This window comes from Vipera berus (genome assembly GCF_964194415.1).
Source record: "Vipera berus genome assembly, chromosome: Z".
NCBI lineage: Eukaryota > Metazoa > Chordata > Lepidosauria > Squamata > Viperidae > Vipera > Vipera berus.
The window spans coordinates 28,273,398-28,417,576 of NC_138205.1; the positions used below are offsets into that span (position 1 = coordinate 28,273,398).

The 144,179-nt window shown below is 41.4% G+C and overlaps 2 protein-coding genes across 2 annotated transcripts; both read left to right on the forward strand.

The window, feature by feature from the left end:
• Positions 1–11,973: 11,973 nt before the first annotated feature.
• LOC308677117 (long-chain fatty acid transport protein 2-like) lies at positions 11,974–56,472 on the forward strand (the record flags this gene model as incomplete). The annotated part of the gene is made up of 10 exons (XM_081343281.1): positions 11,974–12,451; positions 16,676–16,885; positions 17,640–17,798; positions 19,732–19,856; positions 29,305–29,499; positions 33,763–33,853; positions 37,713–37,911; positions 51,731–51,828; positions 54,998–55,128; positions 55,995–56,472. 10 exons carry the CDS (start codon positions 11,974–11,976, stop codon positions 56,169–56,171), a joined length of 1,863 nt encoding a protein of 620 aa, XP_081199407.1. The 3' UTR covers positions 56,172–56,472.
• Positions 56,473–67,480: 11,008 nt separating this feature from the next.
• LOC308678928 (long-chain fatty acid transport protein 2-like) lies at positions 67,481–98,711 on the forward strand (the record flags this gene model as incomplete). The annotated part of the gene is made up of 10 exons (XM_081346159.1): positions 67,481–67,958; positions 70,638–70,847; positions 72,683–72,838; positions 74,457–74,581; positions 80,415–80,609; positions 82,686–82,776; positions 86,808–87,006; positions 88,271–88,368; positions 95,959–96,089; positions 98,347–98,711. The coding sequence occupies 10 exons, from the start codon at positions 67,481–67,483 to the stop codon at positions 98,521–98,523; spliced, it is 1,860 nt and encodes a 619-aa protein (XP_081202285.1). The 3' UTR covers positions 98,524–98,711.
• Between the last annotated feature and the right edge of the window lie 45,468 nt (positions 98,712–144,179).

The following is a 144,179-nucleotide window of genomic DNA, read 5'->3' on the forward strand; positions in this document are numbered from 1 at the left end:
AATAAAAACGGCTCTACGTACTATCCTGTCTCGTTCCTGTCTCCACACGGTCGGCCAATATCTAACATATACTTGGATAAAAGAATAAAGTGCATTCTTGATTATAACATCTTACCCCAGTCTGTGCAGAAAGATAAGCACCAGGGTATAAATGTACTCGCTACACCACAAACTTCAACTAGCTAAGTAGGGGGACACCCAAATTACTCAAATATGTGCATGTCCTAAAGGTAAACTGCTAAATTATGTATGTTAAACTATTTTTTAACCAGTTAATTAATATCCATTTGGAAATTCTATATATTTATCCTTTGTTTAGGGTACTTCCTTTATTAGGAAAATGCCTCAGTGATGACTGTGTAATAAAATTTTGTTTCACCTTTAGCTGTTCTGGAAAACACACACACATATCCATCAGATAATGAGTACCGTTTTTGTACAGTCTGAACTATTTTAATGGAACCTGGCTTCTTTCTAGGAGAAACATTCATAAGAAAGATAACATAGTTATATATTTATATTTCAGTCACAGAATACATGACTAGCTTATGAGTGCTACACAGTATGGACTTTGTAATACTTGCAATATGGTTTTTGAGGTACTATTTCATTGGTTAACTAACATGGGGTTTTTTTGTATTTTAATTAGCCTTATTTCTCTTTTCCTTTCAAAAGTATTTCAAATTATTCCTTTCAAATAATTTTCCATAAGCATTAACCTTCAAGAAGAAGGTAAAATAAGTCTTTTAGTGTTTGACACATTGTAAATAAAGGTTTTTTTTCATTGAACCAAGCAAGTATTTGAGCCCAGTGTTGGGAAAAGCACTCTGAATGTATTTTTAACCTTACTCATTCTGATGTTTTTCTCTGATAAATGTTTATTTTACTTTTATTCAGAATACAATGCTCTTTTTATTCAGAATACAATGCAATTTTCAGTTCTTATGTTTATATATTATTGGATTTCACAGAGGACTTTTCCTAATCCAATCAGGTTTTACTCTGAAGTATCTTTGTTGTTCAAACTATAACAAGAAATGTAAGTCTATATTCCACATTTTCTTTCTTGTAAAAAGGAAATCCCTTTATCCTGAAACATTTCCAATAAATTGTAAATTAAATCATTTTGGTCTGGTATTTCATTGGGGTCCAGTATACCAAGGCATGAACTTAAAGCCACATTTGGCTATGATTACATAATCCATATAATGAAAATAAAAATATATGCCCCCTCTAGTGACTGACAGTGTATTTTTGGCATCAGTTTGACAATGTTGAAGTGTTATAAAGTCTGCACCCACTGCTGTTTAATTTTACATGATAATTGTTGGAATAGTTTATAACTGCTCCTGGGAAATGAAATTTCACAATTATATCTTGGGTGCTGGTTAACCTTTCCTGGGCTCTGGAGTATTGCACATGTTCATGCATGCCCCTGACATTTCACCAGTTGAAATTTACATGGGGCTGCCTTTGAATGTTATCCAAAGCTTAAACTCGGGTAATATGCAGCAATTTGAATTGCGATGTCAACATCTAGATTTGTCTATGTAACTTTAATACTTCCGGGGTGTGGGGTTTGCACTACCTGCCTGTTGGCTTCTGGGTGAAATTAAAGGGGCTGGTTATAGCTTTGCATGGCTCAGGGCCTGATTATCCCCAAGATCACTTTCCCTGGAATGAGTCTGCCTGTCCTGTAAGATCTCTTAAGTTTCATCTTCAGGGACCCCATAGTTTGGTTTTCTCAGTAGTGTCACTCCTTCTGTGGAATAGTGTGCCACCATGCATATGATAGATAGATAGATAGGTAGGTAGGTAGGTAGAGAGAGAGATAACCTTTATTGTCATTTTTTATTGTGGGCACAATGGCACACATTAAAAATGAAATTTAGTTGCTTGGTCTCAAAGAGTACACATACATAACACACATTTAAACATATTATATGCAACATATGTATTGATCTGTGTATGTACATATGGACCACCAGTATCCCTAGCGAGCTTCCATAGAGAAATGAAAAGCTGCTTTAGGGGAGGATGCAGGAAATATTAAATTTGAGGTCTGTCCCCGTGTTCTGTGCTGTGATAGTTTAGACATTGTTTGTTGTTTTTCTAAATCTTCCATATGACACGTAGAACTTTTTGTAATGGTGTGATAGAAATGTCCATAATAAATAACTAAAAATTATTTTACCTTTAAAAAGGGCTTAAAATTACAGCATAAAGATTTCAGCCATAGAGGACTATAAGACAATACATGTAGTCCTCAATTTATAACCATTCATTAAACAAGTTATAAAAACACTGGGGGAAAAACACACTAGACCCTATCTTTCAATGATCCTAAGCACTGGGGAATGCCAGATGACTGGAAAAGGGCTGATGTGTTTTCCATCTTCAAAAAAGGGGGGGAAATGGATTCAGGATACCTATCAGCCTGACATCAATACCTGTGAAGATTCTGGAGAAGATTAAGTAACAAATCTGTGAATACGAGGCAAGTAAGGTCATAACCAGAAGCCAACATGGGTTTGTGAGAAACAGATCATGCCAGACAAGTCTTAGTGCATTCTTTGACAATGTGACAAAATTAGTGAAATAGCAAAATGCTGTGGATATAATTACTTGGACTTGATTAAGTAGACCACAACCTACTACTAAGATAGAAAGATGTGGGTTAAACAGCTTCCAACTCAGATGGATTCATAACTAGCTGACCAACTGCACTAATATGTAATCCTTAATGGAACTATGTCTACATGGAGGGAAGTATGCAGAGGGGTACCCCTAATCTCTGTCTTAGGCCCAGTACTCTTCAATATCTTTATCAATGATTTAGACAAGAGGATAGAAAGGGAACTCATCAAATTTGTAGATGATACCAAGCTGGCAGGAATAGCCAGTACACCAGAAGATAGGGTAAAAAGATACAGAAGGATCTCGACAGATTTGAACACTGGGCCCTATATAAAAAAATGAAATTCAATGGTGAAAAAAGCAAGGCTCTACATTTAGACAGGAAAAATCAATGCACAGATATACTGTAGAATAGGTTGTACTTTGCTCAATAACAGTATTATTATTTATTTATTTTATTTTATTATATTTATATACCGCCCTTTCCCGAAGGACTCAGGGCGGTTTACAGGGTAATTAAAATGAAAAATACAAAAGTTAAAAACAATTAAAAAATTTATATCAATCCCTGAACAAATAAAACCCCCAGTTAAAATTAAAATTAAAATTCTCAGCCTGAGCCAGAGAGCTCGAAGAGCCAGGTCTTCAGGTCCCGGCGGAATGAACGGAGGTCGGGGGCAGTCCTAAGCTCCACTGGCAGCTGGTTCCAAAGGGCAGGCGCACCCACTGAGAAGGCCCTCCCCCTGGGTGTTATCCGCCGGCAATCTTTTACCGCCGGCACCCTGAGAAGACCCTCCTTGTGGGAGCGCACTGGACGAAGGGAGCTTGATGCCGGCAGCAGGTGTTCCCTCAGATATCCCGGACCCTCGCCATTTAGGGCTTTATAGGTCATCACCAGCACCTTGAATCTCACCCGGAGGGCAACCAGGAGCCAATGCAGCTCGCGGAGTAGAGGTGTTACATGGGAGTATTGGGAAACCCCCATCACAACTCGCACGGCCGCATTCTGCACCAGCTGAAGCCTCCGAGTGGTCCTCAAGGGCAGCCTCATGTAGAGAGCGTTGCAGTAGTCTAAACGGGAGGTCACGAGCGCATGAGTGACTGTGTGTAGGGCATCTCGATCCAGATACGGTCGCAACTGGTGCACCAGGCAAACCTGGGCAAAAGCCCCCCTGGTCACAGCTCCTATATGATCTTCAAAGTTGAGCCAGGAGTCAAGGAGGACGCCCAAGTTGCGAGCCCTATCAACAGGGGGGGGTAACACCTCACCCCCCATCGTTAAAGGTGGAATGGTCTGGTTAACCCGAGATGCCGATATGCACAGCCACTCAGTCTTGGTAGGATTGAGACGAAGCCTGTTTCTCCCCATCCAGACCTGGACCGCCTCCAGGCAACGGGACATCACAGCGAGGGCATCGCTGGGTTGGTTCGGGGTGGAAAGAAAAAGTCGCCATCCCCAAACAACGCAATTCCTTGCAGCGATGCGGACAAGAGGGAAAGGAAGCCCAGCGGCCGGACTGCGCTCCCGCCCTGCCTCCCCAAGGGCTCGTGCGCGTCCTAATGGCTTGCGCGCGGCCTCTCGCGAGGTTGCTGCCCCTCGTGAGCCCGCTGGCTGACGCTGGCTCCGTCTCTCTCTCTCTCTTCCTTCCTCCCTCCCTCCCTCCCTCGGTCTCCCCCTCCCCCTTTTCCGGCTCAGCCCCACGTCACCAGGAGACCAAAACGGGGACATCATGGCAGAGCGGAGGAGACACAGGAAGCGGATCCAGGTACCGGGCTGGCTTATCTCCTCCCTCTTTTCGCAACCGCTCTGCGGGATGAGTTTTCCTTTTCCTTCTGGCTCACCCCCCCCTCCCCCGCCCGGTCACCCTTCCCTCCCTCCTCCCCCTCCGCCTCCTCCGAGGCCGCCGCCAGTCAGCATCTCTCCTACCGTTTTTGTGGCTTTTCCGTCGCCCCCGCCGCCGCTCCCCCTTCCCCGCGGAGCCGGCCGCATCCAGCGCCTTCTTCCTCTGGAGGGAAGCACCGAAGCCTCGGCCGCGCGCAAGTCCTCGGTAAGTTCTTTTTTTTGTTGTTCACTGGAGTATAAGCCGAAGTGGATTTTTTCAGCCCAAAAAGTGGGTTGAAAAATTCGGCTTATACTCAAGTATATACGGTATTTACTAAATTCCTCAGCCCGTCCATGTAGGGGGTCCTCTCCCGTCTCTTGACTTAAAAGGGAGCGGACCACTCTAAATAGGGCGGCCGGGCGGTTATCTGCGGACGCAATGAGGGTGGTGAAGTAGGCGCGCTTTGCCACCCTCATTGCCACAAGATAAGATCTAGAAAAGGATCTTAACTGTGTTCGGTCAGACTCAGACCGACTGGTTCTCCAAATACTCTCTAGGCCCTAATCACCGCAAGATAAGACCTTATAAAGGTTCTTAGCTGCAATCTGTCAGATTTGGATCAGGTGGACCTCCAACAGCTCTCTAGAACCCGTCTCTGATGCTTCATCCCCTGGAGCTCCACAGAGAACCATGGAGCCCAACGGGATCTGCGCCGGGTCAGAGGTCGCAAGGGTACAACACAGTCAAGTGCCCCGGTGGCTGCCCTTTCCCAGGCATCCACCAAGGCATCGACTGGGCTGTGGGTGAGGGCGATGGGTATAGACCCAAGCGCCATCTGGAACTGTTCCGGGTCCATTAGGCGCCTGGGGCGGAACCACCTGGTCGGTTCTGCAGCCCAGTGGCATGGGGTGGCATAACGGAAGACCAGCCGCAGGAGATGGTGATCTGACCATGACAGGGGAACAATGGTTGGTGAACCCCCTCCCAGATCATCCAACCACTGTCCAGAGAGGAACACCAGGTCGAGAGTGTGACCCCCCATATGAGTCGGGCCCTGAATCACTTGGATCAGGCCTATGGCCATCATGCAAGCCATGAACTCCCAAGCTAACTCAGACGACCCTCCCAGTGAAGGCAAGTTGAAGTCCCCCAGAACTATAAGCCTGGGGAACTCCACCGTCAACCCTGAGAGGGTGTCGAGCAGCTCGGGCAGGGCTGTTGCCACACAGCTGGGCGCCAGGTATGTGAGCAACAAGCCCAACTGAGCCCGAGGGCCACATCTCAGGAGGAGGGACTCACTCCCGGCCATCTGGACAATGGTGGTCTTCCACAGGCATAAAGTCTCCCGGACAACCACTGCCACCCCACCACCCCTACCCTGAGCCTGTGGCTGGTGTAGCACACGGAAACCTGGAGGGCATAACTCGGTCAAAGGAACCCCTCCCTCCGAGCCCAACCAAGTCTCCATGATGCACGCCAGATCCGCACATTCCTCCTCGATCAAGTCCTGAATGAGGGGAGCCTTGTTAACGACGGATCTGGCATTAAAATAAGCCAGCCTAAGCTCAGGGGCCTGATCACCCTCATCCCCAGGCAAAAGGGTGCTAACCGGAGGGTCGGAGCGCACCACCGCACACAGACAGTGGGGGCGCGATCCCAGATGTTGATGCGGCCCTCCGTGCAACCACCTGCTGCCATTCCCTATCGTTGTGGGGATTTGAAGCCCCACCCCAACATTCACAGAACCAGCAACCACCTCCCCCAACCCTGTCTCGTCAGGACGCCTAACAGGCCCAGACTGAGCGCCGGTTAATAATTCCCTCCCCACCCTACTATCACTCCCCCTCCCTAACCTTTTAAAATAACCAGCTAAAAATGTATCAGGGGCCTCTTAACGTGTCTCAACACAAGGCCCCTGTCTAAGCCCAGCCACCTCTCGGAGTCCCAACAATTGGGCTCGTCATTAAGGGGAGTGTGGAAACAGGCGGCTGGTCGTGCCCAAGAGGGAGGAACCCCCCTGAGGGCATACAGATCAGCTCCAGAGTAACGGTAACAAACCATGCAACAATAAAATGTCCACATAGGGCAAAGATTACAAATATTTACAATGGGTGGTTCGATGGAATGATGGTATTCAGATGGAATAATATTGAGTCCGGTGGGTATGTCTCTCAATCCACTAGTCCAGCTCAGCTCTCACCTGAGATGGTGGTCAGGAAGGAAGCCCCAGCCGTCCTCTCACTCCGGCTGAGGAGTCCAACTTGGGGTGGAGAGAGCAAAGAGTCCCAGGGCCAAGCCTACCCCAACTGGTCTCTCACACCAGTGGGGCGTTCGATAACCAATCCAGTAAATGTGAGAAGGTTCTTGGTCCCAGTAGACAATCACTTAAATATGAGCCAGCAGTGTGCTGCAGCTGCCAAAAAAGCCAATGCAGTCCTAGGCTGCCTTAACAGAGGGATAGAATTAGGATCACATGAAGTATAGGTAGTCCTCAACTTACAAAAGTTCACAGTGACCGTTCAAAATTACAATGGCACTGAAGAAAGTGATCATTTTTCACAATGACCATTGCAACATCCCCATGGTCACATGATTTACATTTGGATGCTTAACAACTGACTCACAACTGACTCACAACAACTGGTCACAGTGTTGTGGGGTCATGTGATCACCTTTTGCAATCTTCTGACAAGCAGAGTCAATGGGGAAACCAAATTCACTTAAAAACCGTGTTACTAACTTATCAACTGCAGTGATTCACTTAACAAACGTGGCAAGAAAGGTTGTAAAATGCGGTAAAACCCACCTAACAACATAACAACATAACCCACTTAGCAACATAAATTTTGGGCTCAATTGTGGTTGTAAGTTGAGGATTACCTATATTAGTACCACTTTATAGTGTCTTGATAAGACCACACTTAGAATATTGCATCCAGTTTTGATTTGCCTGAAATGGTATAGTTTTTCCTGCTTGAGCAGAGAGGTTAAATCTCCAAGGTCTCTTCCCTCTGTTATTCTGTAAAATGTCTTACACCCAATCCTTGTACTTATGACTGTCATAGCATCCCCATGATTAGATGATCAAAATTTGCATACTTGGCAATTGGCATGTATTTATGATGTCTGCAATGTCTCAGGTTCATGTGATTGCCATTTGTGACCTTCCCAGCTTGCTTTTAACAAGCAAAATGAAGCAAACTGGATATGCTTAATGACTGCATGGTTCACTTAACAATTGCAATGATCTGCATAAACACAGTGGCAAAAAAAGGTCATAAAATTGGGTACAACGTATTCAACAACCACCTTGCTTTTAGCAATGGAAATTCTGTTCCTAATTTAGAACTACCTGTATTTTACCTTAAAGAACACATGAATTTTGCAAAACAAATTATTTGAATTAGCATTAATAAATAATAGATAGCAAAATCTGTTGGAACCACAACATTTTCACTGTGCAGGAGGAACTGGATGACATTTTTTGTAATGTTATACTTGAAACGCATTCAAGATTTTTGGAGAGATGAAGACACGGAAAACTATTATAAATGTGAGTTGTTAAGATCTTCATTAATTACTTAGGGCATTTTCATTCAGGCTTTGTTTTAACCCTCAGATGAGTAGACCCACACCATTCTCAGCACTGAGCAGATGAACTAGACCAGTGTTTTTCAACCACTGTTCCGCGGCACACTAGTGTGCCGGGAGATGTTGCCTGGTGTGCCATGGGAAAAATTGAAAAATTTGAAAGATTTTAAAAAAATTTTTTTGCCCACTAGGCGGGCGCCGGACTGTGTCCTGGGTATGGGGGGGTGGGGTTTTGACTCCGCCCTCAGCCAGCAGGGGCGCCGATTGGCGCTCCTCAGGGGGACACCCTCCACTTTTCTGATGTCCGGGCTGTGATTGGTCCAGACTCCAGCCTGGACCTATCACAGTAGGACATCATCTTCCGACTTCCTTCCCGCCCGAGCACAGTGTGCGCAGCAGCGGAGAGAAGAAAACGTCACGACTCGAGTCACCAGGAAGACCGGAGCAGGAGGAGATGGACGGAGACCAGGACTCGGCGGGAGTCGGCACTGCAGAGAGACTGCATCCGGATCCAGACCAGGCCGCAGGTGCAGCGTGTGGTGAGGAGGTCATTTGGAACCAGTCGGTCACGGTCGGGTCTCGGAAGAGAGACGAGTGAGTCCAGCCCTGTGCAGCAGCAGCCCGGTAAGTGAGTCCTCCTGTCAGTCCTCCTCCTCCTCCGTGAAATCCGGACGGATGGAAACCCTATTTTCCATCCGTCCTGGGTGGGGATCAGATCGGATGGGATCGGATGAGAGCGGACAGGCGGTCCGCTCTCATCCGATTCCCCATAGAGAGCAACAGAGCTGTTATCCGCCAGCTCAGCGGGGATCAGCGGATCGATCCCCGCTGAGCAGAGAACGGTCCGCAACGTTTTTGTTTGCCATTAAAGAAAAAAATATTAAACCATGCTTGAATGTCGGAACTGGTTACTAAAATTTTTGAATCCCACCACTGATGTTAAGGACTATAAATAGCTCCGGTGTCACTGTTACACTAACAGGAGGAGGACAGGAGGAGACATCGCAGTAGATCGCCGATGAGCAGAAGGGCGCCAATGGATCTGGATTTGGAGGAAACATGAGCAGAAGAGCAGAAGAGCGCTGACTGATGGATCTGGATGGAGACATGCGCAGAAGAGTACTGAGTGTGACGGACAGCGGCTATCTGGAGGAGACAAGCGCAGTAAGTACTGAGTGACAGTGAGATACTGCAGTGATGGACAAGTTTTTGAAAAGGAAAGAACTGGACTCTGAACAAAATTTGGAGCCAGATGAGAGCCCAAGTATGAGTGGGGATCAAAAGAAAGCAAAGATGGTTAGCTCAAGGCAATATAGCGAAAGCTATATTTCATTTGGATTTACTTTCACCGGAGATGCACCAACTCCACTGTGCGTGGTGTGTGGTGAAAAGCTAGCTAACAGTGCTATAGTCCCAAGCAAACTTAAACGCCATCTCCAAACGAAACACCTTTCGCTTCAAAACAAGAATGCGGACTATTTTGTTCGCCTGCGTGAAAACACGGAGAAACAGGCAACTTTCATGAGAAAAACCACAAAGGTAAATGAAAGAGCTCTTAAAGCTAGCTATCAAGTTGCTGAACTTATAGCCAAGTCAAAAAAGTTGCACACTGTGGCAGAGACATTAATACTTCCCGCCTGCAAAGCTATTGTAGAGGAGATGCTCGGACCTGAAGCAGCTAAGGAAATAGCCAAAGTCCCTCTCTCAGACAACACAATTTCCAGACGTATTAATGACATGTCTGCAGACATCGAAAGTGTGGTTTTGAAAAAGATCCGTATCAGTGAGAAATTTGCATTGCAACTTTATTTATTTATTTATTTTATTTTATTTATTCACATTTATATACCGCCCTATTCCCTGAGGACTCAGGGCGGTTTACAGGAAATTAAAAAATCCACCATACAAAAGTTAAAAAACCAAATTAAAAAATATTAAATTGACCCTGTATACTTAAAACCCCAATTAAAATTTCTCCTCAGCCTGGGCCCGAGAGCTCAAAGAGCCAGGTCTTCAGGCCCCGGCGGAATGATCGGAGGTCGGGGGCAGTCCTCAGCTCCACCGGCAGCTGGTTCCAGAGGGCAGGCGCTCCCACTGAGAAGGCCCTATCCCTGGGTGTCACCCGCCGGCAATCTCTCACCGGCGGCACCCTGAGCAGACCCTCCCTGTGGGAGCGCACTGGGCGAAGGGCGTTTGATGCCGGCAGCAGGTGTTCCCTCAAATAGCCCGGACCCAGGCCATGTAGTTGACGAGTCTACTGATATCAGTGGACATGCTCAACTCTTGGCCAATGTGCGTTTTGTTGATGGTGATGCAATTAGAGAAAACTTCTTTTTTTGCAAGGCATTGCCAGAAAAAACAACAGGAGAAGAAATTTTTCGGGTCACATCAGAATACCTTGAACAAGGAGGACTTAAGTGGGAAAACTGCACAAGTGTCTGCACCTATGGAGCTGCAGCCATGGTCGGGCGCACCAAAGGCTTTGTAAGCAGAGTGAAGGAAAGAAATCCAGATGTGATTGTTACGCATTGTTTTTTGCACCGTGAGGCCCTCGTAGCCAAGACTTTACCAGCAGACCTAGTTCATGTGTTGGATGATGTTGTGCGCATGGTAAACTTTGTAAAGTCACGACCCGTGAAAAGTTGCATATTTGCAGCTTTGTGTGAGGAGATGGGAGCGAAGAATAAAACCTTGCTGTTTCATATGGAGGTCCGGTGGTTGTCGCGTGGCAAGGTCTTGGTTCATGTGTATGAGCTGCGGGAGGAACTTAAAGTGTTTCTGACAAATGAGAGGTCAGATTACGCAAAGCTGCTTGCAAGTGATGAGTGGTGTGCAAGGCTGGCATACCTGGCAGATATATTTCATCATCTGAATGAACTGAACACACGAATGCAAGGCCGAAATGAAAACCTGCTTACAAGTACAGATAAAATAAATGGATTCCGTTCAAAGGTGCAACTCTGGCATCAACACGTGGAAAGTGGCAATCTTGAAATGTTCACACTCACCAAGCAATGGCAAGGTGTTCACACTGCTGCACTGTGTGAGATAATAGTTAAACATTTAAAAACTCTCGAGGAGAAGTTGTCATTTTATTTCTCTTCGGTCTCCACTGAATGCCTTGACTGGGTTAGGGACCCTTATAGCTCAGCATCAGTTGGTGGAAAGGACATGACTTTACAGGAGCAGGAGGAACTAACTGAACTGAGAGAAAATCGTGGTTTCAAGCTAAGATTTGCTGATCTACCTTTGGACAGTTTTTGGTTGTATACTGCCAAGGAGTTCCCCCTTCTGGCAAACAAAGCTATTTTGACATTGCTCCCATTTTCCACTACATATCTGTGTGAGATGAGCTTTTCAAGCATGATTGCTATAAAAACTAAATACAGAGAGAGACTGAGAGCTGTTGACGAAGAGCTACGTGTGTGTCTTTCTTCGATTCCAGCCAGAATATCAGCTTTGTGTTCAGCCAAACAGGCCCAGGTTGCGCACTGAATAAAGTATTTTATAATTTTTCATATTTCTGTTTACTTACTATTTCATAATAAAGTAATTATAAAATACTTTCTTTGTGTTTATTTGATTCCTATTCAAGAGAATTACTTTATATATAGTCAATATAGGCACAGAGTTAAATTTTTTAACATTTTCTAATGGTGGAGTGCCTCGTGATTTTTTTCATGAAACAAGTGTGCCTTTGCCCAAAAAAGGTTGAAAAACACTGAACTAGACAAGAATCCAAGAAAGCATTTGATGTGGGTTAAAATTTACTGCCAGGCACCCAAAGACATTCCTGCAAGGGAGGAGGAAGGGGAGGAGCAAAGTTCTCCGTTCATTGCTAAGGTATTTGTTTTCCTTCTACACAACTGCCAGTGTGTGCCTGTTGCTTTCAGAGTGCTGGATCTCTGACCAGTGTGTAGATATGCTTGACTTTTATACAGTTTTGCTGGGGATCTTGTTCCTTCTCCCTCTCCTGGCCAATATTTTTTTCCCTTATCTTTGGCTGGACCTGCGCTTCTTTTTCTCTCTCTTGTGGACAGGATACAAGTCCCAAAAGCATTTAAATCATAATCCACCATTCACCCTCTTGGACTGTTTTTTAGACAAGGTCCTGAAACATCCAGAGAAGCCTTTCATTCTCTTTGAAGATGAAATTTATTCCTATCGGGACATTGACAGACATAGCAACCAAATGGCCAGAGTGCTGAAGGACTATGTGAAGCTGAAAGAAGGGGAAACGATGGCTGTTTTCTTGAAGAATATCCCTGCCTATATCTGGATCTGGATGGGCTTGGAGAAGATTGGTTGCACCATGGCATGCATCAATTATAACATCCGATTAAAATCTTTGTTGCATGTGTTGAGAACCTGCAACGCCAAAGTGCTTCTGACAACTCCAGGTGAGCTAAACCAAACATGTTTGCTGATCATGAAATGTATATTTGCACTATGAGTCTTAGCCTGTTTGATTTCAGCTCCCTGGAGAGAAGGGAATCTCAGTGATCTTTGACCTTGTTTGCTTTAATGAGCCAGTTTGTATCGTGCACATATCTCTGACCCAGCGCTTTCATTTGTTTCATGTTAATCTTCGCAGTACTGTAAATTTGTAAAAAAAAAAGATTATATGGTACACTGATTCCAAGCTGAGGTATAGTCAAAGATCTACAGCTTAGTTTTTGCTAGTCTCAGAGGCAGAGATTCTAGAAACTGAATTCTTACAGTCCGAATTAATTCACTTTGCCTAGAATATAATCCTAAATCTCAGTTTTGTGGCAGAAAATATAGCAGATCAGGTGAAGTTTTCTCTTTTACCCTTGTATGGACTGATTTTAGGAGCTATCTGCTCACTTCCAAGTTTTGTATACAGTGTGCTGCTGCTGCTATGAATTCAAAACCTTAGTTAGCTAACAAAATATTTGGTCTTTTTTTTAAAAAAAATTGATTCAATAATTTAAAACTTGTTTTCTATCCCCTTATTTCATATTTTTTTGCTCATGGGTGAAATCCCCCAAAGCAGTGAGATTCCCGGAAAGAGGGAAGAAACAAACTATTGGGAAAGCAATTTAGAAAACATTTTTGCCTGAACAGAGAGCAAAGATATTTAAACTGAATGCCAAAAGAAAGGGGGAATGAATGTAACAGAAAGAAAAAACCCCAAAGTATATTTTCCAGTCTCATGTGAACGCACCATTACCACAATAATGACTCATTTGCTATTTGCAAGAAACTTTAGTCCAGACATGTCAAACACAAGGCCCAGGAGCCAGATCCGGCCCGCGAAGTGGTTTCATGCGGCCCACGAAGCCATCCTGGAAACAGTGAGGGAACGGCCCCCACTGCCTTGGCCCTGGCCCAGAGACCCTCCTTCTGCCAGAGACCCTCAGATCTGTCCCACTCCTGCCCAGGCCCCCATAGGCACTCTTGATGTGAATGATGTAGAGCTGGCCATGCCCAGCCAGTAGGCCATACACACTCTAGCCACGCCCACCCAGTAGGCCATGCCCACCCAGGCCATATCCACCCGGCCCCCTGAGGGCAACCGCAATGCTGATGCGGCCCACAATGAAATTGAGTTTGACACCCCTGCTTTAGTCCAAATATGTTCTGACAGCATATTTCTGCTGTGTCAAATTCTTCTCATCTCCTGCCTGAGGGGGAAACAGAGAATCTCAGGGTGATGCTTATGCAATCTTTGCATCAGTGCTCCAACTGTATAGACCCTTGCTATTGCTTCTGTTGGTTAGATGAATCAATGTATTTCTGGCAGAGCAGGGATATATCTCAAACTCTGGATGAAGCAATTTTCCTTTTTAGTCCATGATGTTTGGAAAGTTTGTGGACAAGCCAGTTTCCACCACCACTCACCTACTCCCAGGTTTCTGGACGTAGGCATATAAATGCAAGAGAGATGAAATAATTAATCTTGTTATGGTGCGTGGGGGTTGATTTTTTTGTTTTTGCTTTAATAAAAAAGTAAATTATTCTTGCAAGATGCAAAATATCCTGCTTTCTTTGACAAGTGAATGTCCCTGATGTGAGGTCCCCTGTGTCCCGTGTTCCTGATGCTTTTTCAGCAGATACTGTAACTATCATATCATATACAATTTTGTTAGAGTTAGGACTCTTCCTCATAGTCATATTAGCTTTCATTCCTTCAATTGAATCAGGAGATAAGTACACTGACATAAATGGCACTGGCCTGTTGGCTTAGCTTAGGGGTATCCATAGGCACCAACAAAATCAAATGGTGGATGTGACTAAAGAGACTGAAGTCTGATTCCTTCTTGAGGGGGTTCTTGGTGCTCTCTGAGCTCGGTTGTTTTCTTGCAGATGTTTCATTACCCAAACTAGGTAACATTATCAGTGCTAGCCAGCAGAACTGGTAGCACTGATGATGTTATCCAGTTTGGGTAATGAAGTATCTGCAAGAAAACAACCGAGCTCAGACAGCACCAAGGACACCTCATTTCAACCCTGAGTTACAAATATTCTCCTTTATTGGTACCACATATGGGCATTAAACACTTCAGAAAGCACACAGATGGGGGGAAATTGCCTGCAGGCACATTTCCATTACTACTAATGATGATGTTATCCAGTTTAGGTAATAAAATGTCTGCAAGAAAACAACCAAGTTCAGAGAGCACCCAAGACCCCTCATCTGAACCCTGAGCTACAAATATTTTCCTTTGCTGATTCCTTCTTACACCCAATGAATGCATGTTTAAAAAAGGACAGAGGTTTGATCATTCCATCACACCCATTATTTCAATGTTGTGGGTACCCTCTGCAGAGGCCTATCTCTGACTCAGTGATAAGGCAGGCAACTGGTGCTGTCCTTCACACCTGAATCTGGAATAATCCAGATTATTGGACAATTAGTCAATCCCCTTACCTGCATTTCCTTCCATCCCACATGACCTGCCAGTGGGGGGAAAAAACAACCAAAATCTTTTGACAAAGTTATTTGAGCGTTCTTCAAAGACTTTGGACCAATACTGTGGGTTCCTCTCAACTTTCTCCCTTAGCATTATCTGAAATGCTTTCCTACATGGGCAGCTTTGACATGGTCCAAAGCAAATGTCAGAGCCCCCTGGCTCAAAAAAGTGTCTTCACAAGGCTTTGGGTGAGCAGTTTGCAGTAAGCAGCTAGTACCTTCTCTACAGATTGTGCTCACCTTCTTTGGTAAGCACTGTAAACAGGGCTTTTCAACCAGTGGTACGGGTACCACCTGTGGTACAATGGCACCTAGCAGGTGGTACGTGACCATCCTAGAAAAGTGATAGTGGGGGAGCAGAATGAGCTGAACTGGTGGCAACATCTGAGTACAGCAGTCGCCTAGCAATGTGTCAAAAACTTGATGACCAAAAAAAAAGGAAAAAAGTGATGAAGTACAGGTAGTCCACAACTTACAACAGTTCGCTTAGTGACTGTTTGAAGTTACAATGGTGCTGAAAAAAAGTTCCCCCCAAGCCACAGCCGAGCAAGACATCTGCCTGCCTACCCGGCGGAGCTCTTCCTCCTGTCTGAGGTTTTCATTGTTGTGAGCATTTCTGTTGAGGATTGGCAGTGGGGGTGGTGTGGTGTGTGTGTATTTGGTTTTTATCTCCCCCCTCTGCTGGGTGGTTGCAGCAGGTTTTGGTCATTTCACATGATCCTGGGACACTGTGACTATCATAAATATGAATCAGTTGCCAAGCATCTGAATGTAAATCACAAGACCCTGGAGATGCTGCAACATTCCAGCTGATCAGTGCTTCTTCTGGGCTCAGCATAGTACCAGGATCAGTGCCGAGCTCCAGCTAGAGACTGGCGCTTTGCTGAGCCCTGACAGCCCTGAAGTTCCAGCCATCTCTTGCTCAGGCTTGTGTGGTGCTGCCAAGTTCAGCTCATTCCCCTCTCCCGCTACCACTTTCTAGGATGGTCGCATACCACCTGTTAGGTGCCAATGTACCACAGGTGGTACTTGTACCACTGGTTGAAAAGCCCTGTCTTAGAATTATCTATGAATCAAATACTGGGAACCTCTTTGCAATTAGACTGACCAGAGATTATGGATTTACTGAAATGGTGGAATTACATTTGTACAATACTGCTACATAATCCCAATGTTGTAAAAAAAAATAAAAGGTAATGTGCTTCCATAAATGTAGAATGGAAATAGGGAATAAACATTCCTGCAGTTGAGAAAGTTAACTATAATTCATTGTGTTGGAATGGAAGGGCAACCAGAAATAAATAAACCAATAGAGTTGATAATGTCCTTAAAAGGTTTTCAGTCTTGATTCTAATTCAGTGAAACACTACATGAAACATATGTGAAAAAGAAGCCTGAATATCCTAACTCATAAAACTCCAAGAGTGATTCTGTCAAGAAGCAATTAGACATTTTAATATCTAGAAAGGAAATTCATAAATATTTTAATTGACTTACCTGTAACCAACAACTAAAATCAAGAATCTGCCCATGATTCATTCATGAGCTAGGAAGAAAACAGCAATCAAGCTCAACTCAAGGGGAATTTTAATTCATTATTGCTTGCCTATGTGCGGAATAATGCAACCCACAAAATAATAGGAAATAAGATTCAGTTAAAGCTCTCTACCTTCATTCTTGTTTTCAGATTTTAAAAATGTCATTGAAGATGTCCTACCTGTTTTAAAAGATGAAGGGTTACGAGTTTTCTATCTCAGTGACAATTCCCCCTCTGATGGTGTGGAAGCGCTACTTGGACAGGTTAAATTGGCCTCAGAGGAACCTGTGCCTGCTTCCTACAGAGCCAATGTAACAGCTAAATCTACATCTGTGTACATTTTTACCTCTGGGACCACAGGTAAGGAAGAACAATTTTGGAATGTACTGTATGTCTGAAGGATTAAAGAGAAAGTCTGGGAATCTCTGAATATCTCTCGATTTGAAGAGTGGCTGATGTATATTAAAGAAGAAAGAAGCAGATGTGCATTATGTCAAGTGAAAAATAGCCTCATCTTAATTGCAACCTACAGTCCAGGACTGTATCTGAAACTCTTTTTTGCAACTTTTGAAATAATTTCTACCTACTTGCTTTCTGCCATTCTGAGATAGGAAACATACAAAACCATAGTCCATGACTTCAAATAGGCTTGGTGTAATACAATTAATTAAAAATCTATCTTACAAAAAAAACTCAGAAAATATTGCAGAAAAAATCCCCCTCAAGAAAAGGTGAACCCTCCCCCAGAAAATTACAAAGCCTATCATTATCATCATCAATAGGCTGTGGCCTTGAGTTACCCACAACATGTTAAACGATAATATTTTTGTGAAGTTAATTAAAGCATTATCAAATCTACTTTCAGCTAAGCTTGACTCCTGGTGACTATATGGACTTGTACCTGTTGTTTTCTTAGCAACTTACAGAAGTAGTTTGCCAACTGTCTTCCAGCATTTTTTGGTCACATTCCAAGATTAGTTTACAGCTTGGGTGGTCTCCCATTCAATTAGTAATTAGGACAGATGCAGTTTAGCTTTTGGGGAAGAGGTCAAGATTAAATAGATGCTGCCCCATAGCTAGAGTTTTCCTTATGCTTCCTTTCTTTTCCCTTAAGGATTGCCAAAAGCTGCTATCATCAACCAAAAGAAGCTGCTCATGGTATCCAACATATTCACTTTGTGTGACATCAATGCCAATGACATCATCTACACTCCGCTGCCACTGTACCATTCAGCTGGGCTTCTTATTGGAATTGGAGGGTGCCTGGACGTTGGTATGTATCGCCTATCAGTCAGTAAATATATCAGAGCTGTGAGAGTAACAGGGCTAGGGGGAGAGAAAAGAAGAGAGTTAAAATATATCAAATGTTTGTTTAACTTTTTTTTAATGTAAGTTATTTGACCTAGAAATCTCTGGTTACTGGGTTGTCTAAACCAGGGCTTTTCAACCTTTTCATAGATTGTACCATTTTTAGGACATGACAATATTCGAGTACCACCAGTGCTTACCAAGGTGTCAAAAACTGGATGACTAAAAAAAGGGGAGTGGATTTTGGGTTTTACTGGTTAGATTCATTTGTTGTTATAGAAATGGCTAGTTTATAATATTATGGAAAAGTAAAAAGTTGAGATTCAATGTTAATGCTTCCTTCTACTGCAACAGAGGAAGTCAGAAGTCAATGCCTTTTCTTTTTCCCCTCTCCCCCTCACTGTTTTTCCCTTTTTCCTCCCCACTGTGTCCTAGTATTTGCTTCTGTATTTTTGTATTTTATTCTATAATCAAATAAAAAAGAAAAAAATACCAGTTTTAATTCCTTTGGTGGCTGTTCCTTTGCTGAATCACTTCCCCTTAACACTGACAAATGTATGATGAATTTCTCAATATTTATTAATATGCACCACTACCTTGATGATGAGGTGGCTGGTTGGCCCTGCTTCCTCCCTCTCCTCTCTCCTCAGCCTTAAGCCCCTTGCACTTTGTCTCCCTCAGCCTTCACTCGCAAAAGCTTCCAGCGCTTTCTCTCCCACAGCCTTGCTCACAAAAGCCCTTCATGCTTTCTCTCCCTTAGCGTTCGCTTGCAAAAGCCCCACACACTTTCTCTCCCTCAGCCTTCGCTCACAAAAGCCCCACATTTTCTCTCCCTCCGCCTTTGCTCGCAAAAGCCCCTCGCGTTTTCCCTCAGCCTTTGCTTCCAAAAGCCCCTCACGCTTCTCTCCCTCAGTCTTCGCTCGCAGAAGCCCCTCGTACTTTCTCTCCCTCAGCCTTCACTTGCAAAAGCTCCTGATGCTCTCTCTCTCAGCCTTCACTTGCAAAAGCCCCCCTCTCTCACACACACATTTTGCCCCCAAAACATTTCCTCTCTCTCCCTCTCCCTCTCCCTCTCTACCTCTCTCACCACTTTGCTGACAAAGCCTTTTCTCTTCTGACTCTTTCTCTGATGTCTTTTTTCCCTTCTCCCTCTTTTTTCAAAACTGCCTCCTTTTATGTCCTTTCCTGTCTCTGTCTTCCTCCTCCTCCTTTCTGTGCTGGAAGTGATGATCCTGGGGCCTTTGTCTCAGCACAGCACTCTGCAGCTCCTGAGGACTCTCTCACAGCAAGGCCTTTGCTGTGCCGCTTTAGCTAGTTCCTTCCCCCTGCTTCACTTGTCTAGGCTAGGCAGGGTTGCATACCACCGGTTGAAAAGCCCTGGTCTAAACATGGATCATGGAAAAGAAAGAAATATGGATTATTGCAAAGTCTACTCTCAGTGTAAAATTCTTAGTGCACATCATTTGACATAACTAAATATGGAATTAATAAACAAATATACTCCAAATAGGAAAAAAATAGTCAAAAACAACATCAAAAAAGGAAAGATTCCACTGACAATCCGGACCACCCCAATATGGTTTCTTCCAGAAGTATTGGGACAACAAATTCCCTGAATCTGCAAACCACATATCTAATCCCAGCATTTGGAGAAAATAGAGAAAGAAAGGGAGGGAGAGAATTTAAATATGTCAAAAAATATGCCTTCAAGAAAACACAATGAGTCATTTGTTCAAAGCAATCAATGGACAAAAATACACGTTTTGATTTTTCCAAAGTACTGTATTCTTTAGTGGCCACATTTTATTTGGAAGGAAAAAACAGCTGTCAGACCTCTTCATTCAACACTGGTTTTCTGATGAAAACAATCTTCCATTTGTTTTTTTTTCCCCCACAAGGAGCTACATGTGTTTTAGGGCCGAAGTTCTCTGTTTCAAAATTCTGGAATGACTGCAGGCGATATCATGTTTCTGTAATCCAATATGTGGGAGAAACAATGCGCTATTTATGTAATGCACCAAAGGTAATCAGAAAAGGCATATAAATACATTAATAAATGAATGAATGAATGAGTGAATGAATTTGGGGTAGGGAGATGAAGGTTGGAAAGAATAAATATGAATAATTCTGCTATTTTCCTTATATCTTGGGTATATCAGTTCATTATGCATACATAAATACTCCATGTACACATTAACTTCTGCATTCATACATTTCTGAAAACCCTGCCTTTTCTAATCTCACACTTGGAAATTAGGCTTTAACTACCTCCAATGACCTCAACAGGAATTTATTTTGAAGCCCTATTGTCTCTGTGGTTTGTTTTGAGGGAACAATATCTCAGTCTCCAAAAGCATGTTTGTTCAAAAATACCCTCCCAGCTACCTTGAGGCTTTGGCATTTCTCCCTTGATCACAATAGAGTTTATGTTAAAATAACATTGTACTTTACACCTGCATTTGTGAATGGTGGGTTTAGCATTCGGGGATAGGGGTTAGCCTTCAGAAGGGGAGGAGAACCTATGCAGCTATGAGCTTAATGGAGTATATTTACAACTTTGCCTAAGAAAATTTCTTCTTTGCTATCAGCTGCTGGTATGAAAGAAGAACTAGAGGTAGTGCTCAAATTGTGATGTAAGTCACAATGGTTGTAAAGTGGGTCACGATATGACTGGACTTGATTTTATGACCTTTTCCATTATGGTTGGTTGTTAAGCAAATGTTGTGGTCATTAAGTGAACATTGCAATTGTTAAACAAACCCATTATTTGCTTTGGAGCAGTTTTTGCAAGAAATTGGAAGTAAACACTGATTTCTGGCAAAACTATTGTAAATTGTGATCATGCAACCATGGAGTGCTGCAGACAGCCTTAAACATGAGCTGATTGCTGAGTGCCCAAAATTTAGTCATATGACCAGGAGGACAGGTCATAAGTAGCTTTGGGGGAGTCTGTGGCTCAGTGGGTTAGGACGCTGAGCTTGTCGATCAGATGGTCAGCAGTTTGGCGGGTTGAATCCCGAGTGCCGCGTAACAGAGTGAGCGCCTGTTACTCGTCCCAGCTTCTGCCAACCTAGCAGTTCGAAAGCACGTAAAAAATGCAAGTAGAAAAATAGGGACCACTACGGTGGGAAGGTAACAGCGTTCTGTGCACCTTTGGCGTCTAGTCATGCTGGCCACATTTTCCAGTCCTTTTTTTATTGAAAAGTTTTACAGTACATTTTAAACATAAATTGACCTCACCAAAAACCCACCCTTCCTGTTGTGATTCAGGGTCAGCCTGTGGGTTCGGCAGTTGGGTCGGATGACTCGGATGACTCAGATGAGGGGGAGGAGGGGGGTGTTGAAGAAGAACTTGCTGATGATGGCTTGGAGGCTCCGCAGAGCCCTCAGCCAGGCCCCTCTTACTTGGTGGAGACCCAGCTGCGTGAGCTCGACAGTGTGGATGAAGATGACCCACAGCTGGCCCTGTTCAAGGATGCCCGACGCAGGAGGCAGTCAAGTAGGAGCAAGCAGAGAAAGGCTGTGGGACTTCTCGGAAGGAGGCAAAGAGAGGCCACGCCCTGAACTCTTATAAAGGGAGTGTTTGGGGGAGGGCTGGTTTGCTGAAAGCAACCGCTCCGATAGAGGATCAAAGCTCCGGTATCTTGTTTCATGTTTTGTTTGTTTGTGTAATAAATTTGGCAGACGTATTCCAGCCTCTGCCGTTTGTACAGGGGTTGCCTTTCTGCAAGGCCGGTAGCAGGCTGGTACAGAACACTTCCCTCCACCTCCCCCCCAACTTCCCCCCACCTCCCCATAAAGCCCACCCTTCCCTCCCCCTCCCCCCCGACTTCCCAGAGCTGAATACAGGATATTGCCTCTAACAAACCTAAACTAGAGTATGCTAACTATCTATGAATACACTTAAAATCCTATCGCACTTTAACTCCCCTTAAATTGCTAAATAATAATGCATCTTATTAAATTCTAATACTCATTCATATGCTAAATGAAACTTTGTAGTTCCATATTTATTCTGAATGTAGTCAATCCATCTTCTCCATTCTGAAATGTATCTTTGTTGCGATTGATCTTTCAAATATGCTGAAATTTTTGCCATTTCTGCTAGGTTTGAAACTTTTAGAGTCCACTCTTCTATAGTAGGCAGATCCTCCTTCTTCCAATATTGCGATACCAAAAGTCTTACTGCCGTTATTAAATTCAACATCAATAATACCGAACAGAAATAACTGCGGAGAAAACCTTATCTTTTTCTGCATATTCCACCAAATTTTAATCCAAAAAACTTTAACTTTTTTGCAAGTCCACCATATATGATAGTACATTGCATCGTCACAACCGCACCTCCAACATTTAGGTTGATAATTTGGGTACATACATGCTAATTTTTGGGGATCTAAATGCCATATATAAAACATTTTATAAAAGTTATCTCTTAAATTTTGTGCTTGTGTAAATTTTACATTTCTGACCCAGATTTTTCCCCCAAGTATCCATCGTTATTGGCTCCTCAATATTCTGGGCCCATTTTATCATACAGTCTTTAACAAGTTCCGTTTCTGAATCTATTTCTATCAATGCATTATATATCCTTCTTATATGCGCTTGACTTTGATCTCTAATTTGTTTTACCAAATTTTCATTAGTTGTTGAAATACCTATTTTCCGATCTTCTTTCCAGCTAGCTTGTATCTGCCCATACTGAAACCAAGTTTGTACTATCTTTTCTTCTTTTAAAATATTGAATGGCTTTAGTTGCCATACATTCCCTTCCAATCTAAGAATTTCTTTATATGTAATCACATCATGTTTGAATCCCGAACTTATATTTTCTATTGCATGTTTAGGTATTGCCCAAATTGGTATTTTATAATTTAACTTATATTGATATATTTTCCAGACTCGCAACAGAGCATACCTTAATATATGTGACTTAAAAACATTATCCACCTTTTTATCATACAATAAATATGCATGCCAGCCATATAATAAATCACATCCCTCAATATTCAGTATTCTTCCTTCTGTTGAATTGAACCAGTTACTAATTGTCGATAAAGCCGCAGCATCATAATATAATTTAAAATTAGGCATTTTAAGACCACCTCTTTCATGTATATCTTGCATTATCTTAAGTTTTACTCTCGGTCTTTTCCCTGCCCAAATAAATTTATTAATACCTTTCTGCCATTCCTCTAAATTTGAATCTTTTTTAAGTATAGGTATCATTTGAAACAAAAATAAAATTTTTTGTAAAACATTCATTTTCACTGCTGCAATTCTTCCCAATAAAGACAATTGTAATTTTCTCCAACTGTCTAGCTTTTGTTGTGTTTTTAGCCATAACAATTCATAATTATTTTTATATAATTTCACATTTGAAGCTGAAATATATACCCCCAAATATTTAATCTTTTTAACTATTTCAAATCCTGTTAGTTTTTCTAGGAATTCCTTTTGTTCTATAGTCATATTTTTAGACAATATTTTAGTTTTTTGCCTATTTATCTTAAATCCAGAGACTTGTCCATATTGCAAAATTATCTCCATTAAATCTATAACCGATTGAGTCGGTTGACTTAATGTAATAACCAAGTCGTCCGCAAACGCTCTTAATCTATAATCTTGATGTTTTATTTTAATTCCCTTTATTTTATTTGAATCATGTATCTTAATCAGTAATATTTCCAATGTTAAAACAAACAGCAATGGTGACAACGGACATGTCTTGTACCCTGTCTTGTACCTTTTTCAATTTTGCAAGCTTCTGTTAAACTACCATTAATTATTATTTGAGCTGTTTGTTTCTGGTATATTGCCCTAATAGGTTGTAAAAACTTATCCCCAAACTCCATCTTCTCTAATACTTTTAATAAAAATTGCCAATTCAATTGATCAAACGCTTTTTCGGTGTCCAGAAAAATCAGTGCTGCGGGGACTTGATTATTTCTTTCCAAATATTCTAATAAATTTACAATATGTCTCACATTATATTTCATTTGTCTACCACTTATAAATCCTGTTTGGTCACTGTGGATCTTTCGCTGCATAACCTGCATTAATCTATTTGCTAAAATTTTTGCAAATATCTTATAATCAATATTTAAAAGCGATATTGGTCTGTAATTTTTAGATTGGGTAAGATCTTGATCTTCCTTTGGAATCAACGTTATAAAAGCTGTTTTCCAGGATGGAGGCACTTCTCCTCCAGATTGAATTGTTCTAAATAACTCCTTTAAAGGTTCCACCATTTCTTTTTTTTTATTGAAAAGTTTTACAGTACATTTTAACTTTAACAATCCCCCCCTCCCCCCACCCCTACCTAACCCTCCCTATCCCTCCCACCCATTCCCCCCTCCCCCCCGACTTCCCAGAGCTAAATACAGGGTATAAGAACAAAGAACAATCATAAGCAACCATATGCTAACAACAATAAACTATTAATTCTATCACCCTCTAGCTCATATAAAATAATTACAAGCAATATTAATATTACATATAAAAAGAAAAGAAAACAGAAAAGAAAAGGAAACTCACTCAAATGCTAAATGAAATTTCTTAGTCCCATATTTGTTCTGAATATAATCAATCCACTTTTTTCACTCCATAATATAACATTCTTGCGAATGATCTTTCAGGTAAGCCGAAATCTTTGCCATTTCCGCCAGGTCAGAAACTTTTAGAGTCCATTCTTCTATAGTCGGCAGTTCCTCCTTTTTCCAATATTGACCTATTAAAAGTCTTGCTGCTGTGATTAAGTTCAGCATCAACTTAACGTCCACCACAGTAGCTTCTGTAATTATGCCCAACAAAAACAGTTGCGGACAAAACTTTATCCTTTACTTAAAGATCTTCTGCATATTCCACCAAATTTTTATCCAAAAAGCCTTAACCTTTTTGCAGGTCCACCATATATGAAAATACGTTGCGTCTTCGCCTCCACACCTCCAACATTTAGGCTGATAATTCGGATACATACTTGCAAGCTTTTTAGGGTCTAAATGCCATCTGTAAAACATTTTATAAAAGTTCTCTCTTAAGTTTTGGGCTTGCGTGAATTTTACGTTCCTCACCCATATCTTTTCCCACGTGTCCATTGTAATAACTTCTTGAATATTCTGAGCCCATTTTATCATACAGTCTTTAACAAGTTCTGTTTCTGAATCAATTTCTATCAATGCAAGATATATCCGTTTAATATGTGCTGGACCCTGGTTTCTAATTTGCTTTATCAAATTTTCATCAGTCATTGCAAAACCAATTTTCTGATCTTCTTTCCACCTGGCCCGTAACTGAGTATATTGAAACCAAGTTTGAACAATCTTCTCATCTCGCAAGAGATTGTACGGCTTCAAACACCAGACATTTCTTTCCAAACTTAAAATCTCCTTATACGTAGTCACATCATGTTTGAAGCCAACATTTATGTTTTCTATTGCGTGTTTTGGGATTGCCCACAACGGCATCTTGTAATCTAGCTTATGTCTATACTTCTTCCAAACTCTCAACAATGCCTGTCTTAAAATATGCACTTTAAACACATTATCTACCTTCTTATCATACAACAAATATGCATGCCAGCCAAATAACAAGTCATGGCCCTCAAGATTTAATAATCTCTCTTGTGTCAAATTAATCCAATCACTTATTCCTGATAACGCAGCAGCTTTGTAATATAATTTAAGATTAGGCATTTTAAGACCACCTTTCACGAGTATCCTGCATAATCTTAAGTTTAACTCGTGGCCTTTTCCCTGCCCAGACAAATTTATTGATACCCCGTTGCCATTCTTCCAAATTAGAATCTTTTTTAAGGACCGGTATCATTTGAAATAAAAATAAAAATTTAGGCAGGACATTCATTTTCATTTCTAATTGTAGGTTTTTATAATAAATAGCTGTCAAACCATCTGTTCTGGGAGCCTTACCCACTTTTAGTTGTTTTATTGCTAAAATAATTTCTTCAGCAGTTATCAATTGATTGATCCCTTCCCTTTGCTCTTGTGTAAGTATAGGGGTATTCACTTCTTGTAGATATCTATCTATATCTAAACCTTGAATTGTATCCCTAGCATATAATTTTGAATAAAATTCTACAAAAACCTGTTTAATAATATTTTGCTGAAACATCTCTTTACCCTTATATTCTATTTTGTCTATATTACGTGATTTTTGTTTTTTCCTTAACAAATAAGCTAGCCACCTACCTGGCTTATTAGCATTGTAAAAGGTATTATGTTTAGCATATTGTAAATTAGTTGCCACTTGATCTGCCATCAGCATGTTAAGCTGCCCTCTTAACAAATTAATTGCTTCTTTCACCTTCTTGTTAGATGGGTTCAAGATAAAAGCCCTCTCTTTCATCTTTATTTCCTCCTCTAACTCCTTACGCTTATATTCCAATCTACGTCTATGTTTATTATTCAAATATATTAAAACTCCTCTCATATAAGCTTTACTTGCGTCCCAAACCATTTCAATTGGAGTACCCTTATGCATATTTATAGTAAAAAATTCTTTCATTTGTTTTTTACATTCTTCCACATTTTCCTCATATCTAAACAAATTTTCATTTAACCTCCAGGATGTCCTGTCTCCCTTCCCCTGGTCCAATTCCATCCATACTGGACTGTGGTCTGATAAAGTTCTTGGACATATCTTAATCTTCTTAACCCTAGAAAAAAAATCATTAGTAGTTAGTACAAAATCAATCCTAGAAAAAGATTGATGTCTATCAGAGAAAAAAGTAAAATCCCTTTCTTCCACGTTTCGTTCTCTCCAAACATCTCTCAATTCCAAATCGTCTTTCATATCAAAAAAAGATTTAGGCAATCTAGCATGATTTGGAGTACTTTTAAAAGGTCCTTTTTATTTTTCTGTGTGTCCAACACTCCATTCCAGTCACCCATTAAAATACACGATTTATAATCCCATTGAGTTATTTTATTGTGTAGAAGTTTGTAAAATTCTCCTTGCTGTTGATTGGGTGCATATATTCCAATTAAAACTATTTTCTTCCCTTTTATTAAAAGTTCAATTATAATATATTTTCCTTGTTTATCTGCTTCAATTAGGTTAGCTGTTAAGTCCTTCTTCACATAAATAACTACTCCGTTTTTCTTGTCTGGAGCAGATGCAGTAAATTGTATACCCAATCTGGAATTTATCAAATATTTTTGATCTGATGCAGAAATATGCGTTTCCTGCAAACATGTAACATCATTTTTAAATTGTTTTAAATACTGAAATATTTTCTTTCTCTTTTGTGGAGAGTTTAGACCATTAACATTCCATGTTAGAAACTTTGTCGCCATCTTTTGCGACTTGAAGCTTTTGGAGCGTAACTTGCAGATCCATAAGCACCTGCCTCTTTGGTCTCGCTCCTTCCACTGCTTCATTATTAGTGGATTCTTGAACTGTGATTATAGGATACTGTTTCTGTTGTTATTGTTGTTGTTCCTTTTGTCTGGTCGCAGCCTGTGTCATTCTTTGACCCTTTGGTTTTTCTAATGGTGCCAGGGGCTGCACAGTTTCCAGAGTTTGCTGTACTTCTTTTACAATCAGTGAGGTGATTTCTTCACCTTGTTGTATGCCTTCCATTTGTGCCTGTCGTGCTCCTTCTTCCTTTCCTCTTTTGAATTCTGGGGGTGGCGATGAACCTGCTTTCAGTACATTACAATGAAAATCGCGTGCCTTCAGAACTGTATTAAGACGATATCTTGTACCTGTATAATTCACCACTATCCCAGTTGGTATCTCCCATCTAAACTGGAGCTGTCATTTTTAAAATTCATCTGCCAGGAAAACAAACTCTTTCCTTTTTCTTAAAATTCTTGGTGGAATTTCTTTCAAAATTAGGATCTCTTGATCAGCCACTTTAAATCTGTTATGATAAAAAGCTTGAATGATCACATTTCTGATCGTTCTCTTTGTAAAATAAACAACCACATCTCTTGGTAATTTTCTTTGCCTAGCAATCCAGGAGTTGGCATGAAATATTTTATCTATTTCCATTATAAAGTCTTCAACTCGCCATCCCAATATAGGTGCCACAGCCTTAGCAAATATCTCTTCCAAGTTTTCTTGTGGGTTTTCTTTCAGACCTCTTATCCTCAAGGCAAACTCCATGTCCCTATATTGTATCATTACCACCTCATCATCAATTTTATCCATTTTATTCTCAGCTTTGCACATTTTAGCTTCCAGTATCAATTTGCTTTGGTTAACTTCTTCCACACATTCATCCAAACGCTCAATACAAACTGCCAACCCCTGAAAAGCCAGTAAGATATCCTCTCTTATTTCCTTATTTTTCTCATTAATGAGCTCCGCCATTTGCTCAGATTGAAGTTTTAAAGCCTCTTGTAAGTCTTTTAATGTTAATGTAGGTGGGGGTGCTGCGGGGGATGGCATCAAGGTCTGAAGTGCAGATTGTTGTTGAATTGGTGATGCCCTCCCGCTTCTAGAAACGGGAGCTCTAGGCGGTTTAGAAGCCATTTTAACACCCATTAACTTTCGTTTCTCACTTTCACTTTTCCACCCAATCCTTATGTGAAAGTCACGATTTAGCTTAGAAACCCAAGTTGCAACTTTGTTACTTCCCTTTTAATTCTCCAAATCTTTTAAATCTCTTTTATACCAGCTTCAGAAATTTTTAAAAGAGTCTTTTACAACTTTAAAGACCTACTTTCTGTCTTCCGCCTTGGTCTTTTTTTTTCCTTCCCGTTCTCATTCTGGTGCCATCTTCCTCCCTTTCTTTTAAATTAAACTTTGGAGAAGAAAAAAAAGTAGCACCCCAGAGTTAAAGATCATGTACTTGCTATTTCAAAATTCTCCTGCTCAGCTCTGCCTGCATCTGAGTAATCCAAAGTACAATCTTGAATGCAGGGATGGTTGCAGCATCCTGCTCTGTTCTAAAGCCTTAAAACAGAGGTCCCTGAGTCCGGAGTTAAATTCAGGCTTCAAGGGAGCTCTCACCCTTCGGCCCTCAGATTAATCATTCTGGGGGTCTAGGGGAGCTCCACCTCTACCTGAATGCGCACCCTCCCCTCTTCTCCCGAGGGGGGGTTCCCAAACCATGAAACAACTGATTGTCACTGTTTTCGCGGTTTAAACGGAATCAACAGGGCTGACGGTCAAAATGACTGCCATCAACGGAGCCTTGCCACCCGGAAGTCCAAGATTTTCCAGTCTTGATGTATATTCAGCAAAGATCACTGCAACCATTCCAGCCAATTTAGAATTAGGGTGTGCAATATGCATATGCAAAAAGAACACTATCACAGTTACTGAGTATTGTGCATATTTTCCCTATGCATCCTTACCTACTGTAATGTAGCAATCTAGCCAAGATATTTTAGAAATTAAAAATAATAATTTTTGACTCTTATTTAGCATAGATGATCAAGAAACTATATATTAATAAATGTTACTGAACATTATAAAGATTTGTTTGCTAACTCACTTTGCAGAAGGACAATGATCGTGATCATAGAGTGAAACTGGCCATAGGCAATGGCATGAAAAGAGAGGTCTGGAAAGAATTTCTGTGCCGATTTGGATGCCTTAAGGTTTATGAATTCTATGGAGCTACAGAAGGGAATCTTGGCTTTATTAACTACACTGGGAAAGTTGGAGCTGTAGGAAGGATTAACTTCCTCTATAAGGTAATAAAATCAAACTGGGATGTTGTAGACATTTTGATGAGGATCTGGGAAACTAATGGATGAAAACACAATTCCAGTTACCATTGTAGCACCTTCAATTTTGTATTATTGCTTGAACTTTGATTCTTATAATTCAAATTTGTTTGGACATTATAGAAATTGTTTTGTCCAGAGAAGTGATATATTACTTTTCTGAGGCTAGAGGTCTGGCCTTAAATTAGAAAATTATTTAGCAGCCAAACCCACCTTTTCACTATCTATATGATAATGAAGGTGTTGCACTGGTTGGGGAATTCTGGGAGTTGAAGTCTGCCTATCTTAAAGCTGCCAAGGTTAAGAAACATGGATCTATATTCATAAATGCTAAAAGAAGCTCTTAGTTTTAAATAGACAAAGTGTTGTGTGAAATGGCATATACTGCAGGATTCCCAGTATGGGACCATCTCACTAAATGATGAAATAGTATTGTTGAGCATTACCAGAAACTAAAGGCTGTCATATTTATATGCAACTAAATATAACTAAAATAAATATGTGCTCCTTCCTTCTGTTTGAACATTTCTCTTTTTCTAGTCATCTCAGATTTTTGGCAGGAATATCCATCCATCCATCCATCCATCCATCCATCCATCCATCCATCCATCCATCCATCCTATCTATCTATCTATCTATCTATCCATCCTATCTATCTATCTATCTATCTATCTATCTATCTATCTATCTATCTATCTATCTATCTATCTATCTATCTATCTAAAAATAAACCACCCATCTCCCTTTAAGAGGGACTCTTTAGTTAATAAGATGTTAACATGTTAGTTTAGCCTCTGTAAATGATAGTGATTTTGCAGTAGTTCAAATTCCTAAGATCCCTAGGACTGTTTCTGCAGCAGTACATCAGTTTCCAGGACTGAAGCCAAGGACATTTGGAACACAACTAAATCATTGGAATAATATATTATACCTTGTAATAATATTTACCATTTGTTTACACTGAAATGTGTTATAGGTCCTCCATAAAGACTATAACAATCCTGTAAAAGACACAATATTATTATTTCAGACAAATAGATAATGAACATGACAAAGGAAAATGAGATTTGAATCAAACACCTTGTGATTAATAGCTTGAGGTCTTTGAGATAATATTACAGATCCATCAATGATGATTTCCTATTCTGCATTCCCTTCATGGAAGATCTTTGCTTCTACTTGCTTTAGTTACATTATTTGGGGCAAATGTGATAGGAGAACTGGGACCTAGCACAATTATACCCACACCAATGAGAAGAAAATGGAGAGGGGCACCTTGTTCCATTAATGGAGTGACATTCCCATTTGGAAGAATCCCGAGGAAGGAATTAGTTTTTTAAATCCATGAACTGAATAAATATTGTTGTTCTGTTATGTAATAAAGCCAGCCTTCCCTGAGGCAAGGGGAGGTTTCATACATCATTGATACATTGCTTCTTCTCCCCCAAAAGTATTAGCTATTATAGCAGCTATCTTATATCGCTAGGTGTTGTACAGCTTATTGTTAATGATCACAACCAAATCTTTTTCTTGAGTAATGCTTCCAAGCTATGAATTTTGCATCTTGGTCTTTAAAAAATAATGTTTCCCTGTTGAAGGACAACTTGTTCCTCTCCCCAGTCTTTCAAGCTGTCCATATTAGACTCTGGATAGGTCTCATTCTATCATTCTGGACGTTGGTTACATCTTTCAATTTTTTGTCATCAGCAAATTTGATAAGCAGCTCATCAATTTTTTATTCCAATCATTAATAAAAAGATTGAATAATATTGGCCCAAAACAGAACCTGCAGGACATCTCTGCTTTCTGCTCTTTACCTACAGCTATTAATGCTGAATCTCTGAAGTTAAGTAATTTCTTTGCTGAAACTGCGGTAACCCTGCCCCCCAACATTCTCTGTATTTCTTTTGAAGAAAAGATACGACAACTCTTTATCTGAAATAGTGTACAGTTTCCTGCTTGAGCCAAAGGTTGGACTACAAGTCCTTCAAAGTCACTTCCAATTGTTGTTCTGTTCTGTTATTTATCTGCTAAGGTAGCTGCTTTGTCAAAGAAAGAGACAATATTTGTTCCATCTGATCTACTCTGGACAATATCATGTTGATTCCTAGCAATCCTGACATTGTCTTCAAGATGCTTACAAAAGCCCTGTTTTATCATCTGCTCTAATAACTCAGTATTGATGTTAGGTCACTGCTTGATTACTAGAATCCTTTTACTTGAAGGGTGACAACACTCCTCTGGCACCTTTGCAGTTCCAAGTTTTTTGCAAGTAGTTTGTCTTTGCCTTTCTCTTAGGCCTGGGGGACAGTGACTGTCTAAAGTTATCCATTTGATTTCCAGTGTTAAGGAGTAGGTCAATTATTAAAGAACTCTCTCTCTTTTTTTCTCTCTCATTGTTAAAATGGGCCTTTCTAAAATCCATGGCATGCATTTAACTAGTTTTTAACTAGTTTTTTTAAAATTATATTAAAAACAGGAACTTTAACAATGAGTCATTTGCACTCAGAGTCTCCAGCACTTTAACACTATCAGCCAATTCCTTCTTATTAGTAAGGAACCTATTTAGATTTCTTGAAGCCCATATTAGGTTTGTCAAACCTATGATGTGACTGAAAGTATATTTCAGCCAATTAATTCTATGGAGATATTTTTTAAAAATTTTGGTAAGGACTTTACATTATTTTTTTAAAAAAAATCTGGCATGGAAGAAAGAGAAATAAACTAAATGTGCAATTGAGTCTATGATATCTTTGAAGGAAAGGTATCATGTGAGAACATACAGAATCCTGAAAAACGTAGAGTGGGAGAAAGTTATCATGCCTCTAAACATTTCATAAAAGATTATCACTAATATTATAGTGATGAGTGAGATGAAAAATATTTGTATTTTCAAGTAATCAGAGAGTTGGGCAAATTTCTAAGGAACAACACACACACCCCCTCCAATCTTCTGTAGCAGGGAAAGATTATGGTGGAAGAGGGTATACAAACTGGAGTATGTACTAGAGCAGGGGTCTTCAAACCTGGGCCTTTTATGACTTGTGGACTTCAACTCCCAGAATTCCTCAGCCAGCGTGCCTGGCTGAGGAATTCTGGGAGTTGAAGTCCACAAGTCATAAAAGGCCCAAGTTTGAAGACCCCTGTACTAGAGAGTAGTGACACCATCTGGCTAACCAATACATTTGTGTATGTGGGGGAATGATGTGGTAAAATGGTTGCCTTGCAGATCCTTGATAACCCACATCCTCTATTAGATCCTTAAATTTAATTGTCATTGTGTTTACAAACTGGATATAGATGCCACTTGTTCAAATATATATTTATTTTTATTTTTATTTTAATTCCATTTATATCCCGCCCTTCTCCGAAGACTCAGGGCGGCTTACAAGCTTAGCAGTAGCCTTCATTCTATGTATATGCCTGCTTATTAGGGCTTTCACACACACCCCAAGCGGCATTATTACAAAGTCAGCTTATTGCCCCCAACAATCTGGGTCCTCATTTTACCTACCTCGGAAGGATGGAAGGCTGAGTCAACCTTGAGCCTGGTGGGATGCGAACCTGCACTAATTGCAGGCAGCTGGTGTTACTTAAAGAGGCATTAGCCCACTGCTCCACCAAGGCTCTTAATATATAGTTGAACACGTGGCACCTATCGTGCAACATCAATATCAGTATGGTTATGGCAAGAGTGGGTATGACTTGAAGAGCACCAGGTTGCTAGTCTTGCAAAGAGAGCAGTGTCTTAAAAATGGAAACCTTGATTTAGACATCTGGTCAGCTGCAAAGCCTATTGGGTATGCTCAGGCAATTCATCCAGCCCAATCTCCCTCTGTATATGATTTGGATAAGGTGGGAGATGGCTACATTGCCTTGATGCTATTGGAGGGAAGACAGTTTTATGAACTGTACATTTGGCGATGCTAAATTGGTATCCTGAAGGAGAAATGGCAAGGATGCAATTTATGGGTTTTGTTTCCTTCAGGGATTTCTATTTTAAAACATAAAGTAAAAATACCCCAAAATCACCACCCACCAGTATTAATTCTAATTTTTGGATAAAAGTACAAAATGTCATTATTCTATCATTTAGCAGTCACCAAATTGGGAATATTTTCCCTAGGGACACACAAAGAGTTGCAGGGTGCTTTGTAACATACAAGCTGCTGAAGTTGCTTAGAATTTCTGCCTTATGGCTCTTACCAATTTTTGTCTGTTCTGCTCCAGAAAATGACAAAATTTGAAATAATTCAGTATGATATTGACCAGAATGAGGTTGTGAGGAATGAAAAAGGATTCTGTGTCCCGGTGGCCCCAGGTATGTTAATAACATTTATATTTGGACATGAATTGGACTTTGCGAAAGCAAAGTTATGGGCTACTTCCAAAGCTGAAACAGGTATTCCCCTCCCTGCCAATGGTCATATACAGACCTTAGGAGTTAAGTCCTTAATTGTCTCAATGCCCCGTATGAGCTTTCCACTGAACAGGTCTGTTGGTCACAGCAGTGAATGAGTTGCATGTTCAGTTTCATGGAAGTGGTCACATGAAACCTCTGGAGAAGTCTGATTCATTCTACCTCCCATCTCTTGGGATACCAACATGAAGGTTGTACTTCATGCCTGGGAAAAGAGATTAAAATGTGTTATTCTGGAGATTACAGATGATAAATTCACAAAAGCCAGCAGTTTATTTTTTCCTGTTTTATGGAGGAAAAATGAAGTTTACATGTTTCATGTGAATCTGAGCAGTGGAGAGAGGCAGCTGTTGCTAGTCAGGAAAAGATTGACTGAGTCTGTGCTCAATTATTGGCTTAGACAGGGTATGTACTAATCAGTCATAAGTTCTCTGCAAGCATTGCAATTATGTAAACAAGTCTGTGCACATCCAGTTGCTTTCCAATAGCTACAACAATCAAAACAACCCAGATCAGTACCATATCTCTTTTTTCCATGTGAAATAAAGACTTGATATTGTAGAAAATGTTTATGTTAGATTGTGATGGCAAAAATCAGAAGAAAACTGATATCTGAGTTTATTGCAGAGTCTGATTTTATTTTGTCCCCCACTTTTACAACTACGCCAACAGGACCATCACAGACCTCAACAAATAAACACAAGGTTAAAACTGTCTTCACATGTGTTTCTTCTAATATAATATATCCCATTATTTGCTAACAATAATTTTGTGGGTTCTGGATAGGATAAACAGACAAACTTTGTGAAAAATAATTAATAGACATAAGACATAATAGACAAGTGTAAGTGATGTCAGAGCATTTTAATTTCCTAGGATGCTCTGTGCATCCAATGAAGTGAGTTAAGCTCACAATTGCCTATAGCCTTTTAATAAATCTGGTTGGAAAAGGTGCTACCAAACTAGATGACTTAAGTGACAGAAAAACTGATCCTCCAGCAAAGCTGTGGCCTCTTTTTAGAGATGTGTTTGGAACTAGCATTACCCTTGAGCCTAGGTTTTTCAATACAAAAGGCCCAGATCAGTTATGCACATTAGAATGTATCCTAACTTTTCTCCTATATACTGTGCAGCACTCAAGTGCACCTGTGGCCATATATCTTGCAGCCTCAGACCTTTCAGTGTGATAAATACAGAACTATTAAATGTATAATTTTGTTTTCATCTTGGTCCCAATCAAAGGTCAAGTCTCCCCCTCGAATTGTACACCATTCATTTGTTAATGTGACACATGTGATGACTACTAACCTGGATGGGTTTAAAATAGAATATAATGTTTTTATTGCTCTTTCATTTTTCATGCCTGTAGCCACTAGAAGGGAGTGAAACATGAACATGGACTTTTTCCTTCCCTTTGGTTGGGGCAGGAAGCAAAAAATATAAGGCAAAGAAAATAAAGCAGCAGCCCCTTCGTCTCCTGGCTGAGTAGACTATTCATGATGGCTGAGTAGACTATTAACAGAATCACCCAGCACTATTTATATCAATTGATAAGTAGTCACATCATGGGATCTAGGTCCTGGCAATGCGTACTTATGAATTTTAGTTGACTGTTCAAACATGGTTGACCTTTTCGGGAGAGGAGGAAAGAGCTTGTTATTCTACTGTTAAATTTTCTATTAATTTTCTCTGGAAAATGGTTACATATTCATAGTCTACTAGCAAGCAGTGCTTTTTTTGTAAATGAAAAAGGTGCCGGAACTCACACACGTCATACAACCCACCTTGCCTATCCTACAAGGTTCCATCTAAAAAAGGTGCCGGAACTCCGTTCTGAGCGTTCTATGAGAAAAAAAGCCCTGCTAGCAAGAGATGCAAAGACAGAATAAGTTGCACCAATCAAAATTTCCTTTTAGATTTCAATGTTCTTTGGCACCAAATGCAAGAAGGAGGCAGCATAGGGTTTGCTGGATTTTTCCTCCAAAGTCTAGACTGGAGCTGGATTCTCAAATGAAGAAATCCAGCAATATTCCATTTTTTATCATGCCTGCCTCTGTTGATTTTGTGAACTGTTACACTGATCCATTTTAATAATTCTCTTAAACCATTTAGGAACCACTTCTAAGAGTCAAATTCATATTTAATGATTCATAAGATCGTACAAATAGTCCTTGATTTAACAACAGTTCATTTAGTAATCACTTGAAGTTGCAATGGCACTGAAAAAGTGACTTATACTAACAACCACTGCAGCATCCCCATGGTCCCGTGATCAAAATTCAGATGCTTGATAACTGACTCATGTTTATGAAGATTGTAGTGTCCCAGGGTCATGTGGTTCCCTTTGGCAACCTTCTAACAAGAAAAGTCAAGGAGGAAACTACTGAAGTTAGTGTTACTAATTTTACATCTGCAATGATTCATTTAACAAGCGTGGCAAGAAAGGTTGTAAAATGGGGCAAAAGTCATTTATCAAATCTTTCGTTTAGCAACAGAAATTTTGGACTCTATTGTGGTCGTAAGTCAAAGACTATCTGTACAGGTTTAGAAAAATGTCTGTTCATGAGCTTAAAAAAGGGAATTAAGCAAGTGTAACCCTTTCAGTAGAAAAGGCTGCATCAATCAATTTGAAGAAAGCTTCATAACTGTTGGGCTACCAGTAAGAAGGCTATATTAAGTTAGCTTTTCTAGAACCCTACTTTCCTCTACATAAAAGCAACTGCTTGAATGTAATTTATTACTTTTGAGAATTAGAAACATTTCACACACACACACACACACACACACACACACACACACACATATATATATATATACATTTTTTGGCTCGTTACACAAATATGAGCTGCCACTGCTGTGGCTACTGCCTGTAGATGGCCTTGGGCTAGGCTGAAACAGGAAATAAGATTTGTCCCGTGTCTGGGACTAAGCAAGTATATTCTGAATGCTTAACAAACATTTAACACACACACACACACACACACACACACACATATATATATATACAGTACATGTGTGCTAGTCGTTTCCGACTCTAGGGGCCGGTGCTCATCTCCGTTTCATAGCCAGCGCTTGTCCAAGCCAGCGCTTGTCCGAGAACGTCTCCGTGGTCATGTGGCCGGCATGACTAGATGCCAAAGGCGCACGGAACGCTGTTACCTTCCCACCGTAGTGGTCCCTATTTTTCTACTTGCATTTTTACATGCTTTCGAACTGCTAGGTTGGCAGAAGCTGGGACGAGTAACAGGCGCTCACTCTGCTACGCGGCACTCAGGATTCGACCCGCCAAACTGCCGACCTTCCGATCGACATGTTCAGCGTCCTAACCCACTGAGCCACCGCGTCCCTGGCGTATATATATATATATATATATATATATATATATATATATATATATATATATATATATATATATATATATATATATATATATATATATACACACACACACACATATACACATATACACACACATACACACATATACACATATACACACACACACACATATATATACATATATACATATATACATATATACATATATACATATATACATATATACATATATACATATATACATATATACATATATACATATTGAGATATTGCTTTTATTAATTTACCAAACTAAATGAGTAAAACAGTCTTTGATTATTGCTGGAAATGTTTTAGAATCTTTTCTAGAAATGGAAATAAGTGGAAATATTGTCCTTGCTTAAGAATGAATATTAACTGATTAATTGATTCCGAATTGCAGGTGAAACAGGTTTACTAGTAGCCAAGATCACCACAAGGACTCCCTTCTATGGCTATGCAGGAGATCCTGAGAAAACAAAAACGAAGGTTCTTCAGGATGTCCTAGAGAAAGGAGACAGCTACTTTAACAGTGGTGACCTCTTGATGCAAGACCACGATGGATTTATATATTTCCAGGACCGAGTGGGAGATACTTTCCGGTGAGTTCCACTAAAAGCTGATCTGTACACTCTGTTTACTCCCACCTTCTTAGCATTTTAATAAATAAGTCAAGGTGGCAGACATACCTAAAAATTCTTCTTTCTCCTATTTTCCCTACAACAACAACCTTGTGAGGAGGATTGGACTGAGAGAGAATGACTGGTCTAAAGTCACCCAGATGTCTTTCATAATTAAGGCAGGATTAGAGCTTATGGACTCCTGGTTTTTAAATTGACATTTCCTCTTTTTTGGAGCAAACAAGACAGTCCTGCCTGCCTGCTACTTTTTATTCTGTCATATATTAAAGTTGCTATTCCAATTGGCCAGTGTGTGTTTTCCTTTCAGCAGCCATTGTATGCTGGGCTGCTGGGCGGTCTCTTTTCTAGGGGTTGGTGGAAGAGAAAAAGAAGGGTGGGAGTCCACCAATGGAGGGCTGTGCTTGTAATGTATTGGCCTTATCTGTTTGATTCACTTGGTTTATATCTGACTGCTTGCTTAAAGGTTGACTTACTTTCTCTGTGTGTTATGCTGTCTTGAAGGAGGCGGTGGTGAGACCTCTCCTCAAGAAGCCTGCCTTGGACCCAACTGTGTTAAATAACTTTCGTCCGGTCTCCAACCTTCGCTTTCTTGCGAAGGTTGTTGAGAGCGTGGTGGCGCATCAGCTCCCTCTGGTTCTGGATGAAGCGGATTATCTAGACCCGTACCAATTGGGCTTCAGGCCCGGGTACAGCACGGAGACGGCATTGGTCGCTCTGGTGAATGATCTCTGGAGGGCTCGGGACAGGGGATATTCCTCTGTCCTAGTCCTATTAGACCTCTCAGCAGCCTTCGATACCATCGACCATGGTATCCTGCTGCGGCGTATCAGGGGATTGGGAGTGGGAGGCACGGTTCTTCAGTGGTTCTCCTCCTATTTCCTGGGACGTTCGCAGTCGGTGTTGGCAGGGGGACAGAGGTCGACCTTGAGGCCTCTTGCTTGTGGAGTTCCTCAGGGGTCGGTCCTCTCGCCTCTCCTGTTCAACATCTATATGAAGCCGCTGGGTGAGATCATTCGTGGTTTTGGAGTTGGGTATCATCAGTATGCTGATGATACCCAGCTTATCATTTCGTCCCCAAACCACCCCAGTGATGCCCTCGACGTGATGTCCTGTTGCCTGGAGGCGGTTCGGGTCTGGATGGGGAGGAACAGGCTTCGACTCAACCCTGACAAGACTGAGTGGCTGTGCGTACTGGCATCTCAGGATATTCAGAATATTCCATCTCTTTCTATGGGGGGTGAGTTATTACCCCCTTGTAGATAGGGCTCGCAACTTGGGAGTCCTCCTAGATTCACAGCTTTCTTTAGAAGATCATATAGTAAATGTGACTAGGGGGGCCTTCGCCCAGGTTCGCCTGGTGCGCCAGTTGTTGCCCTATCTAGACCGGGATGCCTTGCGTACTGTCACCCATGCACTCGTGACCTCTCGTTTGGACTACTGCAACGCTCTCTACATGGGGCTGCCCTTGAGGACCACTCAGAGGCTCCAACTGGTACAGAATGCAGCCGTGAGAGTTGTGTTGGGAGTTTCCTGATACTCCCATGTTACACCCCTGCTCCGCGAGCTGCATTGGCTCCCAGTTGTCTTCCATGTGAGATTCAAGGTGCTGGTAATGACCTACAAAGCCCTTCATGGCATGGGTCTGGAATACCTCAGGGAGCACCTGCGGCCGGCATCAACTTCCCTCCGCCCAGTGCGCTCCCACAGAGAGGGCCTCCTCAGGGTGCCACTGGTCAAAGAATGTCGACTGGTGGCCCCCAGGGGGAGGGCGTTCTCTGTGGGTGCGCTGGATTTATGGAACCATCTTCTGGTTGAGCTCCGGATGGCGCCTGACCTTCGCTCCTTCCGGCGCAGCCTAAAGACCTACCTGTTCGAACAAGCCGGCCTGGCCTGATGGGTGATGGGTGATGGGTTTGGGTTTTATTGCTTTTTATGTATTTTAACTTATTGTTATAGTTCTTGGGCATCTTGTTTAATCTCTTTTAATTTTTGTATTCTTGTCTTTTAACATGTATTGCTCTGTTCACCTCCCTGAGTCCTTTGGGAGAAGGGCGGTATACAAATAAAATTATTATTATTATTATTATTATTATTATTATTATTATTATTATTATTATTATTATTATTATTATTATTATTATTATTATTATTATTATTATCATCATTATCATTATCATTATCATTATCATTATCATTATCATTATTATTATTATTATTATTATTATTATTATTATTATTATTATTATTATTATTATTATTATTATTATGTAACAGTTGCTACGCTGAGCTAGACTTGCTGTCTCCAGGCTGTTAATCAGGTTTGGGGTGGGAAACTGCTTCTTTAAACCTATTGGTCATCACTTAGAGGCCAACCGTATAAATAGCTGCACAGTAGCTATTAGGTTGCTTCTGATCTGTTCTGAGTTAGAATAAACTTGTTGCTGTTTGAACACCTTGTCTCGCTTAATGCCTTCAAGAACCGAATATTCAACACTGGCGACAAAGGTGGGATGTGCTGCTTCATCGTAAGAACCTGAAGTCACTAGGGGGTGAGGCCAGCTCCAGAGCCTGGCAGGAACTACGTTCCCCACCTCGGTCTGCCTAGCAAACCACGCTGGAGACCACCCTGCCCTAAGGATCCATCCTAGGGCCTATGCAGAAGCCAGCAGCACAAGGCAACACGAGAAATGAAGGCAACTCGCCATGGCAAAGGTTGGGAAGCTCGAAGGATTTGATGTGTCCCATCCAGAAAGTTGGACATCCTACATGTCCTGTGTAGAAAACTACCTCCATGCAAATCAAGTTGGCCACGACCCTCCTCTGTGTGTGCGGCCCAGCCACCTTCAATATAACTGAGAACTTGGTCGCCCTGGTGCTGCTAGAGTCCATCACTTACACGGACTTGAAGAAGAAGCTCCAAGATCATTTTGAGCGAAAATTGACAGTTATAGCATGGAGGCACACCTTTGAGCAGCGGGAGCAACAGCCCAGCAAGTCAGCTATAGAATTCATTGCCGCCCTTTGTCAAGCGTCCCGACTATGCAATTTCACCAATTTGGAAGAGAGACGAAGAGACCACTTAGTCTGCGGACTCAGGAATTGAGAGCTCCAACAAAAACTTTTTGCTAAGGAGAATCTCTCGTTACAACAGGCCTTGAAGGAGGTCATGGCGGACAAAGCTGCCAGAGGGGCCATTAAGGCACTGCGGCCCTCTAGAAGCATGCCAAGCACCGAAGCCATCCACCACGAGGACGCTGAGCGAATGGAAGACACCAACTCCGACTAAGAAGTCGACAAGCTACAGAGGCATCAGGAGAATGGACCTAGGTCAGCTGACCAGGCAGTTCCATTCCTTAGGTGCATGGGCTACAGAAGCTGCCATCAATGCATGGAATGCCAATTCCAAACAGCAATGTGCTGGGTGTGTGGAAAACCAGGCCACATCATCGCCCTCTGCTGAGGTCGCCAGAAGGACTGTCAGCAGGAAGACTCATTCAGGAGAGCTACCGGGGCCCTGGGGCAACACTGAGTAGGGTTCTGCTCGACAAGCTACAGAGGCATCAGGAGAATGGACCTAGGTCAGCTGACCAGGCAGTTCCATTCCTTAGGTGCATGGGCTACAGAAGCTGCCATCAATGCATGGAATGCCAATTCCAAACAGCAATGTGCCGGGTATGTGGAAAACCAGGCCACATCATCGCCCTCTGCTGAGGTCGCCAGAAGGACTGTCAGCAGGAAGACTCATTCAGGAGAGGTGCCCACCGACTCCTTAAGCAGAAACTTTGACTGCAAGTCGAGCTTCAGGGAGTTCCATACAAAATGGAACTGGACACAGGCTCAACTGTGTCCATCATCTCCTTTGGAACCTTCCGGCACATATGCAACCGCAGCAACAGATGGGTCAAACTTTGACCTTCTAACATTTTGCTAACAGAGTTCCAAAACTCCCGAGTGGCAGTCAAGGGTGAAGCCTCATTTTCAGTGAAATTCAAGGGGTTTACTGGCCCACTAGATTTTTTTGTGGTGGAAGGCCAATGCACGAGCCACATAGGGCTTGATTAGTTTGATGCATTGGGCATCCAAGTAACCAGCATTCACCAGACACAGGGGGCAAACTTGTCTTCAGTCTGCCAAGAGTTCGCAGATGTTTTCAGTCCAAGCCTTGGAGAGTACAAGGGCCCTCCGATAGCCTTCAAGCTTGATCCCCTGGTAAAGCCAATCAGGGTCAAGCGTCATCGAGTGCCTTTTGCTTTAAAGCCCAAATCGATGCAGAGCTGGATTATCTGGTCAGTCAGAGGGTATTACAGCCCGTAGACAGTGGGGTGTGGGAGACCCCCATTGTAATGCCACTTAAGGCCAATGGAGAAGTACGCATATGTGCTGACTATAAGTGCACCATTAACTGGGCACTTTGACAGCACGCATACCCAGTGCCAGTTGTCAGCCATATTTTGGCATCTTTGCAGGGAGGCCAGGTGTTCGCTAAATTAGATTTGGCACAGGCCTATCAACATCTGCCAGTGGATGAGGCCACAGCAGCTGCCCAAACCAATGTTACCCATTGGGAGGTCTTCAAGGTCAAGACCTATAGTTTGGGGTGAATGTAGCCCCAGGAATTTTCCAGGGAATGATGGAACGTATGCTCAAGGATATTCTGGGGGTTTGCCACTACTTTGCTGATGTACTCATTGCCAGAGAGTCTACAGAAGTCCTGGCTGAATGGCTTAGAGCTGTCCTTCATCAGTTCCGCACAGCGGGACTTAAGTTAAAAAAGGAGAAATGCAAGATTGGGGTACAGTCAACTGAGTTCCTAGGATTCTGCATCGATGCTGATGGTATTCATCCTGCAGATTCAAAGCTGAAAGCGATTCAGCAGTCACCAAGCCCTATGTCCAAAGGGGAGCTTCAAGCCTTCTTGGGCCTTCTTAATTTTTATCATGCGTTCCTCCCAAATAAGGCCGCAGTGGCAGAGCCGTTACACTGGCTCTTAGACAAAAACAGTCAGTGGCAGTGGACCAATGTCCACGAAAGAAGTTTCCAGGCAGTCAAATCACTGCTATCCTCAAACTCAATGCTCACGCATTTTAATGAAAAGCTGCCAGTTTGCACCGCATGTGATGCATCACCATATGGGGTTGGGGCTGTGTTGAGCCATCTGTCAGCTGATGGGAAACATTCTCCCATCGCTTATTATTCAAGGACCCTGTCTTCTGCTGAGCGTAATTACGTGCAGATTGACAAGGAGGCCTTGGCCATTGTGCCCAGGGTTAAAAAGTTCCATGGCTATTTGTATGGCCGCCATTTCATGGTCTTCACAGACCACAAGCCACTGCTAGGATTGTTCATTATGAACAGGCAGACACCTCAGATTCTGTCCCCTCAAATGCTGAGGTGGTCTATATTCCTTTCAGCCTATAGCTACAGGCTGAGTCACAAACCGGGCAAAGAAATGGGGCATGCAAACAGCCTTAGCAGATTGCCCTTGCCATATATGGAGCCAGATCCGGCTCCGGCTGCACACATTTTAGCCATACAGGACTTGCCAGAGTCTCCTCTCTATGCTGGAGACGTAGCTGCTGAGACAGCAGCTGACAAAACAGTTTGCTGCATGCTAACTTGGGTTCACACAGGATGGGGGGACAAATGTCTGGGGCCTGAATTTCAAAGTTTCTTCATGAGGAAAGATGAGCTTTCAGCTCATAAAGGGTGCATTCTTTGGGGTAGTAGAGTCATAGTCCCCAGCTCATTATTAACCCAGGGTTCTTCAGTCTCTGCATGAAGGCCATCTGGGAATAGTCCAGATGAAGGCACTGGTAAGGCGCTACCTCTGATGGCCAGGGCTAGATAAAGCTATCGAGCCCCAAGTACATGGTTGCTATACATGTCAACAATCCAGACAGGAGATGCCACAGGCCCCTGTCCACCGGGAAAACACACACATACCATGGTCAAGAATCCACATTGATTTTGCCAGGCCCTTTCAGGCACAACTGTTTTTAATAGTGATCAACAGCCACTCTAAATGGTTAGAGGTAGTACCAATATCCACTATGACTACTGCTAGGACCATTCAGGTGCTGCAGAAACTATTTGCAACACATGGGCCTCCAGACGTCTTAGTCTCTGACAACGGGGCCCAGTTCACCACTTCAGAATTCCAGGCCTTCCTCAAAGCAAACCTTATAAGACATGCCACGTCAGCTCCCTTTCACCCATCATTGAACGGTCAAGCAGAATGCATGGTCCACACAACCAAGGAATCCCTGAAATGAATTGTCACAGGGGATTGGTACCACAGGCTGGCTGATTTTCTACTCTGCCAACACACAACACCCTGCACCACCATGGACAAAAGCCCAGCTGAGCTTCATTGGGGCAGGCGTTTGATCACCAAACTGGTCAGGACGAACCCTGACAGAGTTACCTCAGACACTGCACAGCCCAAGGCACCAAGAAACTTACAAGTGAGTGACCGGGTGTGGACCCGGAAGTACGGGCAAGGGGCTTGTGGGTGGCAGAAAAGGTTGTTAAGGTATCAGGGCCACTCTCCCATGAGGTGGTCCTGGAAAATGGGCAAGTCATTCGCCGGCACATTGATCAGCCACATCAACGGCTAGCAGATCAGTCGCTAGCTCAGGACTTCCAAGAGGGATAAACACAGCCTCCACAGGACAGCAGTTCAACAGAGCAGCTTGCCTGCTCTGAAAGAACTCTTGTTCATGGTGACGGGGGGATGGCTTTAGAAGAGCATCTTCCAAACACAGATCAGGACACACAAACTGAACTGAGAGACAGCCCTGCAGACTTCACTGCACAATTGGACTTTGGCTTGGGCCAACCGGGACAGGCCAGCCAAAGGGACTCGAGTCACTGCGACTGCACTGAACATCAGAGCCCTGGTGTACCAGCCTGGCAGGCAAGCAGGTAGACCGGGAGATCCCTGTAATCCCTAGATATTCTGAATGGTCATGAAGGCCACCTAAGTATCTGCAAGATTATGTAAAACAAATGAGAGTTTGTGCTATCTAGGGGGAAGGGGTGTAATGTATTGGCCTTATCTGTTTGTTTCACTTGCTTTATGTCTGGCTGCTTGCTTAATGGCTGACCTACTTTCTGTGTGTGTTATGTAATGGTTGCTGGGCTGAGCTAGACTTGCTATCTCCAGGCTGTTAATCAGGTTTGGGGTGGGCAACTGCTTCTTTAAACCTATTGGTCACCACCTAGAGGCTAACCATATAAATAGCTGTGCAGCAGCTATTAGCTTGCTTCTGTTTTGTTCTGAGTTGGAATAAACGTTGCTGTTTGAACACCTCGTCTTGCTTAATGCCTTCAAGAACCGAATATTCAACAGTGCTAATCACTATAAAAGCAGCATGCCTGGCCATTACTGTGGGCATAGTGGCAGAAGCGAATGACACCCAGAAAAGGCTTTTTAAAACTGGCTTCATTTCCAGTTCGTGCCCAGGAACAAGAACTGAATACAACAATATGCAACCTTTTGTCTGCAAAATCTGCATTCCATATATCTGGATATGACCTGAGAACCTTAACAGGACAGAGTCACATTATAAACAATTCCTTCCTTCCTTCCTTCCCTCTTTTTATTATTTTATTTTATTATATTTATTTTATTATTATTTTTATGTGTGTGTCAGAATCCATTTATATGATATTCATAAATGAAATGTTTCAAACATATCCCGTGGATTCTGCCATCTCCCGAAGAGAAGAGGATAGATGTGTATTGAACCGGCAATAGGCATTTCAAGGGAAAGGAGAAGCCTTTTGAACTGGGGAAACAAAAGGGGGGGCTAGCATCTGGCTTTTGTCACGGTAGACAGCAATAAACAAAAGGGTCCTAACTTCCTTTTTCCCACGAGATGGATGATACGAGAGGAAGGATGGGGGGGACTGACCAAATGGGGATTAAGGGGGGTTAAACCGGGAACTCTTTATAAGGATTTACATCGTGGAACCATTAAGCCCTGTCTCATTTCCTACAACCAAGCATGTCATAGTAAAGATTTCTTTTGGACTAAAAACCTGACTCCAAGAGTTTTTGTCTTCCTAAGACGTGGTTTGGGCTGGGTCCTGACATTAGATAGGGCTTGCAACGAAAGTCAACCCGGGAAGAAGAACCTTACCGGGGGACTTTGCAAATAAATATGATGTCTGACGATGAAGCAAGAAGGGAAGAAAGCCCCACGGAGAAGGAGCCTTCCTCCCAGCCGAACTCCCAGAAACATTGGGAAGCTGAAGCATCATATTCCTCCTGGGAGGAAACGGCGGAGCAGCACAAACAAAAACCCCGGTGGTCGATGGGCGTTGGAAGGAAAAGTGAGTGGGAAAAGGCTTCGAGAGAAGTGACCCTGAGACGGAGCGACCACCAACCGGAATGGAAACAAGAGATGGAGAACTCCCTGCACGCCAGTGAGGAAGAGCGGATTCTGGAAAAAGCTATTGCCTTGATGAAAACAACCCTGAGCTCACTAAGGGAGGAGAGAGCTGGAAACCACAACACCTGGGGTCGCAACTGGAGGGGTAACGGAAGGAATCCAACACCTGAAACCCCAGGGCTGTCCAATGGAACAGGAGCCGCTGACTCAGCGGTACCCCCCCCCAGACCCACAGATGGGGATCGAGATGAGGAGCGATACACTCTGCGGCGCAGACAACGATCCAGCCAAAGATTCCCACCCCTGGAAGCAAAATTCAAGGGGGAGCCATCACGACTGGGATTTTTCCTAACCCAAGTCCTCAGCTACATGGAAGAGTACGGACGGGACATCCCCAGTGACAAAACACGCATCCGAATTGTGCAATCTGCCCTGGACGGGACGGCCGCAGACTGGGTGGTGAACCTGCATGACTCCAACGCCCCAGAACTCAACGACTTCAACCGATTCATGTCATCCTTGAGGCGACGATTCGAGGACCCTTTGGCTGACCGGAAGGCCCGGGAGAGAATCAAGACGGTGAGGCAGGGCAGGAGAACAGTGGCCGAATATACCCAAGAATTCCGAGCCATCGCCAGCAAGCTGAACTGGCCAGAAGACATCCTCCTCAGCCATTTCAAAGACGGTCTAAACTACGACCTGTATGATGCTTGCCTGCCTCGGGGAGTCCCCTACCATCTCGATGACTGGTATGTCCTGGCAGAGGAAGTGGAAATAGACCTATTGAAAAGACAACGCAGAGGAAAACCATGGGGCCGCCCGCCACTCGAGCAAACACGTGAGGGGGAAAACCCACCGGCCACGGCTAAAAAATCAAAGGGATGTTTCAATTGCGGGAGAGAGGGCCACCGTGCTGCAGAATGTCGTTCGAAAGCCCCTCCACGCAAAACAGAGGCACCATCTTCCAAAAAGCTGGGGAAGTCTCAAGGCAACCCAAAAGAATCTTCCATGAAGGGGACAGAGGCTGTAGAGTCCACAATTTCTGCCAAAACCTGGGATTGGACTCCGGCCTACACTGCAGGGGCGGTGGACACCTCGGAAGACAGCTCAGAGGGAGAACCTTTGGTAAGTGGACCTCTTCCACCCATACTTAAGACAGTAACTATATTAGCTTCCTCTGCACCAAAAGCCAATGAAATAAAAGCTTTGATAGACTCTGGCTGCATCCGCTGCCTCATCAGCCCAACGCTGGTGGAGGAACTGAGCATCCCAGTGAGGAGGCTAAAACAACCAATCTCCTTCAGTCAATTAGACGGGTCTATAGCAGGGGGGGGGACCAGCTACCCTAGCCACTCTACCACTCCACATGTCCCTGGGGTCCCATGAGGAAGACATAACATTTATAGTGGCCCCAGGCATGGCATGCCCAATGATTTTAGGACTGAAATGGCTGAAGAAATGGAACCCCGGGATAAACTGGAGGACTGCAGAACTCAACTTCCCAAAAGGGGAACAGGAAAACGTAAAACCCCCAAACACCCCCCCAACCCAGAGGGAGGAAAAAGCAGCAGTGGGGGAAGAGAAGGGGCTAACAGAGATACCGGAGGAATACAGGGACCTGGCTGAGGTTTTCAGTGAGGAAAGAGCAGATGAGCTCCCCCCCCACCACCCCACAGACTGCACCATAGAATTCAAACCTGGGGCAAAACTCCCAAAACCCAGGATGTATGCCATGAGCCCAAGGGAAATGGCAGAAATGGAAAGATTCATAAAGAAAAACTTAGAAAGAGGATTTATTGAGCCCGCCAAACCCAAAGTAGCCGCCCCGGTTCTGTTCAGGGAGAAGAAGGATGGTTCCTTTCGTTTGGTTGTGGATTACCGGAACCTAAATACAATTAGTGAATGTAATCTATACCCCCTTCCTTTAATGAAGGATATGCTATCCCACCTATCGAAAGGAAAGATTTTTACCAAACTAGACCTGAGGGAAGCATACTACCGTATTAGGATTAAGGAAGGAGACGAATGGAAAACTGCATTCAACTGCCCAATGGGGTGCTATCAATTCAAAGTATTGCCATTTGGACTGCAAGGGGCCCCCGCAGTCTTTATGCAATTAATTAATGACGTACTGAGAGAGCACCTATATAAGGGGGTCCTGGTTTACCTCGATGACATCCTTATCTTCACAGAAACCAAAGAGGAACATATCAAACTAGTCAGAGCAGTCCTGAAGAAATTGCGAGCTGCCCATTTATATGCTAAATTATCGAAGTGTGAATTTCATCAGGAAAAAATCGACTACCTGGGATATCGCATATCCCCAGAGGGCATCGAAATGGACCCAGAGAAGGTCAGGGCAGTACTAGAGTGGGCACCCCCCCGCACACGGAAGCAATTGCAAAGTTTCCTGGGGTTTGCAAATTTCTACCGCCAATTCATCCCTGCATTTGGCCAAATAGCCATGCCCCTCACAAATTTGTTGAAAACGAAGGGGGGGTCACCCGTGAAACCCAGCCAGCCTCTGAAATGGTCAATGGAATGTCAAGCAGCATTTGAGAGGCTAAAGAGACTCTTTTCTGCGGAACCTGTACTTAAACACCCAGATCCCAACAAACCTTTTGTAATACAGGCAGATGCGAGCGACGTAGCAGTCGGAGCCGTATTACTACAAGAAAATGATGAGGGGGCGTTGCAACCTTGCGCATATACATCCAGGAAACTTACAGAAACAGAACAACGATGGCCAATATGGGAGAAGGAAGCATTCTCATTAAGGTGGTCATTATTAACTTGGCGTCAATTTTTGGAAGGAAATAAAATACCTTTCCAAGTCTGGACTGACCACAAAAATTTAGAAGCACTAAAAACGCCCAGGAAGCTCACTCCTAAGCAAGCCCGCTGGTCCCAACACTTTCACCGATTCAATTTCACTCTCAAACACTTACCGGGGGGAAAGAACTTCCTGGCAGATGCATTATCCCGCATGCCCCAATATAACAGCACAAGAGTTACTGACTTTAAACCACTTGTACCGGAACAACAACTGGCAGCACCAGTCACCACCAGGGCACAAGAAAAAATGAAGCCGAAGGTAGATAGCCAAACTGGAATAGAATTCAGGAAATCTTTGGAAAGTGATGAATGGTTCCAGAAAAATAAACATGTGTGCACAATTAAAGATGGACTGCCGTGGGTGGGGGAGAAGCTATATATACCGGCCACACAGAGAATCAATTTCATGCAACTGTGCCATGATACAAAATCAGCAGGACACTTTGGCTTTGTAAAAACCTTACACTTAACTAAAAGGCAATTTTGGTGGCCATCTATGAAAAAGGACATAGAAAGCTATGTGGGTAGCTGTCAAATTTGCGCAATGGCCAAGAGGTTACAAGGGAAATCGCCAGGACTGTTACAACCAGTGGCGAATCCCTCAGCCCCATGGAAAGAAATAGCCATGGATTTTATTGTGGAACTACCAGAAAGCAACGGAAACACCGTTATCTGGACTGTTACTGATCTGTTCTCTAAGCAAGTCCATTTCATACCTTGCCCAAAAATTCCTACTGCAAAAGCATTAGCAAAACTTTTTGTACAACATATTTACAGATTGCATGGGGCACCACAACGCATCATATCTGACAGGGGGGTGCAATTTACCTCAGCATTCTGGAAGGAATTTTTATCTCTGTTAGGAACCACCCAAGGACTGACATCTAGTCATCACCCTCAGGGTAATGGGCAAGCAGAAAAGGCTAACTCTGTACTTGAACAATATTTAAGATGTTATGTACATTTTCAGCAGAACAATTGGACAGACCTGCTGCCTTTCGCAGAAGTGGCATATAACAACGCAATTCACTCCAGCACAGGTTACACTCCTTTTCAAGTAGCCACAGGCCAGAGCTTCAACCCCATACCTGATCTAACTCCAAAAGAACCGGTAATTCCAGAACTAAAGGAATGGATTGCTCAGTTACAATACACCTGGCCTATTGTCAGAAAAGCATTAACAGAGGCTAGATTAGCACACAAGACACAGGCAGACAAGAAAAGATCTGATCCCACACCGTTCAAGGTGGGAGAGATGGTATATCTGTCTACAAAATACCTTAAGTCTCTCCAACCCTGTAAAAAACTAGGACCAAAATACATTGGACCTTTTCCTATTAAAAGAATCATAAACCCAGTAACAGTTGAATTAGAACTACCTAAAAATCTTAGACGAATACACCCAATCTTTCACTGCAGTCTAATAAAGAGAGAACAACAATCTCCCCTACGAACAAAAATTCCACCACCACCACCTCCCATCATGGTGGAAGGAGAACAACATTTCGAGGTGAAGGAAATTCTGGATTCCAGGAGACATCATGGAACAACTCAATATCTAGTGGCTTGGAAACACCTCCCCTCCTCAGAAAATGAATGGGTCAGCAAACACCACGTTAAAGCACCAAAGCTGCTTAAGAGATTTCATACAGAATATCCAAACAAACCGAGTTAACATTTACACATGTTTTTTTTCCTTCTCTTTTCTTTTCTCCCCCTACAGATGGACACATCTTTCTTCTAAGGAGAGCGGACTGTCAGAATCCATTTATATCATATTCATAAATGAAATGTTTCAAACATATCCCGTGGATTCTGCCATCTCCCGAAGAGAAGAGGATAGATGTGTATTGAACCGGCAATAGGCATTTCAAAGGAAAGGAGAAGCCTTTTGAACTGGGGAAACAAAAGGGGGGGCTAGCATCTGGCTTTTGTCATGGTAGACAGCAATAAACAAAAGGGTCCTAACTTCCTTTTTCCCACGAGATGGATGATACGAGAGGAAGGATGGGGGGGACTGACCAAATGGGGATTAAGGAGGGTTAAACCGGGAACTCTTTATAAGGATTTACATCGTGGAACCATTAAGCCCTGTCTCATTTCCTACAACCGAGCATGTCATAGTAAAGATTTCTTTTGGACTAAAAACCTGACTCCAAGAGTTTTTGTCTTCCTAAGATGTGGTTTGGGGTGGGTCCTGACAGTGTGCATGTATGGATGCTAAACTAATGCAGAATTTTAGTGATGAATAAGCAAAATTTTCCAAAATACAAACTTCAGCTGAATGTGGTCTCTGGACTTAGAAAGACACAGAAATACAATAGCTTGAACATGTCAAAGAGGGAAAGTAGCTCAGTAAATAACTTGTGAAGCAGGAAATCTCTAGTCTGAATCTGCTGTAAATTGGGGACAATATTGGGAAGGAACACAGAATGGCTTCACCTGAGATTTACAATCATGTTTTAGTAATAAATGAAGTTATATTTTGGCAAATTCAGTTATAAAAGTGTACAGATGGTGGTAATAACTTCATTTTCACTGTATTGTAGGTGGAAAGGAGAGAATGTGGCTACTACAGAAGTTGAGACAATCCTTGCTATGCTGGAATTTATTCAAGAAGTAAATGTATACGGAGTACCTGTGCCAGGTAGATCAAAATGTATTCTTTAAGAAATCTATCTTTAGTGGTTGTAAAAGAATAATGCCCAGAATTATAACAGACACTGCATGAACTGTCAGTCACAATCCTTTGAGACGTTGCTCCCATTGCAAATATTAGATGTCTTATACAGGGCTTTTTTTCTCATAAAACGCTCAGAACAGCATTCAGGCACCTTTTCTTTTTTTGCAAAAAAAGCTCCCTCTATTGGCTTTAGGAGTAGGCAATCTTGGCTCTTTTTTATGACTCGTGGACTTCAACTCCCAGAAATCCTGAGCCAGCCACACTGAGGGGAAAGAGAGAGGTTTCCAAGCTGAGCCATGCTGGCTCAGGATTTCTGGGAGTTGAAGTCCTTGAGTCATAAAAGAGCCAAGGTTGTCTACCCTGCACTAGAGGAGGACATTAAAATTATTTACAAGGTTACTTCTTTAGGAACTAAACTTTTAGAATCTAAAACAGCTAATTCAAAAAAGCCAACAGGAAAGAATCACATTTTTCATCTGCTTCTGTCTTTTGGAAGGTAAAATTAGATAACAAAATAATCTATTTCCTATGTTAACATCTCTGCAATGAAATCAATAAAGAGGAAAGAAATGAGAAACATTTTTCTCAATGTAATATGTCTAATTTAGCTGATGCTACAAAAAAGGTATCTTTTCTACACACTTGAAAACTATTTTGAATCTATAACCATCTATTACAACTAAACTACTTTAAATTAAACAATTCTTAAGAATGAAATATTTTTAATTTGGACTTTACTTTTACTGTTTAGACTGTTGTGTGTTTTGAAAAATAGATTATTTAGAATCTAGTTATGTTGCACTTCAGTCTTTAATAATTAACCTAGTATATACATAACAATATATAATGTTTTCCATGGTGAGCTTAACATCAATAACATTTATTAAAAAGGCTAAAATAATTTCTGGTGGTATTATCTGTACATTAAAACTATGTTTAGTCACAATCTTTCACTTTTCACATTCTGGACAAGCAGTGGTCATGTATCCTAGCAAAAGATGTTACATATATGCATAAGTGTAGTCAGTAGCATATGCCTTTTTAAAAATATCAAACATGCAAAGAAACAAAAATAAGTCCAAAATATCTGTTTTACATCCAGAAATGCCAACTTTGCAACCAATATTTCTCACCCATAACTATGGCACCCTAAGGATACCTGCATAGATGTGGTTGGAAAGAGGCTGTTTGGTGCCGGAGACCACTGCCATGAGGAACACAGTTCTGGGTTGGGGTTCGGAGCAGCTCTGGGTGGGGGCTCAGCATGGGCCACAGCATGGCAACTGCGGGGAGGGGAATCCCCGCGGCATGTGGCTCTGAGCCACAGGGGCGGGTGTGCAAAGGATGGGCGGCAATGCCGTAGCAAGACACCAGCATCGCTCCCAGTGACAGCACCTCTGAGTTCTGGCACCTTTTTTTTTAAGAAAAAAAGCACTGGTCTTATATTCTTGAACCATAATAGTGAACTCAAATATTTCTGAAATGGTTCACAACACTTGCTAGTAAAAAGTGTAGTTTATTGCAAAATGCCATTTTAATGTATGTAGATAGTGCTGATTACTTAAAAATTGAAGTCAGGAATTAGAAGATGTTTTAATAATGTTTTAATAATTAACACAATGTTTAGACAAATTACTTTTTTTTTAACCTCCTGAATAAGGCAGATTTTTGGGAGAGTGGTGGCAGTAGGATGGCTATAGAATAGCTTTCCTAGGCAGGGAGGAAACAGGTTTAAAGACAAGCATATTCTAAAAGGGTTCTGTAAGGATTTTAAGTTTTGGCAGAATGATTAGAAATGATTACATGATTATTGAATATCTATGTTTCTCTGGGTATGTATTTACATATACCAACACCTTATAACAGTGATGGCAAAACTTTTAGAAACCGAGTGTCCAAACTGCGACCCAAAACCCACTTATGTATTGTCAGGTGCTGGGTGGGTGTGGCCAATTGGGTGGGTGTGGCCCATTGGGTGGGAGTGGCCCATTGGCTGGGCATGGCTGTGATGGTAACGGCAGACTGGGTGGGACTAAAAAGTTCAAGCAATCAGTTTCAACTTTACAAGATCTTTTTTTCCCATGAGAAGTTGAAATTGATTGATTGAACCTTTTTTTTTTGCACATGGCGGCAGAGGCCTAAAGCGAAAAGGTTTATAAAACTCAGCTGAAGGCCTAGGACTGGGGTGACAGTGTGCGTGCCCACAGAAAGGTCTCTGCATGCCACCTGTGGCACGCGTGCCATAGGTTCGCCACCACGGCCTTATAAGATTACCTAGTCTTTGTTCAGATTTTGATGTTTTGGTTCTTGATTTTATTTTCAAAGGAAGACAGAAATAGAGGTTGCTAGGTTAAGCAACAAACCTTCTTTTGTTGATTTATATTTTACTATGATTCATAGTAGTTGCAGGAAAATAAAAATTGCAAGGTTGTCTTTGGTAGCCAGATTTTAGAGAACAGTTAAGAGAGCAGGGTATGAGTTCTTTTTCAATCTGTTTGATTAAGATTACATTTGGACTGAATGATCAGTTCAGAAGTCTTTTGTGTTGTGCCAAAGTTAATAAAGAAAACATTTGAATCATCTTTTTACATGGACAAATCAGTTAAATATTAATTTGTGTTTAGTTATTGAAACATTGATTCTACATTGAACTGTATGCTGGATATTTTCCAGTCAAATGGGCCATAATTACTGGATGATAGTTGTTATCCTGCACAGTTACGATTTATACTACAACAGGTGTATAAAATTCTTAGAATAGGTATATTAAATTCACAATCCATGGGCTGTATTTCACTTTTAGGCTCTCAATTACAATCCTCCAGAAAACTGAGAATGGAGATGCCATTATATAATTACAATTTCTGGCAGTGAAATTTTCCAGATTCCCCCCCCCCCACACACACATATCATCAATATGGTTCAGAATAGAGTGTTTGTGTAAGTATTTATTTCTTCATTTTACAGTGAATGGGCTCCTACTGACTCTCCAAAGGGGGGTTCTGGAATTCACAGGAGAAAAACAATTGGAAGGCAAAGGGCTAAGTCAACCTATTTTCTCTTGCTATTCCTTCAGTGCAAACCTGTGTCTTTCTATCCTGAAAAGGCATTTGGACATTCTGATATTTTCTAGGGCATGAAGGAAAGATTGGGATGGCAGCAATACGATTAAAGGAAGGGAGATCCTTTGATGGAAAGCAGTTATATGAACATACCAAGAATTACCTGCCAAACTATGCTATACCTCATTTTATTCGCATCCGGGTGAGTCTCCTCTCTTTTTCCTTGTTTTACTAATAAGTTGATATAATGTGAATAAACTTTGCTAGGATTGATAACAATTAAAAACAGCACCCTCTGTTTGGATAGATAGAATTCATGAGTGAAAGGAGGTTTTGATCCTGCTATCGCCTTGATTGGATGTGGGTTTCTTAATACAGTGTTTCTCAAACTTGGTATCTGGATGTGTGAACTTCAACTCCCAAAATTGCTGGATGGGGAATTCTGGGAGTCGAAGTCCACACATCTTAAATTTGTCAAGACCAGGTGGCACATTACTGTTTCCTACAGCAGCCTGTTCTAACTTCCCAGCTTCTGCTGCCTAAGGTAACCTGTTCCTCTGCCTCATCATAAAGCTGATACTTCAACTTTGTTTTCAAGGTAAGTGATGGAATTCAAGAACCTATCCCACTATTGCAGCAAAACATGCCTAATTGAGGCAGAGTATATATAATGTGGCACAGTTTTAATCAAAGCAGCAGGTTTGTAGGAAGGATTTAAATTCTTCTATCATTTTTTAATCTAAATCAGCTTTCCAAGCTGGTGTTGGACACCAAATGGAGAATAATATCAGTGTTTTTGTTGCACTTAAAGGGATTTTTTTAAATGATGGTGATGTGCCTTGCTGCTTGTACTAGGAAAATGTTCCATCTTATACAATATATTTGATATGCTATTTACCAATCTGGTGCAAATGAAATTCTCCACTTCATCCACTCCATCCTCCATACCCATACTGCACTCTGGAGAAAGTGCAGTATGTACTTGAGAATGAGGGAGTCTTCTGCCATGTTTGGTGTGCTTTAGAAGAGCAGTGGAATGATGGGTTGATTTTCTCCTTTTCACCACAGGAGGCCTTAGAGACCACAGGGACTTTCAAGCAGCGCAAAAATCAGTTGGTGAAGGAAGAATTTGACCCTGTCACCATCACAGAGCCCCTATTTTTCTTGGACAATTCAGAAAAGAGCTTTGTGCCACTGACTCTGCAGATCTACCATTCCATCACAGAGAAGAAGCGGAAACTCTGAAAAGGACTTCAAGAGATATCACATCATCATTTTTTGGTGGCATAGCAACCTAGGAATGCAGCTTGTTGTTTCTTGACTGTAGCCTAAGGTGGAGCAATTATCCTGGATTAATTTTTTTAATTTGCCAGCCTGGGACAGGTATCTTGCATATCAAACCTGGGGATATTTAGAAAAGTTAGTTTTATTTTTATTCTTTTGCTTCCCCTATAAAGAACCTTTCTGTGTTTGTGTGAGCTGTTTGCTCTGCAGTAGATGGAGGTAAATATGGGTATGCATTATAAGATGTATGAAATGGGCATCCTATATCTCAACAGTGTGGCAGGCATTGTGTTCCACTCGTGCTTGATTTTGCATAGCAAAACCCATGCACTTTTCCTATGAAGGGTAACTGGAATTGCTGACTTCATCTTAAAGGAAGGTTCATACACGTTGGTACAAATACACAGATCTCCTGTACATTCATCCAGTTATGGCCATCTATACAAGCACTAAAAGTCTAATAGAGCCAAAAGAAAGGTGGGGAGCCTGAGATATATTTTTAAAAATCAGAATTGATATGATTTATTTCTCATAGTCAATTTTTAAAATTATTACAAAAAATCATCTTATGTCAGATAAGAAAACCTGTTATCATTTAAATTCAGATAAACAGCTTCCAACCTCAGGAATTTTTTTTTTATTATTATCTCTTCTCTCTCTAGTTCATTGTATACGGAGAAAATATAGAATATTCTTTTAGCTTACCTATGACAGAATGCCTTAAGTAGGGCAATAGAATAAATAAAATTCCTGCATCTAGTAAGGCTTGTGCCTTTATTCATGAAATCCAGTTCAAAAGAGCATATTCTGTGTGGCCAGACAGAGGACAAGTGCTGGAAAGCATACTTGATTCTACAACAGTACCTGTGGCCATTCAGTTCATTGGGGGAAAATATTAACATTTACAGATTCCCAATCCTGTAGCCTCCAGATGTGAGACATGTCAGGCTTAAGACCAAGAATAACACATAGTAATACTTCCAAACCAAGTTCTTCATTGTTTAGACATAGGCAAAATCTTGCCAGATTGAGCTCTCTAATATTTGCATCCACAATATACTCTGTGAACTGTTAGGGAGGAGGTGTTTTCACCCTCTTTCTGTCACACATAATGTCTTCTCTAGGCTCAGTTGCCTCTTACTGCTCTGGAATGCATCGTCTCCATCCTGAGTGTTAAGTCATGGGCTCTTGGTTGCAGGAATGATGACATGAGGCTGAGTACAGGATAACTCATACTTTATTCTTGCTAGAACTGTACTGAAACTTGGCTGCAACCAGCCACAATATAAAGTCTAGCCCTTAGGCGGCAGCCAATAGGTTTGAACCCATTCTTGCTGCCTGGGGCTAGCCAAATGCAGGACAGAAGACAGCTAGTCTGGGTTACTGGAGAGCCATTGTCTGCTCCAGCAATGCACATGGTGTATCACCACAAGCCCAGTATATAACACCCCTCCCCTCTTAGATCAGACTATGACAACCGCAATTCATCTTGACAGCTGTCAATACTTATCAGTCAACTCACATACAACTGCAGTGATAATAATAAAAATAATAATAAATTCACTGTGGCTACAATGAGATTAAACAATGTCTAAGAACAGGCTTACATTGCAGTAATGGCAGTTTCACAATGCACAAGTTTCTGTAGTTAGTGGTAACAAGTTTTTACAACACTATACAACACTTTATTTTACAATGTAATCTGTGAGGTACACAGGAGGCTTGTGTGGTCTAGAGGAACATCTTGAAGTTCCCATCACTTTGTGGTCTACCAGCTTACCCAGTGGGTAGACCCATGTCCCTTTGTGCTCCTGTGTCAAGGGGAATCAAAATGCTTTGGCTGGCCTCACCAGATTGGCCCACCCCAGAGTCAGTCTATTTGGCAGAGTAGGCACAGCAGTTGCTGAAGTTCGGCTGGCTGGCTTTGTCAGGGTTTCCATGTTGCACTCCCATGCTACCCGGTTCTTCCTCAGATTCCATCTCTGCTGAGAAGGAAAAACCCTGGTGGTCCAAGTGAGGGCTGGCTTGGCCGCAAGCTTGAGGACCTTTGGAGGGACCTATGATGCAGTCCTCACTTACTGGCCATTCTGGAAACCTTATCCTGCGTTGATCAATGTGTCTTCTGACAATTCGCCCTCCCTCCAACCCCATTTCATAAGATAGGGGTCCGGATGCCTTGGTTATTTGAACAGGAACCCATAAATTCCCTTGACCATAGTTCCTGGCCCAAACCCAATCACCCATGTGTAGCTCCCTCGGAGGCTTTGGTCGAAAGGCTTCTGCTGCCACTCTGTCTGGATGCAACCTGTCCAATTTAGTAATCAAATGCCTCCCCCAATGTAGTTCTGCAGGACTTTTACCTGTGGCCGTGCAGGGTGTAGAATACTGGCAGAGTAAAAAATCTGCCAATGTGTGATGCCAGTCACCTGTGACAATGCACTTGAATGCCTCCTTCGTTGTCCTCACCATGCATTCAGCTTGACCATTAGAAGATGGATGAAAGGGTGCAGACGTTGCATGTCTGATGAGATTAGCTCTAAGGAAAGCCTGAAATTCAGCAGCAGTGAATTGGGCCCCATTGTCAGAAACTAAGACATCAGGCAACCCATGTGTTGTAAAGAGTTTTCTTAGCACCTGGATGGTCCTAGCAGTAGCCATGTTAGGAACTGGAATTACTTCCAGCCATTTTGAGTGGCTATCCACTACTATCAGGAAGAGCTGCCCTTGAAAAGGCCCAGCGTAGTCTATGTGAATCCTTGACCAGCGAGTATGCGTTTACTTCCACCTGTGAACTGGGGCCTGTGGCATTTCAGGCCTAGATTGCTGGCATGTATAACAACCATGGACGTGACTCTCAATGGCCTTATCAAGGCCAGGCCACCAAAGGTAGCTTCTAGCTAAAGCTTTCATTCTGACAATGCCTGGATGGCCTTCATGTAATGACTGTAAAACCCTGTCTCTTAGGGAAGTGGGAATTATGACCCTGTCCCCCCATAAAATGCACCCTTTATGTGCAGAGAACTCATGTGTCCTGGCAAAAAAAACTTTGAAATTCAGAGCCTGGACTTTTTTCCAACCAGCCTGTGTACACCCATGACAACACTCTACTAAGTATTTTATCTGTGGCAGTTTCAGCAGCAATGTCCCCTGCATGGAGGGGAAACTCAGGTATGTCCTGTATGGACAGTATTCTAGCAGCAGGAGCTGGAGCTGGATCCATTAGTGGCAGTGGTAGTCTGCTGAGGCCATCAGTGTGGCCCATTTCGTTCCCTGGTTTGTGAATTAGTTTAAAATTGTACACAGACAGAAAAATAGACCATCTCAACATTCTTGGAGATAGCATGTGGGGGTTTGTTTGTCTGTTGTGAATAGTCCCAACAGAGGTTTGTGGTCAGTGTAGAGAGTGAAATCCCTGCCATATAAGTAATCATGAATTTTTTTAATTCCAGCAACTATGGCCAGGGCCTCTTTGTCAATCTGTGCATAGTTGCGCTCAGCAGAGGACAAGGTCCTTGAGTAAAATGCAATAGGAACCTGTTTCCCATTTTTCTGTATGTGGCTTAAGACTGCCCCCACCCCATAGGGAGATGCATCACATGGAAGACATACAGGTTTAGACTCTATGTAATGAGTTACAGTGGATTTTTCAGACAGTAGTGCTTTCAAGTCCTGGAAACTTTTTCCATGTAAATTAGTCCATTTCCAAGGAGCTTTTTTGTCAAATAGCCTGTGTAGGGGCTCTGCTATTGCTGCCTTATGCAGTAGGAATGTATGATAAAAATTTAGGAGACCCAAAAATGCTTGAAGCTCTCCTTTTGATTTGGGCCTAGGAGCCATCTTAATGGCCTTCACTTTAGAATCAGTGGGGTGAATGCCGTTAGCATCAATTCGGAACCCCAAGAATTCTGTTGATGAAACCCCAATACTACACTCGTTCTTTTTAAATTTGAGGCCTGCTTCGCGAAGCCTCTGCAAAACAGCCCTGAGCCTTCTGGCCAACACTTCTGGGGATTCCCCTGCAATAAGAACATCATCAAAATAAGGGCAGACGCCCTGGATGCCCTTAAGTATACATTCCATAATCCCTTGGAAAATACCCAGTGCAACACTGACTCCAAATTTTGAACGCCCCTCTGTGAGTCACAATTGTTTGAGCCACAGCTGTGGCCTCATCAACCGGCAATTGCTGATAGGCCTGTGCTAAATCAAGTTTAGTAAAAATGGTTCCCCCTTGCAAGGAGGCTAAAATATGGTTGACCACTGGAACCGGGTAAGTGTGTTGCTTGAGGGCCCTATTTAATGTGCATTTATAGTCAGCACAAATGTGAACTTCCCCGTTGGCCTTCAGTGGGGTGACAATAGGAGTTTCCCACTGCCCCCCATCAACAGGCTGTAACACACCCTGTTCTACAAGCTTATCGATTTTGGAATTAATTTTGTGTTTTAAGGCAAAGGGGACACTGCGAGGTTTAACCCTAATTGGAACAACGTTAGGAACTAACTTAAAAGAAATAGGTGGGCCTGTGTATGTCCCTAGGTTTGAATCAAAAACATCCATGTATTCTTCGCACACTGACATGAGGTCTGCAATTTGTGTACAGTTTATGCCAGTAATCTGAATACCTAAGGCATCAAATCAATCAAGTCCAATAAGACTCGTTCTTTGGCCTTCTACTACTATTACATCCAGGTGCCCCAAAAAACCTTTACATTTTACCAATAATGTGGCTTCACCCTAAACTTTAACGTGAGCATTTTGAAAATCCGTTAAAATGATATCTGAGGGTCTTAGTGTAGCCCAATTGTTACTGCATCTACACACGAAGTCAAATGTGTCTTGCAAAATGATTGAGACTGCAGAGCCAGAGTCCAGTTCCATCCTACATGGAAGTCCTTGTAGCTCTACCAAGAGCTTAAGTTTGGGTTTGAGGGGGCGTTGAGCCCCGGTGCAGCATACGCTTCTACGGCTTCTGAAGAATCCCACACTAACTGGACCCTGGGTCCCAGTACCTCTCCTAGTCGGTCCTTCTGACTGGTGTTTGGGTGGGCGGTCTCTCAGGCGGGCTCTGCAAACCACCGTGATGTGGCCTGTTCTTCCACAAGCTCTACACGTGGCCGAACGAAATCTGCAATTGGCATGAAGATGGTTGCTTCCGCACCCCTTACATCTTGGTAAGAGAACTGCCTTATAACCGTCCTCTTGCTGGTGGTTGGATTACCTTTGAAGTCTGTTGATTTCGGGGTTTTCTTTCTCTGACGATTCTCCGGCGCATTTGGCGACCTCAAGATGGACCGATTCTTTGACTTTTGAAGGTTTGGTAGGCTGAACTGTCTGCACTGCGCCCCCAGAAGCTTCGTCGGCCATCACTTCATCCTGTGCCTCAGAAAACATTAAGTTGGGTCTAGCAAACAGTCTCTGCTGAAGCATTGTGTCCCGAAGGCCACAGACGAGCCGGTCTTTTAGTCGTTCTTCTAAGTTTGAGAACTTGCAAAGGCATGCAGCCTGTCTTAGGCCTGCAATGAACTCCAAAGCTGTCTCCCCAGGTAGCTGCACTCTTTGGTCGAATTTGAATCTCCAAGCCATCTCAGACATCTTAGGCTGGAAGTGCCCAGTTAGCTTCTTCTTAAGATCTGCGTATGAGACTGCTTCGATGGGCGTTGGCACGAAAATATTCTCTGCCAAGTCGAAGGTTGCTGGGCCGCACACGCAAAGCAATGTTGCGGCCTTCAGACCTTCCTCCATGATCTGATTTGCTCTCAGATAGTTTTCTACTTGCGAAAGGTAAGATGGCCATTCTTCCGGATGCTTCACGTCAAATTGTCTTAATTTGCCAACCTTCCGCATTCTTCCTTCAGATTCCTGCGATCTTTGGATCCTGCTTCTAGGCTCAGGGAATGCGTCCACTGAGTACGAGGCCGCTAGTGTGGCTTGCTAGCTGGCCTAGAGATGGGAAAAAATGCCTGTTCCCTCCGGTGTGTGCTGCCGACCCCTCGACTTCGCTCTTAATCACCAAAGCAGGATCCCACCCTCGTTGCCACTGTTAAGTCGTGGGCTCTTGGTTGCAGTAATGATGACATGAGGCTAAGTACAGGATAACTCATACTGTACTTTATTCTTGCTAGAACTGTACTGAAACTTGGCTGCAACCAGCCACAATATATAGTCTAGCCCCTAGGTGGCAGCCAATAGGTTTGAACCCACTCTTTCCGCCTGGGGCTAGCCAATTGCAGGACAGGAGACAGCTAGTCTGGGTTACTGGAGAGCCGTTAGCTGCTCCAGCAACGCACGTGGTGTATCACCACAAGCCCAGTACATAACACTGAGGATCTATGTTCTCACTACATTCCATCACAGGACCAGAAGGCCATTGCTGAGAAATTTGGAACTTGAAATTTGAAAATATTGATCTAAAAAAAATAGTTGTAAGATCCATTCGCAATTTTACATCCTGATCATTTCCACTTTCCAATCTCCAGAAAACACTTCAAAATTGTGGTGTGATAATTTTACTTTCTACTAAAAAGATTGAGAATGCAAAGAATATGATTAGTTCAGTCACCTGCCCTGGAACTAGTGCAAGCACCAGAGAGTAAGAATCATCTTATCTTTACTCAGCACAAAAGGGAAATTAAGTATTCTATGAGTGTCCTTGTCCTTTCCTATTGCTATGATGTGAAGCTATGACTGGAAAGGTAATTTGTAAACATCCAAGCCACTTGACCGCCATTCTTTTCCTGCAGTTGAGGGTGTCTGAAAGCAGAATGGTAGGATAACAATACAGCAGCATAAATGGGGAGACCATGTAGTAGGCTGCATCATGAGTTTCCACAGTTGGGAAAAGACTGCACACAAGCTCTACAAAATTACTGCAGTGCAGAGGAATCCTCTACCCTCTTCTGGGATTAAATAAAGCACATCAGAACAGAACAGAGGATGACAAGACTCAGTTGTCAAAACTGTATGACATAATGTGATTGCACAGACTAGAGCTGATTCAAAACCAGTGGAAGCCATTGTATGTTTTGCTTCATGAAACTGAATAGCAGAAGCCAATATTAATGAGCTGTAGAGGAATTTAAAGGGAAGGGCTGAGCCAAAAGAAGTTTCAGCAGGTACAAGGATGTTACAAGACATGATGACATGGAATTTGGTGCATGGATTTAGAAATATAAATTAGGGCAAAAATTGGAGAAATTAGAGTATATGTATAAGCAGTATATTGAAAAACAATATATTTGAGAAGATTAAGACCATTAGAATGAATGTAGATAGAAGAGGGGTTATAATGAGCCGTGCCAACTTTTGTTTGCAAAGAGGAACTTGGATGATGACCCACTGCTTTGTACAGTGCAGCACAAGCCATGGAAAAGTAAAACAGTTACTTGATAAATATGGACAGGACAAAATAAGAAAAATATTATTTTAAATTATTACAAAATAATATGGAAATGATGAATTATGTTGTTACTAATGACTACAGACATTGACATTCTATGGTTTTATGATCTTATAATACCATTGGTCTTAATGAACTTTTAAAGCTGCACAACTCAGTTTATCTCCCTTTTCCATTACTTAATAACAATAGTGGCCTACGTTATGTTCTTGGTTCAGTTAGGGATTGACGAAGCAGAGTGGTGAAACAGCAAACATGTTTATTGAGTAACAACAGAAGCAACCCTAACAGCTGCTTCACAGATATATGTACGGATCTCCTGTAGGGAGCAACGAATAGATTTAAAGTAACAGTTCGTGCACAAAACACAGTTAACATTCCTTGGATACACCACAATGAGGAACAGCTGTCCCTGAAATGGCCCAGCAAAATCAATGTGGATTCTTGACCACAGTGTGTATGTGTCTTCCTATCAGTGGACAGGGGCTTGCGGCATCTCAGGTCTGGATTGCTGGCAAGTGTAGCAGCTGTGTACTTGGGCCTCAATATCTTTATCTAGCCCCGGTGCTAAGGATTGTTGTGGTACCAAAGAGTTGCACAGACGAGAAAGGGTACTGAGAGCAGTAAGAGTCACACAGTAACCACAAGAGTACACTGAGTTGTGAAAGCAAAAAGTACTTTACTTTTGAGGTGGTGTAAAGAACAAAAAATGCACGGTCAAAAATAAACAGTCCAGGTCATACACAATAGTAACAGTCCAAGGAGTAATCCAAAATACAAAGTCTTCTTACCGGTCCAGAGGTCAATACACAGTTGTACAGGTTTATCACAGTAGTAAACCAACAGTACAGCAAAACAGAGCAAAAACAGTAATAGTAGAGAGCAGTGAATTCAGAGAGAGAGAGAAGCTACATTCCTAGCTCCCTCTTATGGCCATGAGAACACTTACAGACCCATTGGCCAATTAACATCTTAAAGTCACAACATCATGGTTAATATATTTTCAACCCAACGTTGTAGGCTATCACCATATGCCTAACACCCGGCCACCAAAGGTAGCTCTTGCGAGTGTTTTCATCCAGACTATTCCCGGATGTCCCTCGTGCAGAAATTCTAAAACCCTGGGTTTCAAGGCCTGGTTTGCCACATGCCTGGCATGTTGCTGCTTGGAATCGGCACTCCAAGCATCTATGGCAGCCTTCGCACCCCATAATTGTGGGAAGGAAACTGCCTTGTCAACTGGCTTCTGTCCCTTCTCTTGTTGCTTCTGAAGCTGATTGACCTCAAAGTCCAAGTCGGAGTTTTCCGTTCGCTCAGCGTCCTCATGGTGGATGGTTTCTGGGCTAGGCATGTTCTTGGAGGGCTGCAACGCTTTAACAGCCCCTCCAGCGGCTTCAGTGGCCATCACCTCCTTCAAGGCATCTTGTAATGAGAGGGTCTCCTTAGCGAACAACTTCTGCTGGAGCTCTCGGTTTTTCAGTCCGCAGACTAAATGGTCCCTCAGTTTTTCCTCTAAGTCTGTAAAGTTGCACAGCCAAGATGCCTGTCAAAGGGTGGCTATGAACTCTGTTACAGACTTGCCAGGCTGCTGCTCCTGCTGCTAAAATGCATGCCTCCATGCTATGATGGATAGTGTCGGCTTGAAGTGGTCCCTGAGCTTCTTTTTGTGATCTGCATAGGTGACTGACTGGAGCAGAGCAGGGGCAACCAGTTTCTTGGCTATGTTGAAGGTAGCCGGGCCGCACACGCACAGAAATGTCATGGCCTTCAATCCATCTTTACTAACCTGGTTAGTGTGGAGGTAATTCTTGATGTGAGAGATGTAAGAACTCCACCTCTCAGGGTGCACCACGTCGAATTCCTCCAATTTGCTGACCTTTGCCATGGTGAGTTGTTTCTTGCTCGCAATGCCTTGTGCTGCTGGCTTCTGTGCTGGCCCTAGGATGGATCCTTAGGGTGTGGTGGTTTCCAGCATGGCTTGCTGGCAGACCGAGGAGGACAACATAGTTCCTGCCAGGCTCTGGTGCTGGCCTCACCCCCTAGTGACTTCAGGCTCTCTCAGTTAAGCAGCACATCCCACCTTTATCGCCACTGTTATGTTCTTGGTTTGGTTAGGCATTGACGAGGCAGAGCGGTGAAACCGCTAACATGTTTATTGAGTAACAACAGAAGCAACCCTAAGGCTGCTTCACAGCTATATATATGGATCACCTCTAGGCAGCAACCAATAGATTTAAAGTAACAGTTTGTGTGCAAAACACAGTCCTTGGAGACAGGCAGGCTGGGTTTCAAACAATGCAGCCGTTAAGCAATCATTCAACTGATTAGAGCAGTTGATGTATCATAGAAGTCATTAAACTTGGGTAATTTTTACAGGCATTTCAGATGTTTTTGAGCCACAATTTCCATTATTCTTCCATAGCATTGGCTGGAATCTGTGCAGATTGGAATCTGAAGCTATCCAGAAAACCATTAGTTTCACACCTCATCTAAGTTATATGATCAACTCCACTTGAACATTTTATCACTTGTCTTTCAGGACCAAACTTCGCAGATCTCTCTCTCTGTCTCTCTGTCTCTGACTCAGTCTGTCTCTCTCTCTCTCTCTCTCCCCCCCTCTCTCCCTCCCTCTCTTCCCTTAAAAAAAATAGCCTTTTTACACAGTTGATTTGTGATTTTTAAGATTATTGCTTTTCTAAACAAAAGAACTTAAAATTTTGTTAAAATCCGAATGAGTAAATAGGGATTGAATCCTATGGTTTTACGTATAATACATATAAATATTAATATAATATATATATTCTTCTGTTCAATCATGTCCAATTCTCAGAGGCTGCTTAAGCAAATCTCTGCAGTTTTCTTGGGAAGGTTTTTTGGAGTTGGTTTGCTGTTGCCAGGTTCTTGGGCTGAGAAAATAATTGGTCCAAAGTTATTCAGTTGGCTTTGTGCTTAGGACAGGACCAGAACCTAACAATTTCTCAGTTTCTAGCTTGGTGCCTTAACCACTATACTAAACTGGCTCTTGTATGATATGTAATATAGGACTAAAATCATCCCTAACCACTGGGCATGCTGGCAGGGACTAATAGGTGGTAGAATCCAACAATATTTGAAAACGTAAAGGTTCCCCACTTCTATCTTTCAGGAGTCTTGCTTTATCATTAAACACAATATTGTGGCCTCCAAATGTGTTGGGTCAATTCTCAGAATCCCTGTCAATGATGTTGGGAATTCTGAATGTTGAAGCCCATAATGTTAGTGACCACCAGATGGCAGAGAACTGCCATTTTATAAAGTGACCCACTCTAGATAGCAGCATGAAAAAGGAGCTGATGATTGCAGAATCCTTTGACACACTAGTTCATGCAATGTGCCTTTCCTTCATTTGTATTGCAGATGATTCTGTCTGTCTTTCCTTTCTTGATTAAATTGTGTCATAAATGTTTGTTCTGCAAAGGCCAGTGACCTTCCATATTGTTGATTTTCATTTAGCATCAACTGTGCCAACAACTTTTTTTCCACAGGACTTTGAGATATAAATTGTGGGCAAGGACAGAATTAGGCAGCACTGTGTATAAGTACATCTCTGCTGAACATCAAGCACCTATTGATGAGGAAGTTGAGCAACAGATGAGGAAGGTAAGGAACAAACGGCATGTTGGGATTATAGAGCTATACTATGTGATTCAAAGTTTATTGGCTGGGAGACAAAGGTTCCTTCATTTAAGCCTGGAGGGACAGGGTGGAGTGTGAGAATTACATCTTTTGATTATTCATGATTTCTCTTCTTTTTGCCTTGCACAAAACAGGGCTTGGATAGAGCCTGCAACATATTTGATTCTGATTCCAAGATACCAAGACTAAATTCCTACCATGCTGGATCTATACACAGCTGTGTTTGGGCTTTTGATTCTTCTGCCCCTGCTGGGCAAATTTTTCTTCCCCTATTTTTGGTTAGATCTGAAATACATTATTGCCTGCCTACAGATGGGATATCAATGCCACAGTTACATGCAGCGCAATGCCCCCTTCACTATATTAGAAGTATTTTTGGCCAGAGTTAAGAAATATTCAGACAAACCCTTGATTATCTTTGAAGATAAGTTTTATTCCTACCGAGACATTGATAGACAGAGCAACCAGATAGCCAGAGTACTGAAGGACTATGTGGGGCTGAAAGAAGACGAGACCATGGCTATTTTCTTCAAAAACATCCCTGCCTATCTCTCAGTTTTGATTGGATTATCAAAGATTGGCTGTCCCATGGCATGTGTCAACTACAATTTACGACTCAAATCTCTGATACATGTGCTGAAATCTTGCAAGGCTAAAATTCTTCTAACAACTCCAGGTGAGAGAATCATGTAGGAAATACTTCCATAGAAAATAGTAATATGTTGTAACTATTGGTCATTTCTCTTCTTTTTGAATTGCATCCAAAGATATTTTTTTAACCCAGGGGGATGGGCAAAGTGTTACCACAATTTCTGATTTTGCATTAGTAAAATAAGTTTGACATATGCAAAATGATTTCTTTTATATCAGTATTAGGTCAGCATTGGATGAGTTGTGAATTTATGTAGTAGCGAAACACCTCTTGGTTTAATAAAAGTCCACATTTACAATTCTCTATTAAAAATCTCCCAATAGTTCAACTAACTGTAAATGTGTTTGCATGAATGAAACTCTTTCTCCTTTATTCTTTTTGTCTTGTCCAGCACTATGACATCAATTGTCTTCTGAGATCAGGAGGGTAAGACCATAAGAACTGCAATGGGCCATGTAGAGTAGCATTTTGTTTCCGTAGTATAAAATAGGTAGTATCCAGAAGCTAAGATTATTCACCTGTCCCATCAGATCTGGAAGAAGGAGCTTATGATGGGTCCTGTATAAACAGAATTTCCATCTGATGGCACCCAGACTCTGGAACATTATTCCCCAGTAAGGTTAGATTGGTCCTAACTTTTTTGAACTTTAGGAAGTCCCAGGAGACATGTCTATACCATTAGTTGTATGGATCCCATGTTTTATGAGCTCTAAGCTGGCACTTTCTTGCACTTTAACATCTTTAATCAGTTTCTGAATGTCTGCTGTTTTAACTTGTAAGTCTCATAAGTGAGACAGGCAGCTATATAAATTTAAATAAGTGAGTGGATCAGTCCATTCTTGTGTCTTTTGGACACTAGTATTTAGACAGAATCATCATCGGGGCAGTATTTTGAGGTAGAAGTCTAGGGTCTTTATTGCATTTTGAAGTAAGGTAATAATTTCCATTGCTATCTAATGAATATCCTAGTTCTGGGCCTCTTTGATAAATCTGGATAATCCATAACCATGTAATTATACCACAGTATTCAGATTCATATTGCTTACAGGCTCCCTATAGATGTTGAAATGAGCATTGCTGATCACATACACACACACACACACACACACACACACACACACACACAGAGAGAGAGAGAGAGAGAGAGAGAGAGAGAGAGAGAGAGAGAGAGAGAGAGAGAGAGAGAGAGAGAGAGAGATCTGTGTATGTGTGTGTATGCATGTGAGAGAGATCTTCCATTAATTTATATAATCCTTTTACATTGTTTTAATGCATTTATTAATCTTATTATGTATAGATATAATTCATAAAATCATATACCTAATGAGTTTATACTTAATAAATGTATACTTTGGAGCTGTGAATAATGAAGCAAGGAAGGTTGTGGTTGTGATTGGAAGCAATCTGATAAGTGAAAGTTCATTAGCAATTGGGCCCTATCCAGCAAAGGAGTCAGTTTCTACCTCCACTGCATTTCCACAATGTCTTCCGATACAGCTGGGTTGAGAAATGAAATATTGATCTCATTCTGGTCCTAGAAGAGAACTGGTGATTTTCTGAATGACAAACTATGATAATTTTGCAGGATACTTGGAGATTCTCACATTAGACTTACTTGGGATATTCCTGCATGAATTCCTGATATTCCTACAGGGGTTTCATCCTACCTTTGTTCTCATTTTTTTCTTTTATGATTTGAAAGAAGTATAATTTAGTGATGTTTTGGGGCTTCTTAGTAATAATATTCAGCACCATTTTTCTGAACAACTGCTTGAGGTGGGATTTGAGGATAATGTTTTATAGAAAAATTTGGCAGGTATTCAGGAGATATCATTAGAAGACATCACTACTGTTCCATTCCTTGGATCTTTAGTCTGATTCTAAAGTCTATTTTATCGTGTATAATCCCATTACTGTTTGGACCCATGAAATATTTTGCAAAACATATTCAATCCCATTGTTAATGAGGGTGGGGTTATTTTTGTTCACAAAATAAATTAATATTCCAGACTGGCTTCTTTACCCACTCCTTTTCCTTGCTTTCTGGTTTGCTTGTTAGTGCTAGCAGACAGATTTATGTATACATTTCTGATCCTGTTTCCTATAATAAAATAATCGTAAAAAAATGGACTATATCAGTGATGGTGAAACTTTTAGAGACTGAGTGCCCAAACCGCAACCCAAAACCCAGTTATTTATCACAAAGTGCCAGGACCGCATCAGCACTGTGATGCCCTCAGGTAGGGCAGGGAGGTGCCTCTGAGTGCTGCCTCTGGCATGCAAAACCTGGGGGCACAAAAATGGGCCACCGTGCTGCAAGGCGCAAAAACGCAATGCAAAAACAGTCCATCAATCAACAATAGTTGGTGACCTCTGCTCTACCACCTCTGTCGAGTTTGCTAGTTGGCCATTTTGATTCCTTTGTGCTGGATGGGGCTCTTGCTCTGGGCAGTGGTGGTGGCCTGATGGCAGTGGTGGTGGCACGCATGCCATAGGTTCGCCACCACTGGATTATATTATACATTGTTTCCTAGGAGTGCTTAGTGTTTCTAAGAAAACAAAGTTAGAGTTCTGCTCTTTACATTGTCTTTGGAAAAACTCTGCCATGCTTTTCCTCCATTTTGGTACTTATGAAAGAAGCTCAGAAAAAAGAAAGATTTCCAAAATTAAGGCAGTAAATATTTTTTTCTTTCCTTTTTAAAGATTTTAAAGATGCCATTGAAGATGTCCTGCCTACTTTAAATGATGAAGGGATACGTGTTTTCTATCTGAGTGATGATTCTCCAACTGAAGGTGTAGAGGCACTGCTCAAACGGATCAAATTAAGCTCTGCTGAATCAGTGCCCTTTTCCTTCAGAGCCCATGTAACCCCTAAATCTACATGCCTATATATTTTCACCTCTGGAACCACAGGTGAGCAGCATGAAAGGTGGAGTGGTTGCTGGGAGACCTACAAGGATAGAATATGCTGTTGGCTGGAAAGATTCTCTATTGACTTCTGCTTGTATCATTGCATGATTTTTATGACATGCATAGCCTAGAGCAGGGGTGTCAAACTGCCAGACCACAGGCAGTTTGCATCATATGGAGGCTGCACCCATCCCAGCTTCAGCAACACAAAAAAAGTCATGAAATGTCACAAAATGTCACGTGACATGGTGAGTTTGACACCCGTGGCCTAGAGGCTAGATCAGGGTTAGGTAACAAGTGACAAGGTTAGGTTAACAAGTCATTTTCCTTGGTATCTGAAGGCTTCCTGGCCATCAGACACCATCATTATGACCTGTCCACCTGACATCATAATCATCATGTCATGTCAGCTGATGATGCTGTTGTCAAATGGAAATTGGCAAAGCTTTAGTTCAGGCATGTTAAACTTGCGATGTCATGTGACGTGACATGACGTATCGGGCTGTTTTGCCATTGCTGGCAATGGGGTGGGTATGGTTTCCACGTGATGTGTCTGGCCCGTGGGCTCACAGTTTGACACCCTTACTTTAGTTCATTATTTATTTATTTATTTAGCGTATGGCTGGTCACACACAGAATTAAAAGCACTTCATATTTACAAGTTAGAACAGTTAAAACAATTTTTTTTAAAAAAGAAGCAATTATAAAACCTAAGAGGAAAGCAGAAATAACATTTCAGAGTTTAATGTCGAGTTTGGAGATCCAGTCAGTAGCTACCGTTGTTACACAGAGGAAGTCCTTAAAATCTCCTGGGTATCTTCTATTAGTGCATTCCCTCACTATATGTTGGATAGTCTGTCGGGGAGCCCCGCAATCACATTGTGCTGAAGGTGTCTTTCCCCATTTATACAGAGAATCAGCACACACCCCATGAGTCATTCTAATTCTATTGTATGTCACCCATATGTGTCGGGGTAGATTAAATCCTGGAGGTATACATATTAGGATTAATATGCTCAGAAATATCTTGGGAGGTATAGCTACTCCATGCTTCCATCCACTTTTGTCTAGTGCTCCGATGTTCGGCCAGCAGCTTAAGTGCTGTGAGGAGTGGTGGATTTCTTGACTTTAATCGACATCTTAAGAGATCAGAGGTATAGGTATGAATGGGTAGAGAGGAGTTTAGCAGGATCTTACTATACTCCCGAATGAGAGCTTCTTGTCGTCGTAAGTGCGAGGGAAGTATGTGGCTAAGAACTGGTAGCCAGTGAATAGGTGTAGATTTTATGCACCCAGTAATTAATCTCATTGTATGGTTGAGTTGAACATCAACAAGTCTTGTATGTGAGCTGTTTATCCATACAGGTGCGCAGTATTCCGCTACAGAGTAGCAAAGCCCAAGGGCTGCGCATCGAAGAGTTGGAGCTGAAGCTCCCCAAGTTGTTCCGCATAGTTTTTGCAGAATGTTGTTTCTGCTGTTAACCTTGGCAGCCATATTCTGAATATGTTTTTTAAAAGACAGGGTCCTGTCTAAGGTGACCCCCAGATATTTTGGAGTTGCCTCATATGGGAGCAATTTGTTATTTAGGTATACATTGAGTTCTCTTTTTGCCAGTTTATTATTAAGGTGGAAACATGATGTGACTGTCTTACTGACTGAACATGATGTGACTGTTCATTGATTTATGATTTTTTGGCCAGTGAATGCCAAAAAAGGGATCATGTTATAATCCCTATGTCTGGCATGGAGTCAAGCCTGATTCTAAATTATTATTTCTTGTTTTTTCTCTAAATTCATTGCACCCTATATTTCTTGTTCTCTTTTTACTTTCCTCTAGGACTCCCCAAAGCTGCTGTCATTTCCCAGAAGAAAGCATTAATGGGGTTGTACCTGCTTCACTTAACCGGTGTCCATGACAAAGATGTTGTTTATACTCCAATCCCACTGTACCACTCAGCTGGACTCGTTGGGCTTCTGGGGACCATAAAAGTGGGTAAGCACAAAAGAGTAGGGAGCCTGCAATACACATAAAGAGATCTTCACTCTCAGAGTATAATCAAGATATCATACAGTTTGGAGAACATCATAGCCTGCCCAGATTTTATCCCAGCAAACTAATAATAGCTCTGCGTGAAGGAGTTAAGAAAAATGGGAGGAGGCAAGCAGGAAGATGTGATGGCTTATAGTGTGGTGTCAATTATTTACCAACCTTCATAAAGTAATGATTTACAGGTGGGCCTCAACTTACAATTGTTCATTTAGTGACCATTCAAAGTTATGGCACTGAGAAAATGGACTTATGACCATTTTTCACATGATTGTTGTAGTATCCCTATAGTCATGTGATCAGAATTCAGACACTTGGCAACTGATTCATATTTATAACAGTTGCAGTGTCCTGAAATCATGTGATAATGTTTTGCAAACTCCTTACAAGCAACGTCAAATGCTTACAAGCATTTACGGGAGTACCTTTTGCTGGCGTTAACTTCCCATCGTCCTGTGCGCTCCCACAGAGAGGGCCTCCTCAGGGTGCCGTCGGTCAGGGAATGTCAACTGGCGGCCCCCAGGGGGAGAGTATTCTCTGTGGGCGTGCCTGCCCTCTGGAATCAGCTCCCTGTTGAGCTCCGGATGGCTCCTGACCTTCGCTCTTTCTGCTGCGACCTGAAGACTTGGCTATTTGAACTTGCCGGCCTGGACTGAGGGACTGGGATTTTAGATTTTAAATTTTAAATTTTACATTTTAGAACGTGTTTTATTGTTTAGGGCTATTGGTTTAATTTATTTTAATTTTTGTATATTATGTGTTGTATATAATGTTTTAATTGCCCTGTACACCGCCCCGAGTCCTTCGGGAGAGGGGCGGTATATAAATCCAAATAATAAATAAATAAATAAATAAATAAATAAATAAATAAATAAATAATAAACGTCAACATAGTAATATTTTCCCACAACAACAACTCTGTGAGGTAGGTTGGGCTAAGAGAGAGTGACTGACCCAAAGTCACACCCAGCTGGCTTTCAGGGCTAAGATAGGACCTGAACTCACAATCTCCGTAATGGAAGAACATGAAAATTACATCCCTTTTTGTTTGCTCATTTATTTATTGAAATCTTTCTTGCCAGTTATTCCAAGTAGGTAATTCTAGGGCAGGGTCATAGTATCAGTTTTATGGAACACTTAAAGTGGTAAAGACTACCCAGCTAAACTAAGAAGCAGAAAACAACTAGTAAATCATTGAACAGTGGGTGGATAGATCAGTGGACCAAGGATGGGTGGTCCTGTATAAATTGTAAAAATATATAAACCTAAATGGCCTATTTCTTGCCAACATCCCAACTTATTTGGATATTTGATTGCAGAAGAATGGCATTCACAGGAGCAGGAAAGTTGCAGAGAAGAAAACCTCTTATTTATATATTTATTTATCCTTATTTATATCTTTATTTTGTCCTCTTCAGCTGTCCTGGATCCAAATCATTTTAGGCCTTCTTAAGTAACTGGGGGAAGATGCCATTGAAAAGTTGCAGGGTGGAGCATTTCAGCTCAGGGTTCTAACCCAGTGATCATACTAACCTCCTGAACTTTCTCTCTCTGTTTTTGTAAGGGGCTACATGTGTTCTGAGAGCTAAGTTCTCTGTTACTCATTACTGGGATGACTGCAGGCGTTACCGTGTCACTGTGATCCAGTATGTAGGAGAACTGATGCGTTACTTGTGTAATGCACCAAAGGTAATTGATAAGATGGACCAATACTTCAGAAAACAATATTATAAAGAACGATAAGGGACTGCCTACCCAACTGCACATAGCAGTGTCTAGGGCGATGCAGATAACAGTCTAAAAAATAACTAGGCCTGTATCATATCATAGAGACCTAGGCCCAGTTTTTCATGAATGCATGACGTGTTTATATATTCCTTTCTCCTATATCCATTCCTTCTCCCTTCATGTAACCCAATTCCCTCCTTTGTTTCCCATTTCATGAAAAAATGATAATTATATTTGCCAAGGAGAAAGTCATAGAACACATATATGTATAAAGTTACATATTACTAATCTTTCATAGAAAAATAATGCTGTATCTTTATATGGGAATATATAGTTGTAGTACATGTAGACTGATGCTATTGTGCAATGCCACTATTCCTTTGTATATTGCTCATAGCAATCAGGATCTTAGCAGGTTGCAAAACACTGAAAAAGAGCTTTGGGAACTGATCCAGGCACATGGAGGTAAAACAAAGAAAAGTATTCTGAGAAAGGTGCTCAGGAGTTTAAAAATGGCTATATGGTACCAATACGTTTATGGTTGCTTAGCTTTGTTTTTGTATGACAAATTTGATTTGAAACTGGCCACTTCCAAGATTGAATGAATCGTTTATAGATCTGGAGAACCAAGAAAATATTACAGGGAGTTTTCAAAAGCAGAAATATTTGTTGAGACTTTGGGAGCCACTAGATGAGAACCATTTTTCTGTTGATGAGTGGGAGGGAATGGTCATTCTCACTGTTATGTACTGAGCTTTTGGGGGTTTAATCACGTTTGCTGCTGGAGAACTAATGGTTCTCCAGCAACCCAAACAGGATGTCTCCAGTCCTGGCAGCAGTTAACGTAGCGGGAATAATGGGTTCATTCTGATTGGTTGTTCAGAGCATGTGGACTATATATATTGTGCAATGTTACCCCAAAGCCTCAGTACAGTACAGTCTGAGTTACAATAAAGCTATGATTCTTCTGTACTCATCTGCCTGGCGTCTTTCCTGGCATCTTCAGAACCCACAACACAACAGTGGCGATGAGGGTGGGATCCTGCTTCACCTTAAAGAGCTGAACTCGTGAGGGGTCGGCTTTACGTGCTGGTGGAAAGAGGCATCTTCCCCCCTCTCTCCCTCAGCTGGCTAGCAAACTACGCTAGTGGCCATTTGCTCAGAATTACCCGTCTGAGCTCAAGAAGCAGGATCAGAAACACAGGAATTAGTCAAGATGCCAAAGGTCAGCAAATTAAGGGAGTTTGACATTCGCCACCCAGAAGAATGGCCATCGTATCTTTCTCAAGTTGAGAATTACTTAAGGGCAAATCAGATCGCTGAAGATGGGCAACACTCCTATGCGTCTGTGGGCCAGCAACATTCAACCTCGCAGAAAACCTCTTTGCCCCCACGCCAATCGAAGCAGTATCATTTGCCAACCTCAAACAAAAACTTAACAGACATTTTAAGCCAAAAATGTCAGAAATGGCATGGAGATTCAAGTTTGACCAGAGGGTACAACGTCCAGGAGAATCAGCATCAGAATACATTGTGGGCCTGCGCCAGGCCACGCATCTTTGCAAATTCTCAAACCTTGAAGAACGCCTGAGGGATCGGCTCGTTTGCGGCCTCAAAGCCCTCCAACAGAGACTATTCGCCAGACCCAATTTAACATTCTCAGAGGCACAAGATGAAATAATGGCCGACGAAGCAGCCAGAGGAGCCATGCAAGTAGTGCAAACTGCCAAGCCTCTCAGGGTCGAAGAAATCATTCACCACGAGGTCGCTAAATTTGGCAGCGAACCAGCAGTGGAAGAAGAGACGGAGATAGACAAGCTACAGAAACAGCCGGGCACACAAGAATGCAGAAATCAATAAAAAAAACATTTACAAGGCAGTTCTTTTTCCTAGATGTATATGGTGCAGTGGCAACCATTCCCGCGCAAACTGCAGATTCCGTATGGCCACGTGCAGGGCCTGTGGTAGGACTGGACACATCGCGGTCGTATGCCGGGCTCGCCAGAGAGACAGACAACCCAAGCACCAGTCAGGGGAACTGACAAGGAGAGGTACTGGGGCCCAGGGTCCAACCAGTGTGGGTTTTTTCAAAAGCCAGAGAAGTATTTGCCGCACAGGGGCTCATCGTCCCCTTAAATCTAAACTTAAGCTCTCCACTGAACTGCAAGGCATTCCATGCAAAATGGAATTGGACTCCAGTTCAGCAATCTCAATCATTTCGCATGAGACATTCAAATATGTCTGTAAATGCAGCAATCACTGGGTTAAATTGAAGTCCTCGAGCATTATCTTAACTGACTTTCAGAACGCCCAAGTTAAAATTAAGGGGGAGGCCACCATATCAGTAAACTTTAAAGCATTTTCGGGGCACCTGGATGTCGTAGTAGTAGAGGGTCAGAGAACAAGTCTTATAGGACTTGACTGGTTTGAGGCTTTAGGAATTCAGATAACAGGCATCAACCAAACGCAGAGTACTGACCTCAGAGCTGTCTGTGAAGAATACACAGATGTGTTCGATTCTAAATTAGGAACTTATACCGGCCCACCTATTTCATTTAAATTAGACCCCAATGTAATACCGATCAGAGTCAAACTGCACAGAATTCCTTTTGCATTAAAACATAAAATCGATTCAGAAATTGATAAATTGGTAGAGCAAGGGGTATTACAGCCTGTTGAAGGGGGAGAGTGGGAGACCCCTATCGTCACTCCACTTAAACCAAATGGAGAGGTTCGCATTTGCACGGACTACAAATGTACCCTAAACAAAGCTTTAAACCAGCATGCCTACCCAGTTCCGATAGTCAGCCATATTCTAGCCTCTTTGCAAGGGGGCACCATTTTTGCTAAGCTCGATTTAGTGCAGGCGTATCAACAACTGCCAGTAGACTAGGCCACAGCAGCAGCCCAAACAATAGTGACACATAGAAGAGCTTTCAAAGTCAAACGGTTGCAGTTTGGCATAAGCGTAGCACCAGGGATATTCCAAGGGATCATGGAATGCACCCTCAAGGGCATTCAAGGTGTTTGCCCATATTTTGATGATGTTCTCATTGCCGGAGAATCTGCAGAAGTATTAGCAAATAGGGTCAGGGCTGTCTTACAAAGACTTCGCGATGCGGGCCTTAAATTGAAAAAAAAGAAATGTAGTATTGGGGTCTCATCAGCGGAATTTTTGGGGTTCTGTATCAATGCCAGTGGAATCCACCCCACAGAATCAAAGGTAAAGGCCATTAAAATGGCTCCTAGTCCTAAAAACAAAGCTGAATTACAAGCATTTTTGGGGTTACTGAACTTTTATCACCCATTTCTACCTCATAAGGCAGCTATAGCAGAGCCCCTCCACAGGTTACTCGATAAGAAAGCTCTATGGCAATGGACTAGTGTACATGAAAAGAGTTTTCAGGACTGTAAGGCCCTCCTATCAGAAAAATCCACAGTCACTCATTACATAGAGTCTAAACCTATATGTCTTGCTTGTGATGCATCTCCTTATGGGGTGGGGGCAGTTTTAAGCCACATAGAAAAGAATGGGGAACAAGTTCCCATAGCATTCTATTCCAGAACTTTATCCGCTGCTGAATGCAATTATGCAGAAATTGATAAAGAAACCTTAGCCATAGTGGCTGGGGTCAAAAAATTTCATGATTATTTATATGGAAGAAATTTCACTGTATATACTGATCACAAACCCCTTTTGGGATTATTTACAACAGATAAACAAACCCCCCATATATTATCCCCAAGGATGCTCAAGTGGTCTATATTTCTGTTTGCTTATAAATTCAAGTTAATTCACAAACCTGGAAAGGAAATGGGCCATGCAGATGGCCTCAGTAGACTACCACTGCCACTTATAAATCCTGACCCAGCTCCTGCTGCAAGAATATTATCCATACAAGAATTGCCTGAATTCCCCCTCCATGCTTGGGACATTGCTGCTGAAATGGCCACAGATAAAATTCTAAGCAGAGTATTGTCATGGGTATTCACGGGATGGTTACAGAAAAGTCCAGGCCCTGAATTCCAAAGTTACTTTGTTAGAAGGCATGAATTGTCTGCACATTAAGGATGTTTGCTTTGGGGAAACAGAGTCATTATTCCCTCAGTATTAAGAGATAGAGTATTACAGTCCTTGCATGAAGGACACCCAGGCATAGTGCGCATGAAAGCATTAGCTAGAAGCTACCTTTGGTGGCCAGGTTTAGATAAGGTGTTGAGGAGCAAGTACACGGGTGCTATATCTTCCAAAGGCCTGAAATGCCCCAAGCACCTGTCCATAGATGGGAGGAGACTCATACTCCCTGGTCTAGGACTCATATTGACTATGCTGGGCCTTTTCAAGGACAGCTCCTCTTGGTAGTAGTGGATAACCACTCAAAATGGCTGGAAGTAATTCCGGTTCCTAATATGACTACTGCTAGGACCATCCAGGTGTTGAGAAAACTCTTTGCTACACATGGCTACCTGATGTCGTGGTTTCAATTTATATATTCCTTTCTCCTATATCCATTCCTTCTCCCTTCATGTAACCCAATTCCCTCCTTTGTTTCCCATTTCATGAAAAATTGATAATTATATTTGCCAAGGAGAAAGTCATAGAACACATATATGTATAAAGTTACATATTACTAATCTTTCATAGAAAAATAATGCTGTATCTTTATATGGGAATATATAGTTGTAGTACATGTAGACTGATGCTATTGTGCAATGCCACTATTCCTTTGTATATTGCTCATAGCAATCAGGATCTTAGCAGGTTGCAAAACACTGAAAAAGAGCTTTGGGAACTGATCCAGGCACATGGAGGTAAAACAAAGAAAAGTATTCTGAGAAAGGTGCTCAGGAGTTTAAAAATGGCTATATGGTACCAATACGTTTATGGTTGCTTAGCTTTGTTTTTGTATGACAAATTTGATTTGAAACTGGCCACTTCCAAGATTGAATGAATCTTTTATAGATCTGGAGAACCAAGAAAATATTACAGGGAGTTTTCAAAAGCAGAAATATTTGTTGAGACTTTGGGAGCCACTAGATGAGAACCATTTTTCTGTTGATGAGTGGGAGAGAATGGTCATTCTCACTGTTATGTACTGAGCTTTTGGGGGTTTAATCACGTTTGCTGCTGGAGAACTAATGGTTCTCCAGCAACCCAAACAGGATGTCTCCAGTCCTGGCAGCAGTTAACGTAGTGGGAATAATGGGTTGTTCAGAGCATGTGGACTATATATATATTGTGCAACGTTACCCCAAAGCCTCAGTACAGTACAGTCTAAGTTACAATAAAGCTATGATTCTTCTGTACTCATCTGCCTAGCGTCTTTCCTGCTCTTCAGAACCCACAACACAACACTCACAAGAACAGTAAACATCATTTTCTAGCAAGAACCATTTTGTTACAAATGCTAGAATGTAATTCCTGAGATTTCTGCTAGGCCTTAGTCAACTTTGAGTCCCTGCTACTTACTCAGAGATGCTATTCAGTGGTATTAAGGTATTAACCAGAATTTGGAAAACAAATCTGTTTCATTTATTTACTGGTGACATCGATTTCCATCTGTCTATACTAACAGCATCATAGATATTCAACTGTAGTCTGAAATAATTAACATCCCCTCATAAACTTTAGAGACCAACTGTAAACAATCTTTATGGACTTCCCATCATCTTGTAGGCTGTTCTTCAAGCAACCTCTTAAAGAGCTGATTCCCTGACTGATCAGTCGGCATGGCATTGCTAACACAGTATTTATTTTGGAGAGCTCTAATTTCTTTGATATCTCACCTTGCAGAGAGACAATGATCGTGACCATAGGGTGCGAGCAGCTGTTGGCAATGGATTGCGAACAGAGATTTGGAACGAGTTCCTGAATCGATTTGGACCCATCAAAATCTACGAAGTTTATGGAGCTACTGAAGGAAATGGTGGATTTGTTAATTATGTAGGAAAAGTTGGAGCAGTGGGAAAGACCAATTTCTTCATTAAGGTAATGCAAAGTTGTCCCAGAGGTGCTTTTTCAGGAGGCAACTGGACTTTTTTGTTTTTCCTTTGAAGATGTTTTGCTTCACATCCAAGAAGCTTCTTCAGCTCTGACTGTATGGTGCAGAATGGAAGGATTCCTATTCCTTGCAGACATCTGGTCATTTGCATTCTTTTAGAAAGTTGTTGATGCCACATGGAGGCTTATCTATGTCATCAGGATCATCTGAGTAGTGCAAATGTATGTGGAGCCTTCTTGGCTGCAGGATACTTTCTGCCTTGTGTCCCTTCACTGTTGAAGACAAGCAAAGGCTGTTGGGGATGAGTTTATGTTGTCTGCATCTCAAACTGAGCTGCAAATGGTTCCTGTAGTCTGCAATGTTTTCTGGAAATCTGTTCATACTCCCACACCATTCAAAGAGTGTTCATCCCAAACTGCATGGCTAAATGTATATGGAGATTCTCAGTCGTCCAGGTCATGGTGGTCCCAAAGCTGCTTTTTCAGGAGGCAACTGGACTTCCTTGTTTTTCTTTGAAGATGAAAATGACCAGCTGTGTGCAAGAAATATAAATCCTTGCATTCCCCACCATCCAGTCCGATGGCAAGCGAAATGTCTTTAAAGGAAAAACAAGAAAGTCCAGTTGCCTCCTGAAAAAGCACCTTTGGAACAACCATGACCTGGATGACTGAGTATCTCCATAGACGTAATGTGAATATCTTATGGTCTGTAAATGGATCAAGAAAATGTCTAGGCCACTTCTAGCCACTTGGACCTCTAGCCAATATATACATAGGGTCATAAACCCTTAGAACTATATGAAACATAATTGGAGTATTTTAAGAAAAAGACATACAGCCTCCAAACCCAGCACTTTCAAGCTTCTCTCTGAATTTGAGGAACTGCCAAATAACCTTCTTTCCTCAACCTTTGCTATCATTAGTCCCCAAAGGCCACATGAAATGTAACTGATAAACTGATATCAATGGAATGAATTAGCTTTTCTTGTTTTGGAAGATCTGATTATTATTTTTTTTTAAAAAAATAATAATAGTACATTAGGCCTCCCAGGAGTGAAATCTCTCAGAGCACATGGAATGGCCAGCTATTGAGAGAATGATGCTAGTTGTAATGTTTTACTCCAAATAATCCCAGACAGAGGCATTCCAGAGAGGCTTACATAACTGCTTTCTTTCTACAGCAACAGCAGGAAAATGCTAGGGCAGCTTTTGAAGAATCTTCTATCTATCTATCCATCTATCTATCTGTCTGTCTGTCTGTCTGTCTGTCTGTCTGTCTGTCTGTCTGTCTGTCTGTCTCCCACCTTTATTATTGTATAAGAAACTCAATATGTCAACTATATTAAATATTCCTTCCTCCTCCTAATTTCACCACAATAACCACCCTATAAGGTGGGCTGGGCTGAGAGAGAAAGTGACTGGCCCAACGTCACCCAGGCAGCTTTCATGCATAAGGTGGGATTAGAACTCACAGTCTCCCAGTTTCTAGGCCAGCACCATTACTGCAATGTAGTGGGTCCGACGCAAGGAAGAGATGCCAGTCGGAGTACGTGTTCAGCTCTTTATTGGAAGGGGGTAGCATACTGGGGAATGAGGGTTACCTGGCCTCCTTAAATACCTAGCCAGGTAAGCGGACAGCCAATGGGGTTGGCCCTAGGTTTCCCGCTGAAAACTGGGTTTCCCGCCAAAACTGTTCAGGCCGACGCCCCCTGGTGGCTGTTGCTATGCAGGTGCCTGCATACATAACAATTACACCAAAAGGAAAGGGTGGGATGTCTGATGGAAGTGATTGTCCTCTTGCTTGCGATAAATAATTCGTTTTGTCCAGTCCAAAGACTGTGATAAAACATCAGTCACAACATACCTGATTCTCTGCCTCATTGCACCACAAGATTTGTTCAGAGGATGAAGGGAGAGACTATAGCTCTATAGGATTTAGCTGGGCTTCTTTATCCAGCATGAATTTCCTTGTTCCCTTTGCTCATTAAATCCATATAGACAAGTGTAAACCTGTCATCAATGCCTATTTTGGAATCATATTTCTACTTGTCTGTTCAATTTCAGAAACTACTTAACTATAAACTTGTGCAATATGATGTGGATTCAGATCAGCCTGTGAGAGATGAGAAGGGGTTCTGTATCCCAGTGCCTACAGGTATGTTTTCTAAGACAGACTGAGAAACAGAAAGCTAGACACGTTTAAGAGAGACTAAACTTTGCATTATCAAGAGTTCACTCCATAGAAAGATATTCTGCCTTCAGTGGAATCTTTTCAAACCTGCTCCTCCAAATCGATTGGGCTTTGACTGCCGTAAAGCACAGGAACATCAGGTCTGCGGCAGAATTTTCCAACCTTTTCGGTTTTGCAGACCGGTTGCAAACAGCTCATGGCCCACTGGTGAAGCGCAGCCCTGGTCTATAGCATGTATAAATATGGTACATTATTAAAAGTCAATTCAGACATGCACTCTCCTTAAAAAAACACATTTTAAAATGATTCTAAAACTTTCACTGTTTTGGAGACTATGTGTAAAAAATATCAAGACGGCAGCTGTGATTGTGCAATCAAACCCCAACCCTTCTAATATTCATTGAACAATAGATGGAGTTTTGATCATGTTATTGCAGTCAAGCTCTTGCTTCTTTTAGTAACCACCTTGCCCAATGAACACTCCTGAACTGTTTTTACACCAAAGACCCAGAGTGTATGCTGCCATACCATAGATAATATGCTTGGCTTACATCTTTCTATTGCTTCATGCAAGGATTTTGATTCAAGAATAAGAATGCTAGAAGGTTCTAAGTATTCCTATGTTGAGATGACCTTTCATTGGTGGTTCTAACCATTTTTCTCTGTAGAAAAATGTGGCATGCTTTTTATATATACTAGTGCTAGTGTACTATCTGGGAAATTAAAAAAAATCTTTTCAGCAAAGCGTAGTAGAAATGGAAATACAGGATTTTCTTGCTTCTTGTTCAACGTGGAGCAAAAGATAAATCAGTATGTATCACTACAGTATTTTCATAAATGTAGCACATACTGTATTTGTATTAAGACCATAGGCATGGCTGGAAAGAACAAATCAGAATCAGTTTATAAAAGATAACTTTGTAGGTAGAATGTATATATATCATTAGGATACAAACTTCTATTCACATCATAATGACAACAATAGTAACTGTGGTTACTATTGTTTGAGAGGAAATAAATGGGTGGGGGATTAGACTAGCTCATATTTTAATAATAAAATTTTTTAACTGCACTGGCTACATCAGCAAAAGGTTAATTATACTGTGCTTGCATATAGTGCATATGTTAGTCCTTGTAAAAGGCTACTAAGATTCTAAGTTTTTTTAATATTTGGGACCTTGCAACTTATGCTTATTTGCTGTTCTCTTTGATAAAGGGAGTATCTGAAATGCTTAAGAGAATAAATGTAGATATATTACACAACAGCTACTTCTGAGGTGTTTTTCTTGTTAATATTTGTTCCTCTTCCTATTCATAAATTACCTTTGTTTTTAATCCCTTTTGATTATGTTCATAGAGATTATGGGACTCGGAGTGCAACATGTTTGGTAGGCACCTTGTTTGGAAGGCTGCATTAGACCATGTCCTTGCAAATTTGAGCTTATCTTTGTGATATATGCATATTATAAATTATTTCAAGTAAGCAATGTTTGAAGCAAAATGTTTGAAGCAAAAGCAAAAACAAAACTACCATATTTTCTTTTCTTCTTAGCAATACTAAGAAGGAATTAGAAAACTGAGGAAGAAATGCACTACAATATGGAGATTCTCAATCATTCAGGTCATGGTTGTCCCAAGGATGCTTTTTTAGGATGCAACTGGACTTTCTTGTTTTTCTTTGAAGATGTTTCACTTCTCATTCAAGAAGCTTCTTCAGCTCTGACTGAAGAAGCTTCCATTCTGCACCATCTAGTCAGAACTGAAGAAGCATCTTGGATGAGAAGCAAAACATCTTCAAAGAAAAACAAGAAAGTCCAGTTTCCTCCTGAAAAAGCACCCTTGGGGGAGTACAACAGAGTTTTCTGGAAAAGGCATGGTAGGCGATTTTAACCAAAATATGCTTACGCTGCACTATTTTGTTACTCACTTCATCTTGACTAATGGCTAAGGATAGATGTTATCCTTTTGTCCAATAGGTCAAAGACCGTAGGTTTAAAACCACCTAAGCTTCTAAGGGACAGATATTACAAAGAAGTATGAACATGAATATGTGCACTATGTGTATGTGCATATGCAAGTCTGTATGTATATGTGTGGAGGGGGAGGGGCAGGGAAGGGGAGGTTGCATAATCTGCTTTACCTCCCTAAAATAAATGTCAATTCATTTAATTCATTCATGTAACCAATATAATCAGTGTAAGTGTTCTACTACATCTGTGCATGCTCAACACTCTTGCTTTATCTGGTTGAGGAATGGATGTCTTGAAAAACATGAATGAGGGCTATTTTTCACGATCAATTTAAAATCTTATCCCTCAGTTTTAAGTCCACAGAAAGCTAAATTCAGTAAAGTTTCCTATCTTTATTGAATTACTGATATAATGCTAGCAAATATTGCCATCTTTACTTGCACTATACAAGTATGTTAAAAGCAGGAACTGGTTACATTCTCCTAATATTGTTTCCCTCTCCTCCCACCAAACATCACCAGCCAGCATGTGGATATCCACCAATCACTCTCCTATGATGTGGATTGTCTTAGGAGAGGATAGTCTGTGTAGACCAGGGGTTGGCAACCTTAAACACTCAATGAGCCACTTTAACCCATTTCCCAGAGAAAAGAAAACACTGGGAGCTGCAAAACTCTCTCTTGCGCACACGCAGGACAGGGGGAACTTGATTGAAGATTTAATTAAAAAGAAATAGAGGCTGCCGTGCATGAGTTCTCTCTTCCCCCTCCTTTCTCCCTCCCTCTCTCTCTCCCCCCCTCTCTCCCTCTCTCTGATCTTCTGCTCACCTGGCAAGCTGGCTTCATGATGTTCTCCGACAAGCTGACACACGTTCTTATTGGGCTGGCTCTCCTGCCCTTGGGCTGCCAGTCCTCTTCCCCCACTCAGTGTGAGTTTGTGTGTGTGTGTGAGATAGATAGATAGATAGAGAGAGAGAGAGAGAGAGAGAGAGAGAGAGAGAGAGAGAGAGAGAGAGAGAGAGAGACAGAGACAGAGACAGAGACAGAGACAGAGACAGAGACAGAGACAGAGATAAATAGAGAGAGAGCTGCTTTCTGCTCCTTCTTGCTTCCTGCAGAGACAGAGCAAAGGCAGGAGCCCCATTCAATAAACTTGTCAGCTTGTCAGAGAACAGTGTGAGGCAGAAGATCGGAGAGAGAGAGGAGAGAGAGAAGGGAAGTGCACATGCCTCTCTCTGTCTCTGTCTCTTTCTCTGCAAATGGCAGAGGAGGACTGGAGTCACAGGAGGCTGAAAGAGCCGTATGCAGCTCCAGAGCTGTGGGGTGCTGACCTGTGGTCTAAACAGACTGTCAAGTTCTGAAAAGAACCTGGTTGAAGCCATCATTGTCATTCTCAGTTGCCACACAGGTTGGGAAGAAAGGGTTGGGGGAAGAAACCAAAAGGATTGCTAGACTAAACACAGAGCAATCCTGTGGGAACCAAGGTCATTCCCCCAAGTGCTGGAAGGTGGAGAGAAGAAGTGTCACAGAGCCCACCAATTGCCCTCATTGGGTAGTGTGATCAATAATATAGTAGGGGGAGAGAAGAATTATATTTAGTAACATTGAATTCTTGGGGGGAAAGTTTAGAGTTGGTTTCACTTTTTACCATGCTGATATTATGTATCCAATAAACATGTTCTTTGAAGAAATTTCAAGCCTTGGAGTCCTGATTTGTTTAGGTCCATTAGTCGGAACCTTGACCATTCATATCAGCTGATAGTCACACTCCTTTTAGATACATTGGATGATGATGATGTCATGAGGACACAATGCAAAAAGGTTGCTAACACATACTTATGCTGTAGTGAGGAAAATGCAAGTGAGAAAAAGCTGGGGATGATATCTCCCTTTGTCTTCTGGGAAGTTATTAAGGCCTATGGCAGCTGATCATTGGATGATCAGATAGTTCCTATTTAGAGGTGTTATTGGTTCTTTGTTGTGAGGCAATTTATTGATTCCACTTGCTTCCCTTTTCATGTTCTAGGACAGGGAGGTTTAATGGTAATACAGATAAGTAAGACAGTCCCGTTTGAAGGCTATGCAGGAGATTATCAAAACACGGAGAAGAAAATTCTCCATAATGTGCTGAAGAAAGGAGACAGTTATTTTAATACTGGAGATCTTTTGATGGAAGACCATGAAGGTTTTATCTATTTCCAGGATCGTGTGGGAGATTCTTTCCGGTGAGTCTCATTATTCATTCCATTAGTAAATTGGATCTGCAGTTTTGCCTAACTGAAATAAGATACTGAATGGGACATGATTCATTTGTGCTCACTGTTACTTTATGACTTTTTGTTACAGTTAAGAATTTGAAATTCATTTAACTGAGGACAGTATTGTTCAAAGATAGAGCGCCAGTGTGGTTTAGTGGTTAAGGTACCAAGTTAGAAGCTGGAAATCTATGAGCTTCTAGTCCCGCCTTAGTCATAAAAGGTAGCTGGGTGATTCTGAGCCAATCACTTTCTCTCAGCCCATTGAGAGAGTTGGTTGATCAATACTTGGTTGATTCCCCCAAAATGTGGATCCTGCACCTGTGGGAAAATGGAGGAGGAGGAGGAGGAAGAGAGGGAGGGGGAGGAGAAGGAATTGTTCAAAGATGCTTGCTAAGCTTTAGAGAACTAATCTTGGATTTTGACTCAGTGAACATGATTGATGAAATATCCAGTATGAAGCACATCTCTGCTTTGAATAATTTCAAAGCAGAAACAAAAAATCATCCCCAAGAACTCCAAAGAACCAATATGCTACAATATGCTATTTGTATTTACAGTGTGTGAGCCAACTCCAAGAATTCCCCAACTAGCATGCATTATAAAGTTGCTAGGGTGAGAAATACATTATAATACATAGTGAAAGCCAAAGAAAAACTGTCATATAAAGAAATCTACCACCCCCTATATATAGCACCAACTCAATACAGGGCACTGATAATGGTCTCAAGTCTGGCAATAATTGTCTGCAAGGAAACAAGCAAGCTCAGAGAGCACTAAACTCCAACATTTCAACCTTGAGCTCCATATATTCTTTTCTAATGGACAACATATTTTGTTAGATTTGTGTGATGGTGACCTAAACTGTGCTTATATTATAATTAATCAATGGTTTGTTCTGTGAACATGTTTAATAAAATAATTATCACTGTCATTTTCTTTTGACCTTCTGTCAGCCATGGACATTTATTTGCATAAACATTTGCATTGTCTTTCATGGCTGAGCAACCATAGTAAATAACTTCCTCTATTATATGGTTTTCTCTGTATTTTTGCTAGCAGGCTCATCCTCTTGAGTTTATCTTAGTACTTACTGTAAGGTAAGAAATATTTTCCCCTGATCCTAAAGACAGAAAGAGATCTTGTGAGTGAAACCATCTATAGGAATGTCAAAATGCTAACTAATACATTATTATCAAAGTGTGTAAGAAATAAAGCCCTCCTGTTTTGGCAGCTGGAAAGGGGAGAACGTGGCCACTACTGAGGTTGAGATGATATTGGCAAGTTTGGATATCATTGAGGAAGTCAATGTATATGGAGTACCAGTGCCAGGTGAGTTTGAAACACCTATGTACATTTCTACACACCCTTTTCAATGCACGTTTAGAAATCTTATTTGCAGAAGATGCTTAATCTGGTTACTGGATTTACCCATTTAGGGGGATTGTGCAATATCCCGAATCATAAGTTCACCTTAACCCTAACTTTATTAATTTGTATGCCTCCTCAACCGTAGGGTAGGAGCCATTTGGACATCTAGGAAGAGGGTATTCCATAGGGTAGGAACTGCAACAGAAAAGGCACACTTCTAAGGACCCATAAGATGACAATATTTAAAGGAAGGGACCTGGAGTATGCCTTCAAGGAGACTCAGTAATTAGTTCCTATGACAAGTAGAGCTTGTGCCTAGTAGTGTGAGGGCAGTTTGATCTTGTTGTACCTGAGGAATTGACAGGGTCCTCATGACTGTGAGCTGAACATTATATTAGATCCATGTCCCTCCTGGTTGGCTAAATCTTCCCATGATGTGATGCACGGTGGGGTGTTAGATGTATTTTTTTTTCTTGAGATAAGGGGTGGCTCTCCTTCCCTTAAAGAGGTGCTGGTTCAACCTTTCCTCAAAAAGGTATTGTTAGACCGAATTGTTCTGGACAATTTTTATCCAATCTCCAATCTTCCTTTTTAAAGCAAGGTTGTTGAGAAGGTGGTCATAGAGCAGCTTCAGAGGATCATCTTTGTTTTGAATTACTGTAACATACTTTACATGAAAAGTATCTTAAAAGTTTCATCTAGTGAAAAATGTGGCTGCATGGGCAGTTATGTGCAATCCCTGATCAGTGCATGTTACACCTCTGACCTCCAAGCTACATTGGTAGCCCATTTGTTTCTGTCTTCAGTTCAAGGTGCAAAGTAAAGCACTACATGAAATGGGACCAGGTTATTTGAGAGAACCTTTCTCTCTTACTACTTTTACTCAGTGCACAAGATCTGGCAAGAGGGGCATACTCCAGGACTTATATGACCAAGGAGTGTCATTTGAATCAATTATAGATTCCATGTGGTCTTCAAGAGTAGCCACCTGCAGGACTTCTGGTTTTGCACCTGTAGCGCATGGCTGCACAAGAGCGGACCTCCCCCCCCGGCTAGTTTCATCCTGCCAGGGGGACCCTAGATGGGTCCAAAGTCACCCCGAAGAGGTGACCATGAAGGAGGGACACCCCATTGATCATGAAGTGATGGCGGTCACTTTGTTTGATCTGGGGGAAGTCCTCCTACCCGACAGGAGAAAGGCTAGTGTGAGATCAGTGTCTAGCCCAGAAATGTCAAACACAAGGCCCGGGGGCCGGATTCGGCCTGTGAAGTGTTTCATGTTGCCCGTGAACCTATCCTGGAAACAGTGAGGGAACGGCCCCCACTGCCTTGGCCCTGGCCCAGGCCGGCCGGGAGCCAATGTACAATTTCGTGGTGACCATCTATGCTGAAAAGCATTCAGTCTTAGCTCCACAAGGCCATCTGGAAATAGCAAGGGACCAGCCCCTGCCATGTCAGCCCCACCCACTGGGCACACGCTGGTGAGGTATCACCCTTTGTGAGGAATGAAGAAATGCACCATTGCCTGGAAGTGGCCAGCACATGGCCCTGCCTACTTCAGGCAGGCTAGGGGCTGGGAAGCATTGCGCTTCTCTTCAGATTCATGCCACCTGGCTCAGCCTCTCAGCACTTTGAGGAGAGCACCTCGCTGCCTGCCAAAACTGGGCAGGCTGGGGGCTGGGCAGCATTGCGCAGGTAACATCGACTCTCATGCTGCTCGTGGCATCCCCTTCCCCAGAGCCCACCAAGCCTGATATGTGAAGTAGGCGAGGGCCATGTGCTGGCCACTTCCAGGTGATGGTGCATTTCTTCATTCCTCACAAAGGATGACACTTCCCCAGCTGCATTTCTTGCCTGTTTTTCTCCCTCCCTCATCTCAAATATTTTCCCACCACTTGAAGGAAGGAAGGAAGGAAGGAAGGAATGAAGGAAGGAAGGAAGGAAGGAAGGAAGGAAGGAAGGAAGGAGAGTGAGGGTCTGAGGGAAGTCCTGCCTTAGTCCTTCCCTGCTGCCCTTTCACCATCCCCTTGTCCCCTCCTCCTGACCTATCCTGGGGGGGGTCTCCCATCCTATTGCTAAGGAAGCTTTGGATAAAAAGCCAGGTCTCCTCACATGGAGAGGGACTGGGCCTCTCTTTTGACTTTGCTCTCGTACCCATCATGAGCAACCTGGCTAAGGAGAGCAAGCACAGGAGCAGCAGACTTGAGGAGGAGATAATTGCAGCTGTGTGCCCCCTTGGGGAAGTGGAGCTGGGCTTAGTGCCATGGGTGCTTGAGAGCCAGGCTGGGCATTTGACCTCTGCACCACTGTCCAGCCCTGCCCCCCGCATGGCCTGAGAGGAACAATAAGGCTTCTCCAATGGACCATGACTTGGCACTTGCCCTGGTCCGATCTCCTTCTGCCAGAGACCCTCAGATCTGTCCCACTCCTGCCTAGGCCCCTATAGTTACCCTTGATGAGAATGATGTAGAGCTGGCCATGCCCATCCAGTAGGCCACACACACTCCAGCCACACCCATCCAGTAGCCCACGCCCACCCTGGCCACACCCACCTGGCCCCCCAAGGGCAACTGCAACGCTGATGCAGCCCTCAATGAAATTAAGTTTGACACCCCTGGTCTAGCCCAAGCTACTTGCAGCCGAAATTCCAGAGGACAAACCCAAACATTGGTGAACAGCATGCTTGGAATTGTTGAGAGTACTGATCTTTTTTCTTCTATCTACTATCTAAATCCTTGAAAAGATCCCCAAAGTAAGAAAACTTCCAGAAGTGAAGTGAGGGGACTATATCCTCATTCCCTTATAGATGGAAGCAGCAAATTAATATTAAAGGAGGGAAGAAATATATTAAAATTCAATTTAAAATACTACAGTCTGGACAAGTTTATGAACTAAAAAACTGTCAAGATTATACCCTAAAGAGTTTTGATGGAATTATAAAAATATATAACAAAAAATAACTTTTTGATTTTGAAAAAAAAATGAAAAAAGAACTAACTGCTGACATCTAGTGGAGAATCAGAGCATAGAATACTAACAATAAGGACTTGGAAATTGGCAGAATGCCCAGAAATAAAGAAAAAGCTGTTCCTTTGAATTGTAAATTACCTTGAAGACAGCTGGGAAAAAAGGAAGAATCAACTACAAGATTAAAAAGTGTCTGAAAGGAACCCCCCCCCCACTTGGACTGTGGTTTAAATCTAAGAACTGTTTATGGAAAAGAAAAACTTTGGCCTTTGGCTAATCTTTTAGAGGAGAATCTACATGAAGGATTTAAAGTGGCTTTACACACTGAAGGCACGTGGTGGCTCAGTGGGTTAGGACGCTGAGCTTGTTGATCAGAAGGTCAGCAGTTTGGCGGGTCGAATCCCGAGTGCCGTGTAGCAGAGTGAGTGCCTGCTACTCGTCCCAGCTTCTGCCAACCTAGCAGTTCGAAAGCACGTAAAAATGCAAGTAGAAAAATAGGGACCACTACGGTGGGAAGGTAACAGCATTCTGTGCACCTTTGGCATCTAGTCATGCCGGCCACATGACCATGGAGACATCCTCGGACAAGCGCTGGCTCTTCGGCTTTGAAACGGAGATGAGCACCGGCCCCTAGAGTTGGAAACGACTAGCACGCATGTGCGGGGGAACCTTTACCTTTTTAACACACTGAACTGTAATTTTGATTGACTGATAAATTGACTCTTGAATTAAAACATTGATGAAAGATTATTTGAAGGAGGGGAGACAACATGGATATCACATACCTATCAAAAAATGACAGGGCACCACATTCAATATTATCTCCTGAAGGATTTTGCCTGGAAAATCAAGGGCCTCCAGAAGTAATACCTCAAGGCAAGATAAATACTTTCCAGGAGAAAATATATGTAATGTTAGGACAAATACAAATGACAATAGACTCAAACCATGAGGAAATTGGAAACAAGTTTGATGATTTAAATAAGCACATTTCTAATTTAAATCTATAATTAAAAAACACCCATGAAATAACAACAAATGAACAAATAACTCAGATAACAGACCACAAATTAGAAGAATATGATCAAATTGATCATACTAATAAATAAATGAAAAGAATTACAATTTAACAGAAACAGGAAAAAATATACAAGATTCTGAAACAACAAGAAAAATGGAATGGACTATAGAACTTCCAGGAAAAACATCAAAGTTTGGGGGACAGAAAGTATTTATTTTACTTACTTCATCTTTTGTATTCCCAACAACATTTGCAAAAACACAGGAACTGTCTGGTAAGCAGATCACATCAACTTGGAAAACTACTCGGCAAAAGAAGACCAGAAACAGATACAAGAGATTTGACTCGCCCTACCAGATGGACTATTACATGAACAAACACTTGTTTGAATATGGCTATAATAATAGAGAATTTTGAACATAAAGGGGCCCTATAACAAGAGGGTTAAGAGATTTAAGTAATATAGTATGTCCCATAATATATGAAATGTAAAAATAGTGGGTTGATGTAACTTTTATTAATATAAGTGAAAGTATTTTTATAATGCATTACATAAAATATTGGGTTGATGTACTTAAAGAGGAAAATTTGGACAGTTAGATAACTAACATATGAAGAAATTATGACTGATAAGAATTGGATTGAATATAAGGGAAATTAAGCGTAAACAAAAATTACAAAAATAGGATTCATGGTGAACTAATAAGATGATGGTGATAAGAATAATATAAGCTGAAAAAATGTCATACATAGAGATTATTATTATCTGTATAAATATAAAAATGCTTATATCTAATCATTTATATATTGAAAATATTAAGAATTATATTTTGTTTAAGTCTGAAGAAGGAGAACATAAATGGGAGAAGGGAAGATCAAAGAAATATATCATTAATTAATATACTAATTATGAATATTATTAAACTTAGACTTACTGTTCCGGTTTTCAGTGAGAGAAAGCCGGAGAACTTGATCCTCCGGCTGAAATTTCTTTTTGTTGGGGATCCTACGGGGCCAGATTCCACCCTGGAGGGGTGTACTGAAGGAAGGAAATTCCAGGGACCTAGGAGAGACGACAATCTCTCCGAATAGCCCAGGAGAACCCTCCCCCAAAACAAACAGAAGAAAAGGCTGGCTAACATTGTGTCCAGTCACAGCTGAATACCAAGAGAAGTCAAAAGCAATCAAAAAAGCGAATAATAAACAGCATGTTTGAATCTGGGTAAGAATATTGATTTTCTCTATCTTATTTACTTTTTCTGAAGAAGAAATCCCCAAGATAATATCTTTGAAGAGAGAGGGGGAGGAAGATTTGTTCTTTCTCTTTTGTTTGGGTTGCGTCCTTGTCACAGTCTGGAAAACAAGTACAAAGACATGATAAATGAGTAAATGCTGACACCTGCTGGTGGATGAGGATTTCTTTTCCTTCTTTTCCTTTGTTTTTGAACTTCTAAGCTCTTGGACTGCACTTGTGTAAACAATACATGGCTGAAACAATGAATATACTACAAAAAGATATATGTGATGAGCAACAATACTTTCAAAGGACAATGATTTTAAATCACATAGAGATGCAGAATAATTTTGAAAGGATGAATCAACTTATTCTCAATGTAATTTCACTTCAAGAAATCTCTGAAAATATAGAACAAAAAATTGAAATACTTGCTTTACAGAAGGAATTATACATTAAGCAGCAAAACTCCCAAAGGATAATGATTTTAAACTACAAGATAATACAGAAGTACCTTGAGAGTATGAACCAACTTATTTTCAATTCAACTTCACTTCAAGAATTCTTTCAGGGAAAGATACCGGAGATGATTAAATGCAACTTTGAGGAAAGAGATTGGAAGATGGAACTATATAAAACAAAAAGCTATGATTTAATTCAAATGGGAAATATTTTAATATTTCTAAACAATTTGAAGAATAGGGGAAAGAAGAGCCATCTATTTGAATTTGGCTAAACAATGAGAAAATTTTTGAAATATGTTATTCTCAGAGAAAAAAAATCTCTTCCTTTTTCCCTTTTTCTTTTGCTCTTTTGCTTTATTCTTTTAAGTTGGAATGATTTAAATAGGAATAAAACATAAAAGATATGTTTTAAATGAGCTTTAGAGGACTAGATGACTAGAAATATTTAAGGGAATGTTTAAAGCTTAAATAGATTAAATATATCTTCAGTATAGGTTGAGAAGAGTGGAAATTGAAGGAATGGATATATTTTGAATTGGAAGAAATATATATCTTTTCCTCCTCTTTTTCTATATATATACTGTATATATATATATTCTTTTCTTTCTTTTTTTCTTTCTTTCGCTCTTTAACTTTATATCTGTTTATCCTTAGTATTTTTATTAAGAAATATAAAAATATAGAGGGTCTATATGAAAAAAACAGAATTAAATTCATAAATGTTGATATAGTTGAATGTTGAATTGATTGTTATCTGTAAGAATATTTAGAATGTTAAGGGAGAAATAAGTTGTTCTTGTTCTTTATTGCCTTTTTTTTCTCTCCTTTTTACATTTACTTATTGACTGGGAAATATAAAGTTTGAGAGGGTTTGCATGAAGGGAGGAAAAAAATGAAATTCACCAATGAAAATACAGTCAAGTGTTAAAAAAAGATTGTTATTTGTAAATATTCTTTTTTTGGGGGGGGGGAAATAAGCTGAAATAAATATAGTGCCAGGACCTACGATAAGGCAACTAAAACGATTTATAAGATTATTGAAACTTTACATTTAACTGTTGTTAAACAAAACTGTTTTAATTTAATGTCTTGCAAAGAATGATTCGTTTGAGATAGGGGAAATCAAATGAAATTGACAGATGGAATATAGACTATAGAAATTAATTGTTAAAGATTGTTTTATAAATGTCACCCAGACAACATTCTGTTTTACAATGATCTATGTTATGTTAAAGAAAAAAATGCTAATAAAATATAATAATAATAATAATAATAATAATAATAATAATAATAATAATAATAATAATAATAATAATAATAATAATAATAATAATAATAATAATAATAATAGAAATTATTAAACTTAATCATTATTGATTGTTAATTAATTATTATTGTCTTTTTTTCTTGTTAAAATATAAACCAAGACAACCTGCAGTCTATCAGCTATCTGACTTCTGTAGCTTGATACAAGCCCGAGGGTAGTAAAATCTAAGTTAGATAGAATTGAGTAAGGAGTCCCATATTTTCTTTCAGTTAGTGCCATCTTGAAGATTTACCTTGCACTGCAAGTAGAATTGCAGCATTTTTCCTTATCTACAACTATTCTTTAGTTACATTTAAAAAATGGATATTTTGTGATATGGGAAGTAGCAGGATAAGGCTAAATCATCAGTCGTGATCTGAGATGTGATATGTGGTCAGCTTCACAGGGACAGAAGATAGAGTGAGGAGCATCAGGCCATTTTGGTGATATTGTAAATAATGAATGAAAACTGCTTGCCTTAGCACTAGCAACCAACAGTTTTGCTCCTTTTTTGCATAAAACATGTAGCTTCACTGTCAATTATTCTGGTTTATTCCAGGGCATGAAGGAAAGATTGGGATGGCAGCGATACGGCTGAAGGAGGGGTGCCCCTTTGATGGAAAGAAGCTGTTCATACATACCAAGGATTATTTGCCCAGCTACGCCATACCCCGCTTCATCCGTATCCAGGTGAGCAACGACTGATTTAGGCTCTTGCTTCAACAGCCTAAGAAATCATTAGAAAAAATAACCCCAGACTTCAGCATCATGAAGTATAACAGAAATCGAAATGCTGCTGCCATTCAGAATATAAACAGAAAAGAAATCAAAAGTAGGCTTGATTTGATCAATAAAATAACTAGAGTAAATTACATGGCCAGTAAAGGAAGCTCTCAACTGAGTTTGTATTTGCATGCCATTTCTTTGCTTTAAAAATGTTTTTGTTGTTAGCTGTGAAGTTGTGTCTGACCCATTGTGACCCTATGGACAACGTTCCTCCAGGCCTTCCTGTCCTCTACCAGCTTCTGGAGTCCATTTAAGCTCACGCCTACTGCTTCAGTGACTCCATCCAGCCACCTCATTCTCTGTCGTCCCCTTGTTCTCTTGCCCTCAATCTTTCCCAGCATTAGGCTGTTCTCCAGTGAATTCTTCCTTCTCATTAGGTGGACAAAGTATTTGAGTTTTATCTTCAAGATCTGGCCTTCTAAAGAGCAGTCAGGGTTGATCTCCTCTAGGACTGACCGGTTTGATCGCCTTGCAGTCCAAGGGACTTGCAGGAGTCTTCTCCAGCACCACAGTTCAAAGGCCTCAATTCTTTGGCGCTCAGCCTTTTTTATGGTCCAACTTTCACTGCCATACATTGCAAATGGGAAGACCATAGCCTTGACTATACGCACTTTTGTTGACAGGGTGATGTCTCTGGTTTTTAGTGTGCTGTCTAGATTTGCCATGGCTTTCCTCCCCAGGAGCAAGCGTCTTTTAATTTCTTGGCTACAGTCCCCATCTGCAGTCATCTTGGAGCCCAGGAAAATAAAATCTTCCCCATCTATTTGCCAGGAATTGAGAGGGCTGGATGCCATGATCTTGGTTTTCTTAATGTTTAGTTTCAACCCAACTTTTGCACTCTCCTTCTTCACCCGCAACAAGAGGCTCTTTAGTTCTTCTTTACTTTCTGCCATTAGAGTGGTATCATCTGCATATCTTAGGTTGTTGATATTTCTTCCGGCAATCTTAATTCCAACTTTTGATTCATCTAGCCCTGCCTTTCTCAAGATGTGCTCTGCATATAAGTTAAATAGGCAGGGTGACAATATACAGCCTTGCCAGACTCCTTTCCCAATTTTGAACCAATCAGTGGTTCCGTGTCCACTTCTCACTGTTGCTTCTTGGCCCACATATAGGTTTCTCAAGAGACAAATAAGATGGTCTGGTACACCCATCTCTTTAAGAACTTGCCACAGTTTGTTATGATCCACACAATCAAAGGCTTTAGCATAGTCAATGAAGCAGAAGTAGATGTTTTTCTGGAACTCTCTAGCTTTTTCCAAGATCCAGCGTATGTTGGCAATTTGATCTCTAGTTCCTCTGTCTCTTTGAAATCCTGCCTGTACTTCTGGTAGTTCTCGTTCCACATACTGCTGGAGTCTAGCTTGTAGGATTTTAAGCATAACTTTACTAGCATGAGAAATGAGTGCAATGGTGCAATAGTTTGAACATTCTTTGGCACTGCCTTTCTTTGGAATTGGAATGTAAACTGATCTTTTCCAATCCTGTGGCCACTGTTGCTGGCAAATTGAGTGTAGCACTTTTACTGCATCGTCTTTTAAGATTTTGAAGTACATTGATGATTTTAAAAAATATAATAGGAACAAAAAATGGGAATAATGAAAATAGAGTGTATATAAATTCATCTGAAATCTGAAAAGGAGGGGAAAAGTTTTATATACTCATATTCAATATTTCTGCACAGAGGAACAGGACTGGCTGTTATGAACTAGACAGGTTGGACAAAGCAGGAGGGAAACATTGGGCAGAGGTGAAGCTGAAGATGGGGAAAGCCTTGGGTAAAGGTTGAAAAAGACAATGTGGTGATGGTTGTGGGGAGTGGAGGAGACGGAAGGGGTACTGAAGGTACCACAAAGGGAAGCCAGAGGAGATACAGGGAGGGGATAGAGAAAATTAAAGAAGGCAATATCCCATAATAATGACTGAAGAAGGCAAGAGGAAGCCCTGCTAAACACAGTAAAAGCAAACAGCAGACAGAAAAACTATCAGCTGGACGAAGAGTAGGAAGATAAGGAAAAACAAAGTTGTATCAGTTTCTTTAATTTGTCTCACACTAGGGCAGTAAGGGAAGCACCATTCACTGGCTTTGTTACTCAGGCAGGGCAATAGAGAAGGAGTTACTCCTGATTCTGTTCTCACTGCTGTCTTATACTTCCTGCAGGAAAAGCTGGAGATCACAGGAACTTTCAAGCAGCTCAAAGGTCAGTTGGTGAGGGATGGATTCAATCCTGCCAACATCAAAGATGCCTTCTTCTTCCTGGATGACTCAGAAAAGAACTACATACCCATGACTAAGGAGATCTACTGCTCCATTTTAGAAAAGAAAATAAAACTCTGAAAGAAGGTTTAAAGAGGAGCATAGCAGTGTTTCATGAATAGCTTTGAAAGTGCAACCATTCATGTTTTGATTTTGCTCAAGAAGGAAAGATTTATGGCCAGAATATTATTTCTTCTTAATTTGTATGTTCTTGAGATGTCTGTTTAATATACTAACTGATATTTGTTTTGGAAATAATAAAATGTTGCTACTTTCTCTTGCCACAGTATACATTTGTTTTGGAGTGAAGCTTATTCTCAAGAAAGCATTGGGGAAGATTAGCTCCTTCTCCTCTGGTACCATTCCATATCCTGCTTTGTGTCCAGTGCAGGAGAAACTATATCAAAGGAGTCTCAAAGCATCAATATTGTTAAGTAGTGGGCTCTTAGGTGCAGGAATGAATACACGAGGCTGAGTACAGGATAACTCATACTTTATTTCTTGCTAGAACTGTACTGAAACATGGGCTGCAACCAGCCGCAATATATAGTCTAGCCCCTAGGCGGCAGCCAATAGGTTTGAACCCACTCTTGCCGCCTGCGGCTAGCCAATTGCAGAACAGGAGACAGTTAGTCTGGGTTGCTGGAGAGCCGTTAGCTGCTCCAGCAACCCACATGGTATATCACCAAAACCCAGTACATAACACCCCTCCCCTCTTAGATCAAACTATGACAACCACAATTAGTCTTGACAGTTGTAGAGACTTATTAATCAATGCACACACAATAAAGTGATAAATAATAATAAAAATAATAATATAATCACTGTGAACTACAATGAGATTAAACAACGTCTCAATGATCAGGTTTCCATTTGCGGTAATAGACAGTTACACAAACTCTAGGTTCTGTAGTTTAGTGGCAGCAAGTTTTACAACAATATATATCACTTTATTTTACAATGTAATCTGTGAGGTATGCAGGAGGCTTGTGTGGCCTAGATGAACATCTTGCAGTTCCCATCACTTTGTGGTCTACCAACTTACCCAGTGGGATGGGTAGATTTGTGTCCCTTTGTGCTCCTGAGTCAAGGGGATTCAAAACACTCTGGCTGGCCTCACCAGGTTGGCCCACCCCAGAGTCAGTCTGTTCAGCAGAGTAGGCACAGCAGTTGCTGAAATTCAATTGTTTCGCTTTGTCAGGGGGTCCATGTTGCACTCCTGTGCTACCCGGTTCTTCCTCAGAATCCATCTCCACTGAGAAGGAAAAACCCTGGTGGTCCAAGTGAGGGCTGGCTTGGCCACAAGTTTGAGGACCTTGGGAGGGACTTATGATACAGTCCTCACTTAGTGGCCATTCTGGAAACCTTTTCCTGAGCTGATCAATGTGTCTTCTGACAACTCGCCCTCCCTCCAACCCCATTTCATAAGATAGGGGTCCAGATGCCTTGGTGATTTCACCAGGAGCCCACAAATTCCCCTGACCATAGTTCCTGGCCCAAACCCAATTGCCCATGTACAGACACCTCGGGGGTTTTGGTTGAGAGGCTTCAGCTGCCTCTTTGTCTGGATGCAACCTGTCCAGTTTAGTAATCAAACGCCTCCCCCAATGAGGTTCTGCAGGACTTTTACCTGTGGCCGTGCAGGGCATAGAATGCTGGCACAGTAAGAAATCTGCCAATCTGTGATGCCAGTCACCTGTGACAATGCGCTTGAGTGCTTCCTTCATTGTCCACACCATGCATTTGGCTTGACCATTAGAAGATGGATGAAATGGTGCAGATGTTGCATGTCTGATGAGATTAGCTCTAAGTAAAGCCTGAAATTCAGCAGCAGTGAATTGGGCCCCATTGTCAGAAACTAAGACATCAGGCAAACCCATGTGTTGCAAAGAGTTTTTTCAGCACCTGGATTTTCCTAGCAGTAGTCATGTTAGGAACTGGAATTACTTCCAGCCATTTTGAGTGGCTATCCACTACTATCAGGAAGAGCTGCCCCTGAAAAGGCCCAGTGTAGTCTATGTGAATCCTAGACCAGGGAGTTTCCTCCCACCTGTGAACTGGGGCCTGTGGCATTTCAGGCCTAGATTGCTGGCATGTATAACAACCATGGACTTGACCCTCGATGGCCTTATCAAGGCCAGGCCACCAAAGGTAGCTTCTAGCTAAAGCTTTCATTCTGACAATGCCTGGATGGCCTTCATGTAATGAGTGTAAGATCCTGTCTCTTAGGGAAGTCGGAATTATGACTCTGTTCCCCCATTAAATGCACCCTTTATGTGCAGACATGCCTCCTGACAAAATAACTTTGAAATTCAGAGCCTGGACTTTTTTCCAATGAGCCCGTGTATACCCATGACAACACTCTTCTAAGTATTTTATCTGTGGCAGTTTCAGCAGCAATGTCCCCTGCATGGAGGGGAAACTCAGGTATGTCCTGTATGGACAGTATTCTAGCAGCAGGAGCTGAATCTGGATCCATTAGTGGCAGTGGTAGTCTGCTGAGGCCATCACCATGGCCCATTTCCTTTCCTGGTTTATGAATTAATTTAAAATTGTATGCAGACAGAAAAATAGACCATCTCAACGTTCTTGGAGATAGTATGTGGGGGGGGGGGTTGTTTGTCTGTTGTGAACAGTCCCAACAGAGGTTTGTGGTCAGTGTAGACAGTGAAATCCCTGCCACATAAGTAATCATGAATTTTTTTAATTCCAGCAACTATGGCCAGGGCCTCTTTGTCAATCTGGGCATAGTTGCGCTCAGCAGAGGAGTAAAATGCTATAGGAACCTGTTTTCCATTTTTTTCTAAGTGGCTTAAGACTGCCCCCATTCCATAGGGAGATGCACTACATGCAAGACATACAGGTTTAGACTCTATGTAATGAGTTACAGTGGACTTTTCTGACAGAAGTGCTTTCAAATCCTGGAAACTTTTTCGTGTAAGTTAGTCCATTTCCAAGGAGCTTTTTTTGTCAAGCAGCCTGTGGAGGGGCTCTGCTATTGCTGCCTTATGAGGTAGGAATGTGTGATAAAAATTTAGGAGACCCAAAAATGCTTGCAGCTCTCTTTTTGATTTGGGTCTAGGAGCCATTTTAATGGCCTTCACTTTAGAATCAGCGGGGTGAATGCCATTAGCATCAAAGCAGAAACCCAGGAATTCTGTTGATGAAACCCCAATACTACACTTGTTCTTTTTTAATTTGAAGCCTGCTTCATGAAGCCTCACAGTCCTGAGCCTTCTGGCCCAAACATCTGGGGATTCCCCAGTAATAAGAACATCATCAAAATAAAGGCAGATACCCTGGATACCCTTAAATGTACATTCCATAATCCCTTGGAAAATACCCGGTGCAACACTGACTCCAAACTGTAAGCATTTGACTTTGAATGCCCCTCTGTGAGTCACGATCGTTTGAGCTGTGGCTGTGGCCTCATCAACCGGCAATTGCTGATAGGCCTGTGCTAAATCAAGTTTAGCAAAAATAGTTCCCCCTTGCAAAGAGGCTAAAATATGGTTGACCACTGAAACTGGATAAGCATGCTGCTTGAGGGCTCTATTTAATGTGCATTTATAATCAGCACAAATGCGAATTTCCCCGTTGGCCTTAAGTGGAGTGACAATAGGAGTTTCCCACTCCCCCTTATCAACAGGCTGTAACACGCCCTGTTCTACAAGCTTATCAATTTCACAATCAATTTTATGTTTTAAAGCAAAGGGGACCCTGCGAGGTTTAACCCTGATTGGGACAACATTGGGATCTAACTTAAAAGAAATAGGTGGGCCTGTGTGTCCCTAGGTTTGAATCAAAAACATCCACGTATTCTTCGCACACTGACATGAGGCCTGCCATTTGTGTAAGGTTTATGCCAGTAATCTGAATACCTAAGCCCTAAGGCATCAAACCAATCAAGTCCAATGAGACTTGTTCTTTGGCCCCCTACTACTATTACATCCAGGTGCCCAAAAAACCCTTTAAATTTTACCAATACAGTGGCTTTACCCTTAACTTTAACATGAGCATTTTGAAAATCCATTAAAATGATATCTGAGGGTCTTAGTTTGGCCCAGTTATTACTGTGCCTACACACAAAGTTAAATGTGTCTTGTGAAATGATTGAGACTGAAGAGCCGGAGTCCAACTCCATCTTATGTGGAACTCCTTGTAGCTCTACCAAGAGCTTAAGTTTGGGTTTGAGAGGGCGTTGACCCCAGTGCGGCATATGCTTCTCCGGCTTCTGAAGAATCCCACACTAACTGGACCCTGGGCCCTAGTACCTCTCCTAGTCGGTTCCTCTGACTAGTGTTTGGGTGGCCGGTCTCTCTGGTGGGCTCTGCAAACCACCATGATGTGGCCTTTTCTTCTGCAAGCTCTACACGTGGCTGAATGAAATCTGCAACTGGCGCGAATATGGTTGCCTCCGCACCCCTTATATCTCGGTAAGAGAACTGCCTTGTAACCGTCCTCTCGTTGGTGATTATTGTGGTGTTGCATGTTGGTTTGCCTTTGGAGTTTGTTGATTTTGGGTTCTTCTTCCTCTGACGATTCTCCGGTGCATTTGGCAACTTCAAAATGGACCGATTCTTCAACTTTTGAAGGTTTGGTGGGCTGAACTGTCTGCACTGCACCCCCGGTGGCTTCGTCGGCCATCACTTCATCCTGTGCTTCTGAAAATGTTAAATTGGGTCTAGCAAATAGTCTCTGCTGAAGCGTTCTGTCCCGAAGGCCACAGACGAGCCGGTCTCTTAGTCGTTCTTCTAAGTTTGAGAACTTGCAAAGGCATGCGGCCTGTCTAAGGCCCGCAATGAACTCCAAAGCTGTCTCCCCGGGTAGTTGCACTCTTTGGTTGAATTTGAATCTCCAAGCCATCTCAGACATCTTGGGTTGGAAGTGGCTGGTTAGCTTCTTTTTTAGATCTGCATAGGAGACCACTTCGATGGGTGTCAGCATGAAAAGATTCTTGGCCAGGTTGAAGTTGCTGGGCCACACATGCAAAGCAGCGGTGCAGCCTTCAGACCTTCCTCCGCAATCTGATTAGCTCTCAGATAGTTTTCTACTTGTGAAAGGTAAGATGGCCATTCCTTCGGATGTTTCACGTCGAATTCTCTTAATTTGCCTGTCACTGCGTGTTTTTTTAGTTTTGCCAGCTTTGTTCATTTCTGTCTGTACATTTTCCCCTGCTCTCTGTGTTACTATCTTATCATGTAACCATAGTGAATGTCACATGTTCAGCCATGTTATGGTTTTACTCTGTTTTGTCCTACTAAGTATGCATGTCTAGAAAAAGTTTTCTCACTTTTACTTTGTATTGTGCCTGATGAGAGATGTTGTCAGTTAGGTCTTTTGTTTTCTCATTAAAATTTTTACAGTAAAATATGCCTCGGATTTCTTTCTTTGATGTTCACCATGCATCAAATGAACCACGGTTCGTTGCCCTCTGATAGGGGGAGTAATAATCCTTCCCTGACATTTGGTAGCAGAGGATGGTTTGTTTTTATTTTCAAGATTTATTGCTACTGATAAGCATATAGCTAGTTAGCCCGGCACTGAGGAAGCTGTGATTAATTGCTGCAAATATGCCAAAGAAAAAGAAGAAGAAGACTCGTTATCAGCCTGCTGCGGAGGAGACAGTTACTTCACCGGGACATCTCCCTTCAAGTTTACAGACTCTGCTGGCATCCGCTACATGTCTTGGAGAAGCAGCCTCTGAGTCAAGGTCAGTTTCCCCGTTTTCTGATATTACAAGCCCTCCAGAAATAATTTATACTCATGGAGCACAGGCTATTTTCAAGGGGATCAGTGCTAGACCAAAAGGCTCAGTAGAAAAGGGAGTGAGTCAGTATCCTCCCAGCCCTGAACAAACTGTGCAGGAGAAGGTTTTGCAAAGTTATTATGAACAAATTGAGGCTTTTGACAGAGATCTGCAGCAGGCGAAGGCATATGCACCCATGATCAAGCAGCAGGGGAGAGACTCTGCTGGCATACACATTCCAGAGTCGGCCATATTGCCTTCTTCTCCAAAGCCATTGCCACACCCACAATTGAGTGTTGTGTCAGACGAATGGGAACAGGAGGCTCCCACGTCACAGTCTCCTGACCAAGTGCCATCTCAAATGACACACAAAGATATCAAGGCTACAATGATGCCTGAATCTAATGTTATAGCACCATCTCCTGGTGAAGCTGTTTCACAAGACAGAAATGAGTTACTATGTGGCTTACGTGAGAAAATGCAAAGATTGGAGCTCTCTTTTTCAAAGATGTCTATTAATGAATTATTGCTCCAAACATCTGGTGCTCCAGCTAGAGTTCCTATTAATACTGCTACTCTCCAGGTTCCTGTTCCAGATAGAGCACAGCAGCCTTCAGCCTAAGTGCAGCCTCCACTGGGTTCTCAGTTACAAAGGCCAGTGCTAACTGCAGGCCACTTTAATGTAGCAGCTCAAGAGCCTTCTGCTGGCCAGGGTGGAATTGCAGCTCCAGTACAGCCACACCCAGCACCAGTACCCATGGCAGCTCCAATTCAACTGCCGCAGGTGCAGGCACAGGTGCCTCCTGCAGGCCAATTCCAAACTGTACAACCTGCACAGCCAGTACCTCAATTGCATGTTCCTCAACAGGCACCCTCTATTGTACCACTGGCTGGTGATTCAAAATTGAAGCGGTCAGGTCAAAATTACAGGGCATGGGTTAGTGAGGTTGGACCCTTGCTCCGCAGAGAAGGTACTCTTTCCATAGTATTTAATCCTCCTGCCCAGCCATGGACTCCTGACATATGGGACTTAAATAATAGAGCATGCACAACATTATTGATGTCAATGGACACTGAATTGCAGCTCACATTTTCACAAGATGCAACTACTCAACAGATTTGGACTCAATTAGAAACATGTTATTGGCCTACGTCAATTGAGTCTACATGTTTGCTTTTGTCTGAGTTCTATGGTTCTAGATTAAAACCTGGTGAACTTATTGGAGAACACTTAACTAAAATGAAAGGTATAAGAAAAGAACTGGGTGAAAAAGGCTACCCTATTGATGACTGTCAAATGATCAGCATTATTATTAACATTGAACTATGAATGGAAAGATGCTATTACCAAGATTAATCATGTGCCTGTTGCTCAACGCACGGTAGATCATGTATGCAGAATTTTAACCGAAGGAGAGGCATTTATGCAAGCCGCACCACATTTGAGAGGACCACCTGCATCAAGAGCTCCAGCGAGGCGTCCCTTCTGTGGAAGAGCCTATGTTCCAAGGATGCCAAGATGTTACATCTGTAATCGTGTGGGACATGCCACCCGGGATTGTCCCCAATGTTTTCCAGTGCCCGCCACTTACCAGCCCAGAGGAACAGATTCCAGAGGAGGCAGAGGTAGAGGCGGACAACAAGGTTGTGGTCGTGGTCCCAGACGTGATCCGCAAGCTCCACTTGCCACATTGGCTTTAACTAACGATCCACAACTTCAACCAGAGTACAACAGATGACTTATTTGGACTTTGGACAGTGGAGCAGCATTACATGTGAGTATACCCATGCAAACCGATTTTCACAATTTGACACATGAACCAAGTCCTGAGTTCGAGGATCAAACACTTTATCGCTCAGTCATTGGGTCGCTGCTGTATATTAGTAGTTGGACTAGACATTGCACTTAGTGTTAATCTCCTATCACGACACGTAGGCAAAGCAAAACAGTTTCACTGGACATGTGTTAAGAAACTATTGAGATACCTAAAATACACTAAAAACATGAAGTTATTGTTAGAACCCACACATACTGACTATGCAGAGTTATGTTGTTATGCAGATTCTGATTGGGTGAGTGATAAGCAATCACCTAAAAGTACTTCAGGTTATATGATGTTTTTAAATGGATGTCCTGTTTACTGACATGTGCGTAAACAGAATTTTGTTTCTTGTTCATCTACTGAAGCTGAATATGCTTGTGTTTCAGATGCATGTAATTCTCTAACATGGTTTGATGCTTTAGTCACAGATATCTGGACACACCCGATTCGACCGATCACTGTGATGGAAGACAACGAATCTGTGGTTTATATATCTGAGAATCGCTTTACAGGTTCCAGGTCTAGACACATCGACATCCGTTACCAAAATATAAGACAAGTAGTTAAACAAGGTTTTGTTAAATTGCAGTACGTGCCTACACATGACCAGATTGCTGATATGCTGAACAAACCACTTCCTACAACTCAGCACGAGTATCTGAGTAACAAGATGTGCCTTATCTGAGATCTGCGTGGCTGACAAAAGAAGGGGATGTCACTGTGTTGTTTTTTTTAGTTTTGCCAGCTTTGTTCATTTCTGTCTGTACATTTTCCCCTGCTCTCTGCACCTGTGTTACTATCTTATCATGTAACCATAGTGAATGTTACATGTTCAGCCATGTTATGGTTTTACTCTGTTTTGTCCTACTAAGTGCGCATGTCTAGAAAAAGATTTCTCACTTTTACTTTGTATTCTGCCTGATGAGAGATGTAGTCAGTTAGGTCTTTTGTTTTCTCATTAAAAATTTTATAGTAGAATATGCCTCGGATTTCTTTCTTTGATGTTCACCATGCATCAAATGAACCATGGTTCGTCGCCCTCTGATAGGGGAGTAATAATTCTCCCCTGACATTGCCAACCTTTGACATTCTTCACTCTGGTTCCTGCAATCTTCGGATCCTGCTTCAAGGCTCAGGGAATGCGTCCACTGAGCACAAGGCCACTAGTGTAGCTTGCTAGCAAGCCTGGGGGGGGGGAAATGCCTCTTCTCTCCGGCATGTGCTGCCAACCCCTCGAAGACTTCAGCTCTTAATCAACAAAGCAGGATCCCACCTTCGTCGCCACTGATAAGTAGTGGGCTCTTAGGTGCAGGAATGAATACATGAGGCTGAGTACAGGATAACTCATACTTTCTTTCTTGCTAGAACTGTACTGAAACATGGGCTGCAACCAGCCACCATATATAGCAGGGGTGTCAAACTCAATTTCATTGAGGGCCGCATCAGCATTGCGGTTGGCCTCAGGGGGCCGGGTGGGTGTGGCCTGGGTGGGCGTGGCCTACTGGGTGGGCGTGGCCAGCTCTACATTGTTTGCATCAAGGGTGCCTATGGGGGCCTGGGTAGGAGTGGGACAGATTTGAGGGTCTCTGGCAGGAGGAGGGTCTCTGGGCCAGGGCCAAGGCAGTGGGGGCCGTTCCCTCACTGTTTCCAGGATGGCTTTGCGGGCCGCATGAAACCACTTCACGGTGTGTTTGACATGTCTGATATATAGTCTAGCCCCTAGGTGGCAGCCAATAGGTTTGAACCCACTCTTGCTACCTGGGGCTAGCCAATTGCAGGACAGGAGACAGTTAGTCTGGGTTGCTGGAGAGCCATTAGCTGCTCCAGCAACCCATGTGGTGTATCACCAAAACCCAGTACATAACAAATACATGTCTAACATTTTTCCCAAAAAACATTCATTTCTCAACTCAGATCCTCTCAAATACACCTTTGTATATTATTATTTTAAAATATATTTCAATATCAGTGTAATCTAGCAACCAATCTTGGACAAGAGAGGCCTGGATTCAAATTACCATTTGATCTTGATGCTCACTGGATGATTTTGGTCACTTTTTCTCAGCTTATTCTACCACATAGGCCTCCAATTGAATGGGTAAAAATATGGCAGACCTTCATCACACTTTTTGTATCCCACCTTGAGGGGAAAAAAGGAGGATATTATAATCTTCACCCTATCAAACATGATCATAACATCCACTTCCACAAATACTTTAGACTGTTTTTTAAACTGAGAACTATATTGCAACAACCAGAGAAACATGATATTCAAAGCACAACTGTAGTGTGCTTTCATGCTTTTCTGCTCATTCATCTGAGAAGTATAAATCAGATGAAATCTGATTCAAGTGAAATCTGAAGTTTAAACTGAATTAAACTCTGGAGCATTCTTAGGTAGAAGTATCTCAGATAGGCACCTTAAGCTTATATGAGATACTCTGAGGCAGTAATGGCAAACCTTTTAGAGACCGAGTGCCCAAACTGCAACCCAAAACCCACTTATGTATCACTGTGTACTGGGTTGGTGTGGCCCACTGGGTGGGCATGGCTATGGTGGTCATGGCAGACTGAGTGGTCATGGCCAGGGTGGGCGTGGCTACCTCAATGTTGCTCCTGGGGAGGGATGCCTGTGGGAGCTGGGCAGGGTTGGGGGAGATCCAGTGGGTCTTTGCGGGGTGGGGCAGTCGGCAGGAAGCTCATCTTTCAGGGAGGAGGTGAGGCGAGGGAGGGGGCAGGGTTGCCATTGCCATGGGGCATGGCAAGGCCAAGCAGGGCCCAGGGCAGGGGCTGGTTGCAGACAAAGGGGGGTTCTGGTGAGAAGGAGGAGGCAGAGGAACATGGTTTAAGCAAGCTTAGCAACTGAAGAGGGAATCCCCCCAAAAAACAAATGTGCTTTGTGGGTAACCTCAAAGCACAACAGAAGAGACCAAAACTTGCTGCAACCACCCAGCAGATAGGAGGGGAATAAAAACCAAACAGCCCCACCCCCACCAGTCCTCAACAGAAATGCTCATGACAGTGAAAGCCTTGGACAGGAGGAAAAGCATGGGTAGGTGGGTGTCTTTCTCAGCTGATGGCTTGGGGGGAAAGGGGGCAGCTACACCGCCTCCCAAGTGCTGCCCTCTCATGAAAGCAGGATGAAAACTCCAAAAAATGACAAGGAAAAGGAGTTAAAACGGAAGAGTGTCTCGCGATGGTTTTCTTCCCCACTTCCTTCTAGCTGGAGTTTAAACATGTAAAGACCACAAAAGAAAAATCTTGGCTTTCTCTCATTTTAATTCAGAAGGCAGAAACAGGAGGATTGAAGGGGGGATGTTTGTTTCAAAGAATGGGAAAGAGAGGGGCTGGGGGAGTGCGTCAGGCAAGCGGTGATGATGCAAGGCTTCTGGCTATGCAGGGGGGGGGGTGTTGGGGCACTCCCACTCACTCCACCTCCCCAAAACACAATAACAGAGCTTTCAATGATACAAACAACTTTTTATTGAAAGGTAAAAGTTTGCATTTGGCATACTTTTGAAGAATTAATGTGATTTTTGCTGTTGTATGCATGCTCATAATTTATCTAACCTTGGCTCATATTTTGTAAGTTTGAGAGCAACACATGCAGCACTAAGGTCATCTGTTAGTCAGTTTCTGGTGTCAGATTTGATATAATTCAAAGCTGAAAACAGCTGTTCACAAGCATAAGATGATCCAAACGAAGTAAGGAAAGCAATCCCAAGTGCTTTCATTGACTTAAAATTATTTTGCAGAAAATTCCACACTTTAAGGATTTCATTTTCAGAACTAACTGTGTTGTCCTTTGCCATCCCTTCCATCTTCTCAAGTGTTTCATGCAGATCACAGAATTTATTTTTCCAGATAGAGTTTTCTTGAAATTCCAATAGCTCCATTTCAGATTTCCTAAATCTAACCAGTGTAAGCAGGAAAAATCAACTTCTTCAAATCTGGCTTTATCTGGAGAAGTAAGAAAACACAAGGTTGCCTCCATCTCATGGAATTGTAAATGGTATTACTAAAATTCATCTTTGCAGCTGCTACAATGCTAGAAAATTTCTTGTAGATTTCCTGATGGCTTGTAGGATTGTCTGCAAATGTTGTAAAATTTGCAAAATGCATTTTTAGATTTGGAAAATATTTCAGCTGCCCACTTTCAAGGTCTCTTTTAAAAACCTGCAAATTTATCTCAAATGTTTTGATATCACAAAACATCCCTTCTGCTGTTTTCCCTACACTTTGTAATTGTTTGTTCAGTACATTGAAGTGTATTGTAAAATCTGTAAAAAAAACATGAGGTTGGTAAGCCAGGGTGTATCAGTGATCTGTGGATATTCTTGCCCTTTTTTGTTCATAAACAGCCTAATTTTATCCAAGCAGGCTACAAATCTCTCCAGGACGCATCCTCTGCTCAGCCACTGGACATTATTGTACATAAATAATTATATTGTGCCTGAACCTTCTCAAGAAGTGCTTGAAACTGTTGACAATTCAGAGCACGAACCATGATGTAATTCATATTTTTGTGACATCTTTGAGGACATCGTCAAATTTTTTGTTGCTTTCCCTGGCACAAAGAGCTTCTTGATATATAATACAATGGAACTGAATGACTTGATGTTTTGTTTCTTTAACAAACAACTGTATGAAACCAGATGTTGCTCCCACCACAGAAGGTGCTCCATCACTAGTAATTGAAACCACTTTTTCTAGTCTTATGTCTTGTGACAAAAAGGCCTCCTTCACAGCATTGTAGATATTTACTCCTTGTGTTCTTTCAGGCAGACACCAGTTTCACCAGCTCTTCTCTCATGATGTCACCAACAGCATAATGCAAAATTACTGCTTAGCCTTGCATGATTTTTTATATCTGTGCTTTCGTCCAAGCTCATGGAGTAACAGGTTGCCTTTTGTAAGTCAGTGATGAGCTGCTGACTAACATCATTTGCCATGCGCTGGACTCGATCTTTAACAGTATTTAAAGATACGTTGAATAATTTTATCCTTGTTTGGGAAATCATGAAAAAGAGAATCACTCCCAGACAACATGGCCATTTTGATAATATCCCCATCAGAGAGGGGCTTACCATGTTTTGCTATACACAGTGAAATTTTTAAACTGGCAGCTGTCAGATGATTTGTTCTGGAAAGATAGTTGAAAAAATTAAGATGCTGTGAACAATAGTTCCTCAATTTCCCTTCAAGAAACTCTTTTCTTTCAGTATCACAAGTTTGGCAACACTTTTGTGGTTGGTGTCAAAGTGCTGTCTGACACTTGATGTGCAACACACAACACTTTCATTGCATAGAACACATAATGCTTTCCCACTGCATTCAATCACTCCAAATGACTCTGTCCAGGCCTCTTGGGATGATCTTCCACTATCTGTTTTTGCTTTCTTTGCTGTACTCATTTTTTGGTATACAAGACTTGGAGTCTACAAAAACACACTTTTTAAAAAAATGAAGCAACCAATGCAAATCTATCCCTAAATAACTAACACTATTAGTTAACACTAAAGGAATGGATATTCCCTGAATCAACAATCTAGGAGAGGGGAATTAAACAATGAAAGCAGTGTCTTGGATTTTACAGGTTGTTGGAAAAGTACTCATTCATTTTACCAGATGCTGAAAATAACAGAGAAATCTGAAGCAGAACACCTGCACTAGCAGATGCAACTGATATAAAATCTGGATGAAGAATGGTCAATAAAGCATTCTTGGTTGTCTATTTTATCTTTCCTAAAAAGCTGTAACCAACTTCCTCTCTTCAACCAAAACCTGTGGGTCCCATACCATTCCACATACCTGCAAGAAAGCAGCTGCAATCTGAGTACTCTAACTCAGGGCTTTTCCAGCAAGGTGTCAAACTTCATGACCGCCCCCCACCCCCCAAAAAGGAAAAAAGTGATAAAGTACAGTAGTCTTTGCCTTACAACAGTTTGCTTAGTGACTATTTGAAGACACAACAGCATTTTAAAAAGTGACTTAAGACCATTTTTCACACTGTGGCCCATGCCTACCCCTCACTGCTTCCACAAGGCTGGGCAGCCAGTGTGTGATCTCTGCTGCCTTCTTGGGGCCAGTTGAGGCTAGCGAGCACTCGAGGCAGCTCCAGACACTCGGCCATCCCTTCCTCTGCTGCCTGGCTGGCCTGACAATGGAAGGATTGTTGCTGGCACTGCCATTGGCACCACCATTGCCGCCATTGCCACTGCCATTGCCGCCATCGCTGCCCCATGAGGCTGGACAGCCAACTTCTCCCCAGCCCCTGGACAATTTTGCAAGCAAGGTAGAAGGGGCCAGAACCCAATCACCCCTCCCAACCCTGCTCAGGTGCTGCTGTCACTGGCTGGCTGGCTGCTCAGCCCCTCCTGCCTTAACCAGACCCTGCCCAGACTGCCCCCTCCGCTGGTGCCACCGCTGCAACCATTGCCACCATCACCGCTGCCATTATTTTATTTATTTATTTTTTATTTTAATCCCATTTATATCCGGCCCTTCTCCGAAGACTCAGGGCGGCTTACAATCTAAGCACAAATCAAATTTGCTTAGCAATAGCCTTCATTCTATGTATATGCCCCCCCCAAGCGGCATTATTACAAAGTCAGCTTATTGCCCCCAACAATCTGGGTCCTCATTTTACCTACCTCGGAAGGATGGAAGGCTGAGTCAACCTTGAGCCTGGTGGGATGCGAACCTGCAATAATTGCAGGCAGCTGGTGTTACTTAAGGAGGCATTAGCCCACTGCTCCACAAGGCTGGGCAGCCAACTTCTCCCCAGCCCCTGCAAGGTAGAAGGAGCCAGAACCCGACACCCCCCCAACCCTGCTCAGGCACTGCTCTCACCAGCTGGCTGACTGGCTGCTCAGTCCTGCCTGGCTTAAACAGAGCCTACCTGGGGCACTGCCCCACAAGGCTGGGTGAACTCTGCTGCATTGTTGGGGCCTGCTAAGGCCATTGAGCAGCTGAGGCAGCTCCAGATACCCGGCAGTCCTTCACCCCCCCTCCTCTTCTGCAGGCCAGCCGGTTGCTCGTGCTCACTCACTGTCTGCACCAAATGCTGCTCCTGCCAAAACCTGCTCCTTTTCTAGCCTCTCCCCTCCCAGTTCTCACCACTTTCCCAGACTCTGCATGTGTGGAAGAGAGGGGAAGGGGAGCAGCCCAGCCCCTCATCCCTCTGTCTGTGGTAATGGTGTGTATGCCCACAGAGATAGCTCTGCATGCCGCCTGTGGCACGTGTGCCATAGGTTCGCCACCACAGCTCTAATGCTTTCCAGAAGCGATGGGAGAAATTCTCCCAGACCTCCTAAAAGTAGATTTTGCTATGAATTAAGAGATGTAGATTTTATTCTGTTTTGTGGACCATCAGGCATTTAAGTCTCCAAGAACTTAACAATGCAAATCTATTCTGTCTGTTCAGAGTTCAATAGAAATAATAGGCATATGAATATAATTTTATTATCCTGAGAGAATCATATTCATAATTCCAACAGCAATTATGTGAACAGGATATTTGATCATGAAATCAATTTATCAAATCAATGATACTCTTTAATAATTGATTAAATTACTAAATAATTTAGTTCCTGCTTTTTTACTTCTAAAACTATTATATAGGGACAATAATCATATAGGCAGAGATGAGCAAACATATAGCTGTGATCATAGCTGCAATGGAACAGCCATATCCATACCAGGCATATATCAGAAACTAACAGTTTTTGAAAAGGGAAATGAGGTCGGAGGGGCAGGTCTTCTGAGAATCGTTCAAATTCTTCATCTTGAAAACCATAATAATAATACTTTGCCAGATGTTATAAGGAATGAGTTGGGATAAAAGTAACTTACCCAATATCATACAATAAACTTGGGGATAAGCAGGGATTTGAACTCTAGTGCAGGTCCACTTTACCATTTATATGATTTACTGTCCTTCATTTAAACTCCTTTCTTTCCCAATAGTACTAAACTGTGGAATTGCTCTGTGAACTGTTGGCAACACTGCTCTCATAAAATAATTAAGTTGCCTGAATTGCGCCACTCCAAGAACCTCTGACTTTCTTTACCGGTCACACTGAGTTGTGCTTTTGTGGTCAACAACCTTTCTTCATTGCATTCAGCTGCCAGAAAACAATTCCAGGAGGAGAAGCCATTTGGAATGTGGCTTTTAGGCAAAGCCCAGTTAGGGAGCAGCAGTTAGATAGTCTTGGCTGAGGTCAGCAACTAAGCAGGGTTGAAACTGGTTAATACTTGGAAAGGGGATCGCCAGGTTTAAAGGCTAATCTAGATGTCAAAGTGTATAAGGAGTAAAATGGAAAAGGCCAGTGTATAGCAGAATTTAATATGTGGCTAAAGGAGTGGTGTAAAGGAGAAAATGTACAAAAGAGATGGTCTGCATCATCTAAGAAAGGGACTGTTACTTGGCAATAAATTCACAGCTTTTCTGGAGGAATATTTAAACTAAACAACGGGGACAGTGAGTTAATTGATACAGAACATCACTGTCCTCGGCAATCTAAGAAAATAGGGGAACTTAGGCACCACACAAGTTATGTAGCAAGTAAACACAGGGTCAGTCATAAAGGACTCAAATGTCTGTACACCAATGCACAGAGTATGAACAGTAAGCAGGGTGAACTAGAAATTCAGGTAAATGAGGGCGGATATGATATTGTTGCCATTACGGAAACATGGTGGGACGAAACCCACAAGTGGAACACACAGCTAGAGGGATTTAAATTATTTTAAAGAAACAGACTAAATGAAAGAGGAGGTGGAGTTGCTGTTTATATAAGAAATAACTTTATCTCTACAGAAATAGAGCACAACAATGATGATAACTGTAAACTTAAATGTATTTGGGTCAATATAAAAGGGGAAAAAATGACATTGCCATAGGTGTATACTATAGGCCACCCAACCAAGCAGAGGAAATAGATGAACTTTTTGCTAGTCAGTTAACTAAGGTATGTAGGAAGCGCATCACAATAGTAATGGGGGACTTTAATTACCCTGATATCAACTGGGAGAAAAAATTCTGCAGCAAGTGGAAGATCTAACAGATTCCTGATAAACCTAGCAGACAACTTTCTCTCCCAAAAAGTAGAGAAGGGAACTAGGGGATTAGCCATACTGGATTTAATTCTCACTAACAGAGATGAAATGATAGAAAGTGTCGAAGCCACAGGAACCTTGGGGGGAAGTGATCATGCAATATTGGAATTCAGCATTCTGGAGGCACAAGCAATAGAACACAGCCAAACTAGAGTCTTGGACTTTAAAAGAGCTAATTTCAATAAACTTAGAGAGACCTTGGGAAGAATTCCATGGATGAGAATCCTAAAGGGGAAAACAACTCAAGAAGCTTGGGAAATTTTGAAAAGTGAAATAACAAAGGCCCAGTCTAGCACAATACCAACAAAGAAGAAAAATAACAGCTTTCAAAAGAAACCAGCATGGCTGCATAAAGAACTCTCTGATAAACTGAAAGATAAAAAGGACAAGTATAAGAAGTGGAAAGAGGAGCACATAACTAAGGCAGAATATCAGCAAACAGCCCGTGTCTGCAAAGATGAAGTGAGAGAAGCTAAGGCTCCAAATGAACTAAGGCTTGTGACCAAAGTCAACAATAACAAAAAAAGCTTCTTTCAACATATAAAAAACAAGAAAAAGTTAAGGAAATGATTGGTCCATTAGTGGGTGAAAGTGGCAAGAAGGTGACAAGCAACAGGGAGAAAGCAGAACTATTTAACTCGTCTTTTGCATCTGTCTTTACATAAAGGGAAAAAACAGTCCAACCTACCAAAACCAGTGCCATAAAAAACAGAATAGAAACGCAAGTAAAGATAGGCAAGAAAATGGTAAGTGAGCACCTGTCCAGCCTAGATGAGTTCAAATCACCAGGCCCAGATGGATTACACCCCAAGGTTCTCAAGGAACTGGCAGACGTGATCTCAGAATCACTGAACTATATTTTTCAAAGATCCTGGAGCACTGGGGAACTACCAGAGGACTGGAAGAGAGCTGATGTAGTTCCCATCTTCAAAAAAGGGAAAAAAATAGAACCAGGAAACTACAGACCTATCAGCCTGACCTCAATACCTGGGAAGATTCTGGAAAAGATAATCAAACAACAAATCAGCGAACACCTTGATGCGAACAAAGTTATCACTAAAATCCAACATGGGTTTGTCAAAAACAGATCATGCCATACAAATCTTATTGCATTCTTTGACCAAGTGACAAAACTAGTGGACCAGAGGAATGCTGTAGATATAATTTACTTGGACTTCAGTAAGGCATTTGATAAAGTAGATCACAACCTACTACTTGCTAAGATAGAAAAATGTGGGTTAGATAGCATCACCACCAGATGGATTCGTAGCTGGCTGACAGGCCGTACTTGTCGGGCTCGACACGCCCAACACCTGGTGAGGCCGCGGAGTGACTCACCGAGCTCCGTGACCAGCTGCCGGCGTCTGCGGCCTTCCGACAAGCCGGGGAAGAGTGCCAGGGCGGCCCAGGAGGCGGCAGGGCCTACCGACAGAACGGGGAGGGGCCAAGGACGCGCACCAGCACAGCGTTCCCCTGGAAACCCGTTCCCACAGACGGCTCGCTCCGAAGCCCTGCCGGCCTCTTTGCCTGCCAAGGGACTGCATGGCAAGCACCAACGGCGAATGGCCCAAGCAGCACAGTTCGCGGCGGTCTGGGGACCTGAGGGGGGTGGCGAGGGTGTGCGGAGCCGAGGGGAAAAGGGGGGTGGTCTGGGCTGGGGGGTGGCTTACCGGCTGCAATGGTGGTGGGACGGGGACGGGGAGGATACGTACCTGGGGGCGGGTGCCAAAGGGCGGGGCCAAGGGGGGCGGTGGTTAAGTAGGGTGAGGGGGTGATTAAGCAATTAAGGGCGTGGTGGTGGGTGTCGGCCTTGCCGGCTATTTAGCAGCGTTGATTGTGCTGTGGAATCAACGCTGACTTCGTCTGTCTTCGAGTGACTGTTTATGAAGGTAATAAACGTGGCTCAGGAGAACCAGCTCTCGTTCCGGACTCATTCTTTCTGGTGATTCGACGGACGGGGGCTGAGAGTACTCAGCGTGTGGTCCTCAATGGAACTGCATCTACAAGGAAGGAAGTGTGTAGTGGGGTACCCCAGGGCTCTGTTCTGGGCCCAGTGCTCTTCAACATCTTCATCAACAATTTGGATGACTGGATAGATGGGGAACTCATCAAATTTGCAGACGACACCAAGCTGGCAGGAATAGCCAATACTCCAGAAGATAGGCTTAAGATACAGGAGGATCTGGACAGACTCAAACACTGGGCACTATCTAACAAAATGAAATTCAATTGTGAAAAAAGTAAGGTTCTACATTTAGGCAGGAAAAATCAAATACACAGGTATAGTATATGTGGTACCTTGCTCAATAGTAGCAACTGTGAGAGAGATCTCGGAGTCCTAGTGGACAATCACTTAAATATGAGCCAGCAGTGTGCTGCAGCTGCCAAAAAAGCCAACACAGTGCTAGGCTGCATTAACAGAGGGATAGGATCAAGATCGCGTGAAGTACTAATACCACTTTACAATGCCTTGGTAAGGCCACACCTGGAATACTGCATCCAGTTTTGGTCACCACGATGTAAAAAAGATGTCGAGACTCTAGAAAGAGTACAGAGAAGAGCAACAAAGATGATTGGGGGACTGGAGGCTAAAACATATAGGGAATGGTTGCTGGAAATGGGTATGTGTAGTTTAATGAAGAGAAGGGTGAGGGGTGACATGATAGCAGTGTTCCAATATCTCAGGGGCTGCCACAAAGAAGAGGGAGTCAAGCTATTCTCCAAAGCACCTGAAAGCAGGACAAGAAGCAACAGATGGATACTAGTCAAGGAGAGAAGCAACCTAGAACTAAGGAGAAACTTCCTGACAGTTAGAACAATTAACCAGTGAAACAACCTGCCTCCAGAAGTGGTGAATGCTCCAACACTGGAAGTTTTTAAGAAGAGACTGGCCAGCCACTTGTCTGAAATGGTATAGGGTTTCTTGCCTGAGCAGGGGGTTGGACTAGATGATCTCCAAGGTCCCTTCCAACTTATTATTATTATTAAGGCAACAATGGAAAACCACTTCTGTATTATTGCCAAAAGCTATATACTGTAGATAGGGCCACAAAGTCACCAGGGTTGAATTCAACTCAAGGGTCCTTTTAATGAGGTAAATATGGCATTTGAAATGAAATGAAATGAAATGAACCTTTATTGTCAAAGTACAACTATGTGTACATTGAGATTAGCTGAGCCTCCCTTTGTGCTCCCACCCCCCAACACACAGTGACAACAAAACCTCCATCTTACTACACTATGTGAACCAACTACACCACACACCGGCCTCACAAGTCAATTCTGCATAAAATTCACAAAAGTTATTTCTCATTCAAAAGCCTAACAGCCCATGGATAAAAGCTATTTTTCAGCCTGTTGGTGCAGCTGGCTATACTCCTATATCTCCTACCCAATGGTAGGAGAGTAAAGAGATACTGTCCAGGGTGTGAGTCATCCCTGAGAATTTTCCTCACTCTTCCAAGGCAACGAGCCCTGGTGATGTCATCCAGTGGTGTCAGGGGACAGCCCACAATGTCTTGTGCTGTACTCACCACCCTCTGTAATACTTTCCTATCCATGGCTGTCAGACCAGCATACCAAACCACAATACCATACGAGAGGACGCTCTCTATAGTAGACTGGTAAAAGAGGGTCATTAGCCATTGTTCTAACTGTTGAAACCATCCCCCGATGAAACAATCAATTGATGAAGCATGGTACGGTCGACAACCAGGATTCCTTTATTCACGAAACTCCAGGTGCTTACAAAGTCAGCGTTGGGAGCTATCTGCCCCAACGCGCTTTTATGATGGTTCATTTCTCAGCCCCACCCTTCCCCAATCAAACCAGCATCTGGCTGGCTCTGGATAAATCCCACCCTCTTCCCATCTCCCCATGTGCCCCAGCACCTGTGCTTCCTTGCTTCCCCCTTGCCGGGCGTCAGGTAAGTATTTTCCCCCCAACCCTCTCGTCGTGCTCCCCTTCACCACCCAGCGTGTTATCATCTCCCGATACCCCACTACAGCTCCTCCAGCCCCTCCCAGCCCGGTGACTCCCTCCCACAAGCCCCACCATGGTCCACCGTCTGGTCCTGGCCCCGTCCCGTCCGGCGTCTCTAACAATGGCTGCCGGTCGCAATGCTCCGCTGGAGTACAGGCAGTCGCGGAGATGGGTGTATCCTGCCGTCTGCCGTCTGGAGTGCCTGCGGGGCCTTCCACTGTTCCTTCCAATGCAGGCGCACCAGAAAGCCCCAGAGCAGCTGTTTGTCAGGGCAATGGCTGCGGGTCCTGCGGGGCTGCATGTGGAGACTGGCGCTCGACCAGCTGCTGGGTTTGCCGCTCCCAGGTGAGTCTGGCTACAGGGCTGTGTGGCCAGATGGTCCGTATGCTCTCCCCCGGACGCCCCTTGTGATGTCTGGCCCACGGGGCTTGACACTACCCTGTTCTTCCGCAAGACTCTGAGAAAGTGAAGCCTCTGTTGGGCCTTTCTAGCCACCTGGGTTGTGTTAACTTTCCAGGTCAGATCTTCACAGAGGTAGACACCCAGAAATTTAAAGGAGGAAACTCTCCACACAGTCCTCCCCGATGTAAAGTGGGGCAGGTTCCTCCTTTTTTCTCCGGAAGTCTAGCACCATCTCTTTCATCTTGCTGATGTTCAGGTGCAAGTTGTTGTTACTACACCATATGGATAGTTTTTGTACCTCCGCCCTGTATGCTGTCTCATCCCCACCTGTAATGAGACCCACCACAGTTGTATCATCTGCAAACTTAATTATCACAGTGGATGGGTCAGATGATACACAGTCATATGTGTATAAAGAGTACAGGTAGGGGCTAAGCACACAGCCCTGTGGCGAGCTGATGCAAAGCTTCAGGGGGGTGGACAAAGCAGACCCGACCCTCACTGTTTGTAACCGGTCCCTAAGAAAGTCTTGAATCCAATCGCAGATGGCGGGGGAGAATTTCAAGTCAGTCAGCTTCTCGATGAGAATGCTTGGCAAAATGGTGTTAAAAGCCGAGCTATAGTCAACAAAAAGCAACTCAAAGGACCTTTTATTGAGGTAAATATGGCATTTCCACCAAAAGAGATTTGCTTTGATATAGAAACCCTTACGACTTAAATCCAAATTACCTTCAAGAATACTTATACTGCTGGATAGCTTGCTCCCTATCTGTATTCTCATAATCTCTATTTCCAACTCCATATTCTCAAGACTTCAGTTTCAAATTCTGCAATAGAAGAGCTTCCACCTTTTCCATGTTTATTACCTAACCAACTGCTATTGAAAATGAGGCAGGCCCCTTATCTCTACCAAGGTTTTTTTTACAGATTGTAGAAGTTTTTGTGTGCGGAATGGGATTTTTAAGCACTGAACTTTGGCTGTGCCTCACTTGCCCAAGCCACCTGACTCAGCAGATATACAGCCAGCTTTCCTCCTCTGCTGGCCCTCCCCCAGCTATTCTCCATGCCCATTGGGTCCCTGGCCCTCTGCCTCTTGCCCTTCGTCCCTGCCCATTGGCCCAGACACCGTGGTAGGCAGAAGCAATGGTGCTTCGAGGGCAGCGTACAATTGGCGATTGGCGATTGGCGATGGGTGGGGCGATCGCAGGGGCTGTGGGTTGGGCAGAGTGCAATGTAAGATTCTTTTAAAAAAAGTGCCGTGGCTGCTCCGCAAGTTTTTTTTTTTAAAGAGGCTGCACTTTCAAACCAATTGGATGGTTCCATAGCAGCGGTTCTGACAGGTCGCAGAGAGAGGGACAGGGCCCGAATTATAAAAAGAAGGTGTCAGAGGGCAGCAGACAGGCGAGTGTATGTTGAGAGGTCACCAGGAAGGGAGGCACCTCTAGGGAAGTGCCCCTGCAAATAGCACCATTGTTTCAGCCTACCACGCGATTGGCTGGGGGTTATTTATCCTGTGCAGTCAAAGGCGGGGGTCAAATGGTGTCTGGGCCAATGAGCAGGGAAGAAGGGTGAGGGGCAGAGCCAGGAACCCATTGGCCATGGAGAATGGTCAAAAGAAGGCCAGTGGAGAAGGAAAGCTGGCTGTAAATCAGTTGAGGTGGATGGCAGGGGGCCAAGGGGTGTGTGGCCAAGGGTTGGTGCCTAAATGTCGTAGACCCTTTTGTGTGTTATTGATGTGGCTTTTAATGCTTGTGTGAAAGACTGAATAAGACAGCAGGGTTTCAAAATGTTTCAGAAATGCTTCAGAAGAAATCTGAGCTTGAACTGAGTGCAAGAGAGTTCTTGTCTTCTATTCACTGAAGTAACCTTTAAGGTTGCTTTAAAGATATAATTTATTGTAATTTATTGATTCCGTTAAATTCACAATATCTTTTTCACTTGGAAGTCTGTGATTTAGTGAGTGGCAATCCTGCCTTTTAGGACACTTAGAGGAATAGAAAGTGTTTTGATCTTTTTGGAGTTTGAACTAAGCTGACTTTTTTAATGCTTTCCAAAAAAAACAAACCCTTTAGTTTTAGATTACTTTCTCTTGAATGTTCAAAGTATTGAAATTTAGATCAATTAGTTATTGAACTGTTTGATGATCTGAGTTCAAATTGTCCAACAGTCAATTTTCTTAGATTATAGGTATCTATGTAGGGACGCGGTGGCTCAGTGGGTTAGGACGCTGAGCTTGTCGATCAGAAGGTCGGCAGTTTGGCGGGTCGAATCCCGAGTGCCGCGTAACAGAGTGAGTGCCTGTTACTCGTCCCAGCAGTCTGGTGGCCCCCAGGGGGAGGTCCTTCTCTGTGGGCACCCCGGATTTATGGAATTGGTTGCCGGTCGAGCTCCAGATGGCGCCCGACCTTCGCTCCTTCCGACGCGATCTGAAGACTCACTTATTCGAACAAGCCGGCCTGGCCTGATGGGGGGAGGGGTTGGGATTTTATTGTTGTTTTTAATATATCTATTTATTGTTTTAGTTTGGGCATTGTGTTTAATTCTTTTTTAACTTTTGTATCTTTGTATTTTTATATGTTTTTTTTAATTCCATTTATATCCTGCCCTTCTCCGAAGACTCAGGGCGGCTTACAAGCTTAGCAGTAGCCTTCATTCTATGTATATGCCTGCTTATTAGGGCTTTCACACACACACCCAAGCGGCATTATTACAAAGTCAGCTTAATTGCTCCCAACAATCTGGGTCCTCATTTTACCTACCTCGGAAGGATGGAAGGCTGAGTCAACCTTGAGCCTGTTCACCGCCCTGAGTCCCTCGGGAGAAGGGAGGTATACAAATAATAATAATAATAATAATAATAATAATAATAATAATAATAATAATAATAATAATAATAATAATAATAATAATAATAATAATAATAATAATAATAATTATTATTATTATTATTATTATTATTATTATTATTATTATTATTCTGCCAACCTAGCAGTTCGAAAGCACATAAAAGTGCAAGTAGAAAAATAGGGACCACTACGGTGGGAAGGTAACAGCGTTCCATGCGCCTTTGGCATCTAGTCATGCCGGCCACATGACCACAGAGACGTCCTCGGACAAGCACTGGCTCTTCAGCTTTGAAATGGAGATGAGCACTGGCCCCTAGAGTTGGAAACGACTAGCACACACCTTTACCTTTACCTTTATGTAATTATTAGTTTTTGGTGTTAAATAAGAGAAAATTGAGTTAGGTATCTTATCACTTACAAAATCAATACAAGTCAAATTATATATTATTTATAAAAATGTGTTAAGAAATCATTCCTTCAACTTAATCCTCATCCCCTTTTGGGATTCTTACTGTACATAGATCCTATTTTCAATGCCAAAACTCATTCTGGAATTTATGAAATGATAGTGTTGTTTCTGAGTATGCAAATCTTTTTTTAAAAAAAAACATTTATCACAAAGTAACCATAAAGAGTTCTCCAAATGCAGAGAAATATAGGCCAAAAGACAACTTCTGAGCACATGTGAATTCTGTACTTTTACTGATTGTCTTAGTGAAGGACTGGTAACAGATAAATATTAACCAAAAGGCAGCTTGCCAAAGACTATGTGTAACCATATGTCTATTTACCTAATTCCCTGCAAAAGGAAGAAAATGTATCCAGTTCCTACTTTCCCAGGATTTATGACTGAAACACTGATAACATTTGCCCTCATATTTCGGCTTGACCTTGCAAACTAATCTTTAAATGCTATTGTGGTATAATGATTGGCAAAATGGACTTGGAGCATGGAGACCTAGGTACAAATCTACTCAGTTATGATGTTTAGCAGGTGACCTTGGATACTCATTCTTCTGTAGCCTAATATATCATTCAGAATTGTTGCAAAGGTTAAAATGACGAAGGGCACCATATATTTTACTTCGTGTCTTTTTTCAGCCTTAATTTGTTACCTAGATTTCTCTCTCTCTCTCTCCCTCCCCCCTCCCTCCCTCCCTCACTCCCTCCCCCCTCTCTCTGTCTCAATTTTACGGCCACTGACCTTACCTCAGGGTAAATTTGAGGGGCTTACAATCATAAAAAATAAAAATTGTATAAGCTATAAGACATAAATAGGTTAATACAAAAAAACCAAAATAGTTAATACAAAAAATGGATCTTTGATGATTCCCTGTCCAAATCTATAGTGATAATTACGGTATAGAGTTCTGAGAAAGCTGTACAGGGGACACTGCAAATGCTAATACTAGTTGTCTGGTTTCATAAAACATACTAAATGCTTTATTCATTGTGGGATACTACTACTTTCCAAACGTATGAGGATTAGGGCCATTTGGTTTCACCAGCCAAGCAAATAGCTTATCCATAATAAAAAAGATTCTTTAATGTTACAATAAAATAACTGGAGAAAGAAAATCCTCACTGGAAAACTTTTAGATAAACATTCACAGAGGACACGAACTTTTATGTGAAAATGTTGTATTTTTATTTCTTTACAGTTGAGACTAGCTATTGAAACAGGATGAATGTAATGTTGATTCTAAGATGTTATTTAAAAACCTCTCAAATCAGACATGGAAATGTTCAGGAAAAGTCATTTATTCTGTTAATATTTACACTATATAATCAATGCATATAATATAAAGAGGAACAAATACAATTAAAGCTGGTTTTGTGTCATTATTCCTTTTATCTCTTTTCCAAAAAGAAATATCTATAGATGCTGCAGATAAAGGGCATGTGTGGCTCATGTTCTATGTTCTAGAGAAGTTTAAGAAACTCTGCCCTGAACCCTAAAACCAGATTAATCAGCATAATTACTGTATTTACATAACATGCTATTACTAGTAAACCATATCATAATTTGATATGATGGCTGAGTTCATGCAATCTGTTAGAAATATTTAACCTCAATCTCATTTTAGTTTAGCATGTTATGTGAATCTAGCTGTTCTATTTCATGACATTAATTAAACACCCTGTTAGAAAATTTTATGGAAATACATCCCCCTCTGCTAGTCTGTGTGTATGACTGGAACTGCTGTTTTAGGCTGAAACACTAAGTTTATCTTGCATGCTGAATTCTAAATCTTATCTTGGAATAAGTAGCTGGTTCTTCTGAGATGCTGTTATAGCTCCTTTTCTTCTTCCTCTATGAACGTCCAAAAACATCCTTTGTCCTTCTGAGATTTTCCCACACAGAAGACATCAAATATCAATATGCAGCCAGGAAACTTTTAATTTAATTTTAATTTAATAACATTTATATACCGCCCTTCTCCCTGAGGACTCAGGGCGGTTCACAGGGCAGAATAAAATAGCAAATACAAACATTAAAAAAGATTAAACAATTGCCCTAGTTAAAAACAATATAAATACAACCATGTTAATGACGGTGATTGTAATACATTCAAAGAATTGGCTACATAGCATTATAGATGCCATGGTCCTTTGCCACTAGAAGGTGCTCAGGCACCATATATTAACTAGTCTATACACATCTGCTGCACATGCACACAATTCTTTTGATATGATTTTATTAAATTTAAAAAGCAAAAATAAAGTGTAAATAAGCAAAGAAAAAGAAAAGAAGAAGAAAAGAATTGGATAAAAAGCAAGATAGAAGTGTGAAGAAAATGGAAAAACTAAAGTACTGTAAATGGAAAATGAATGACTTCCAACTTGCTTTGGTACATATGTAGATTAAAAATACATTCAACTTTTACTTTAAAATTAACAATAGTATACATTACTTGTATAACATTATTTAATTCTAATCAGCAAATCCCTGAATCAAAATTTGTTTTCTAAGGTTTTTTTGCAAAAAAATTCAAAAGTGACTTCCAAGTAGAAATAAAATTGGTCAAAGTCTTTTCTTTAATCAATGGTATCAATTTTGACAGATCTAAGGATCTGGTAATCCTGGTATGCAGCCTGCAACATGGAGTGCCATTAGTGAAATTATGCTTTTGTACAGATTATGTGTTTTTAATGCTTTTAATCATTTTTAATATTTTGTTGTTAACATTTTGGTTATTTTTGTATCTTTTGTGTGTATGTTTTTAATCTATAAACTAGAGACATGCATGTGAGATTGGTAGCTATCAAATTAAGTTCAAATATTTTCAAAGATCTTGGTGATATCATTCAGGAGATGAAAACATAGTTCCTACACAAAGTTTTTGAGAAATCATTAGTTCATTATTTCTGAGATTATGGGTTTTCAAATGCAAATTCTCATCCTATGGAAAAGCTGTATTCCACACTATAAAAATAAATTATTTAATATACAAATATAACTAAATGGGTTTTTTGATTGGAAGAAATTTGATTTAATATGATATTTACCAGACATTAGACAGATAACCTTTTGCAATAAGCCTTGTTCTCATTGAGTTAATTTTAAACATGCACACAGACACAGGTTCTTGAATAAACACTGTTCCTGTTCAAGGCACTATTTATTCATTTGACTGAGGAACTTCAAACCAAGAAGATAATGGGATTCAACTCATCAAAGCAAGGGACAACATAAGATGTCTTTTGGACAGTACTTCACATCCTTTCTCGGTTGTCTTTTCAATCTATAAAACCCAAAAGAGGCTTCCAGTAATTAAGAGTATCAGAAAACATTCTGATACTGCATTCTGATACTACATGCTGCATTTCTGTAAGAGCTTCATCCAGCTTTTGTAAGTATTGGAGAAAATTACCTACTTCTGACATAAGCTGTCAAGCTCCTACAGCTCATTTCTGAAGCATTATGTGTCAATCAGTTTACCAGCAATATGAACCTGACATTCTTCGATTGGTTGTAGAAGAATATTTTAAATACGGGGATCCAGATTTTAATCCACCCTTGACTGTGGGAGGTTTCTGGGTACCTTTGAACAAGTAATTTTTTTCCTAGTCCAATAGGCTTCACAAGATTCATGTTGCCAGGAAAAATAAGATAAAGAAGCACTACTTACATTGCCTTGTACTTCTGAATGAATGACAAAATATAAATAGAATAAATAAACACAGTTTAGACTCCAGCAAATAATAGGATCTAGATGAAAGAAGCTCTTTTGAGCCTGAATACCCTTCTCATAGCTTTTCCTGGTTTCTTTGTTTCTCAGACAGTATATAATAGTGTTCCACATTGGGGTTATTACATTGGAGAGCAGTGAAGCCAGCATATCCATGAAGAGAGAGTGGCTGCTACTGGGGCTGTTATAATTGAAGGTACATGTTCATAAATAAAATAAATAATAATAAATAATAATAAAAGAAGTTTACCACAGTGAGATGTGAGGTACAGGTGGAGAAGATCTTTAAGACTGCCATTACAATGTGGGCATAAGAAATCAGACTTCCGGTTTGCCAATGCCACTGTTATGGACATCTGGAGGACGGCTCTCGTCTTCCACGTCAAGTTTCACATCATTGGGGGGGGGGTCCTAAAAGGGCCGAAGAGTGGCCCTGGTGGGGCAACCAGCAAGAAGGGGCTTTTGCAGAAATGCAGGGGAGCTGCAACCCCCCTCCCGTTAGTGCCTGCATTCCCTTTGAACCGGCAGACAAAAGACCGGCCATAGCAACATGGCCAGTTACTAGGCTGCAGACAGCTGAAGTCACACTTACCACCAGGCAACATTAAAGCAGTGTGGAAGACTGGGTAAGATTCCTCTCTTATACTCCAATCTTCTTCCTTTCACCTAAATAAGCTGCTAAGTACTTTCTTCGCTGTGGAGAGGGAGGGGGGAGTTGAACCCTCCCTTCAAAATAGCAGCAATCAAGCTTCCAGGGGTGTTTTAAAAAAATGTTGAAAAAACAAATTGACCTCAACTAGAATTTATAACTTGTGGACTAAAAGCTTTTGACTACCTACTTCTTACTTCCTACTCTTATTTGAAAATTTGGCTCTGCTCTTCTAAAATAGAAGAAATAATTGAAAAGAGATTAACAGATAGTTCCCTAAAAGAAAAGAATTTTCTAAGCACTTGGGGGACACCCAGTGGCTAAACCTGAAATTGCAATTTGAGAGAGAGAGAGAGAGAGAGAGAGAGAGAGAGAGAGAGAGAGAGAGAGAGAGAGAGAGAGAGAAGAGACTTGGTTGATTCCTTAGAAAAACAAGATAAGACTAACCTTGAACACCAGATGTGAGACTCCACCATGGAAGAAATACAAAAACAAATCTATGCTATGATGAAAATAACCTACCAAACTTATTAGTTCCTGTCTACAGCCGGTGATGAAATAAGAGCTTTTGGAAAAAAACTAGAAAGCGTCTTGGAGAAACAACCTCAAATTGTGACTACAAGTAATAATTTATTGGGACAGAACATAACAGAAGAAATTGAACAATCAAATACATTGACAGAAGAATTAACTATTCAACAAGCATAGACATTTGAAGATCAAAATGAGAAACAGATGAAAGAAAAAATACACAGTCCAGGACAATTATATCGAGGTGAAAATAATGAGAAGATTTGGTGCTTTTATTAGACCCCTCAACTCTTTAAAAAGGAAGATTTGAGGGTCACTTCAATACAATATAATAACACAAGAATTCTTTGATGACCCTGAAGCAAAGAAGCGAAAAATGATATGGCAAAGGAAAAAAGCAAGAATAAGATTGAAGATTGGACATATTTAAGAGGCCTGAAATGGAAAATACTAAAATAGACAGGATTGTACTTGGATTATGAGAGATTGTTTTGATGAGTAGATAAAAATATTGGCTAATTTTAAAAAAACCTCAGATGTATGAATATTAAGAGTTAAATTGAAATATTGAGCTGTTTAAATGAAATTGATTAAGATGTATTTGTTGTTAGCTGCGAAGTCGTGTCCGACCCATCGCGACCCAATGGACAACGTTCCTCCAGGTCTTCCTGTCCTCTACCATCTGCTGGAGTCCATTTAAGCTCATGCCTACTGCTTCAGTGACTCCATCCAGCCACCTCATTCTCTGTCGTCCCCTTCTTCTCTTGCCCTCAATCTTTCCCAGCATTAGGCTCTTCTCCAGTGAGTCCTTCCTTCTCAGTAGGTGGCCAAAGTATTTGAGTTTTAGCTTCAGGATCTGGTCTTCTAAAGAGCAGTCAGGGTTGATCTCCTCTAGGACTGACTGGTTTGATCGCCTTGCAGTCCAAGGGACTCGCAGGAGTCTTCTCCAGCACCATAGTTCAAAGGCCTCAATTCTTTGGTGCTCAGCCTTTCTTATGGTCCAGCTTTCACTGCCATACATTGCAACTGGGAAGACCATAGCCTTGACTATACGCACTTTGATTAAGATGTATATATGTTAAGAATGATATAATGTAATTAATATACTTGGATGTAGTGATATGAAAGGATGTATTAAATGTTGAAATGGGAGGAATTTTGGCTAATTTTCAATATGTGGAAATTATAATGAAAACAAGAATATTATATTGTATTACCAACTTGTTAATATGGAAATGAGATAGATAAGAAGTGTATTTATATTATTAGGCATTGGAGAGAATTGTGTAAAGGGAAGGGTCACCTAGAAATATAAAAATGAGAAATTTGAAACGTTTAACTTTAATATCAATGCAAAATTGAAGCTGGAAAAATATATAAGGTGTTTGATGTCTTAAAGATGGAATGTTAAAATATAAAATATACAAAAGTATTGACAAATGTAAGAAAACTACTAAATAACTGATGGATAACAATAAGAAGTATGTTAATTTAGATAAGAGATAATATGTATTAAAGGAAAAAAGAGAGGAAATTCTGGTTACAACAAATTGGAGATTTGTAATAATATGTATTTGTATGAAATGGAACTATTGTAACCCTGACACCACATTGCTTTTCAAAGATATTATTGTAACATTGGAAAGTCAATAAAAAACTTATAAAAAAATCATGATGAAAAGAAAGGAACTGATTCCAAAGATCATGGTCACTGTTAGCAGTGTCATTTGATTAGGGAAGATGTCCACACAAGACACCTTGAGGAGCTGGGGGGACATCACAAAAAATATGTTCAAGGTTGTGAGAAACACAGAAGGGGAGCTAGGCTGTCATGACAGTGTGTAAGATTGAATTGACAAAACCACAACCATAAGAGGCCGTTGCCATCCCATTACAGACTCTACTATTCATAACAACATCACAGTTGAAGGGATAACAGATGGAAATATATCAATCATAGGCCATAATAGCCATGAGGAAACACTCAACTCCTACAAAAGCCACAAAAAAGTAAAATTGGGTCAGGCAATTAGTTTTTTTTTTTATTGAAAAGTTTTATCATACATTTTATCTTTAACAATCCCCCCTAGCCCTCCCCTATCCCTCCCTCCCTACCCCTCCCCCCCTCCCCCCCCGACTTCCCAGAGCTAAGTACAAGGTATAAAAAACCAAAAAAAACCAATCGTAGACATTCATATGCTAACAACCATAAACTCTGAAATCCATCTCTCTCTAGCTCATATAGGGTAATTACAAACACTATTAATATAAGATATATAAAAAAAAAAGGAAAAGAGAAAAAAAGAGGAGAAAAAAAAGGAAGACTTATTCAAATGCTACATGAAACTTCTTAGTCCCATATTTGTTCTGGATATACTCAATCCATTTTCTCCACTCCATAACATAACGTTCTTGCGAGTGATCTTTCAAATAAGCCGAGATCTTTGCCATCTCTGCCAGGTCAGAAACCTTTAAAGTCCATTCTTCTACAGTCGGCAGTTCCTCCTTCTTCCAATATTGGCCTATTAAGAGTCTTGCTGCCGTAATTAAATTCAACATCAGCTTAGTGTCCACAACCGTAGCATCTGTAATTATACCCAACAAAAAAAGTTGCGGACAAAACTTTATCCTTTGCTTGAAAATCTTCTGCATGTTCCACCAAATTTTTATCCAAAAGGCCTTAACCTTTTTACAAGTCCACCATATATGAAAATATGTTGCATCTTCTTCACCACACCTCCAGCATTTAGGCTGATAGTTCGGATACATACTTTTCAGCTTTTTAGGATCTAAATGCCATCTGTAAAACATTTTATAAAAATTTTCTCTTAAATTTTGAGCTTGTGTGAATTTTACGTTCCTCACCCAAATCCTTTCCCATGTGTCCATTGTAATAACTTCTTGGATGTTTTGGGCCCATTTAATCATACAATCCTTAACGAGTTCTGTTTCTGAGTCAATTTCTATCAAGGCAAGATATATCCGTTTAATATGTGCTGGACCCTGATTTCTGATTTGCTTTATCAAATTTTCATCAGTCATTGTAAAACCATTTTTCTGATCTTCTTTCCACCTGGCCCGTAGCTGAGTATATTGAAACCAAGTCTGAACAATCTTCTCATCTCGCAAGAGACTATATGGTTTCAAACACCAGACATTTCTTTCCAAACTTAGAATCTCCTTGTACGTAGTCACATCGTGCTTGAAACCAGCATGTATATTTTCTATTGCGTGTTTTGGGATTGCCCACAATGGTATCTTACAATCTAATTTATGTCTGTACTTCTTCCAAACCCTCAACAATGCCTGTCTTAAAATATGCACTCTAAAGACATTATCTACCTTCTTATCATACAACAAATATGCATGCCAGCCAAACAACAAGTCATGGCCCTCAAGATGTAATAATCTCTCTTGTGTCAAATTGATCCAATCACTTATTCCTGCTAGAGCAGCAGCTTCATAATATAATTTAAAATTAGGCATTTTAAGACCACCTCTTTCACGAGTATCCTGTATTATCTTTAGTTTAACTCGTGGCCTTTTCCCTGCCCATACAAATTTATTGATACCTCGCTGCCATTCCTCCAAGTTAGAATCTTTCTTAAGAACCGGTATCATTTGAAATAAAAATAAGAATTTAGGCAGGACATTCATTTTCACTGCTGCGATTCGCCCCAACAAAGACAATTGCAATTTTTCCCAACTCTCCATTTCTTTTTGAATTTTCCCCCATAATTTTTCATAGTTATTTTTATATAACTTTGTATTAGAGGGCGACAAAAGCACCCCCAAATATTTAACCCTTTTAACAATCTCAAATCCAGTTAATCCTTCTAAGAGAGCCTTTTGCGAAGCTGTCATATTTTTGGCCAGAATTTTAGTTTTTTGTGTATTAACTTTAAATCCAGAAACCTTCCCATATTGTATTATTATCTCCATCAGGTCCACAACAGAGTTCTCCAGCTGGGTCACTGTAACAACCAGATCGTCTGCGAACGATCACAATCTATAATCCTGATCTCTAATTTGTATACCCTTAATTTTTCCCGAATTCCGTATTTTAACCAACAATATCTCCAATGTTAGTACAAATAACAAGGGCGATAACGGACACCCTTGCCTTGTGCCCTTCTCAATATTACAAGCTTCTGTCAGGCTATTATTAACTATTATTCGGGAAGTTTGTTTTTGATATAATGCCCTAATTGGTTGCAAAAAATTATCCCCAAAATTCATTTTATCCAAGACTTTCATCAAAAATTGCCAATTCAATTGATCAAAAGCTTTTTCAGCATCTAAAAAAATTAGCGCCGCAGGGATCTGGTTATTCCTTTCCAAAAACTCTAACACATCAACTATATGCCTCACATTATTTTTCAATTGCCTACCACTAATAAACCCCGTTTGGTCCCCATGAATCGTCTGTTGCAGAACCCTCATCAATCTATTAGCCAACACCTTAGCAAATATCTTGTAGTCTGTATTTAAAAGCGATATCAGTCTATAATTTTTAACTTGAGTAGCATCTTGGTCTTCCTTCGGAATCAAAGAAATAAAAGCAGTTCTCCAAGACGGAGGCACCTTTCCCCCCCTCTGAATTGTCTGGAACAGTTCCTTTAACGGTTTTATCATCTCTAATTGTAAATTTTTGTAATAAGCCGCAGTCAAACCATCCGTGCCTGGCGCTTTGTCCACCTTCAATTCCTTAATTGCTATAAGAATTTCTTCTTCTGTTATCAATTGATTAATCCCCTCTTTTTGTTCTTGCGTAAGAACCGGGATGCTAGCATTCTCCAAATATATATCAATGTCTTTTTCATTAATCTTCTCCTTAGCATATAATTTAGAATAAAAATCCACAAAAGCATCCTTAATAAGATCCTGTTGAAACACAACCCTTCCCTTATGCTCAATTTTATCTATATTAGAAGCCCTTTGCTTTTTCCTCAGTCTATAAGCTAACCATCTACCTGGTTTATTAGCATTGCAAAAGGTGTTGTGCCTGGCAAACCGCAAATTGGTTGCCACTTGGTCAGCCATTAATTTATCAAATTGTCCTTTTAATAGCTTAATAACCTCCTTAGTCTTCACATCCGCTGGATTCAAAATCAAAGCCTTTTCTTTTTCCTTAATTTCATTCTCCAATTCTTTCCTCCTGGCTTCCAAAATACGTCTATGTTTATTGTTCATATATATCAACACCCCTCTCATATAGGCCTTGCTAGCATCCCAAACCATGTCCATAGAAGTGTCTTTGTTCATATTAATTTCAAAAAAATCCTTCATCCGCTGTTTACATTCTTCCACATTTCTCTGATTTCTAAACAAATTCTCATTTACGCGCCACGAGCGCCTATCTCTATTCTCCTTATTAATCTCTAGCCAGACTGGGCTGTGATCAGAAATAGTTCTTGCACATATCTTCACCTTTTTAATCCTTAGTCATTAGTCAGCAAAATAAAATCAATCCTGGAGAAAGATTGATGTCTGTCAGAAAAAAAAGTATAATCCTTTTCATGCAAATGTATTTCACGCCAAATATCTCGCAGTTCCAAGTCATCCTTCATTTCAAAAAAGGATTTAGGCAGTCTAGCATGACTTGGAACGTGTTTAAAAGAACCAGCCTTATCCATCTGTACATCCAAAACACCATTCCAGTCCCCCATAAAAATAAACGATTTATAATCCAACTGAGTAAGCTTTGTGTGAAGTAAACTAAAAAAATCAGCTTGTTGTTGATTAGGAGCATATAATCCAACTAAAAGCATCTTTTTACCTTCTAACAGCAACTCTATCATAACGTATCTTCCATGCTTATCTGCTTCAATTAAGTCCGCTGTTAAGGCACTTTTAACATAAACAACCACTCCATTTTTCTTATTCATTGCAGAAGCAACAAATTGCGTGCCCAACCTTAAGTTCAATAGATACTTTTGGTCCATAGCCCTAATATGCGTTTCTTGCAAACATATAACATCTATCTTGAATTGTTTTAAATATTGAAAAACTTTCTTCCTCTTCTGTGGTGAATTTAGTCCATTAACGTTCCAGGTTAAGAATTTAGTCGCCATGCATGTCATCCCAAAGCTGTTGGAGCACATCTTTAATAGGCTCTCCTTTAGGCCGTGCTCCTCCCACTGCTTGGCTGTAAGTACGTTTTGGAAGTTCCATAGACTTCTGCTGATCTTGTTCTTTTATTTTTTTTGCTCGTTTTAAAGGAGCACGCGTCACCCTCTGCTCTCCAGGATCAGCCAAAGAAGTTGTAGCTTGATCTCCTCCAGCACCATTCTCCTCTGTCTGTCCAGCTTCAGCCTCTTGTAGTTTTCCTTCTCCAGATCCCTTTGCAGCTTCCAGAAGTGATAGTGGGGTTGCTTTTAAAACATTGTTATAAAAATCCCGCGCCTGTGTCACAGTGACCAGACGGTACCTTTTGCCTTCATGCATCGCCACCAATCCAACTGGAATCTCCCATCTGAACCTTATATCACGTTGTTTGAGCTCTTGCACAAGAAATGCATAATCTTTTCTTCTCCTTAAAATCTTTGGAGGAATTTCTTTTAAAACCAAAACTTCTTGGTCAGCAATCACAACTTTAGTATCATAGGCAGCTTGAATAACTTCATCTCTAATTTCCCTCTTTGCAAAATATACCACCACATCTCTAGGTAACTTTCTCTGTCTAGCAATCCATGAGTTAACACGGAACACTTTATCCATGCCTCCCTTTATTTCAGATGCTGGCTGACCCAATACTGCTTCCAGAGCTTCAGAAATCAGCTGCTTTAGATCTTCCTTAACATTTTCTTTCAAACCTCTGATTCTAACAGCATATTGCATCTGGTAATATTGAACTAGACACAGTTCTCTGTCCATTTTGTCTCTTAAATCTTCATTCTCCAATACCTTTGCTTCTAATATGGCATTCTTTTGAGTCAAGTCCTCCACTTTTTCGTCCAGATCTTGCACACATTCAGCCACACTACGCACTGTAGACAAAATGTCTACCCTCATCGCACTGAACTTCTCCTCCATCCTCTCCTCCAATTTCTCCTCCATCTTTGCCAATTTATCACCCATTGATTCCAAAATTACCTGGGCATGTTTTTCAAGAGCATCTTGCAAGTCCTTCGATGTCAGTGCAGCGGGAGGAAGCAAAGCTTGCAATGATGTCTGTTGCACCGGAGAAGTTCCAGCACTCCGAAGAGTTTTTGGGGGAGGTTTAGCTGCCATCTTTTTACTTTCACTTGTGACGCACTTTCACTTTAAGTTTATAAAGTCCATTAAGCTAGAGAGCAAAAATAAAAGTCCTCTTCACCTTATCCTCTTGTACCGCTCTGCCTGCTCTTTTTATTCCATGGTCTTTCCTTCTGGCAGGGGTGGTCGCAAACGCCTGGCTCCGCTCCAGAAATCACGGAGTGGAGACGCTGAACAGCTGGGAGCAACCCAGGCTACGGGGGAGTTCAATCCTTCAGCCGCCCAAGCTTTAAGCTCAGGCGGCCCCGGAGAACTCAACCCCTACCTGGGGCCTCTCCCCCTCCTCTTCTCCCGAGGAGGGGGCTTCAAATTCACCCGAACAGCTGATCGGCGCTGTTTCGGGTGAAAACAACAGAGCTGAGCCGCGGGCAGCCCGAAAAGGCTGTCTCCGGCGCCGCGCCGCCACCGGAAGCCAGGCAATTAGTTTTTGTATCTTCTTAAGCAAGTGGGTTAGTGTAACAGATGTGTAACGAATATCGAGAAATCCCAGATGCCAGATGAAAAAGTACATGGGAGTTCAAAGGCCACCATCCAGCCATGTGGTGGTCAGAATAAGTCCATTGCCAAACAAGATAATGATATATATAGCAAGAAATAGGATAAAAAAACAAAGCTTAAGACTCAGGGAAGTTGGAGTAGCCTAGGAAAGCAAATTCTCTTCTTTTATCAGTTTGATTTTCAATTTGCTCCATGTTTTATATCTGAAATGATAGATCGATAGATAACCTTTACTGTCATTTTTTACTGTGGGCACAATGGCACACATTAAAAATGAAATTTAGTTGCTAATGAGGAAGAGTGCATGGTAATAAAACCAAGAAATGAAACATACATCTGGACATATTCCTTACTTCTGTCCACACAAATGTTCAGATCTTTTTCAGCACCTTCATATGTCTTTAATTGCTTTGTCATTTCTGTATCATGTAATATAGTTTTTATATCTTCTACAGAAAAAGTTGTAACAATGGAAACTATCAATAATATAACAACTGTATACAAATCATTTCCTCTTTGCGGCTTTGAGAGACTTTAAGATACACTTATCTGACAGTAAACCTCTTTACATTCCAAGAGACCTATTTCTGAATACTGAAACCTGCAAGTTTGCACTCATGGTACTGAAAATATACTACAAAATTTTTAATTGTTTTAACAAGTATTTTTCTATTATCTTCTAAATCCATTCTGAAAAATAAATCTAATGAAATGGATTGAAGTGCTCTGTACCTATCTTTGAATTTGCAGGAAAGTAAACTTGCATAAAACAAGCTGTCCTTTTTCCAATTCCTGGTCAGACACTATTGTTTTCATTTTTCAAGCCACTATAGGCACTTAATTTGCCTTCATAATAATGGTTGACAAACCTAATAGATTTTAAATTTTTTCTTGGGCAGATTGGAATGTGGGAAAAATAGTATATTAACCCCAGCATAGCTGAGGACAATTTAAATTCATCTTATTCATGGACTGGTCAAGAAGTGAAGGTGTGATCTCCACTGGCAATTCACAGGGGTTTTTTTTACAACCAACCACTCATTTTTAGATTGATATAATGTGGACAGGTTTTATAATATCTGTATAATGGCCAGGTGATAGTAAAATATGTTACAAACAGGCACAAACAGGACAGTGGCCTATGGGAATGTTATATGGGCAAGATAGAAAAAGATATTGCCAGTGTCTAGTTAACTGCAAGGCTTTGAAGCTGTGTGGCCTCTCTTATAGCTTCATGATTCCTGGTTATAAGAGTGAGAAGAGTCAGGAGAGAACAAATGGTGGATATTTGAAGGGGCATCATATGGAAGATGGAGCCAATTTATTGTGTGTTGTTCTACAGGAAACAACTAAAACCTCTTGAATGTAGAATGGCAAACTTTGCACTTTTGTGTTCTATTTTTCAGGAAGTTTGGGAGGTCAGAAGGATGCCAGAGTTTCAGATTCAATACTTCAGGGTTCCCCAAGATGATCATTATCGACCCTCAAGTTTGAGTGGGACTAAGGAAGAGGTTGTGTATTAGTGTTCATAGTACTACTGGTATTAGGTAAAATAATATCTATTATATTTTCATATAATAATTATTTAGGGGTTGATGAACAATCTGCAACTTCATGATTGATCTGAAGAGTTTGAAGATCCCTGCTATACTGAACAGAATACTCTCATCAGCTTTGCAATTCTATATCAACATACTGTTATCTTCAAACTTATCTGCTACCACCTGTTCTGGTGATGAAATGTAGAAAACTTTCTGTCCTGTTCTATTGGGAGTGCAACTGGTAGTTCTGAGAAACAATACAATTGATGTTAATCTGGTACTGAACTTTGCTTTTTATAACATGAATAATAATCCTACAACAAATGGCAATAAGAACATAGCACATGATAAAAAAGTGCATGCATAAAGGGGAAAAAAGAGAATGAGATACTTTGACCAGCATGTAGAAAGGAAGGAAGGAAAGCTAAAGTATGAAAATATATTACCAGTCACTTTTGTAATAGTGAGCTCCCTTCTGGATTATTTCCATGACATGAAATAAATCCATGCATATTTCAATCTTCCAAAATCAGTATATCCAAACTGCCACAGATGATTTTTAAATTTCAGAGATAAAGATATAAAGATATCCTAGGGCCTTTGGGATTGTTTCACTCAAAGGAATGTTTTAATCTTAGACAATTCCCAATTCAGTTTTACTGTTTTTCACACGTTATGATAGCCCTTGAGTGGACTCAGAAAATTTCAAAGTCAGCCCAGCTCAGTTTGGGTATTATAGCAAGCATGCTGATGAGTTTAATGAATTGTTAGATAACCGAATCCTTTGAACCATTTATCTGACCAGCGATTTATGCCATTTTGCATCCAATTGAACAATAGTGCCACATTACTCAGACAATAATTTTATAGGTTCTTCCAACTGATTGAAAATTAGTGTAATGGCACAACAATGTGGCCAAATTACTGTCTTCCCATCTGAAATAGAACTGGGAAGTTGGAATTGGTGCTTTTATAAAGAAAAGAGAAGACATTCTTTTGAAACTCAGTTTCTTTCATGGCTGAACATTCAGCTTGGTTTATAACAGAATGGCATACACGAATAGTATGGGACTCTGTGGCAAATATGGATAATTGATTTAGAAGTAGTCACTTAGTGACCGAATAAAATTACGATGGACCCAAAGCTATTTATGACCTAGATTTGAAGTTTCAATGGCTGTCCTTCCTGCAGTCACTTGATCACTTTTTGAGTGCTTGGCACCCAGCCTGCATTTATGGCTGTTTGCAGCATCCCATGGTCAAGTTAGTGCCATTCAGAATATTTGCTTATTTGTTTTGCTGGAAACAAGTGTTTACTTTCAGGTTCTAGAAAAAAAAATCACCCATTGCAGGCAAAGACAAAAAATACTTAATGACTCGGCTTTTACTTAATGACTGCCACAAAAATGGCTGTGAAATGAGGTGTGGTCACATAGTAACCCACCTAACATATGATCATAGGTCTGGGCTCAGCCATAGATATAAGTTGAGGACTATTTATACAAGCTCTGACCATGATTCATTCTGCTCTCTCTCTCTCTCTCTCTCTCTCTCTCTCTCTCTCTCTCTCTCTCTCTCTCTCTCTCTCTCTCTCTCTCTCTCTGTGTGTGTGTGTGTGTGTGTGTGTGTTGTATGTATTTATGCATTGTATTAATTGAGTGCATATTAAAAGAAAATTAAGAGGTTTCTCTCCTTTGTGTGTGATTTATTATTATTACTCTGTGTGACTTTCTTCTATTTGCCTTAGTTTTACCCAAGCACCTCTCCTTCAACTGCCTCTTGGCAACCTGCTCATTGCCTGTTTGTTGAAGGTCAGAAGGAGGAGAAGGAAAGGCAGAACAGAGGAGGAATTCAATATAGAGCAATTTGAATTGCTTTCATTTCTTAACTGGGCAGAAATACAGATTGTAGTATAGATTGATTGAATCATTTAATGAAAATGAGGAATAAATGAATGATAGATAACAACTTAGACAGTTATTCCTACAAAATTGTTCTTCTATCTAGTCTATATCTATTTAGCATATCCATATTTAGCTTGTTTCTCGGTTGACCTTTGGACCATCATCATGCCTTGTCCCAGTGGTTCTTCAATGTTTCTCTTTTGTTGCAGTAATTAAGCTATTTGTAATAAAGGCTATGGAATAATAACTTGTCTATCTAAAAGAATTTAAATCAGAGGTTCAGGTTGGGAGTGTGATTCAGTTGATGAATGGGAGTGAACAGAACCAAGTTCAGAATTCAGTTCAATCATAGAGAGCACTCATTTACTTTGGCTTGGTCAGATACTATCTCAAACTGCCTTGCCTGGTTACCCCATTGCCAGAATGGGTTAACCATGTTTTGAGGGTAGAAACAGGCATCTGCCTTTACTGATCTTCTTTTGCAAATTTGATTTTCCTGTGCATTTTCCTGCTGCAGTGTGAAAATACGTAGATTTTTCCTCTTAGGTTGCTTCAGATGCTCTTATCTATTTGTGCTGAAGCACTTTAATTTCTTAAAATCCAGCTCTGCGCTATATTGGCTATTTCATAGGGGAAGGAATGCAGCTCCAAATAGGCCAATACTGATCCCAATACCATTTAGATCCCAACAACTTTGAAATATAAAGCAAGGAATACAGTGAAGGCACCAGTGCTTTTTTTCTAAAAAAAAAAAAAGGTGCCGGAACTCTCATCTTGGCGGGCGCAGGTGGCGGGGGGTGGGGGGGCGGTGCTGCTGCAGTCACAGGTGCGAAGGGTGTTGGCGGCGGGCTTCCCTCCCTGGGGCCGGAGCCGGTGTGGCTGGTGCTGTGGGAGCAGCAGAGCCCACTCTATATGGCGGGGCTGCGCAATACGGGCAGCGGAGGCGGCACGGGCCAGGCGATGTTTTAATCTTATGATTTTAAAAATATATTTTTTTCTATTGTAAGTTTCCCCAAACCTCGCCATGTGGATTGCATACAAATATTATATAATTGGTAAATAAATGTAGAACATATGTTAAATATACATCAAATGATAATATGCTTCCCTAAAAAGTCAATTCTTGCTCAATGACAGACCAAGGAGTTAACTCGGAAAGGCAAGAGGAAAATCTAGAAGAGGTCTGTGCAGCTCTTCAACATCTTCATCAACGATTTGGATGAGGGGATAGATGGGGAACTCATCAAATTTGCAGACAACACCAAGCTGGCAGGAATAGCCAATACTCCAGAAGATAGGCTTAAGATACAGGAGGATCTGGACAGACTCAAACACTGGGCACTATCTAACAAAATGAAATTCAATTGTGAAAAAAGTAAGGTTCTACATTTAGGCAAGAAAAATCAAATGCACAGGTATAGCATAGGTGGTACTTTACTCAATAGTAGTAACTGTGAGAGGGATCTTGGAGTCCTAGTGGACAATCACTTCAATATGAGCCAGCAGTGTGCTGCAGCTGCCAAAAAAGCCAACACAGTGCTAGGTTGCATTAACAGAGGGATAGAATCAAGATCACGTGAAGTACTAATACCACTTTACAATCCCTTGGTAAGGCCACACCTGGAATATTGCATCCAGTTTTGGTCACCACAATGTAAAAAAGATATTGAGACTCTAGAAAGAGTACAGAGAAGAGCAACAAAGATGATTGGGGGACTGGAGGCTAAAACATATAGGTAATGGTTGCTGGAATTGGGTATGTGTAGTTTAATGAAGAGAAGGGTGAGGGGTGACATGATAGCAGTGTTCCAATATCTCAGGGGCTGCCACAAAGAAGAGTCAAGCTATTCTCCAAAGCACCTGAAAGCAGGACAAGAAGCAATGGATGGAAACTAGTCAAGGAGAGAAGCAACCTAGAACTAAGGAGAAATTTCCTGACAGTTAGAACAACTAACCAGTGGAACAACCTGCCTCCAAAAGTGGTGAATGCTCCAACACTGGAAGTTTTTAAGAAGAGACTGGCCAGCCATTTGTCTGAAATGGTATAGGGTTTCCTGCCTGAGCAGGGGGTTGGACTAGATGACCTCCAAGGTCCCTTCCAACTTCTTCTTCTTCTTCTTCTTCTTCTTCTTCTTCTTCTTCTTCTTCTTCTTCTTCTTCTTCTTCTTCTTCTTCTTCTTCTTCTTCTTCTTCTTCTTCTTCTTCTTCTTCTTCTTTCTTCTTCTTCTTCTTCTTCTTCTTATTATTATTATTATTATTATTATTATTATTATTATTATTATTATTATTATTAATTATTAATCTTGTAGAAAGGAAAAGCCCACACTGATAAATTAAAAATCTTTGTGGTCTGCAAAGGAATGCTGGTGGGCTAATCAATGATTTGGTGACTAGAGGAGCATCTACAGTGTTGGAGCTTGTGGTCATGGTAAGCCATGGCGGCACTAGGCAACATGACTTTCAGGGCAGTGGTAGTGATTTTATTACTTTAAAAAAAAGTCTGTGCTCTGTCCAAGGGTGCTTGGTAGGCTGCATTTACAGGCCTGGTCTGGAATTTATTTTGGAGCATTCAACTATCTAGAGCAGGCATGTCAAACTCATTTTGTTTGAGGCAACTTTTTATAAAAGAATTGCCATTAATTTGTTTTAATAAAATAATTTAAATCAATGTTTCACTTGATTTCAAATTAAATGAATGAGATTTTTTTAGTACAATTGCCAAATGCAATAAACTGGTTTTAGCTATATGTTACTGGAAGGAAAAAGCAATCCCTGTTGCGTTACTGATCCCAGAGAAACATTTGCATGTATGCAGGTATCCTTAGGGTGTCATAGTTATGGATGAGAAATATTGGTTGCAAAGTTGGCATTTCTGGATGTAATACAGATATTTTGGACTTATTTTTGTTTCTTTGCATGTTTGATATTTTTAAAAAGGCATATGCCACTGACTACGCTTATGCACATATGTAACATGATCACTGCTTGTCCAAAATTTTACTATACAGATAATACCCCCAGAAATTATTTTAGCTTTTTTAATAAATGTTGTTATTGATGTTAAGCTCACCAGGGAAAACATCATATATTGTTATGTATATACTAGGTTAATTATTTAAAGACTGAAGTGCAACATAACTAGATTCTAAATAATCTATTTTTCAAAACACACAACAGTCCAAACAGTAAAAGTAAAGTCCAAATTAAGAATATTTCATTCTTGAGAATTGTTTAGATTCAAAATAGTTTTCAAGAGTGTACAAAAGATACTATTTTTTTTCTAGAATCGGCTAAATTAGACATTACATTGAGAAAAATGTTTCTCGTTTCTTTTCTGTTACCTTTGATTTCATTTCAGAGATGTTAACATAAGAAATAGATTATTTTGTTATCTAATTTTATCTTCCAAAAGACAGAAGCAGATGAAAAATGTGAGTTTGTTTCCTGTTGGCTTTTCTGAATTAGCTGTTTTAGATTCTAAAAGTTTAGTTCCAAAAGAAGTAATCCTGTAAATAATTTTAATGTCCTTCTCTAGTGCAGGCTCTTTTATGACTCAAGGACTTCAACTCCCAGAATTCCTGAGCCAGCATGGCTCAGCTTGGAAACCTCTCCCTTTCCCCTCAGCATGGCTGGCTCAGGATTTCTGGGAGTTGAAGTCCATGAGTCATAAAAAAGAGCCAAGATTGCAAGCCCTGCAATAGGCTTAGGAAAACCAATAAGGGAGCTGGGTTGTTTGTTTTTTTGAAAAAAAAAAGGTTCTGGAACGCCGTTCTGAGCGTTCTATGAGAAAGAAAAGCCCTGGAAGGCACTAAGTCAAAGATTAACAATTCAAAATCTGCCAGGAATATTTTTAACTACTACTATTATTATTAATCATTAAATTATTTTTAAAAATTCTTTCTGAGCATCCTACATCTTCCAGTGCTTCTTTGCTTGTTTGATTGATTTAGAGTACGGGTCAGCAACCCGCAGCTCTGGAGCCACATGCCTTCTCCTGCAGCTCCTAGTCATCCTCTGCCATTTGCAGAGACAGAGACAGAGAGAGGCACTTGCACTTCCCTTCTCTCTCTCTCTCTCTCTCTCTCTCTCTCTCTCTCTGTGTGTGTGTGTGTGTGTGTGTGTGTGTGTGTGTGTAAATCTTATTGGCTGGGGGTTCTGCCTTTGCTGCATCTCCACAGCAAGCAGGAAGGAGCAGAAAGCAGGGCAGGAGAGCCATCCCAATAAGAATGTGTGTCAGCTTGTCCGAGAACAGTATGAAGCCAGCTTGCCAGGTGAGCAGATCAGAGAGAAGGAGAGATAGAGGGGGGGAGAGATAGAGGGAGGGAGGGAGAGAGGGAGAGAGCTCATGCACAACAGCCTCTTACTTCTTTTTAATTAAACTCTTCAATCAAGTTTCCCCCCCCCCTCATGTGCGCGCGAGTTTTGCAGCTCCCAGTGTTTTTTTTCTCTGGGAAATGGGTCCAAGTGGCTCTTTGAGTGTTTAAAATTGCCAAGCCCTGATTTAGAGCAATTCCACCATTTCACCTCAGAGGGGGAAAAAATAACTTCCAACAAAATTAACGACATAGGTCAGTGGGGTCATCAGGATTAATGAATTCATATTCACATGTTGTTAGATTTAACAGATCAGCATCCATCAGATTTAAATATATGGATCTGATTAAGCCTTAAAATATAATACAAATTAACATTTTTTTAAACTTGGAAAACTAAGCTAGTTGAAACTTTAGCAGCATGTTTTCTAAAGTAGCTGTAGTTTTACTCATCAGAATTTTAGCCAGTCTTATATTAACTTGGGAAAATAGCAGAGATTCTTGAATCTGGAAACCCCTTCAGGCAGAAGTATGGTTGGCCCTCTCTTTGGTTTGCTTTTTGATGGCCATTTGTACAAGAGTTATTAACCAATATTTTGCTGGGAGTTTTTTATTTATTTATTTATTTCCATAAGATTAATCATATTTGTCATGGAAAATCAAATCTTACATTCCGATTTCTGTCAGATATAATATTCTTAATCATAGTGAATCATGCAGGCAATGATTATAAAATAGGGGGGGAAATGAAAAATAAGGCTAAATAGAGGTAACAGGGGCTATATATTTTTTTAAAAAATTACACTCATTACACTCTTGGAAGCAGATATTTACAATCAATTGCAATATACCATATAGTATGAAAAATAAAATACTAAACTAGTTAATTCAGTTATAAAAACTTGCACAAGGTTTCATATTTGTGGAGTT